The 134,789-nt window shown below is 52.5% G+C and overlaps 9 protein-coding genes and 1 non-coding gene across 19 annotated transcripts in view; 7 read left to right on the plus strand and 3 right to left on the minus strand.

Annotated features, from left to right (window-relative positions):
- The first annotated feature begins 4,851 nt into the window (after positions 1–4,851).
- On the plus strand, positions 4,852–42,177 carry SAMD4B (sterile alpha motif domain containing 4B). 3 transcript variants are annotated; one of them, XM_029243280.1, is made up of 14 exons: positions 4,852–4,946; positions 16,746–16,802; positions 18,055–18,457; positions 27,663–28,133; positions 32,670–32,909; positions 33,484–33,593; positions 33,743–33,829; positions 34,563–34,905; positions 36,007–36,092; positions 36,593–36,711; positions 37,294–37,492; positions 37,682–37,805; positions 39,596–39,679; positions 39,890–42,176. In XM_029243280.1, exons 3-14 carry the CDS (start codon positions 18,262–18,264, stop codon positions 39,916–39,918), a joined length of 2,088 nt encoding a protein of 695 aa, XP_029099113.1. In that variant the 5' UTR covers positions 4,852–4,946; positions 16,746–16,802; positions 18,055–18,261; the 3' UTR covers positions 39,919–42,176. The 3 variants fall into 3 exon arrangements, with proteins under 3 accessions (XP_029099113.1, XP_029099125.1, XP_029099118.1); XM_029243285.1 differs by lacking the exon at positions 4,852–4,946 and adding an exon at positions 12,516–12,546; XM_029243292.1 differs by lacking the exon at positions 16,746–16,802 and having other exon boundaries at positions 4,867–4,946; positions 39,890–42,177.
- Positions 42,067–47,250, minus strand: PAF1 (PAF1 homolog, Paf1/RNA polymerase II complex component). 2 transcript variants are annotated; one of them, XM_029243305.1, is made up of 14 exons: positions 46,974–47,250; positions 46,394–46,423; positions 46,203–46,295; positions 45,769–45,890; positions 45,609–45,675; positions 45,420–45,521; positions 45,232–45,337; positions 45,068–45,136; positions 44,880–44,983; positions 44,673–44,789; positions 44,447–44,575; positions 43,096–43,201; positions 42,893–42,983; positions 42,067–42,814 (listed from the first exon to the last, which is right to left on the minus strand). In XM_029243305.1, the coding sequence occupies exons 1-14, from the start codon at positions 47,018–47,020 to the stop codon at positions 42,417–42,419; spliced, it is 1,581 nt and encodes a 526-aa protein (XP_029099138.1). In that variant the 5' UTR covers positions 47,021–47,250; the 3' UTR covers positions 42,067–42,416. The 2 variants fall into 2 exon arrangements, with proteins under 2 accessions (XP_029099138.1, XP_029099130.1); XM_029243297.1 differs by having other exon boundaries at positions 46,394–46,444.
- A 281-nt stretch (positions 47,251–47,531) lies between these two features.
- On the plus strand, positions 47,532–50,868 carry MED29 (mediator complex subunit 29). The gene is made up of 4 exons (XM_029243314.1): positions 47,532–47,787; positions 48,342–48,400; positions 48,677–48,761; positions 50,566–50,868. The coding sequence occupies exons 1-4, from the start codon at positions 47,572–47,574 to the stop codon at positions 50,806–50,808; spliced, it is 603 nt and encodes a 200-aa protein (XP_029099147.1). The 5' UTR covers positions 47,532–47,571; the 3' UTR covers positions 50,809–50,868.
- Positions 50,869–57,528: 6,660 nt separating this feature from the next.
- Positions 57,529–60,057, plus strand: ZFP36 (ZFP36 ring finger protein). The gene is made up of 2 exons (XM_029213461.1): positions 57,529–57,616; positions 58,429–60,057. Exons 1-2 carry the CDS (start codon positions 57,593–57,595, stop codon positions 59,380–59,382), a joined length of 978 nt encoding a protein of 325 aa, XP_029069294.1. The 5' UTR covers positions 57,529–57,592; the 3' UTR covers positions 59,383–60,057.
- A 2,952-nt stretch (positions 60,058–63,009) lies between these two features.
- On the minus strand, positions 63,010–63,102 carry TRNAI-UAU. Its single transcript is given in 2 exon segments — positions 63,010–63,045; positions 63,065–63,102. It is a non-coding gene; the product is annotated as a tRNA-Ile (tRNA).
- Positions 63,103–63,475: 373 nt separating this feature from the next.
- PLEKHG2 (pleckstrin homology and RhoGEF domain containing G2) lies at positions 63,476–76,726 on the plus strand. 5 transcript variants are annotated; one of them, XM_029202042.1, is made up of 18 exons: positions 63,476–64,290; positions 64,955–65,078; positions 65,880–66,151; positions 66,230–66,330; positions 67,256–67,322; positions 67,442–67,488; positions 67,734–68,343; positions 68,537–68,737; positions 69,181–69,273; positions 69,363–69,449; positions 70,041–70,074; positions 70,166–70,267; positions 70,366–70,413; positions 70,491–70,529; positions 70,700–70,716; positions 70,902–71,078; positions 71,188–72,112; positions 72,195–76,726. In XM_029202042.1, the coding sequence occupies exons 2-18, from the start codon at positions 64,976–64,978 to the stop codon at positions 73,763–73,765; spliced, it is 4,494 nt and encodes a 1,497-aa protein (XP_029057875.1). In that variant the 5' UTR covers positions 63,476–64,290; positions 64,955–64,975; the 3' UTR covers positions 73,766–76,726. The 5 variants fall into 5 exon arrangements, with proteins under 5 accessions (XP_029057875.1, XP_029057893.1, XP_029057901.1 ...); XM_029202060.1 differs by lacking the exon at positions 63,476–64,290 and having other exon boundaries at positions 64,455–65,078; positions 67,734–67,884; positions 68,206–68,343; XM_029202068.1 differs by lacking the exon at positions 63,476–64,290 and having other exon boundaries at positions 64,455–65,078; positions 65,883–66,151; positions 67,734–67,884; positions 68,206–68,343.
- A 1,136-nt stretch (positions 76,727–77,862) lies between these two features.
- RPS16 (ribosomal protein S16) lies at positions 77,863–80,504 on the minus strand. Its single transcript, XM_029202081.1, has 5 exons — positions 80,338–80,504; positions 80,099–80,200; positions 78,367–78,463; positions 78,218–78,265; positions 77,863–78,076 (listed from the first exon to the last, which is right to left on the minus strand). Exons 1-5 carry the CDS (start codon positions 80,383–80,385, stop codon positions 77,931–77,933), a joined length of 441 nt encoding a protein of 146 aa, XP_029057914.1. The 5' UTR covers positions 80,386–80,504; the 3' UTR covers positions 77,863–77,930.
- Positions 80,505–87,342: 6,838 nt separating this feature from the next.
- SUPT5H (SPT5 homolog, DSIF elongation factor subunit) lies at positions 87,343–114,221 on the plus strand. Of its 2 annotated transcripts, none has more exons than XM_029204050.1 (30): positions 87,343–87,408; positions 87,680–87,757; positions 92,676–92,841; positions 96,497–96,562; positions 97,109–97,120; positions 97,647–97,716; positions 97,813–97,881; positions 97,991–98,056; positions 98,346–98,376; positions 99,132–99,200; positions 102,620–102,871; positions 104,068–104,157; positions 104,266–104,336; positions 105,912–106,017; positions 106,249–106,342; positions 106,431–106,567; positions 107,000–107,155; positions 107,255–107,401; positions 108,267–108,413; positions 108,500–108,625; positions 109,510–109,594; positions 109,919–110,038; positions 110,123–110,225; positions 110,309–110,436; positions 110,528–110,633; positions 111,089–111,247; positions 111,369–111,537; positions 111,653–111,856; positions 113,630–113,725; positions 113,817–114,221. In XM_029204050.1, exons 2-30 carry the CDS (start codon positions 87,683–87,685, stop codon positions 113,958–113,960), a joined length of 3,264 nt encoding a protein of 1,087 aa, XP_029059883.1. In that variant the 5' UTR covers positions 87,343–87,408; positions 87,680–87,682; the 3' UTR covers positions 113,961–114,221. The 2 variants fall into 2 exon arrangements, with proteins under 2 accessions (XP_029059883.1, XP_029059889.1); XM_029204056.1 differs by having other exon boundaries at positions 87,383–87,497.
- Positions 114,222–115,501: 1,280 nt separating this feature from the next.
- Positions 115,502–122,542, plus strand: TIMM50 (translocase of inner mitochondrial membrane 50). Of its 2 annotated transcripts, none has more exons than XM_029213532.1 (11): positions 115,502–115,640; positions 116,568–116,730; positions 117,260–117,291; positions 117,507–117,528; positions 118,996–119,054; positions 119,147–119,266; positions 119,670–119,774; positions 119,884–119,982; positions 120,944–121,100; positions 121,439–121,545; positions 122,333–122,542. In XM_029213532.1, the coding sequence occupies exons 1-11, from the start codon at positions 115,533–115,535 to the stop codon at positions 122,432–122,434; spliced, it is 1,074 nt and encodes a 357-aa protein (XP_029069365.1). In that variant the 5' UTR covers positions 115,502–115,532; the 3' UTR covers positions 122,435–122,542. The 2 variants fall into 2 exon arrangements, with proteins under 2 accessions (XP_029069365.1, XP_029069366.1); XM_029213533.1 differs by having other exon boundaries at positions 115,518–115,640; positions 116,574–116,730.
- Positions 122,543–127,351: 4,809 nt separating this feature from the next.
- The window catches only part of DLL3 (delta like canonical Notch ligand 3), an 8,750-nt gene continuing 1,312 nt past the window's right edge, over positions 127,352–134,789 (plus strand). The window contains exons 1-8 of the mRNA XM_029207925.1: positions 127,352–127,473; positions 127,601–127,882; positions 128,738–128,795; positions 129,726–129,968; positions 130,897–131,114; positions 132,188–132,410; positions 133,707–134,286; positions 134,537–134,621. Of these exons, the coding sequence (XP_029063758.1) occupies positions 127,405–127,473; positions 127,601–127,882; positions 128,738–128,795; positions 129,726–129,968; positions 130,897–131,114; positions 132,188–132,410; positions 133,707–134,286; positions 134,537–134,621 (1,758 nt within the window). The 5' untranslated portion in view covers positions 127,352–127,404. The remainder of the gene's footprint in view (positions 127,474–127,600; positions 127,883–128,737; positions 128,796–129,725; positions 129,969–130,896; positions 131,115–132,187; positions 132,411–133,706; positions 134,287–134,536; positions 134,622–134,789) is intronic.

A 134,789-nucleotide genomic window follows, 5' to 3' on the forward strand; every position in this document is an offset into this window, starting at 1 on the left:
TCAGAAACCTGTGCATTTCCATGAGAAAATATAAGCAAACAATAGAGAATTGTTAAAGGATCCAGCCCCACGATGTCTGGCCCACTGTACTGACTTCCCTCCATAGCAGTGGGCAGATCCCACCCTCTCTCACCTCCTCAAGGGCATTGCTGCAGCTGCTCTCCTCCCTGCATCATCAATGTCTTCACCTCTACTGGATCTTTCCCTCAGCGTACACGCCGTGTTATGTCTTCCATCTTAAAAACTAAAAACCCTGTCTCCCGTCAAGCCACTGCCCATTCATTTCCTTCCCTTTTCAGCAAGACTTCTTGAAAGAACTGTCTACACTCACTGCCTCCAATTTCTCTTCCCAATTCACTCTTCAACTCTCTCCCAGCAGACTCACTCCTGTCTCTCTCCAATGACATACACTTGTCGGGGCCACCAAGGACATCTGTGGTGCTGGACCTAATGGTCAATTCTCAGTCTTCATCTGCTGTGCCCTGTCAGCCACATCTGACACCATCCATCACTCCCCATGCCCAAAACACTTTCTTCACTTGGCTTCCAGGACACCACCCTGGTCTGGTTTTTCTCTGGCTCTTCTGGCTGTGCCTGCTCAGACCTTCTTTTTTTTTTTTTTTTTTGCGGTACGCGGGCCTCTCACTGCTGTGACCTCTCCCGCTGCGGAGCACAGGCTCCGGACGCGCAGGCTCAGTGGCCATGGCTCACGGGTCCAGCCGCTCCGCAGCATGTGGGATCTTCCCGGACTGGAGCACGAACCCGTGTCCCCTGCATTGGCAGGCGGACTCTCAACCACTGCGCCACCAGGGAAGCCCCAGACCTTCTTTTTTTTTTTTAATTTTATTGAAGTATAGTTGATTTACAATGTTGTGTTAATTTCTGCTGTACAGCAAAGTGATTCCGTTATACACGTACATAATTTTTTTACATATTCTTTTCCATTTTGGTTTATCACAGGATATTGAATATAGTTCCCTGTGCTATACAGTAGGAACTTGTTGTTTATCCATTCTATGTATAATAGTTTGCATCTGCTACCCCCAAACTCCCAATCCATCCCTCTCCCACACCCTCCAACCACAAGTCTGTTCTCTATGTCTGCGAGTCTGTTTCTGCTTCGTAGATAAGTTCATTTGTGTCACATTTTAGATTCCTCATATAAGTGATAACATATGATATTTGTCTTACTCTTTCTGACTTAGTATGATAATCTCTAGGTCCATCCATTCGTCGATGGACATTTAGGTTGTTTCCATGTCTTGGCTATTGTAAACAGTGCTGCAAGGAACATCGCAGTGCATGTATCTTCTCGAATTATAGTTTTCTCTAGATATGTGCTTAGAAGTGTGATTGCAGGATCATATGTCAGCCTCCTTTTAACAGTCAGGTGTCCCAGGGGTCAGTCCTTGGTCCCCTTCTCTTTTCCATCCATCTTCCTGTCTTCCTGATAGCAACAGCTTCTTGGTTTTCAAAGGGGATACCTTAATTATTTCTCCAGCTGGGCCTCCCCCTGAACTCTAGGCTCTTATATCCAAATGCCAGTGTGATATATCCATCTGCATGTCTTAAGAGTCATCCTTGACCCGTCTGTTTCCTCTGACAACATACCTCAGAAATTGTCAGCTCTGAACTTCAAAATATAACCAGAACTGGTCCACTGCTCCCCTCCACAGCCCATATTCTTCTGCCTGAAATCTCACAGCATCCTCCTCACTGTTTCTCTGCTCCTGCCCCCCTCTCAACACTCTGTTCTTCATAGGACCGTCAGAGACATCCTAAAACAACCCAAGCCAGGAATTCCCTGGCTGTCCAGTGGTTAGGACTCTGTGCTTCCACTGCGGGGTCACAGGTTCGATCCCTGGTCAGGGGAACTAAGATCCCGCATGCTGCATGGCGTGGCCAAAAAAAAAAAAGAAAACCAAGCCAGATGACATGCCTGCCCTCTCAAAAACCCTCTCATGGCTCCACTATTATTTGGGTGAAAGCAAAAGTCCTTATAGTGGCCTTAAAAACTCTAAATCACCTGCCATGACCCCTCCTCCATTACTTCTTGGACCTTGTCTTTCAATACTCTCCTCTTTGCTCACTCCTCTCCACCCACACTAGCCCCTTTTTGGTCCTGTGAATGATCCTGTCACCGGGCTTTTGCACTTGCTGGCTCCTCTTTCTGGAACCCTCCTTCCTTCATGGTTCACCCCTTCACTCCTTCAGATTTCTGTTCAAATGTCACCTGATCAAAGGTGCTTTTCCCCATCTAAAACAGTGCCAGCACCATCTCTCAATCCCCTTATAAGTTTTCTCCATAGAACTTATTACCAAGTTACATTGTATTTATTTGTTTCTGTCCCCCCCAACTAGAAGGTAAGCCTCATGAAGAGAGGGATTTTTGCCTGCCTCGTTCATTGCTGAATTTTTAGCACTTCGGGTAGTGCCTGGCACATTTTAGGTACTCAAGAAGTCTTATTGAATGAATAAATGAACCAGCATCCTTAGAGCACAACCATTCTATATGGTGTGAAAGTTGTTGCTTAAATGGAGGGGGTAATGCTTAGGGTTTGTGATATCCCCCCCCCCCCACTCTGTTTTAAAGTGGCCTTTCCAGGCTTCCCTGGTGGCGCCGTGGTTAAGAATCCACCTGCCAACGCAGGGGACACGGGTTCGAACCCTGGTCCGGGAAGATTCCCACATGCTGCGGAGCAACTAAGCCCATGTGCCACAACTACTGAGCCTGCGCTCTACAGCCCGCAAGCCACAACTACTGAGCCCTTGTGCCACAACTACTGAAGCCTGCGAACCTAGAGCCCGTGCTCCACAAGAGAAGCCACTGCAATGAGAAGTCCGCACCCTGCAACGAAGAGTAGCCCGCGCTCGCCACAACTAGAGAAAGCCCGCTAGCAGAAACAAAGACCCAACGCAGCCAAAAATAAATAAATAAAATTTTTTTAATTAAAAAAATTTTTTAATAAAATGGCCTTTCCTCACAGCGTCTGAGATGCCATGTTTTCCTGGTTTTCTTCCTCCTCTCTCTCTCTGGCTGTTCCTTCTCAATCTTTGTTGAGAGTGTCAATTCCTTTGCTCAAACCTTATACGTCTCCTCTTCTCAAGGTTCTGTCCAGTCCTTGTCTCCATTCATCCTTCATACCCACCGCACACTAGGTCACTAACTCCCACAGCTTCAATTACCATCTTTGATCACCCTCAGATCTTGGTTTCCAGCCCCAATTTTTCTCTTAAGCCCCAGCCCCAGGGGTGTGGAGCCGCCTAAATCCTCATGCTGGGTGGCACACACTGGGCTCAGCATCTTCCTAACCTGCTTCTCCTCTGGGTCTCCTTCTCAGGGAAGCCCCCAATCCCCCCAACCTTCTAGCCAGAGGGCCTCATCTTGAACTTCTCCCTCCCTACCCCTCTGCGGCCACCCAGTCCCAGAGCAGGTTCCCCGGGCCTCCTGGGCATCCAGCCCTGCCACCCACTCCTCCTCCACTCCCCACAGTCCCACCCTGGTGCAAACGCCCCTCTCCTACCCCAGCTGCCTCCCTGGACTCTCAGCTCCAGTTCTATTTCCTCCAATCCATCTTCCATATAAAAGCCAGAGACGTCTTTGCAAACCCCCAATGACTCTCCTTGGCTTGAAGCCCTTCCATGGCTCCTCAGCGTCCTCGGGACAAAACCAAACTCTCTCAAGTGGCCAAACTCCGCGGTGAACTCTATGTTCCACTCCGACTGCCTTTCTTTGGTTTCCTCTAATAACCACGCCTCTGTCACCTGACAGCCTTCTGAGTGAGCGCCCTGCTCTGTTTAGTTCACACTGATCCAGGACAGTGTGCGGAATGAATAGGTTACAACAGTCAGAGCAACAACTCCCACTTAGTGAAGGCTTTGCACCCACCGCTTTATCAACAATTTTTTTTAATTTAATTATTTATTTTTGCCTGCATTGGGTCTTCCGTTGCAGGGCGCGGGCTTCTCACTGCGGTGGCTTCTCTTGTTGTGCAGCACAGGTTCTAGGCGTGGTGGCTTCAGTAGTTGTAGCACGCTGGCTCAGTAGTTGTGGCACGTGGACTCTAGAACGCAGGCTCAGTAGTTGTGGCACACGGGCTTAGCTGCTCCCGGACCAGGGCTCGAACCATTGCCCCCCTGCATTGGCAGGCGGATTCTTAACCACTGCGCCACCAGGGAAGCCCTGCCCGGCACTTTTAAATGCTTCCTCTCTTTCAATTCCTATCTGAGAGAAGAAGCAACAGGCTCACAGACGGTTGCGGTGGGAAAGCTGAGACTCCAGCAGCCGGAGCGGTTACTCGCAACCTAGACAGTCAGGTGGTGGCAGGGCCCAGGCCTAGAGCGGAGCGTGCAGGCGGGGCGCACAGCCGGGCCTTGAACGCCAGAATCAGGAATTGTGACTTAGCTCGAGGCCGCTGAGGTAGACACGCGCGAGACTGTCCCCTGCAGGCCGGGAGGCCCAATCCCAGGCTCCGCCAGGCTCCGCCGGGCTCCGCAGGGCCCGTTGCCCGTGGCAACGCCGCGCGCGCCCCGCCCCTTCCCCGCCCGCCGGGCTGACTGCCCGTCAGCCGCGCAGCAGGCCAATCCCACTGAGCGGGGGGCGGGCCTCGTGGGCCTAGTTCAACCCCCGCGGCCCCCTTCTCCGCTGGGACCCCGCCTTTCTCCGCGCACACCTCCCGCCCTTCGGACTGCCCTCGCAGCCCGTTGGCGGGCGTACCGTTCCTCTCCGCGGCGTCAGCTAATGCCGGCGCGCGGCAGTCCCGTCGGGGCGGGGCCAGGGGCGGTGACGCACGGCGCGGTGACGCAGCGCGACGGCGGCGGTGGCGGCGGCGGTGGTCGGTGAGGGAGGAGGGAGGGGAGCTCGCGGGCCGGAGAGGGGGCGACGGCAGTGGCGGAGGCCTGAGGAGGCCCGGGCGGCGGCGGCGGCGGCGGCGGAGGCCGAGGCGGTGAGTGGTGGGCAGGGTCGGGCGGACGCGGGGCGGCGGCGGGTCGGAGCGCGCGGGGCTCACCTCAGGGCGCCCCAGGCCGCGGGCGGCCCCGCCCCCTCAGGGACCCCGGGAGGCGGCGGGCGCGGAGCGCGGGCCTCCGGGGTCCCGACCCTCGAGAGAATCTCCCACACCCATCCCCCGAGTCGCCCTCACAGGCCGCTTCTCGAGCTTCTCTCCGAAATTCTCGCCCCTCGGGGTGGCCGGGGGGCCCGGCAGCAGCCTATCTCGTGACCCCCCCCAGGTGTACCTCGGACACCTCCCTGGAGGGCACGCCCACAGACCCCCCGAATCCGCCCGAAGCTCTCTGTACCTTTCCGCGGTGCGAAAGGCTTCCCGAGAGGCCACCCCTGATATTTACACGTCTGCTCCAGACCCCGTCCTACGCCTCAAATATCTTCCTCAGAGAACCCCCGTCTGGGCCCAGATCCCCGAATCTCCTCCTCCGTCCAGAAATATTTCCCCGGGGCCACTCCTCATATTCCAACGATATGTGTCAGATATCTTCTCCAGGAACCTCCCTCGTAAGCCCTAAAAATCTCCTTCAGATCAGAGATTCCCCGAAATCCTCTCCAGACCCTGTACATTCCAGAAATCTCCCCCAGCGACCTGCTTCGCACATCCCAACAGTCTCCCCCAGACTTCCTTCTCACACATCCCAAGAATTTTCCCTCCCACCTACCCCCATACCAGAAATCGCCTTGGAGATTTTCCACTCATAGCCCCCAAATCTCAGAGCCCCTCCCCTTGGAATCCTCCAGAATGCCCCTGATGTCCCTTGAAAATCTTCCTCAGAGACTCTCTGAAATGGCCTCGGATCCTCAAAACTCACTTGGAGCGCCACCCCGCCCCGCCGCCACCAATCCATCTCCCATATACACTCCCCCTTGACATATCCCAAAAGTCATCCCTTTGGCCTCTCCCACAGGTCCCAAAAATCTCTCTCAGAGACCTCCTCATGCTTCTCAAATCTCACCACCCTGAAATGCCCTAGAGATCACCCTCAGATACCCCAGAAATCTTCCCCTGAGACCCTCCTCACTTATCCCAAAAATCTCCTCCAGAGATTCCCTGAAATCTCTGGAGAACTCTTCTTCCACATTCCACAAGTCTCTTCCAAAACCCTCTTTATGTATCACAAATCTCCTAGTAACCCACACAAAATGTTCCAGAAATTGCTTCCTCAGGATTCCAAAACGTTTCCTCATAGTTTCTCTCTGATATTTTCTAGAATCGCTCTTCGAATCCCCCTTTCAAAATCTCTCCTTCTAGACCTATTCTGATGAACTTTCCTCCTCACAAGCCCTGTAAACCCTAATACCCTCTCTTCACGACCCCTCTGAGATGCAGCTTTTCAAGACCTCCTCCTGTCTTCACAGAGACCCCAGCCACCTCCTTGAGCCCTCTGAGATACGCCCTTGAAATCCCTCCCAGAGACCCTTCCAGCACAGAGACCCTTGAATCAGCACTTAGAGACCTCCTGCCTTACTAAGAGACTTTTCCTAGATAGTTCCCTCCCTGAACTCACCCTCACAGCTTCCCTCAAATCCTCTAGAACCACCTGTAGAAGACCCCCAGCACCAACCGGCTCCTTTTCTTAGAAAGTCCCAGAATTTTTTTTTGAAAAACCCTCTACTCTGATGTTCCCATATTCCCCCACCCCAAGACCCACCTTCCCCATATATCCTATTGAGACCTTTACTCAGAGTTTCTCATCTGAGCTCTTTGAGAGCTGTTCCTAAAAAGGCCTCTGTCATCCTGCTCCAGTAAATCTAAGATCTCTCACAGAAGACCACACCTCCACAGACTCCCTTTAGAGAATTTTCTCCAAAATTGCTGTGCATCAGCAACTCCAGCACTTTGTAAGACTTCCTCAGAACACTCTCTCTCAGGCTCTCCCTCCGACATCCCCAAGAAGCCTTATTCAGGGCCCTATCAGATATACCCCTTTTAGAACCCCCATTTACACCCTCTCATCTCCATTCTCCTTCCTCTGCAATCAACTTAGAGATCCTTCTCAGATCTGAGCCTCCTTCCCCCATTATCCCACCATAGGCCCCCAGCATCCTGCAGACTCCCCCTCTCAAGAGTCTCTATGTCCCCTTTTATTAAACAGATCCTCAAGAGATACCCTCACCTCTTGAAATCCCAACTCTCAGAGATCTTTCTCTCAGACCATTTTTCTTAGGTTCTATCTTCATAGACCCCTCCTCCCTTTAGATCTTCCCTTCAGAGAGATGGAGAGACCCTTAACACCTTCCTTAGACTCTTTTTTTTTTTTTTTTAAGGTTTTTATTTTTTTGGCTGCGCTGCAAGGCTTGTGGGATTTTAGCTCCCTGACCAGGGATTGAACCCAGGCCCTCGGCATTGAGAGCATGGAGTTCTAACCACTGAACCGCCAGGGAATTCCCACCCTCCTTAGACTCTCCTTGAAGACTCCCCTGATTTTCCTCTCTGAAGCCTTCTCCTTCCTTTTTCCACTTTGAGGGCCTCCTCACAAAAGAATCCCTCCCCCTATAGTAGTGGTTCTCGGAGTGTTGTCCCTGGACCAGCAACATCAGCATCACCTGAGAACTTGTTAGAAATGCAAATTCTTAGGTCCCAACCCAGACCTGCTGAATCAGAAAACCTAGGAGTAGGGCCCAGCTGTTCTTAGGAACCTTCCTGGTGATTCTGATGCATGCTCAAGTTTGAGAACCACTGCCCTCTAAGAGGATTTCCCTTTCCCCACAGAAAGCCCCCCTGAAAGATATCTCAGCATATGCCTCTGTGCCCTACTGCCCACCCCCATTTTCCTGGGAGTCCCCTTTGTGAAGTACCTACCCTCCAGAAGATTCCTTACCCTCTTTGAAAGGTTTCTGGTTTCTCCACAAGGTTACCCCACCCTCTGAACAATTACTTCATATTCCGTCTTTGAATGGTTCCCTTTCAGATCTTCCTCAGCATTTTCTCCTTCTGGCTTCCCCTCCACCCCTCCATACCATCCCCTTTCTGTGCTTCTGCTTCAAGTTGCTCCCTTCTTGAACACACATGTCCATCTCTTCTCCTTATCTATTCCTCATCTGTTCTCCACATAGGCACCCTTGCCTTAAGGCACCTTCCAGTCTTTTCATTCTCTGTGTCTTACTGCCCAGAGCCTTCCATTGTACTTCTTAGAGCACCGCTCATCTTCTTCCTTGTAGTTTTTCAGGTACTTGTCCACTCATCCTCACTGGCCTGAGAGTTTGGAAAGTACCAGGATGTAACTTGTTCTTTTCTGAATCCCACAAGCTGGGATCCTTCCCTCTGTAAGTTATTAGGAATCATTGGCTCATGGGCAGCTCTTCCTGCATTTGGTCAGAAATCTCTGAGTTCCTTACTCTCACTCCCCATTCAGGTTCAACACATCTTATCCACCCCCCTCCTCTCCTCTCCCCTCTTTTATTCTCTCTACCCAGCTCCTTTTGCCACTCCTCCTAGGAGAGGCTGCCTTCCCCACCCTCTCTCATCTGGAACTTTTCTTTGTGCTGTTTCCTAATTCTTAGCTACCCCACGTCCTATTCCTGGGGATCTGCCTCACCCCATCCTAGTTGGCTTCTCAGCCCTCCTCAGCCTTTGTAGGTTTGGGGCCTCCACAGGGCTCTCAACTTTCTCCAAGGGTTTTTGTTTCTCTCTAAGTTTGAGAAGAATAAACAGATCACGAGGTAAATACTGGGGCTGGCCTTCAGGGAGCTCACAGTACAGTAGATAGGTTGGGCAGGTACACGGGACAGAACGTGAGGTACAAATTATATACTGTGGAAATTTGGCAGTGAGAGAAGGCACCCTCTATCTGGAGAGACTTCATAGAAGAGGTGGTATTTGTTCTGGGTGCTGTTCCACAAGAGTTGGGACAAGGATGAGTGGTCTTCCAGGCAGAGGATGCAGCTTATGCAGTGGGTGAAAGACAAGAAAGACTCTTCATCTCTAACCCATGGCATCTCTTCTCTTCACCTAAAGGACAGAGGTGAAAGAAAACAGATCTCTTCCATCTGCATTGTATTTGCCAGTTGCACTTTAGTGACCCACAGAGTAATAATGTTAATGACCACTGTTTATTGAGTAATTATTATCTGCCAGTCACTGTTTAAGTGCTTCACATGTATTGTCTCATCTCATATTCACAGGAACTCTATGAGGTAGGTAAACTGTGATTATCCTCATTTTACAAAGGATGAAATTGAGGACAGGTGGCACAAATAGAAGGTCTCTGGGCTCTGTCCGTCCCGGGATGATAGTGTCTGGGGTCAGAGAGTTGGATTTTCTGTTCAGATAGGGTTGGGTGCAATGGGGCATTGTAGTGTAGTGATCAAGTATGCAGACTCTGGGGCCAGACAGGATTTGCATCCCACATCATTGCTTACCCCCTGTTTTGTGACCTAGGACAAGTTATTGAACTTCTCTGGTCCTTAGTTTCCAGAGTTGAAAAATGAAGGTAATAATATCTTACTTCATAGAACTATTATAAGGATTAAATAAGTTAATATGTATAAAGTATTTAGAACAATGCCTTGTATATAAGTGCTCAGTTTTAGCAAAAAAAAAAAGTTCATATCAACCAAGACTCTAAGATATAGGTGACAGTACGTTAGCTCAAACTGGTTTAATAAAAATAAAGAGAATTAATTGGCTCATGTTACTGAAAAGTCCAGAACTAGGATGGCTCTAGACCTACCTGCATCCAGGAGTTCAATATTCCTAGTAATCTCTCCCCATTTCTCCACTGACTTAGCTTCATCCTCAACTGGTTTCTGCTTTGTGACGGCAAAGATGACCCTCAGCAACTGTAGGCTTAAACCCTACCTTCTTAGCAGTCTCACTGGAAAGAGAACTCTTTCCTGAGAGCCCCAGTTTGAAAACAGTTTCCTCTCTGAATAAGTGTGAAATGGTGACAGAAGATCCTTTGAGACATGTTTAGGTGAGCGGCAGTCTTAGAGACTCTCTTGCTTGCTAAACCAGACAGGACTGTGATTCCATCCCATGACCTTTCTGAGGGTTGATGGTAGTCCCCCTCTTCACTGTTCCCCAGCCCCAATCATTCTCTTCTCTATGGTCGTTTGGATCCAGAGAGTTTATGGCTAGTCTCACCCCACCAGACTTGCCTTTGGGATCTCACTGGGAGAAACAGGAATGAGATGACTGGCCTGGTTTGGTTATAGCCTTGGGGTAGTGGAATCCAGGAGTACTCATGTTCAGTTCCTTACCTCAGCTTTGGGTTTCTAGGGCTCAGAACTTTAGAAGAAGGTTAAGTAGATTACTGTGAGTAGAGTTTTGTTTTGTTTGTTTTAGGGTAAATTTGTTGAATAGAGTCTGGTCGAGGGCAAGTAACAGAACAGCAGTGTAGAGTGTGCACATCTCAGACGTCTCCAGCAATTAAACAATTTATGAAAGCACTTTTCTAGGTACTGGAGATACACCAGTGAGTGAAACAGTCAAGGTCTTAGCGCTCTTGTGTCTTATAATCTGATGGAGGGAAGATATATAAACAAAAGAAATCAGGTAGTGATATGTGCTATGAAGGAATTAAAACAGTGTGAAGGGGGTGGGAGGTTGGCCACTGTACACAGGATGGTCAGAATTGGCCTCTTTGAGGAGGTGACAGTTGAGCCTGATAACCTGAAAGATGAGAAGGCACCAGTTGTGGGAAGATCTAAGAGCTGGGCATTCTAATCTAAGCATAGTTACATGTGGAGAAAGGACTGCTGCAAGGTGGGGAAATTTTTCACAGATGCTTACTGAGGGTCTGTTATGTGCGAGGTACTATTCTAGGAATTGAAAATGTAGCCGTGAATAATACAGCCACAGTCTTCCTTTCCCTCGTGGATCTTACAGTCTAGGTGTTTCCGGAAGAGCTGCAGCCTTTGAAGAAACACTTTTTGACGACGATATCAGACCAAAGACTCCTTCCTACTGGGGAGATGAGGAAGATTGGGGCACACATGAACCCAGATCTGATTGATGAGAAGGAACCAGCCATGTGATGATCTGGGGAAGAACATTTCGGGTAGAGGGGTCAGCCAGTGCAAAACCCCTCAGATGTGTTCAAGGAACATCAAGGAGCTCGTTGTGGCTGAAGCATAAGTGAAGCAGAAGGGGCAAGGGCTTGGAGTGGTTGACAGAGGCCAGATCATGTGGGGCCTTGTGGGCTATGGTAAGGAGTTTACATTTTCACATAAGAGCATTGCGAAGCTATTAGAGGATTTTTTTTTTTTTTTTTTTTTTGGCTGTGTTGGGTCTGTTGCTGCGCGCGGGCTTTCTCTAGTTGCGGCGAGTGGAGGCTACTCTTCGTTGCGGTGCGCGGGCTTCTCATTGCAGTGGCTTCTCTTGTTGAGGAGCACAGGCTCTAGGCTCACAGGCTTCAGTAGTTGTGGCATGTGGGCTCAGTAGTTGTGGCTCGCGGGCTCCAGAGTGCAGGCTCAGTAGTTGTGACACACGGGCTTAGTTGCTCTGCGGCATGTGGGATCTTCCCGGACTAGGGATCGAACCCGTGTCCGCTGCATTGGCAGGCAGATTCTTAACCACTGTGCCACCAGGGAAGTCCCTATTAGAGGATTTTTAAAGCAAGACAGTGACATGATTTGTTTGCTTGTTTGGTTGTTTGTAAAGAAAATTCACTGGTTTCTGCAAGGAAAACAGGGGCAAGAATGGAAGCAGGAGGCAATACATTTGTCCAGATGAGAAAGGATGATGACTTGAATATGGTGGTGGTAGTAAAAATGGAGGGATACAGATATACATGTTCCATGTTGAGAAAACAGGAGTTAATGATGGGATTAGAGAAAGAGGAATCCAGGATGATGATACTAGGTAACAAGTCTGTGAGGGTATTTATGCCTCACAACACTATGAGAGTAGGTACTAGTATTAAACCCATTTTACAGATGAAAAAACAGACACTGCAAGGTAAGAGCATTTGCCCCAAATTATGCAGGTTTCCCAGAGCTCCCCAGGCTCTGTTATCTTCCAGGAGGCCCTGCCTGGCTTCTCCCCTCCTCTCCTTCCCTTCTCCAGGACCATTCATACAAGAGCCTCATTCTTGGCTGAGGCAGTAATATACATATTTTGTATACATATTTCACGAGTTTCTGAAAATAATGGTTGGTTTTCATAAGAGAGAAGTTGGGGTCCCTTGGCTTCTGACATTCTCCTGTTCTTCTCAAGTTGGGATAGTGAGTTAACCTTAGGTAACTAGCCTATTACTTTACTCATGAAATGAACAAGCTCCTCCAAGGCCTATGTGGATGCTGTAGAAAGGCTAGGGATAGGTGGGAAGGCTAATAGGACCCTCCCGTTATTTGTCCAGAGATGTTGGCGTTAAAGGGTGTATGCTTTGGTCCAGCTTGGTCCAGCTTTCTAGGCAGTGGAAGGGAACTTATAAATATATAATATATAAACATATATATATATATGTATAAACTTATAAATATATATATATTTATAAGTTTATATAATTAAATATAAATAAATACACTGTAGCATTATTTGCAGGAAGAAGCAGACTGCTTGGCCTTAAAAATCTCAGCTTAGCTGTGTGCAGTCTTGGGTAAGTGACTTGACCTTCTCTGTGTCTCAGTGTCTTCATCTGTAAAATGAGAATACTATTATATACATATATATAGTTATAGTTTTTGAGATCAGATGAGCTCATCCATGGAAAGCTATTAGCATAAGGCCTGGCACGTGATACAATAATATATGATGTGAAGACATTTGAAGCATCATGCTAGGTGTTTTTATATATATTCTTTCATCTCATTCTTACAACAAGCTTCACTGAGGAAGAAACTGAGTTACTTGCCAAAGGTCAGCACAGCAAGTTGGTATCAGTAGGAGAGCGCTGGTTCAGCCAGGTCTCACTCCACAGTGCTGCTTGTGGATGAGGAGAGCTGACCTCCAGAGGCGCCTCCTGTATGTGGGCTGCTTTTCACTGGGGCCAAAGAAAAAGTCCAGTGGACAGTTTTTCCTGGAACCTCTTAGCCAACTTTTGACTCCATTTCCCACCCTCCAGGGTTAGAAGATGCTTCTGAAGAAGGTTACTTGGTCTCTTAGAGACCAAGTATGGCAGCCATATTGCTGGACTATTTGAAAGACTTTACCATAGGGGTTCCCCTCTAGTGTCTTTTCTCAAAGGCAGGGAGTCATTTTTGGTCACATAAGGATGGAGACTAGAGCAGTGGTGAATTCTCTTGTATGGGAGCAGTCAAGGCTTAAAGTTGAAACTTTAAGTGGTAGAAACCCAGCTCAAACTGACCTCAACACAAAAGAAATTTATTGGACCATGTAACTGAAAAGTCTGGGATGGGGAGGTGGGATGGGGGGCTTCAGGCTAACTGGAGACAGGTCTTCAAATGATGTGAACAGGTCTCTCTTTTTCTCCCCTCTTTTGACTCTGCTTTCATCTGTATTGGCTTCATTCTGAGGAAGGCCCTCACTGTGAGGTAGCAGAAGTGGCAACCAGGACTATCAGAAGATGTTGTATAATCTGAGCAACCCTAACCAAGAACTTATTTTCCCCAATATTTCCAGCAAAAGTCCAGGGAGGCCTTTCCTTGGCCAGGCTTTACTCCATGTATGCTCCTAGATCCAAGAAAGACAGTTAATTCTCTAAAGGGAATTTAGGGGCCTGGTACCAGAAGATGGGCATGGATGTTTGGCAGACAAATCCACCAGAATGTATCATAGTAATTTGCTACCACAGTAAGATGTCTTCAAATAGTCAGGGCTGATGCCTCTTCCCTGGCCAGTCTCACCAAGCCAGGTCTTCCTTTCTCATTGTTGCCAAGCACGCAGGAGAGGAGGTAGCTGGGGGCCTCTGGCTTTTTGATGGAGGAAAGCCATCCAGTTCTCCTCTCCAGTCACCATCCAGACCAAACACCCAGCATTCTCCTGTCCAAAACATAGGAACACTTCCTTTAGGGATGATTTTTATTGAAGTATAGTTGATTTACAATGTTGTGTTAATTTCTGGTGTACAGCAAAGTGAATCAGCTAAGTGTGTGTGTGTGTGTATTCTTTTTCATATTCTTTTCCATTAGGGTTTATTACAAGATAATATAGTTCCCTGTGCTATACTGTAGGACCTTGTTGTTTTATCTGTTTTGTATATAGTAGTTCGTATCTGCTACTCCCAAACTCCTAATTTGTCCCTCCCCTAATAGTATATTCTTAAACATGACTGTTTGTTACCTAAAGCCCCAGTGTTTCCTGAGGACTGTCCAAGCCATACTTGGGCACTAGATCCTCTCTGCCAATCATGTTTCCTGAGCAGTGGGGTGGCTTAAACGTGTAGGACCTTCTCTAGGCCCTCGAGAGGGATAGTTATCGGACTTTTGGTCTTATCACAGTTTGTGTCTATCTGGTCTAAGGACTGCAGGCCCCAGGCTTTGTTTGTTCTGTATAGTGGTTCATTGTTGCTCTTTTAATATGAATTATTTTCCAACACTTAAAAATGGGATTTTATTTAAAAATCCAGATTTCTGGCTCCTCTTTAAAACAAGTATATAATAATCTAAGATCTAACAATACTGGACCCAAATCCCTACGTGGCAGCAGCTGGTTCGAGCTAAATAGTAACTTCTCCCTTCAGACAGGGCGTGTGCTTTCCAGCTCACCGTAGTCCTCACCAGCCTGCTCCATTCAAAACCTGGCCTTGTAAGCATCATGTTTGAGATCCTGCTGTGTCCCAAGGCTTTGCTTCTAGCATTTGGCTCAGGGGAAGAAACTAGATTAATGTTCAGTCAGCAGTTTATTTGGGGGGCACGGTGCTGTTGGGGGGCACAGTGCTGTTGCTTGGGAAAAGTAACAACCCAGTAAAAGTGTTTATAGGGAAGAGTGTGCACAACTTTGGTCTGTTTGTGGATTTGGTCATCTTTTTGCCGTAAACGCTGTTGGCATAGCAAACCTCCCATCACAGTTGTTCCCTCTGAAATAGTAACATGTCCTTCTATCTTATGAGTTGCCACCCAGTGAAGGAATCCCTCCCACTCCCAAGGGATATTCATCCAGCCTCTGCTTGACCACTTCCAGCAGCCAGGGAGCTTATTACCTCCTCATATGGCAGCCAGTTCCATTCTTGGACAGATACATTATTTTAAAATTCTTCCTTATGCTGAGGCAGCTGCTGTCTCCTTGGGACTGAAAGCCACAAAATGCTGGAGCTGGGAAGGGAAACTGATTTTTTTCAGGCACATGAGCTACCACTCATCCATCCCGTATCCAGGGCAAACATTGATAATCAATCACATTACTCTTTCTCACTGAACCAGAAAGTAAAATGCAGCCTTAATTTTTTTTAATTAAATTTATCTTTAAAAATTACAAAAGTAATATACATTTGCAACTAGTGAAATAGTACAAAGTTATATAAAGAGAGTGTTAATAATTCCCCCTTCTCTCCAAGGTAACCAATATGAACAGCATACACATTTTTCTACATACATACATAGACATTGACATATGAGATATATAAGGGCTTTTGTATATGGCTCTTTTTTTTTTCATTTTACAAAAATGGCATGATTGTACATATTACTATGTACTTATGGACATCCCTCCATCTTGGTAGTTAAAGATCAAACACTACTTAGATCTAAATATATTGTTTGTATGCTGCTATCAAGATCAAGCATATTTTTAATTACTACCTAACATCCCCTTATATGAGGTGTGCTCCAATTTATTAGTCATTCTCCAGTGATGGATATTGCCATTGCTTCATTTCTTCAGGACCCTTCTCACTGCAGTGTTCCGGGCAGCCACTACCAATCGATTGGAGTTAGCCTGTGAGGTAAAACACATTTGTCATGTCTGATCCAGTCTCGCTCCTTATCTCACACATTCTAGAGAAGGGAAGCAGACTAGCTCAAAGATTAAAGTGACAGAGTGGCTGGGGCAAGACTAGAACTGAATTTTCTTGACTTTCAACATTTCCCATATCTCATGTTGCCTCTCACTTAGAGCCATCTACCCTTTTTCTCCTCTGGAGTAAATAAACAAATCTAATTCTTCTTCTGTGTGCTATCCCTTCAGGTATTTGAAGTCAGTTATGCCATTCTTCCTGAGTCTTCTCTTCCCCAGGGGAAATTTCCCCAGTGCCTTCAAATTGTTCTCTTAGGGCAAGGTTTCCAAATCCCTTTACCATCCTTTGGGCCATTCCTTCTATCACCTTCTCCCCAGGGGCTGTAGAAGTCCCAAGTGTGGCTTCCATGCTCACTTTCATTTATTCATTCAATAAATATATATTGAGCACCTTCTAAGTCCTAGTCACTGTCCTGGGCACTGCGCAACTATATAGCTTGCATTTGTTGGGAAGAGAGAAACAACAAACAAAAATATGATATCTAAGGGTGCCAAATTATATAGAGTAAATGAAATAGCATTAATAGAGTGACAGAGAGAAACTCCTTAGATTGGATGGTCAGGGAAGATCTCTCCGAGGAAATGACATTGAGCTGAGACCTGAGTGACAAGTAGAAGCCAGCCATGCATAGGTCTGGGGGAAGCCATGGATAGGTCCAAGTGAACAAGAGCTTGGTACACAGGGAGGGTGGAGGGGCCACCAGAGTCTTGCAGGGAGCCCTGTAGGCATTTTATTTAAATATAGTAGGAAGTCATTGGAGGATTTTAAGCCAGGGAGGCAACATTTGATTTGTCTTTTGAAAAGATTTCTGGGAGGCTTGTTTAGCTGGGAGCAAGGTTTCATTCCCCCACACACACACTTTCTCTTGTTTCTTATATCCAAAGGGATTGACAGCCAGACCAGTTTGCTCTGTTCAACTGTCCCACTGAGGATCTATTGAGGTGAGTCACAGCCATTGTCAGTTGTACCTCACAGCCCTCCTCAGCAGGAGCATAGACATTCAGGGAGATGGCAATAGCTCCCTAAAACCTAGCCCAGCAGGTTCAATGGGTCTTTGTATGGAGTTCTCAGTCCTCTTGGCAGCCAGAGGGAGATGGAGCCAAATGGTTTGGGGATGGAGCCAAGAGCACTGGTTGCAAGAGAGGCAGAGGGGAAATGTGAGTGGAGACCTGGAGCAGGAGACACTTAGAAAAAGCCTTAAGAGTAGTGTCCAGAAACCAGTCAACTGAAGAATAGGCCTGTTGTCTGCCCAGTTGACACAGCTCCTGTGTAGTTCCTGCCTGCAAAAGGAATTTGGACACTTTCTTGCTTGGGAGTTTTTAACATCTGATGTGTCGCCTTCTCAGGTTGGTATCCTCTTGGCTCTTAGGAGTCTGAGTGACAAGCTGCCATGTCTGGGAGCCAAGGGGACATCCCAACCCAGAGGACCTGGGTCAGGAGTAACCTTCAAGGGAATGAAGAAGAAGGGAGAGATTCACTTCAGAACAGGGATAGGTGGGATCTTAGAGATCAGAGTGGGAGCGCTGGGTTGGAACAGATGAGATCCCCCCAGCATGTTGGAGATCTTTGAAAAGGACCTCTGCCCCTACCCTTAGGCACCCAGTTACTGATCAGTTAGCTATCCACATACCTGAGATCTCCACCAGGGTCACCACCCACCTATATCCTAGCCTTGTGGGTCTTAGCTTGAAACAATACAAAGAGTCCATAGGGTCCTTTCAGCAGGCGAGCAGTCACTCTGCCCAGCCTCCTGAAGGAGGTGACCAGAGACCAGCAAGGAAAGGGCATGTGCTTAGCATCACATGTCTGCTTAGTCATGTCACCTGGGGCCAGGTCTCCATTAATTCAGATATTTTGCCACAGTGTGCATTGTCTCCTATTTCCCATCTAGAATATCTTGCCAACTTACTCTCTGCTTTAAATCCACTTCCTTTGGCCCTGTGACAGCCAGACCTGAGGGGCAGCATCTTCTTTGTCTGGGTCTCTGAGTCCCAATCAAGCCTTTTCTCTGGATCTGGAGATTGGAGGGAGAGTTGGTTTAGTATCTGGTTAGCTTCATCTTTCTCCCAGGAGCTCAGCAGGGTAGGTACCTTGAAAGAGGAAGGCATGAGGCCTCCTTACCCCTTCAGCCCACACTCACCAGGCCAGTTCCAGCCCCTTCATTCTCTCTGACGACCTTGCTTCCTTTTCCAGGAGCCTGGAGAGGAGTGGCTAGACCAAGACCTCCCCCGATGTGAGCAGGTGTCCTCCTCCCTGCACCACCCATTGCCACCACGCCAGGGAACATCCTCAAGCCCTGGCCCTCAGGGGAGAGGTAACAGGAGCCCGCAGCCGAGACCATGTGACGGCGCTGGCCCTTGCCACCGCCGTCCCCCCCACCCTGGCCCCAGGCCTGGCACCATGATGTTCCGAGACCAGGTGGGCATCCTCGCTGGCTGGTTCAAGGGCTGGAATGAGTGTGAACAGACAGTGGCCCTGCTGTCACTTCTGAAGCGGGTCACCCGCACCCAGGCCCGCTTCCTACAGCTCTGCCTGGAGCACTCACTGGCGGACTGCAATGACATTCACCTGCTGGAGTCGGAAGCCAACAGTGCTGGTGAGTCTCCAGCGATGGGCGCACAGCAGGAGGGAGACCTGGAACGGGAACAGATATCAGGTGTCTGAGGAGGCCTACCCAGCAATGGCACTAAGAAATGTGGGTTCTAGGCTTGTTGGTAGGTGAGAAGTCCCTGACCTCCCAGGTCATCATCATGGCTCTTCTGGGGCTTAGTTGCCAGAAATCCTCAGACATGGAATGGGGGACTCCTGGGGGAGTGCAGTGCAAACTAGAAACTACCCGTAACAGAGGAAGGATCATGTAGAGTGGCTGGTCTGGGCAGCTAAAAGGAACAGACTAAAGTCATTACCTATGAAAGGGGGACGGAAGGTGAGCATTAGTTCATTTCTCAAGCTACGGGACGTCAGAGCTAGGAGGAAATTTTAGAACTCTTCCAAAATTCACATGTCATCTTATACTATCCTTTACCCCCTCAAAGGTAGGTTGCACCTAAGGCATAAACAGCTTCAAGAGAGTTTTGAATTTAGATATAGTCCGTATCAGTTTCCTGAACACTCAGTAGAGAAGTGCTCTTTGTCCCACGAAGTTGACATTAGGATGGGTGAGCTAGGCTTTGCTAGAACCTCTCCCTCAGGCCCCAGGTCTAGCGAGGAGTCAGTCCAGAGAACCATCTCAAGGGGCACTGCTGAAGCCATTCTGGCCTTCTGGGCCTCCACAAGGCTGGATGGAGAGGTGTTGACCTAGGTGACGGGTGGGAGTGATGGAGGCCAAAGAAGAGGGGGAGTATGTGCACCTGAAAGCTAGCTGGGGAGGGGACCCCAGGACCCCATGTAGCACGTGTCCAAACTTTTCCCATGTTCTTCCTCAGGATAACGGTTCATATTGAGTCCCTACAACAAGCTAAGTACTGGTTTTACTTGTATAGTAACTTTGAAAACAGTGTTCTTTGGTGGCTCTAGAGTCAGACTGTCGAGGTTTAAATCCCAGTTGTGTCACTTGCTGTATAATCAAGTAACTTCACCTTTCTGAGCCTTGGTTTCCTCTTCTGTAAAATCAAGATGATAACTGTGCTTCTAGGTTAGTTACGACCCCTCTGAGAACAGTGCCTGGCATGTACTAAACACTCAATAAATGTTAACTGTTATCTTTATTGTCAGTAACTCATTTAGTCCACGCAACAACCTCATGAGATAGGTAATGTTGTTGTCTCCATTTTATAGGTGAGGAAATCAGCATGGGCTGCTAGGATTGGGATTTGGGGACCCCCAGAGCTGCTTCCTTCCTCTTCTCAGGCCTACCCGTCTTAGCAGCAGTCACCTTCATTTTTCTGAGTTTTTATGTACAATTCACAGAAGCACCATGGCTGTAGGGGAAGACAGTTCCTCAGGCCAGGAATCATCAGCTTAAGTCCCTGTCTCGCAGACAGTGGGCAGCAGGAACCCAGCTTGGCTCCAGCAAGCCCAGACCTCAGCTATTTCACAGCCCTCCCATCCTCCCCACCAGGGAGGGTTCCCCTCTGCTCTAGCACCAGGGCGAGCATTCTGGGGTTGTGGTATGGCTCTGCCCCTAGAGTGGGGGCTCCTTTGGGGCAGGCCAGTGTCTTAAGAAGCTTGGTCACACATCCCCACCACCCCATCCTGAGCAGGGAGTTGGGTGAGCACTGGGTGCCAATCCTGGCTATATATCAGAATCACACCCGTGCTTACTGCTATTTATTTATTAGAGCATTTTTAGTTTTTGCTTTTGTTTTCAAAATTTGTGGTAAAATCAAACCATATGAAAGGTAAAAAGTGAGGTCCCCTTCCAGACTTCCACGTTCCCAATTTGTGTATGTTTTATGAGATATTCTGTGCATGTATGAGCACATACAAGTTCTCCCTTCAGCTTTTTCATTGTTTTGATTGTTTTAGCACAAAGAACATTGCACATATTAACCAATTTGCTTTTTTCACTTAACAGTATTGAAGATCATTCCATATTCAGCACATACGTGTACACCTCATTGTTGTTAATGGCTGCTTGATTGTAAGAATAGTAAGGTAACAGAGCCTGACCTGTGTATCAAGCAGTGCTTTACTACCTTTATTACTCGTAACCCTCACAACAGCTCTGTAAGGAAGGCCTTTTAACTCCCCCATTTACAAACAAGACTGAGGTCTGCAGAGATTAGTGGCTTGCCCTGGGTTGTACAACTGGTCAGAGGTGGAGCTGGAATTTGACTTTAAATTTCTTCCTCTTGATCAGTAGGCTCTACTGCATGGTATGTTTGGTCTTACTCTTATAAGCAGTGCTGTAATGAGTACCCTTTAAGCATCTCTAGGATAAATTTCTAGAATTCTGTGGGACTGCTAGTTTCAAGTTATGTATGTTTAAAATATTTGTTGTTACCACATTGCCCTTGAAAGACATGCTACACTTTATACCATGGTATACTTTATGCCTGAGACCCATCTCAGACGGTTTACATTAAGATATTGTGGTTAATGCCTGTCCTTGAGAACTGCTGTGGAATGAGTTGACTAGTGAATGAATATATGAATCAAGGTCTTTAGCCATAGCCCCATGTCAGGTGGTGAGAGGAAAACAAGTTGGTACTTAGGTGGATGGAGAGTTAGGGAAAACTTAAAATGAGGGAAGAGAGGGAGGGCCATGGTGTGTTCCAGAGTCAGCAGGAAGCCTGCCAGGATTAGAGCAGAGCATGACTGGAGAGAGAAGTGATCACAGAGGTAAATCCTGTGGGGCCTTGAAGGCCTCTTCCTAATAGACATTGGGGCTCCAAGACTGTCTCCTGTCTCCCTCCCAACCTCAGGTAGAGCAGCTGCCCTGCCTTATTTGTGAAGGAAGGAGCTGCTTCCTGGGCTTGGAGGCCTGCATCCTTTTGGAGGGCTTGGAGGAGCTCTGTATCCTCTGTTCATTACGGCTTTCCCATCCCACTGTGTTTCCCAAATTTGCATCATCAGAATCACCTGATGGGGGAGAATGTGACCTAAAATCCAGATTTCTGGGCCCCCAACCCAGACCCACTCAATCAGAGTCCTGAGAGGATAGGCCTGGTAGTGGGTACCCAAGTTCTCTTGCTGACCAGGCAGTTTGAGAGATGATGCTCTACTGATGATTCATTTGTCATGGGACATGAGAATAGGAATCAGGACACCCAGGAGTTCTAGATCAAGCTCTGCCACTAACACCTTTTGTGACGTGGGCCAGCCCCATCCCTCTTGGGCCTGAGGATTCACTAGACAGTACGGGGATTGTTCTAGATACTCTCCAAGTACATCAGTAGCCCTTAGTATTTTATGGGGTGGGCCCCTCAGTGAACCTGTCCCTCCTTCCCACCAAGATGCACACTTACCCCACAAACCAAATCTTCAGTTCATTTGGTCTACCAATTCTGGATAAGGGTTGCCTATAACAGGGTCTGAAGCTCTTCTTCAGCTTTTCAGATCCCATCAGGCCAGGAGGGCCGAACAGTGAGGCAGATCCTCTGCCTTTTTCTGGGTTTATACTCCATGTCCCACCCATCCAACCCTGCTACTTCCTTCAGTTCTCCCAGGGAGACCCTGGGTTCAGGTTTGGGTCAGAGCTGCCTACCCACCCATCTCCTTCTCAGAAAGGGCCAGGGAATGCAGAGAGCTCAATCTCGGTGAGTGGGTTCCAATGCTGGCTTCATGTCAGAGTCACTTTATAAAAAGAACCCGAGGCCTCGGTCCTATCTCCAGAGATTTTGGTGTTTTTTAAGCTCCCTACTTGGCCCTTGTGTGCATCTAGTGGAGAACTACTAGTTTTGATGCTGACACTTGATTCTGGGTGGGCCCAGGAAGGTGGTGAAGGTACTGTCACATGACCTACTGGGAGTGGAGAGAAGAGGGGCATGGAAGAGGCTCTGGTCTGGGCTGTGTCCCTTCCTCTCAAGCAGCTAGGAGGGTGTAGGGAAGTCCCCCAGCCCGGGCAGCCAGCATTGGTTTCATGGAAGCAGAGTCTGAGATAAAACCTGGGAACAGAAAAGCAACACCCAAGGGTCTCTGGAACAGGGAAGGAGAAGCCCCAGGTTTCCCCTTGTCATTATCCCTGTTCCTTCTCTCAGTGCTGTCTTCCCTGCCTACTTGGAGCTATTAGAGTAATCCTACAACCCACCCCACTTCCCATGCTGACTTGGACCAGAAGGGTGGGGCCGGGGAAGCTGAAATCTCCTTCCCTCCCTGGTCCTATAGCTTCCTGGGCCACATTTCCTGCATTTCTTCCCTCCGCCTGTCCTCTGAGTCAGAGTCCCCCTATCCAGCAGGTTTAAGCCCTGCCCTCTCTGGCTCATCGAATCTGGGTGGGGAAACCGAGGTCAAGAAGGGGCTGTGGGTGAGTGAGTCACCCAAGCTCAACTCTAATGCCTCCACCCTCCCCTTTCAAGCTCTACTAACACAGTTCATCAAACAAAAATGTGAACCCCCTTGCCCTCCCCTATGTTTGTGTGAGATGGGATGAAGCATAGAGGGGCATGTTTGGAGCCAAAACGCATCCCCTCTGGCTGGTGCCTCAGGCTGCCACGATTGTTACAACAGCCCAGCATGTAAAAATGGATTTGCTCTTACGGCAGTCTCCAAGATATATTTGGCGCCTGTGATTTGCCAGCAACCAGGGTCATGACCTACTTAGCTCTGGTCACCTGGCCAAGGAGAGCACTCATATGCAGTCTCCCTCATCCTCTCTGGAGTCCAGGTTTGCAGCTTGGTGAGCAGCAGTCATTGACATCACAGCATTCCCCAGTCCCCTCCCCCATCCACCCACCTCCAGAATTTCATCATCGCTTGTTGTGCCTCTAGCTCAGAGGAACCAGAGACGTGTCTGTTTTTGGTAAATAACTGCATGAAATTCCCCACCCCTGTGGGGAATCTGAAGGGGGAGACCAGATGTGCCCTCCTGTGTGAATTGCTCCCTCCAGCCCCGAAATAGCGTAGGCTTTAGATCTTCAACCATCAGCAATGACAATAATAGTTGAAATGCATGGAGCACTTAACACAGATCAGGTGCTTTGCCCGACTGTCTCATTGAATCTTTACAATAACCCTGTGATGTAGGGGCTTTTAACTACCCCCATTGTACAGAAGAGGAAACCAAGGCTCAGAGAGGTTTAAAGGACTGGCCCACAGTTACGTTGACCTACGTCTTAGAGGCAGAGCTAGATTTCGAATCCAGGCAAGTTTGCCAGTTGAACTTGTACTCTTTACTCAGTATACTCTTCTAGGTCATGAGACAGAGAGACCTGAGGTCAAGGGATCCTAGACAGGGCACATTATACACACAAAGACGCCACTACCTTCCAGGGGACCACCAGGGTTCAGCTGTGCAGGTATTCATTGGGCCTCTGCTGTGCCTCAACTCTGGGCCAGACTTTTCTGCCCTGGGCGGGAAACTAGAAGTTCCAGCCCTCCCCATCATCTGCAGCCCCTGCTGGGCTCACCCCAAGGGGCCTGAGGCTGTGCAGATTCCTTGGGCCAGTTCCAGTTCTCTCTGATGCTTTCCAGTCATGGGAGGCCCACCCTTCCCAGTTCACCGCTGTACAGACACATGAACACACATTTCCCTAGGGTCAGCCTCCATTCTTCCAAAACCGCTCTCCCCTTTCACTGCAGTAGAACAAGGTCCTTCATTGAGCCCAACCCTTGGGGCTCTTCTGTCATGTCCCCTGGCAGTACCAGAGGAGAAGCTGTGTCCCTTAGCCCTGGCAGTACTCTGGGGTGGGGGAGGGACTAGACAAGGCTTCTCTCTGTCCCAGATGCCTCTGCCTACCCTGCAAGGCCTGAACAACAGCGATTGAGAGCATCAGGGTAGGGCTAAAGGGGTAGGCCAACTCCGCTGGAGGAGAAGGGAGAAAAACACCAATCATTGAGTCACATACTGAGTGCTTACTATGGGCAGACTCTGTCAGGTGCTTTATATTCATTGTCTCCCTAAATCCTCTCAGCAGCCCTGTAATCCCTCTTTTACAGAGGAGGAGGCATATTGCCCAGGCAACTATACCACACCTGGGACGCAAGTCCTTAACTTTCTGTCCCTAATCTTCAGTCACTATATTTCTTCTTCCTTCTCATCAAAAACTAAAAACTCAGGGACTAAGTCAGGAAAATGGAGTACCAGGGAGGTCCTTCCCATGTGATCCAGTGCCAGATGGAGGTGGGAGAACTCAAAAGGTGAAGACTCCCTAAAGTCAGGAAGGCTTATCCCACCTTGGAAAGATCTTTAGATATGGAGCTGACCTAAGAGATAGCTTCATGGTCATGGGGAGCTAGTTCAGGAGAAGATGGATGGAGGGGATGAGGTTTCCTAGCCTTGTGTGGCAGGTCCTGAAAGGGATCTTGAAAGCCAGGGACAGGGGGAAGAAGAAGATAGGCGGCATTGGAGAGATAGTAGAGGGTTGTGGGTAAAAGTTCCTCTCAGTTTTCGAGGCAGAGGGACCTGGGTTCAGATCTTGGCTCTGTCACCTTGGACATCACCTTCCCAAATGTATTTTCTCATCTACAAGATGGGCGTGCTAAAACAAGAGTTGAGGTGAGGATGAAAGACGGTCATGTTCTTAGCATGTGTCTGGCTCAGAGTAAATGGTCAGTAAATATCCATTATTACTATTATTGTGTAGTATTACTCTTCGTTCTGTTTTGGCCAGTACTGTGGGCATAACATGGCTCTGAATAAATGGATGAACCCTTGAACACTTTAACAGGGGTTCTCTAGGAAGCTTGGGTCAGAGAGGCCCAGGCAAGAAAATGTGCACTTACATGGCCAGGAGTTGAGAGGTGTATGTGTTTCATTTTCTTAGAGCTACAGATGTAAGAATTAGTTATGTGAATTCCCAAGCCATAAATTTCCAGACAGGTCATTAAGGGAAAGAAATGCGTGAAAAAGGTATTTCTCAGGTTTTAATGCAAGGCTTCCAGTGGCCAGGTGTCTGGTCAGTAGTGTGGCCAAAGGAGACCAGAGGTCCTTGGAATATTAAGCCTTAAGGAAATTGGGTTGAGACACCATCAGAGACAGAGGGATCCAGATCAGGGCTCACTTGAAATCCAGATGGCTAGAATTCTGAGGCCCTCCTTCTATACATGCCCATTCCCAGCCTCTCTGTTTCCTTGTCCGGGAGTTGGCTTATGCCTTGAGAATCTCTATGGGTATTCAAAAGGAAGGAGCCCCTGTAAGATATAATAACCATGGTGTTAGAAATGACAGCTGATGTTTACTGAGGACGTACTTTGTGCCTTCCTTTGTGCTTTGGCCTCAATTCATAGCAACCATGCCAGGTAGGAATGATTGTGAGCCCCACTTTACGGATAGAGAAAGTAGAGCTCAGTGAAGTGATCACATTTACATCAGTAAGTAGGAGAGGAGGGACATAAGCCACATCACTGCCTGTTCTTTTTCATCACCCACCCCTCTGGGGTCCTAGCTCTGTTCGGTTAGAACCAGCTCCTTTGTCCCTTTCCAAGACCTCACCAATATCCCAGTAACTCAACTCTCAGAACTTCCTTGTTAGGTGTTTGAAAATCATTACGGTGGCTATAGATATGAGCTCATTTGCCCAAGAGTGAGGGCAGAGTTGGTCCCAGTCTTTGATCATTGTTTCTTTTCTCAAGTATTGGTATACTTTGTCCCTTTCCCTTGCCCCATCAGCATTACCTGCCATCCTCCACTCCATTGAGCTAGTCATGGAAGTGGTAACAAGGTTTTCAAGGAGGACAGTCAGTCCTGTAACAGTTCCTTCCTGAGACCTCCTTTTTTTTTTAATATTTATTTATTTATTCATTCATTCATTCATGCTGTGTCGGGTCTTAGTTGCGGCATGAGGAACCTTTAGTTGCAGCATCCAGGCCCTTAGTTGCGGCATGCATGTGGGATCTAGTTCCCTGACCAGGGATCGAACCCAGGCCCCCTGCATTGGGAGCGTGGAGTTTTACCCACTGGACCACCAGGGAGTACCGAGGCCTCCTTTATGTGGCTAGCTTGGGGCCTTATTCTTGGGGAGCTCACTTCTGGGTAGAGAGAGGAAGCCTCACTCATCTTCACAGGACAGACAGGCCCTCAGACGATGGGATGGGAAGGAGACATCACCAGATCACCAGGGCGTGGAGTAGCCACAGAAGGCTTCCTGGAGAAGGGCAGGTGTAGGCAATCCCTAAAAGAAGTAGAATTTGGATAGGAGGAAGGAGACTGTTGCAGACTAAAGCGTTGAATCTCAGCCTGAGTATGGAAGCTTGGATGAATATGGCATGGAGAGAGCCCCAGGGAGGATGGGGATATCCTAAACCAAGTTTTTATCTGGAGGAATAGGAGGTGGGGGAGTGCCCTGGAAATGAAGGTGATGTTGGGCTAGGAGCTCTTGAACTTGAGTCCATTGGTGCTGGTTGCCATCATAAGCTCCTGGTCAGGAACATGATATCCTGGTGTGCTTTAGGAAGATCACTCCATCTGGGTGTATGGGATGAATTGGAAGGGGAGAATCTAGAGGCTGAGTCCAGTTTAAAAAGCAACAATAAGCATTTATTAACTATGTTCTGTATGCCAGGCCACTTCCCATTCTTTCTTAGCTTCTTGAATCTCAGAGCGACACTGTGAATTGGGTACTGTAATTATCTTCAGAATTTTTCAGGTGAGGAAATCAGTGCTCTGTGAGGTTCAAGCGACAGAGGTCCAGCTAGTGAGTTGGGGAGTCCAGACCATCTGATTGCAGGTTTTTTTGTTTTGTTTGGCCGAGCCATATGGCATGTGGGATCTTAGTTTCCAGACCAGGGATTGAACCTGTGCCCCCTGCAGTGGAAGTGCGGAGTCCTAACCACTGGACTGCCAGGGAATTCCTGAGCGCAAGCTTTTAACCACTGTATTCCATTGTCCTCCAAGTCAGGAAAGAGGGTGTTTTGATAGTCAGGGGAAAGCAGGTACAGGCCATGAAGATAAAGAGTGGGGATACAGCAAGAAGAGCAGGCCTGGGGGCAGCAGGAGGGGCTCAGATTCCAGAGTAGCAAGTTTGGCTTATTAGGAGTCATAGCAGGTTTCTGAGAGTGGGAGTGATGGAACCAGAAAAAAAATTACTCTGGAAGCAGGCTGAGTGTGTTAGATATCACCTGTATGAGGGACAAGGTCGGAGTCATGAAAGGAGAAGGGAAATGAGATTGGAGCTGAGGGAGCAGGCTATAGGCACCTCTCCTGGTTTTATGGGAGTCCCCCACCCTGGCTCCCCTGACATTCCCTCTTGTCCCCTCTGCAGCCATCGTCAGCCAGTGGCAGCAGGAGTCCAAAGAGAAGGTGGTGTCCCTCCTGCTGTCCCACCTACCCCTGCTTCAGCCAGGCAACACAGAGGCCAAGTCGGAGTACATGAGGCTGCTGCAGAAAGTGCTGGCCTACTCGATTGAGAGCAATGCCTTCATCGAGGAGAGCCGCCAGCTGCTCTCCTATGCCCTCATCCACCCGGCCACCACTCTGGAGGACCGCAATGCGCTGGCCCTCTGGCTGAGTCACTTGGAAGAGCGGCTAGCTAGCGGCTTCCGCACCCGGCCTGAGCCCACCTACCACTCACGCCAGGGCTCGGATGAGTGGGGTGGCCCTGCAGAGCTGGGCCCTGGGGAGGCAGGACCAGGCTGGCAGGACAAGCCACCCCGGGAAAATGGACACGTGCCCTTCCACCCACCCAGCTCAGTGCCGCCAGCCATCAACAGTATTGGGAGCAACGCAAACGCAGGTGAGGAGGTGGGAGTCCGGGAGGCCATGCCTACTTGAAAAGGGTCGGACCGGGCTCTCTCTTCACTCGCTCTGTGTCCCTGGGCAAGTCACATAACCTCTCTGGGCCTCAGCTTTATGAGACAGTGCAGAGGTTGTGAACTGGCATTCCCAGAGCCATTTCTGACCTGCAGACATGTTTTATTGAGCTCAAACTCAACAAAACTTTGGTTTTTGTTTTGTTATGTTTTTAAATAAATTTGGTGTTGTAAGGAATTGGGAATTTTCTCCTAAAAATCTGGATTTTCAGCTTCTCTTGAAAAGTCAAAAGATCTGGCAACTCAAGGCCTGTATTCCTGGTGGCAACCGTAAGATGGAGTTGAATATTGGTCACCGCCTTCTGACCCTGCACATGTGTCCCAGTCGGCCTCTGCCCCTACCATCCCACTTTGGGCATGTGTGATAACTGCCTGACTTCAGTTATAGACCATCATAATTTGAGGTCCCTTCCAGCCCAGACATTCTGGATTTTTGTATCTGGCTGCAGCCTACAGACTCATTTCTGAGAAATGTATGTTTGTAAGCCTGTTCATATTAGGTGTAACTCATGCTGCAAGGCATTAGTAATAGTAGGTAACATTGTTGAGCATTGACTGTGCTAGGTACTCTTTTATAGGCACTTTTCAGGCATGATCTCGTTTAATCCTCATCACAACAATATTATTAGCCCCATTCTGCAGATGAAGGCACTGAGACTCAAAGAGCCGAAGTCTTGTATTCAAGGTCACAGAACAAGTGGTGGAACTGGCCAGGGTTTAGACCCAGGCAATCTGATACCAGAGCTTGCATCTGACCACTGTGCCATCCTTCAACTAAGTGGCCTCTTAGCAGGCACCCGCAGAGGCTGGGGTCAGCGGGAGGAGCTGGTATTCCAGTGAGTTTTTGAAATATTAGTTGAACAGTATAAGGGAGAATGGCGTTTCCAAGGATTGATGAGGTGACAGGACCTGACTTAAAGCAAGAAGTTTCCAAATTTAACCTCAAGGTGGCCGGCCCCTTTTTGCAGGCACTGGTTAAAGCAGGCCAGGAGTGGGTGGCAGTGAAATGTTACCTGTGCCAGTGGGTGGGGTGAACCCTGGGTCTTCATTGCCCAGCTGTGTGGCACCTGTTACATATCAGTTACCCCTGAGCCTCTTTCTTCCCCAGCTGAATATGGATATCCTGGTCACCTGCCTCCTTCCAAGATGCTGGCAAGAATCAGGGAAGATAGAGGGGTAGAAGGGTACTTCTGGGAACTCTAGCAACCCAAGGTGTCTTGGACCTTGTTTTCTAGTCTCAGAGCATGACAGTTTCTGGGTCCATGTTGGGAGGGTATATTAATAATCATAATTCTAGCTAAAATATATTCAGCGTTTAGTCTTTGCCAAGAGCTGTTCTGAGAAGTTTATACTTATAAATTCATTGGCTGAGGCACAGAGGAGTCACTCGCCCAAGGTGGTGTAGCCAGAATTTCAATCGAGGCAGTCTGGCTCCTCAGCTTATATTCTTTGTTACTGTGCTACACTGCCCCCACCTAAAAGTGACCCTCCCGAAGATGCTTATCAAGGGGAGGGGTCACCCATGCAGGGTGCCCATACAGTCCTTCCTCCCCACGATGGGGACAGCAGCTTTAGAGGACCAAGCTGGAACAATGTTAAATAGGGGATTTGAACCAGAAGAGGAAATGGGCATTCCAGTTACAGGGCACAGCATGAATTGAAGGTATAGGGGTGTCAGATTGGAGGGGACAGTATGCAGACATGTCTGGCTAGGATGGAGAAGTGCGAGGATTTAAATGAGTAATAGCAGTAGCAAATATTCATGTTTACCCTGTGCCAGAGACTTCACATGGAAGTGGAGACAGAGGGGGAAGATGAAGTGACTTGCTCAGGATCATGAAGTTAATAGATGGCAGAGCCAGAATTTGTACACAGGTCTGTCTTGACTCTCAGATCTCAGTATGTTAGGGCCACATTCAGAGGGGGACTTGAAGGCTAGGATGAAGCTTTTCAATTTCAATTTCAAGCAGTTGCAGGAAACAGGAAGCCATTAAACTATTTTTGAGTGGGGAGCAAGGATTGGCCTGTAAGGGCAGGCAGGGTGGGTTTGGGGTGCTGCCAAGGACAGGCCAGGGCTTCTTGGAGAGTGTGAGGCCCTGGATGTCTGGCCGGCATTCCTGTTTTTATGGTTCTCATGCTGTGGCCAGCCTCCACCCCAGTGTGGGTCCAGAAAGGGCTCCTCAGGAACTGCACAATCGTTCCAATCAGGATAATTTCCAGCCCTCTCAGCCTCGCCTTCCCGCTTCTTGGTTGAGAAGGGAGGAAGGAGGAAGCCAGGAACACCAAGACAGGCAAAAAAAAAAGGCCTGTGTTAAAGGTTACCCAGCCCCTCCCAGGGCCCAGAGGGTGACATCTTCTAGGAGTCCAGAGGCTTGGAGGAGCCCCTTGCAGAGAACCCCAGAAGTCACAGATAGGGGGAGGAGGCTAGCCTTAGTGGGTGGGATCAATGCACTGCCCTCTCCCTCAGGTGACTTCCTGGCTAGGATCATAGATAACTGTCACAGATGAGGGAAGGTGCTTTGGGGACCTGTACCAGGCTGGTTGTCCTTCTGAGGCTGGGTGTCAGTGTAGCACTGGCAGGAATCCCAGCCTTTCCATCAGAAACAAGGCTGGGGTTCTTCTGTCTCTGCCTCCCAACTCTTTGTGGGAACTGGGACAAAGGACTTCAGTTCCCCAGGCCTTGATGTTCTCACCTACCCAGGGTGAGGCTTTTTGGCTTTGTTTCCTTTTCTTTTTTTGACTTGAGATACTTCTAGATTTCCTGTGTCAAGCTCAGAGGCCCCCTTAGCACCCTTAGGATGGTGGGTGCCCTCCTTTTGGACTTAGTGAAACTTTGAAAGTTCCTGTGTATCTTGCCCTGACCTGGAGGTACAGAAATGATTGAGCAGGCTTGCAGCCATCCTACAGAAGCCCAGAGTCCAGTGTGAGGCAGGCTAGTGAAGGGGGCAGTAAGTGCTGGACTTGAGGTAGCACAGGGGCCCAGGGAACGCAGAGGAAGGAGTCACAGAAGAGGGAACGCTTGAGCCAGGAGTGAAGGCTGAAGTGGCTGGCAGATAAGGGTGGACGAGCGGTGAGCTAGGGGGAGGGAATAGCACTTGTAAAGGTCTGGAAGCTCATGGGAACCTGCCCTGTCCTTAGAATGGTTAAAAATCAAGTTGGATCCTTTTTCTTACCTCAGGAATGGGATGGATGGAGGATGTGAAACATCCTGTGGATGAGGGCCTGGATTCACCCTGATTTGGGCTCAGTATAGGAAAAATCTTTGGGAGGTGGTGAAGCCCAATAACAGAGATGTTGAGGAAGCAGTTTATGTACTTCATTCACTTACTTTGCAAGTAGTTGTGAAGAACCTCCTCTAGTCGAGGCCTCATTGTAATTACTGAGGATACAATGATGTTTAAGACAGGACAGGGCCCTGCTGTCACAGGTCTTGTAGGAGGGGCGTACAGTTAATAAGCAAGTGAACAAATAACTAGATAAGGTCATTTCAAGCTGTGATACGTGCTGTAAGAAAGATAAGGCAGCGGGGCTTCCCTGGTGGCGCAGTGGTTGAGAGTCCGCCTGCCGATGCAGGGGACACAGGCTCGTGCCCCGGTCCGGGAGGATCCCACATGCCGCGGAGCCTGCGCGTCTGGAGCTTGTGCTCCACAACGGGAGAGGCCACAACAGTGAGAGGCCCGAGTACCGCAAAAAAAAAAAAAGATAAGGCAGAGTGATATGATAGGGGGTTGGTGGGGGACAGCTACTGCTGACTGAGGGTTCAGGGAATGCCTCAGAAGAGGTGATTGTTTGAGATGAGACCTGGGGGAGCCAACTGCTAAGATCAGGAGAACAAGAAGAGCGAGCAAGCACAGAAGTCCTGAGGCTGGAACAAGCCTGAGTGTTCCAGGAACAGATTGGGGCGGGTGTGCGGCAAAGGCTAGAAGGGCTTGAACCAAAGGGGTGAGTCATGAGAGATGAGAAGTCAGAGGTGAGCAGGGCCCAGATCCTGCAGGGCCTTGTAGGTGTCGGGGGAAGAGTTTGAATTTTATTCTCAGTGCGAAGGGAAGCTACAGGTAAGATTTAATCGGGGACTGACTGGGTCAGATTTGCATTTTTAAGAAGGATCAGTGTGGCTGTTGTGAGTTGATTAGACTGTAGGGGGCAAGGATGAAGGCAAGAAACCGGTGAGGAGGTTGTGACAGTAATTCCAGCTAGGGACGCCAGTGACTTGGCCCAGGGTGCTAGCAGAGGAAGTGGAGCGGTTCAGAGAAGTGGCTGAGAGCTTGCTGATGGATTGGGGGGTGGAGGAGTGAGGGAACCAGCAGTACCTGGTAGGTGGTTCCCCTCAGACCCCAGAGTCCCTTCCTCTTGTTGAATTCCAGGGCTGAGCTGCCGTCCATGGCACTGACCAGGGGGACACGGTCTCCTGTGGTCAGATCCCCAAGCCTGACCTCTTGCCTCTCTCCCCCTCCGGCCAGGTCTCCCCTGCCAAATCCACCCCAGCCCGCTGAAGCGCTCCATGTCGCTCATCCCCACGAGCCCCCAGGCCCCTGGTGAGTGGCCGAGTCCAGAGGAGCTTGGGGCCCGGGCTGCTTTCACCACGCCCGACCACGCACCCCTCTCGCCCCAGAGCAGCGTGGCCTCCTCTGGCAGCGAGCAGACGGAGGAGCAGGGCTCCAGCCGGAACACTTTTCAGGAGGACGGCAGTGGCATGAAAGGTACAATGTGGGAGAGTAACACTAGGACCCTCCTCAAGAGGCTTCCGCAGAACTTACAAGGACAGAAGAGAGCTTGTAGCTGCCACCCCACCTGTCCTGTCCCTCCCCACCCAATTCTTCCTCTCCCCCCCCTCCATCCCCGAGAAGGGGACAGGTCTGAGGAGAGTGGACAGGCCCTGCCCTTAGGGCTTAAGACTGGGCAGAGGGACCCCCACAGGTCCCAGTCTGATGAGGGAAAAGCCCCTGCCCTCAGGCACACCAGTCTGACAAGAAAGCCAGGACACAGAGGTAACTGATGGAATAGAGGTTCCAGGAATACTTTTAAAGACATCAGAGGTCATCCTAGTACACATCCAAACCAGCAACTCAGGAGGATCGGGTGTTCTGACCAGGGAAGGCCACCTGGAAGGGTCTGGCTGGACAGAAGAAGGTAGCTTATGGACCCTTGGCTCCTCCCTACCTCCTTCCAATTTTCTACAGCCTTTAAGGCTGCCTATGATTCATGCCTGGTCCTTCCCCACATCTGTCACCAGGGCCAGATTCCTGATCTCAGGCCCTCCCTTCTTTTCCACAGATGTGCCCTCGTGGCTTAAGAGCCTCCGCTTGCACAAGTACGCGGCCCTCTTCTCACAGATGAGCTATGAGGAGATGATGACACTGACTGAGCAGCACTTGGAGTCTCAGGTAAAGCTGAGGGGACCATCAGGGCGGGGTTGGGGGCAGTACCATTTTGACATTACCCTTGCAGCCCAAGCCTCCTCTGTCTCTTTGGGCCTTGTTGGGTACCTCAGCCTCCCATTTCCAGCTTCCTCTCCCCTTCTGTCCTACCGCAGAATGTCACCAAAGGTGCCCGCCACAAGATAGCCCTGAGCATCCAGAAGCTGCGCGAGAGGCAGAGTGTCCTCAAATCCCTGGAGAAGGTGAGGACCTGCTATCCCCATCCAAGGCCAACTGGCTACCCAGTGGTGCTAGTGGCTGAAGTCTCTGGGTCAGCCTTGTTGCCCATGTGGCCCCCACCTCGGAACCTCCGCAACCCTAGGGAACCAGGGTCCAAGGACCAAGTGCAGGTCGGCTCACAGGGTTCACTTGCTGTGGCTAAGCTAAGAGGCTCTCCTCCCCGTCTGTCCTGGCCTGTGTCTCCAGAATCTTGTTTGTTGACTCAGCCCCTCTCTTCCATTTCACTTTTCCATTTCTAACAGCTCTTTCTGATAGAGCAGAGTGTCTCCCCTGTGTGCATGATCTCTCTTTCCAGTTGGTTGTTTCTTATCCGCTCACTCTCCTTACACATCTGCCTTGATTTGCATCCCTTTTTCCCTTTCCCTGCCACTTACCTTCTGGTTTTTGCCCCCTTCAGTGTCTTAGTCCAGATCTCTGGGTCTGAATCTGGTTCCATCCTCGGTGGGACCCTGAGGCCCCACTTTCTAAACTCCGTGGGACTCTACCTTGAGGGGGGAACAGGGACTGTGTATGTACAAATGTGTGTGTGCATGTGTGTGTGTGTATGCTCTGGCAGTGCCCTTACCTGCCTTCTCTGTGTGCTGGAACCCAGGGTCCCACCAGCTCTCTGCAAGGACTGTTTGACCCCACATGTATAGTCATTCTACGTAGCTCTGGGGGTTGGCATGTGACCCAGGCTGTGTCTTCCCCACTCAGGATGTGCTGGAAGGCGGGAATCTGCGAAACGCTCTGCAGGAGCTGCAGCAGATCATCATCACCCCCATCAAGGCCTACAGTGTCCTTCAGGCCACTGTGGCTGCCGCCACCGCCACCACCTCTACTGCCAAGGACGGGGGCCGGGGGGAGCCGCCGCTGCCAGGTGCGGAGCCTCCCCTGGCTCACCCTGGCACAGACAAGGGCAGTGAGGCCAAGGACCCTCCAGCTGCAGAGGGCTACCCCCCTCCACCAGCTCCAGCTCCCACTGATGGCAGTGAGCCAGCCCCGGCTCCCGTCGCTGATGGAGACATCCCCAGTCAGTTTACACGGGTGATGGGCAAAGGTGAGACCACCCAGGGCCCAGCAGGAAATTCTGGGGCAGGGTGCCAAGTGAACCCAGGCATCAAAGGTCAAATCCAGTTTAAATGATGGAAGCAAAACTCTTCAAAGCACTCTGGGGATTAGAGCACTACAGAGAGTGGCTAAGACTGAGATGACAGGGCCCCTGCCCTCGGGTGCATCCAGGCTGATGGTGGGAGACAGTCCTTACCCTCAAAGGGTCTCCAGCCTGAGCAGAAGATGGGACGTTGTGTCAGTGGAAACTGCATACAGTAAGGAGTGAAGAGATAAGGCGAATCCGTCGGCTCTTTCAGAGGGGACTGAAGTCCACGGGATGGGTGTGGTGAAGCTCTTAATGGTGAAGCCTTTTCCTAAGGCAGCACAGTGTAGGCAACTTTACACTTGGGGTTAAGTTGTTTCTTTTTTTTTAATTTTGTTTTTTTTATATATAAATTTATTATTTATTTACTTTTGGCTGCATTGGGTCTTCATTGCTGTGCATGGGCTTTCTCTAGTTGTGGCGAGCGGCAGCTACTCTTCCATTTCAGTGCGCGGGCTTCTCGTTACAGTGGCTTCTCTTGTTGCAGAGCACGGGCTCTAGGTGCGCGGGCTCCAGTAGTTGTGGCGCGTGGGCTCTAGAGCGCAGGCTCGGTAGTTGTGGCTCACGGGCTTAGTTGCTCCGCGGCCTGTGGGATTTTCCCGGACCAGGGCTCGAACCCGTGTCCCCTGCATTGGCAGGCGGGTTCTTAACTACTGCACCACCAGGGAAGTCCCAGGTCTAAGTTCTTTTAGCTGAGTGGCCTGGGACAAGTGACTCAACCTCTCTGAGCCTCAGGCTAAAGTTGCCTACATTGATGAGACTGTTGCAAGGCTTAAAAAGGAGAAAAGGTATCATTTACTTCACATCTGCTTTATGCCAGGCACTATGCTGGGCACTTTATATATCCTCGTGATAAGCCAGGTACAGTGCTTGGCACATAGCTAGTACTCATCCAGCACGAGTTTCCTGACCCACCTTCTGTGCCACCCAGCTGGGCCAGGGAAGCTGGAACATGGCAGAGGACATGCTGGTAACTAACCTCCTGCCCTCTCCCATGTCCCCAAGTGTGCACCCAGCTGCTGGTGTCCCGACCAGACGAGGAGAACATCACCAGTTACCTCCAGCTCATCGAAAAGTGCCTGACTCATGAGGTGAGGCCTTCTCTAGGGGTCCCAAGAAGGGAAAGGCTGCCCCATCACTCTCAGGACCAACATTCCTTATATAACCAATAGGGCCCTGCCTGACTGGCACGTGCCCACCTCTCCAGCCCTCATCCTTCCCAGTGTTGGGTTCAGTGGATGCCCCTGAGCGCTCATTCTTAGAGCCTTAGTACATAATCCTCTGGGGAGTAAGTCCCCCTCCCGTCTGCTGGCCCCTCAGATCTCAGTTGATACGTCTGTATCTCAGGGATGCCTTGACCAGCCCCTCATAACATCAGGTTTCTTGTGCCTCCTGTGCTTCTCCCTCACAGCATTTATCACTTATGAATGCGTGTGTATCTTCTCCCCAACTAAACTGTAAGCTCCGTGAGCACAGGTCACCTCTGTGTCCCAGCTTTGACCAGCACAGGCAGTTGATAAATATCTAAGCAAATGGATGGAAGGCAAATGTGAAAGAAGCACACACACCCCTTTCACCCCCCTAATTCTAGGCTTTCACGGAAACGCAGAAGAAACGGCTGCTGTCCTGGAAACAGCAAGTGCTGAAGCTCCTCCGGACCTTCCCGCGCAAAGCCGCACTAGAGATGCAGAACTACCGGCAGCAGAAAGGGTAGGCCGGCAGCCAGGGCACAGGGACTTCCCTCCCTAGGCCCTCATTGGTTGACAGATAGTGCCTAGAGGGGTGATTGCATTCTGGGCTGGGAATCCTGTTATACTCATTCAGTAACTGGGTGTCTTTATACAAGTCACCCAGTGAGGACTTTGCCATAAGAAAATCAGGTGGTCCCTGATTTTCCATTAGAATAGAGTGCTGCGCTGGCAAAACCAGCACATGTCCCCATAGCTGGCCCCTTGCCTGTCCCTTGTTCTCCTCACCTGTGTGCAGAGAACTCTGAAGTCCCTTCTCACTCCAAACAAACAGCAGAAATACTGTGCTTGAGAATTGAAGTTAGGAGAACTACTTTGAGTGGACTTGAGGAAACCTTCGTACACTCCCCGTCTCCATCCTGGGATTACCCTTGGGGCAGGAGGAGACGATGTACAGAGCAGGGCCTTGCACAGGGAATCCCTGCTCAGAGCAGATCTGTGTTCTGTCTATCCATGGGGGCTGCCGGGGGCGGGGGGCGGTGAGGAAGAGGTGAACAGATGGGCCCCATCCACCTAAACTGACACCCTGCCTTCTCTCTCACAGCTGGGCATTCGGCTCCAACTCACTCCCCATAGCTGGCTCTGTGGGGATGGGGGTGGCCCGGCGGACCCAGCGGCAGTTCCCAATGCCTCCCCGGGCCCTTCCGCCTGGCAGAATGGGCCTTCTGAGCCCCTCGGGCATTGGGGGCATCTCCCCTCGACATGCCCTCACCAGCCCCAGCCTTGGGGGCCAGGGCCGACAGGTGAGCCAGCTGGAAGCAAAGGACCTGGCACTTCTGGGGTTGGGGTGGTGGTGCCTGAGATATGTGTCCATATCTCTGTGTCTGGGCCCAGCGTAGAGGGGAGGGGACGACTCTGCCAGCTCCACCACTTCTGGGTCTGGGCCTCTTCCCCACTCACCCACTGCTTTCTCTCTCCCATGCCACATGCAGAACCTGTGGTTCGCCAACCCTGGAGGCAGCAACAGCATGCCCAGCCAGAGCCGCAGCTCTGTGCAGCGGACCCACTCGCTCCCGGTCCACTCGTCCCCCCAGGCCATTCTCATGTTCCCTCCAGGTATAGTGCCCACCCTTACGACTCAGCCTCAACAGCACCCTTAGCTGGCCTTTCTTTTCTCTTCTGGGTCTTGTACACACTATCCCTTGCATGTGTTCTGTCCCTCTGTCTTTCTGTCTTTCTCCCCCTCCCTGTCATCTTCTCTCACTCCTCATTCCCACCCACCCCCCATCTCTATCTCTCTCCCTCCCTGTGTCATAATCTTAGTGTTCATACTGGTCTCTGTCCCCGTCTTCTTCTAGAATCATTAAGTACTCAGTTTGGAAGGGTGGAGGGGATGAGACAGTCCCAGCAGCCAGGTGTCTATAGAAGGGAGTCCTGCCTATCAGTCCACTGGCATTCTTTCAGGAGCCAGGTGACCAAGCAGGAACCAGTAGACTTCAGCTCTTGGAATGGGTTCTACACTAAAGGGTGGAAGGTCTGTCTTCCCCTCTGCTCACAGATCAGCCTAGAGATGGGAGATTAGAATGAGGGCAAAGTGGGCAAAAGGGAGGTTAGAGAAGCGCTAGCCCTGCCTTGCTCAGTAAGTCAGGGGTGACTCCCTATGCCAGGCCTGCTGCTGGGCACTGAGGCTGCAGAAGCAGATAAGGCTGGTTTGGAAAGGGCTGCCTCTAGAGAGAGCTTAGATTTGCCTGTGACCCTAAACTCATGTCACAAATAGCCAAATCAACAGGGATTCTTTATGAGATTATGCGAACTGCCATCTGTGGGAGGCAGGAGACCCCATTTGTCCCATTCATCCTAGCACAGGGCTTGGCACATGGTAGGCATCTGTAAATGATATTAAATGACTGGGTGGATGAATTACAGGAGTAAAAAATGAGAACAGTTCTTTTCACCAGTATGCCGTGTGCTAGACTGTGTGTCAGACAGCTTTTCTGCACTGTTGAATGAAATCCTCCCAACTGCACATGTGAAGGCACTGATATTATTTTCATCTTATTAGTCATGAATCTGAGTCTCAGAGAGGTGATTTGCCCAAGGTCAAAAATTTTTTTTATTAAGGAGAGACAGTTAGATGGTCTGACATGGCTCATGGGTTCAGAAGGGAGGTCGTGAGAGGTGAGGCTGGAGCACGAAAGAGCAGGGTCTTCTAAACCTAGGTAGAAAGCTTAGAGTTCCTCTGGAAGCAGTGAGGAGCCCAGGAAGGGTTTTAAGCAGTGGGTGGTGTCAGGTCTGCCCAGGGACCTGGTGGGCTCTTGCCCAGGTTCCAGAACAGGAGGCCCTTTGAGAGACTGTATGAAGACCAGCCCCCATGGCTGCTGTCCAGATTTGCCGTGCCTGCTAGGCCTTCCCCAACAGCATCCTGACAGAGGAGCAAGTCCAAGTGGGAGGGAACGGCTCTAATTAAGCTTCCACACCAAGTACAGAGCAAGTCATCAGTCAGGGAGCACGGGGCTGCCCAGTGCTCAGGGCAGATGCCCTCACTGTGCCCAAGGGAACGTGTAGTGTGTCCAAAATAGTCGTGGCCTCCAAGCAGCTCCCCCAGCTTTACATTACTTCCTGTCGGCCTTTCTCTGTGTTGCCAAGCCTCTGCCCTTGCCATCATCACCTCTGCCTGCTTAGTGGCACTCCCAGGCCTGTCCTTCAACTCCGCCCGGTCATACCTTCCATCCAAGTGTGTGCGTGTCTTACATTCTCTGTGTCTCTGTCTCTTGCCTTTACTTTCCCTTCCTCCCTTTCCCTCTCGTCCCCCTCAGCCTCTGCCTCATGCCAGCCTTTGTCTTCATGACTCTACCTTTCACCCCAGTCCAGTTCTTACTGCTTCCATTCTCCTGTCTCCCACCCAGACTGCCCGGTCCCTGGGCCTGACCTGGAGATCAATCCCACTCTGGAGTCTCTGTGTCTGAGCATGACAGAACACGCCTTGGGTGGTGAGCATTTCCTCTTTCCCTGACCCAGCTCCCACCTACCCACCAGCGTCTCCACCTCTGAACTGAGCAACTCAGAGTCATCCTGAGGGGTCCCCAGGGGAGGCCGGACTCCAGGGAGGGCCCGACTGGGATGACAGGCTACCTGAGCACCTTTTCTTGGGCCTCCCGCCAGCTCCTGACCTTCCTCCCTTCCTCCCTTTCTTACCACAGATGGGACAGACAAAACCTCCACCATCTGACGGGACCCACAGCCCAGCGCACCCATAGGCTCCCCGGGCGGCGGGCGGGGGCCAACCCCCAACGGGCTTCTCCGCGACAGCGAGAGGGTGGGCTGGCTCAGCTATACATTCTAATATTTTTCTACTCTCTCACCCTTTTAACTTTTGTTTAACATTGGCACACGCCTTGCTCACTCCCAGGCCCGTCGAGGGATCTCTGCTGAGGCCCAGGGAGGTAGGGGGCAGCCAGGATAAAGGGGGCAGGGACTAGCCAGCCTGCCTGCCCCCTCCTTCCCTCCTTCATCCCCCACCTGGCCCCGTCCCACCCCTGCCTCCTCCAGACTGCCGGCCACCTGCCCCTCCCAAGGAAACAGTCTCCCCCAGAGACTCACTGACCCACTATATTGTGGGGCCTGCTCAGAGCCATCTGACATTTGGGGAGAGATGAGTGAGGTAGATAATCTGTTCTCCTGAATGTTATTTGAGAGGAGCTGAGAAGATAAAGGCGGGTGAGGAGCGTGTCTGTCTTGGCGCGCGCTCTCTCTCTCTCTCTGTCTCTCTCTCCCTCCCCCCCCCCCCCCCGCCCCCCTCACCTCCTTGCCGCCTTCTTCCCCATTCCCATCATTCCCCAAGGACAGGAGCCACTCTCCTCTCACTCACCTCCTTTTGCCCTGTTTATCAGAGGTTCTCTGCAATTAATTTCTTAGGCCTATTTAAGATACATATTTATATAGTTCTTAACAGTTTTTCTCTCTGATCATTCCCTCTCATTTTTAGAATCCCCAGGCCTCTCTCTGAGCCAAGAAAGTGGCAGGGGGAGCCTGAATTTTACGAGGGGAGAGGGCAGAGCCCTCTCCTCCAGACCCCTCTAGCCCTTCCCCACTTGCCCCCAGCCCTGGCTCCCCAGATGCAGAGGTTGAAGGCTGGGAGCCAGGGCAGCCATTGAGGTCAGGAAGTCTGTTGCCTTAACGTCTCCTTCCCCCACCGAAACAAACCCTTCTCCACTCCCAGGTCTGGTTGCTGAAAGACTTGGGGGTAAGGAATAAGGGAAAGGGGATGGTTTTTGGTTTCTTTCCCCACCCCCATCCCCTTTTCTTTCACCCTTATCCCACCCCCCATTCTGTCATGACCTCACTTAAGTGGAACACTATATCATAAGCCAGAGATTCGTCCCAGTCCCAGAGTCATACAGACCCTCTGATCCCTGTTCCTCCTGAGGGGTTGTGCTGGGGCCCAGGTGGAGGGAGGGGATTTGGGGGTTCAGGCTGTAGGGAAGCCAGGGTCCTCTATTCCAACCCCTTATCCCCCTCAACCGGCCCCCCCCATTGGGACATTCTCAAGCTTTTCACACCGAAAAGGAAAAAATGTTATTTTTAGATACATTTTATGAATAACTTTTGTTATGAATATGGCTGGTAACCATTGTGTATGTTATTAAAGATACAAAATGTTGGGAAAAAAAAAAACCAAAAAAAAAAAAATTTTAAAACCACCACCCTCCCTGCACTCACCCATTCCCCAGACCTTCTTGCCTCTGCTCTCCTGGTCTGGACCTCCCTCAACTCTGAGCCCAGGGAGAGGGAGGAAGCCAGGGGGTGGGGTGGCCCTGGGGACCTGCTCTAGGTCCCCACCTCCTCTCCCAGTGCCGGGCTGGGTAGGGTGTCAGGTTTATTTATGTACCTCTTGCACACTCATCAACCTATGCAAGTCCCCCACCCCGGCCCCTCCATGTTTCTGTGCCTTTGCTCATTCCCCTCCAACTCCCAGGGCTTCTCCAATCCTCTCCGAGCCCGGGGAAGTGGGATGGACAGGGGCCACCTCGTTTTGGAATCAGCAGGGTGTTCCTCTTAGAGACCCTCACCTTTTCCCAGCCAGTCCTGTCTTGTTCACTACCCATCAGGGTGAGCTGGGTCTTCCTGGCCCTGGGAGGCGGTGAGGGACACCCCCATACACCGTGGGAGGCAAGAGTTGCCCCCCTCCCCCCACCTGTCAGCAGAGTGTGCAGGACGCAGGCGGCCCCACTCTGATGGGCAGGACCCTGATCCACTCCCGACCCTCCCCGGCCCCTGCCCCTCCACCATGATTTCACTCTCCCTTCTATTCCCAGCCCCACCGGCAGAATCAGCTTTGAGTAACTGTACAGTTTTTCTCGCTGTTGGAGAAGACTTATTTGTTGGAGTTTCACTTGTTTAATGGTCTGGGCTTATTTTGGAAAAAAAAACAAACAAACAAACAAAAAGGATTCTGACCTTTGTTATGCTACATTTCATGAAAAACCTAGTGGCCCTGCCTTTGTGGCCTTTGCTTCTGTGCCTTAAGCACCAGGGGTGCGGGGGTGGGGGTGGGGGGCAGGAGAATGAGACCATGGTGCCTGGAGGGTAAGTAAAGAGAAGCTGGCTTTATTAACAACAGAGGTTTGGAGGAGAGGGAAACAAAGCAAAAGGCTCACAAAGAGACCATCTGAAAAGTGCCTTCCTGCACGGAATAACCATCTGCACCGGCCCTGAAGGCCCTGGGACTCAGTCACTGTCACTTTCAGCTTCACTGGAATCGGAAGCTGCGGCTTCACTGCCATCCTCCTGAGCAGAGTGCTCGCTGCCACTGGGGAAGGGGCTGGCGCTCCGGCTCCGCTGGCCACCCCCATCGCTGCCACTGTCTGAATCATTGTCACTGCCGTGGGCCCGTCCTCTGTCCTCATCGTCAGAGTCAGCATCGTCCTCCGAATCAGCATCACTGCCGAAGATCTCCTCTTTGTCCCTGGCAGCCCGGGCCTCATCCTCACTGCTTTCATCCTCACCGCTGCCACTCTTGTCACTCGCCTCGTCCCTGTCACCCTCCTCCCGTTCACTCTCACTGCCTGAGCGCTCATCCTCGCTGCCTTCCTTCTCACTGCTGCTGCCCTTCTCTCGTTCCTCATCTGTGAAGGAACAAGAAGCAGTAAGACCCAGTTCCCCACCCTCCCAGGGCTCCCAGAGTTTGGCCCGTCCAGCTTTACCTGAGCCCCCAGCTTCTTTCTCTTCCGTCTCCATTTCCTCCTCTTCCTCCTCCTCGGGTTCGTGGTTCTCCAGCTGGGCCTTCCGTGCCTCCTGGAAGCAGCAGGGTTGAGGGGAAGGGGAGGGTGTTCTATCTGGTTCCTGCCCCACTCCTCAAGAACCACCACCCTCCCCATGGGTGCCCTGGGTCAGTGGTGCTTGTTACCTGGGCTTCTAGTTCCTTCTCATTCATGTCCCGGTGTTTGACCACAAGCAGGGCATTGGTACCCGACTGAACCCCAGCCTTGGCTCGGCGCTTACTCAGGCGGACCCTGCGGTGGTGGAGTTGGGGGAGGGGTGTGTGATTCAGTTAAGGACCCCCGTGGGGAATCTGGTCTAATATGGTTCTTATCCATCCTTACTCATCTATGCTTAGCCTAGAGCAGACCAGAATAAATACAGACTGAATAAAGGAGACTAAACTTGGGTGTAAGGGACGGGCGGCATGACAGCCATCAGGATAGCAGTTTGGTTGCCCTACACTTTATATGTGTGTATATGTATGCCCTGTACACATACACATAAACGTATAAAGAACGAGACTTTAATGTGAACTAGATACCAACACTTTAAAAGAACATAATCTGGATTTCTGGCTTTTGGAAAATAAGATTCTGTGACCCCCCCCCCCCCCCCCCGCCGGGCCTTTGTTGCCTCGCCGCCACCCCCCACCCCCACCCCAAGCATAGCGGCAAATGGGTTGCTGTGCTGGGTCACAGTGCCCCTTGGAGGTTGCCAAGAGCTCCAGGTCACCCAGCCCCCAGCAGCCCACTGTGCCTTTTAGATTTTGTGTGTGTGTGTGTGTGTGTGTGTGTGTGTGTGTGTGCGCGGTATGCGGGTCTCTCACTGTTGGGGCCTCTCCCATTGCAGAGCACGGGCTCCGGATGCGCAGGCTCAGCGGCCGTGGCTCACGGGCCCAGCCGCTCCGCAGCATGTGGGATCTTCCCGGACTGGGGCACGAACCCATGTCCCCTGCATCGGCAGGCGTACTCTCAACCACTGTGCCACCAGGGAAGCCCCCTTTTAGATTTTTTTGCCTTAATGGGATCAGAATTTGGATCTCTCCTTTAAATAGAAACTCCAGGTCACACTTTCCCAACCTTACACCAAGGGTCCCAACACAGCAGTAAACTTTTAACCATCAGGGAAGTCTGGGGGGTCATGTTTTTTGAACTTGGGTATCTAGCGCTTCATTTAAAACATTCATGCTAATTTTATGTATTACTCCATACTTTAGCTATGTTTACTCTTACACGAAGCCTCTTAGTAGTATCGGTAAACTTGGTAGTCCTACTCTACGTAAAAGCTCTAAAAATCTCCAGTGTTAAGTAAAGATTTTTTCTGGGTTCTTGTGTTAGAACCAGGTCCAGCCCACATGCATGAACAGGCTTCTGCTCTTACAAATGCACATGGCAAATCTTTAGGTATAAATGACCTCCAAGGTGGCTCTTGCATACCCCAGGGTACTGAAGTACAAGCCCAGGCTAATCTGAGTGAGGTAGGACTGTGCTGAGTACCTGGTCTCCAACTCATTGTAGTAAACCCCATCACCCTCTCGGAAGATGAAGAAGTAGTTCTCCTCGTAGCCCTTGCTAGCCTTGTTCTTCACATTCCAGTTGTACTCCCGAGCAATCTTGTAGTCGTACCTGAGGATAAAGGGGATAGGGTCAGCCCCATTTCTTCCCTGTGAGGGAGAAAAGGAGACACTTCTCAATACCCAAAACCTAACCCCAACCCACGCACACGTCATCTGGTGCATAATCCATCTCCTCTTCCTGGTCCCGTTTTCGTTTCTTCAGTGTTTCTTCCACAGGCAGGAAGTAAGCCACAAATTGGTTCCCTTCCTCATCCATCATGCCCCTGGTTGGGGGAAGAGGAGGAGCAGTTAAGAGTGAGTGAGGAGAAAGAGACAATGAGAAGCAGGCCGAGGCGGACAGCAGGGCCACTTACCTGATCATGGCCTGAGACATCATCTCCAATGCAGCTGCACCACTTGTGTCCTTGGGGGCGGGGTCTGAATCAAAGATGACCTGAGCGCAAGGGTTGATCCACATCTGGGAGATGGAGCGCACTGGAGTTAGACTGGGACAGGCAGAGATGGCAGACTATCCCTCTCTGCCCCCTGCCCTGGATCTGACCTTAAAATCTGGAAAGACAGGCATGACCTCCACTGGTGTCACTCGGGGCTTGCTGTAATGCTGAGAGATCTGGCAGAGGCAAAAACAGGGTGAGAAGGAGTACAAAGTGCTCTGGAACCACACCTTTGTCTGCCTCCCCCCCTCCATCCCAGTGCCTCAATTACGGATTTCTGGGCATCCTCAAAAGTCTTCTCAATAGCTGTGATCTGGCTATCCCTGTCTTTGTATATTTCTTCCTCAGTGAACTGCTGCTTCACAGAAACCCCAATCCTAGGGAGGAAGAAAAAGGCCTTTAGAGGCCACTGGATATACCTGAATGCTCCACCTTCCCTCCCTACCCACCACAACTTACTTAACCTCAGGCTTCTCATTGGAAATGCCGTAACGATTGAACTCGGTGGAGATGTACTCTGTCTTCCGCATCCATGGCACCACCTTTGCATGCTGCTGGGATCTGGGGCGGGAGAATCGGGCACCTCAGGACCCCACTACCTTCCTCCCATCAGAGCCAGTCCTGAGTCCCCACTCAGCACCCCCTCACCTCTTGGAGCTGGTAGGGGCCTGAATCTCCTCTTCCAAAAGCTTCTCATCAGCTGGATCTAGGAGTACTAGAAGAGAGCAAGGTGAGAGAAGGACTATGACGGAGGACCACAGCCAGCCCTCGCTAGCCTAGGGCAGGCCCTCCCTGTCTCCCAACATACCATTGGGGTCGATGCGGTAGGTATCAGGGTTGATGAGGTCAATGGTAACTCCCAGGTCTGGCTCAGTCAGGAGATCATGTTTGTGCTGTTTCTCCAAGGAAGTCGCTTTGTACTGGACAAACCTGGGTGGGGAAACATGCCCATTATGGTTGCCTAATTCCAGGCTTATCCCTCACATCCCTGCTTCCCAGAGGCTAAGCTCCTCCAGGGAGGAACTCGGAACGAAATGTCCCCCATGTTGGAGTCAGCAGGCGAGCAGCTCTCGAAGAGACTTGGACGCTGCTTGCTTCTTTACTTAAATATTTACGGGGCACCAACTATTATGTGCTAGCTACTGTTGTATGCGTGAACAGTCAACAAGAGAAGCAGTCCTTGCCCTCAAGGAACTCATATTCTAAGTGAGGCGTTTCCCTAACCCCCATGCGCAGTCTCACCTGTTCTGGTCGAAGGGATAGGTGATGAACTTGGGGTCGAAGGGGATGTCAGGGAGGCTATTGCAGTACTTGACTCGGCAGACCACTCCAGACCTGGGAACACAGTAACTCAAAACCCAGCCCCTGATGCCCCACCTCTGTTCGCAACCCCCACTGGCCCACCCGTCCTAAGAAAACACAGTGGAGCTCACCTCTCAGGCAGAGTCCGGTGAGAATTGGGCCTGGTGGGTAAAAGAGAGACACTGACAAAAGATGGAAAGAAAGGGATTGACAGGCGAGCAAAGGGGGTTTTTCCAAGCTTTTAAAAGGGAAGGAGAGAGTGACAAACGCTAATTCCTCTTGAAAGGGGTGTCCCAAGTGCTCTGAGAGTGTCACGTATTCCTTTCAGTGTCCCTAAAGGCTTTAATGAATGAAGCCAAGTGCTCAATCCCTTTTGAAGGAGATGTGTTCAAGTACTTTAATAAAAGTCACATGCTCAATTGTTTTTGGGAAAAGGGGTCTCCAAACGTTTGACTGGAAGAATAAAAACTCAATCCCTTCTGGGTAAAGTCCCCAAGAGCTTAATTCCAGAACTCCACGGCAGGGAAAGAGGGGGGCAACACGCCTTCTGAGACCCGCCCCCGTGAGCCGGTGAGCGCTCCGTGACGTCACGGGCTGACATGGGGGGGGCTGGTAAGGTTGTAGACTGACAACTGGGCTCGACCCTCCCACCTCGCCGATGCCTACCCAAACGTAAAGAAAAACAGTACAGTCAGGCGCCGTATTGCCTACCTGTGGCCATCCTCGCGCTGGGCCTGGGTCTGGATAGTGGGCGCCATGGCGACGACGCGAGATAAGTCCTGACAAGAGCCTCAAAAAGCCACGGTAAAAAGCGTGCCGACTTCGGCGCACGCCCAGTCCGAGGCAGGGCTCGGGTGGACACCGCTCTCCTCAGGGATAGGGTCGGAGTGAGGTGGGCTGGTGAGAAGAGTTCCAGCAACACTGGAGTACTACGTAGTACTCAGGTAAACCCGCAAACAACGCCAGGGACTGACTCACAGCTCCAGAACACCAACTGCCGCCAGTGCTCTGAGGACCGCAGGTCGCCTCAGGCGGCGACGCCTTCTGGGAAATAGAGTCTGATTGGAACCACACCCGGATTGGCGAGCGTCTGGGCAAAGGGCGGAGCGAGGCAATGTGATTGGTGAATCGGTATCTCAGTCTAGACATCGGATTTGAGAATCGAGTTGGAGGGTGGGTTCTTTCCCCCCATTGGTTAAGTTCTCTGGGAGGCGGAGCTAACCAGCAAACGGGGCCTAGAGACCAAGACGCTAAAAAGAAACCGGGAAGACGCGCTTCTGACGCACTTCCCGCCCGCGAAGGGAGAAAGATGGCTGCATCCCAGCAGCAGGCTTCTGCGGCTTCCTCTGCCGCTAGTGTGTCAGGTCCGGGTTCGGCCGGTGGCTCGGGTCCCCAGCAGCAGCCACAACCACCAACACAGCTTGTGGGACCTGCCCAGAGCGGGCTTTTGCAGCAACAGCAACAGGACTTCGATCCTGTGCAGCGCTATAAGATGCTCATCCCGCAGCTGAAGGAAAGTCTGCAGGTAATTGGTCGGGAGATTTGGCTCTCTGACACCACGGGGGCGGGCGGAGGGACTGTTTAGTCAGGGAGAGAGCAAAAGGAGCGTTAGGCAGGGGAGAGGAATGAGACTTGATCTTCTTCGTGAGGCCAAAGCGAAGCTCTGTGGATTGACAGTGTGAGGTGGGATCAGGGCGAATCTTGAGCTTGAGACTGACTGGAATTCGAGGGGGAGGGAATTTAAAGGAGAAACTTAGCTCTGGTCGTTAAAGCCTGAGGAAAGGACTGGCCTGTACAGAGACTGACCGTGACTGGTGGGTGAGGGAGGACTCTGAGGTATGTCCGGGAGGGTATTGGCGAGAACCCCAGGTGAGAGCGGGCCTCTGGGAAAAGACAGGTGGTTATTGCTATAGAGGAATGGAAGCTGGGGTTACTCTGGAGTGACAGGAGGGTAAGTGCCAAGTGAAGAGGAGGCCTGAGATTGGGTGTATCTTAAGGAAGAGTGTAGATCTACCAAAAGTGTCACCTCTTCTCTTTCTCCATCTGCTGCACCTCTTTTTTATTTTTTCTTTAAACTAGACCTTGATGAAGGTTGCAGCCCAGAACTTGATTCAGAACACTAACATTGACAATGGACAGTGAGTACTCCTCCTTCTCCAGGCTGTCCTAACTCCATCCTAGTCTTAGAAACTCATCCCCCTTGCACCACACCCACCCCACTTTTCTCTTATTTTCAAGCCTGGCTCCCTAGCGCCTGACCTTGCCCTTTTGCCCCTTCTTCTATTAACTGTCCCCTAGGCCCTGCCTCGGGTCTCCTAGGCCTATACCTGGTTTTCTGATGGATACTTGGTTGGGTAGTCACTTAGTCCCAGAGATTGGAAATACATTCCGCACCTTCTTCTCCCGGACTGTAGGAAGAGCAGCGATGGACCCATTCAGCGCTTTGACAAGTGTCTGGAGGAGTTCTACGCACTCTGTGACCAGCTAGAGCTCTGCCTGGTAAGGGGTCTCCTAGCCACCGGGTGACCACAACCCTGCCTCAGTTCCTGGTGCTTCAGGAACCTTCATTCAGTCAATCGACACACGCTCACTGAGCACCTCCTGCGGCCCAGACCTGTGCTGATGCTGCAACTGATGCTGGGGGCACAATATTGCCCAATCCTTGCCCTCACAGAGCTTCCAGTTCAGTGGGGTGACAAATATATCCTCAAACACTGACAGCTCAGAGTAGTCAGGGCTCTGATGGGAAAAGCTCAGGCCATGGAGGGCTCTGAAGGGGGAAGCATAGACAGAAGGCTCAGGGCTGGAGTCGTGGAGGCACAGGCAGAGGGGGCAGGATTAAAATGAGGGAAGCTCAGGGGGCTGTGGAAGTCCAGAGAAGGCACCTGACCCTGCCTAGGGCAGGTTTAGGGAGGAAGTGGCTCAGGGTAGACTACTGGTGGAAAGCATATCTGAGCGGAGGCTGGAACAAAAATGGAAGAAGGGCAGGAGTTGAGAGGAGGGCAAGTGTCTCAGAGCACAGCCTTTGGAGTCAGACGGACCATCAATCTCTACCTCTGAGCCTTGGGTTTCTCCTTTGGAAAATGGATTTTTGGGAAGGACTCAGCAAGATCTTGCATATAAAGCACTTAACCTGGTACTGGACACATGGCAAACGTTTCCTGTAGTATCCTCATTGTCATCATTATTTTGAACTGGACTTTGAAGGAAAAGTCAGTCTGAGGAGCCTCGTAGTGGCAGAAAGGTATTCCAGCCAGATGGAACAGCTTCTGCTTTAAGTTCCCTTTAGGAACATCATGAAATTCAGTCTGGCTGAGGTGTGGTAGGCGTTGGTGCTTGTTGCATTTTGAATATAGCCTGGAGGGTGCTGGGGAGCCACGGAGGGTTTCAAGCAGGGAAGGACATGGACCCATCTGCTTTTTTAGGAATATGCCTCTCTGGCTGCCACATGAGGGATGGGTGCAAGGGGCTGAGAATGGAGGCTGGGAGCCCATGGCAGGATCCAGGAGGGCCAGGTTCCACCAGAGCAGGGTCCTGAGGAAGTGGGAAAGGGCAGGTGGGAGAGATACTCAGAAGGCTTTGTGCACAGGGCCATGGGACTGACGGGCTGGGGGAGGAGCCTCCAAGATGAGGCCCGGGGCTCTAGTTGGAATGGTAGGGCCGTCCCTGAGACAGGGACCCAGGAAGGAGAATGGTTTGGGGGGCAGAGTATGGGAACTCTGGAATTTTAGGGGAGGCTGGGTGCACAGAAGTGGTGTCGTCAGTACAGGGTCGGAACAGTAGTGTGTGTGAGTGAGACAACCCCTAGAGGGCATGAGAATGAGAGGAGGAGAAGGGATACGGGAATTACCACACTTAAGGCTTAGATAGATTAAAAAGCATCTAGAAGGACCAGCCAGAGAAGTAGGAGGAAAACCAGGAGGAGCAGGTGCCGCCAGAGAAGCTAGTGCCAATGCCAAGCCTAGGGTCAGGACAGTCACAATAGTAGTTGACATTCATCAACTAGCACTTAAGTTAACTTGCCAGGACCTGTGCTTCTGTCTCTTGCACGCTGCTCTCACCATTCTCACCTTATTAGATAGTAGAAGTAATTATTAAACCCATTTTCCAAAGGAGGAAACAGACGCAGAGAGGAGCAGCCGCATGCCTGAGGTCACCCAGCGAGTGGCAGGGCCAGGCTCTGACCCCAAGACCCCAGGATTCCAGAGGCTAAAAAGGCTACCCCAGGCTGGCCCTTGGGGTGGGGTTGGCAGTACCCGGAGTGAAGGCTGATGCCACACCTTGCTTGCCTGCCTGCCCACAGCGCCTGGCCCATGAGTGCCTGTCACAGAGTTGCGACAGTGCCAAGCACTCGCCGACACTGGTGCCCACAGCCACCAAGCCCGACGCCGTCCAGCCTGACAGCCTGCCCTATCCGCAATACCTGGCGGTCATCAAAGCCCAGATTGCCTGTGCCAAGGACATTCACACTGCCCTGCTGGACTGCGCCAACAAGGTCACAGGCAAGACGCCTGCACCGCCTACGGGCCCGGGGGGCGCTCTGTGAGCTGGCAGGGCTGGGAGCGGGGCTGGCAGTGGTGGAGGGAATGAAGAGTGGCCCAAAGCAGCTGTGTCTCTGACTTTTCTTCCTGCCTGCGCACTGCGGCTGGCGCCAGCAGGGGGCAGCAGAGGCCAGCAGGGAGCACCCAGGGCGGGGCCTGGCCTCTGCGGGCTGCCTTCTCTCTTCCCTGGCTGAGGGTGGACTTTGGATTGTGCCTGTTGGTGACCTCTTCCAGGGGCTCTCCCCCAACCTGGCCTGGCTCTGGAACCCTGACTGGGTCCCTCTCCCTCAGTCCTTCCTTGATTCTGTCCCAGTTTGGGGGTGGTCTCTGTGCCTGCTCCTTTTTCTAGCTGTTCCTCTGAGCGTCTTGTGTCATTCGATCTCTTTGTCCCCATCTCCCTGTCTCTGACCATCTCTCTCCCAGTGCCCCTTTGCTGTCTTCTGCCCCCAGCTCCTAACTGGGACTCTGTGCAGGGGGCCAGAATGGAAGCCAGAACCCCTGGCTTACCTGGGGCTAGAAGGAGCTTCATTTCCAGGGACTACAGTCACATCCAGGGATCCCCAGCACCTCCCATGTCAGCTCAACCCCCAGTCTGTTTGACCCAGGAAAGAGGAAGTGGAGGGGTCTAGGCCCTGACCTCAGCACGCCCGATCGGGGAGCAACCCAGCCCACCACCCCCCGTACCCGGGGTCTGCGTCAGCAGCACTCAAACGAGGGGCGTTGTGCAATCTGCGGTGAAGCCTGGCCCAGTTGGATGCCTGGGTCCCTGTATTTTTAGCCCCAAAGGAGAAGTGAAAAGGCCCCAGCAGGGGTGAATCATCAGTCCTGGGGAAGAAGACAGGCGCCTGGGCCCCAGCTCCGGGAAGCAGACCTTGGGGAGGGGGCTTCAGGGAGGGAGTGCCCCACCAGGCTTCCCCATGGCTTTCAGGCCTGGGCAAGTACAGGGCGGAGCTACCAGCCCAGGCCCAGCTGGTGGGTGTGAAAGGCTCAAGTGACTCAGCCTGGTTGGGGGACTGACCCACCCAAAACCTTCTGTACCCTGGTTCCCATGGCACCGCCCAGAGGCCTCCTGTCCTGGACTCCACATCTGTGAGGAAAACTCTGGACCATGGAGACCTGCGATTCACCCAGAGCCTGCAACTGTGTGTGTGTGTGTGTGTGTGTGTGTGTGTGTGTGTGTACACACATCCCAGAAGTTCCTTCCCTTTCTCCCTGACCTTCCTTGAAGTGCCAGGCACATAGAGGCAAGCTCCAGGCAGGGCAGCAGAACTCTTGGACACTAGCTGAAGCTGCGGCCCATAGGTAGAATTTCTTCTGAAAGGAAGCCACAGCTCTGCCCATTTATCTGACTGAATCAGCCCCCACCCCCCCATGTGACTCCCCAGATCTTCTAGGATAACCTACTTAAAGTCAACTGATTATAGACTTTAATCACATCTAAAAAATACGTCCACTGCATCATCTAGACTAGTTTGATTAAATAACTGGGGACTGTAGCCTAGCCAAGTTGACACATAAAACTGACCATCATAACCTTGTCCTTGTCAATATGGCACCCATACACATCTCCTTAACCATACGTAAGGTCCAAATAAATACAAAAACAAAGTTATATTTCCACCTAACATGATGCAATTATCTGAGTACAGCACGCTTTCCCCAGAAGAGCCCAGTGCCTTCCAGCCTGTGGGCACACACCACATACTGGTAGAGATGTGTCAGTGCACAGGCCCACACACTCAGAATGAAGTACAGCTGGCCCTGTGAGGCAGCATCAACACAACATCACACACAGATGGGGGCATGACATCCCAGCAGCCCTGACGTGGGGCCCAGCAGTGCTTAAAACCATACCCAGGGAGACTGCAGAGACACCTGGTGGGCAGTGAGATGATGGATGCACAGTTCACACAGCCACACTGTGGAAATTGTGCACCCGGAAGTGGAGTTCATTCAACACACATTTGCCGAGCATCTATTTGGGGCCAAGCCCTATACAGTGTGAACCAAAGATCCCTGCCTTGCTGGAGCTGACATTCTAGTGACAGCTAAGTGTGATAAAGTAAAACACAGTATGTCAGGTAATGAGAAATTCGAAGAAGGAAAATAAAGCAGAGAAGTGAGATCAGAAGTGGAGAGAGATAATAGGAGGAAAAGAAAAGTATTTGGGAATAAGTAACACAAGATTTGCATATGGGGGCTTCCCTGGTGGCGCAGTGGTTGAGAGTCCGCCTGCCGATGCAGGGGACACAGGTTCGTGCCCCGGTCCGGGAAGATCCTACATGCCACGGAGCGGCTGGGCCTGTGAGCCATGGCCACTGGGCCTGCGCGTCCGGAGCCTGTGCTCCGCGACGGGAGAGGCCACAACAGTGAGAGGCCCATGTACTGCAAAAAAAAAAAAAAAAAAAGATTTGCATATGGAGAATTATGTTACTTTATTGGAAAACATGAGAGTTTAGGTTGGGTAGTGGTTCACATGTATTAATGTGATCTGTAAATAGATGTTACATGTATTTATTATTTGTTAAATAGATGACAAGGTTATTTTTAAACCTGTTAAAGTCTTTGACCCAGGTCATGAAGGCCTCACTGAGAAGGTAGTACCGGAGTGAACTTGAAGGAAAGGGAGTAAGTTGTGGACATTCCAGGGAGAGGAAACAGTAAGTGCAGAGGCCCTGCCTGAGGCAGAAATGTGATGGTGTGTTGGTGGAATAATGTGGAAGCCGGGGCCACGGTGAAGAGGCAGAGATAGGAGAGGACCTTAGTGAAGGTTCTTAGTGGATTATTAAACCCAGAGGGAGACTGTACAGCCTCGTGCACAACCACCCACTCCAGGGAAGCATGCATATGAGATGCACAGCCACACAGGGCAAAACAGACCATGGCTAAACACAGGTGCACATGACACCCCTCTTCCCTAGCAGAGAATGGCATAACCCACCATCCTACAATCATGGTGTCCCTGGCGTCTCCATCCTGGGGGCAGTCCCACAAACAGACTCAAGGAACAATCCAACTATGTGAATATACAAACAACCCTCTAACCACCCCTTAACCCGCTATCTCCTACCCCATCTCAGACTTTGCCCATCACAGGCTGACTCAGCCCTGCCCTCAGCTCAACACTATCAAAAGCAGCGGAGGCTGGATTTAGATAATGCTTCTCAGGTTCGAGTGTGCATGCATGTTTTCCTCTGCTCTGCCCACGGAGGCCTGTGTGAACCGCAGGAGTGGGCCAGCTGCCCTCCCCATCATGTGCGCTTGTAGACGTCAGGAACCAAAGTTCAGTTTCACTGCCCTGTGACTGAGCCACAGAGGAACTGCTTCCAGACACTGGCCTCCTGGTGCTTTCAGCTACACCCCAAGGACACAGACACAGGAACACTATTCACACACCTGATGATCACACACACAGTCAGCTGCAGGCGCCCTGCACACAGCCACAGCTGCCTACAGCCACGCACATGCTCCCACACACCCTCAGCTCCCAAGCTGTGTGCTCACAGAGCCTCATCACACCTGAGGACACAGACAGTGACTCTCGCCAGCCTCCCTCAAAGAGTTACAATCACTCAGTCACTACAGATCCCAAGGTGTTTCAGAGCTACACACAGATGTGCAGGGAGGTATGTAAGTCACACGTTCTCACGGATGCCACCTCAAAGACAGTTACAGCTGAGTACACACTCCCTCCCCCATAGATGGTGAGAGTAAATACAGTCTGGTCAGAAACACGCAGGCATAGGCAGTTTCCCGCATTTATTCTCACAGCCATTCGTTCCAGGTGGGTTGTAAGGACACAGCGTTGACACAGGAAAGTGGGCGCACTTGTGTCCCACACCTAATTGCCCAATTGCACATCCAGGCGCGCCAGGGCAGCCCCACCTCGCACCTACAGCTTACACGCGGTCCACACGCCGCAGGGCCCGCGCAGCCAAGCACACTGCCAGCCCGCGTCGGCCGCACCCACTCCCGCCCAGTCAATCACGCCTGGGGCGCGCAAGGCACACGTGCCGGCGCGTACACTGTCCCCAGCTCGCCCGCGCACTCTGGCCGGCTCTCACACCCCCGCGTTTCCCGTCCCCGCTTGTTTTTCTGGAAACTGCTCAACGTTCCCCTCCCCCTAGGCCGGAAGCGCTCGCCGTATTTTTAGCCTCTCTGGTTTCCGCCCCTTTCCCCCTCGGTCTGCCCGCCCAGGACCTGCCCCCTTGCGCCCCACGGGGGACCCCGGCCGTCCCCTTCCCCACCGTCATTCCTGAGGGGATTCCCGGCCTTAGCTGGTGCCACGGATTTTCCCGCCGGCTACGTGGGGAGCGGGGCGGAGCCCTGCTCTGAACTTCCTCCTGGGCTGGGACGCCTGAGGCCTGGACGGGAGGGGGGGGTGAGGGGGGGGGGGGGGGATGGGAGCCAGACTCCTAAACCGTTGGGAGAGGGGCCTCGGGGCTCGGACTCCTGTGTTTGAGCTCGAGGGTAGCTGGGGGCCTGGACTCCTGGGTCTGGTGAAGGAAGGGGCTGGGGGCCGGGTCTCCTGGGTCTGAGCAAGGAGGTGGCTTGGAAACCCGGACTCCTGGATCTGAGCAAGGAGGGGCGGAGGCCCGGGCTCTTAGGACCCCCGCCCCCGTCAGTGTTTCCAGGGGTAGTCTGTTCTTCATCGCGCAAAGCCCCCTCTAGCCTCTTCGAGAGTCGCCCAGTCCGAAGCGTCCTGGCTCTCGGGCCGATGACTCAGCAGTTGGGAGAGGGGAGGGGGTCAGCTTGACTCAGGGATGGGAAATGCTCCCTGTCTCCAGGGAATCGAAACTGGTATCCCTCTTCCAGGATCGCGGCCAGAGCCGAGCCGGACACCGGGGACCCCAGGGTGCCTCCCACCTCTCGTTTTACCGCCGCCTTAGTCCCACTAGCCGCACAGGGATTTGGAGCCCAACCGGGTGGCGGGTGCCAGGCACCTCCCCTTTCCCCCTTTTCCCGTAGCCCTCGAGCGTCTGTTTACAGGCGACAGAAGCCCTGGTTACAGAGAGGAACCCTGGCATCCAGGCCTAGCCTCCTCGTCACGGCTTCCAGGAAGCCCCCCTCCCTCGCCCCGTGCGAGTGAGTCACAGGCTAGAGGGAGGCTGCAACCGTGCCAGAGCCGCCCGCAGCCGCCCAGCTCACGAGACCGGCCGGGAAGGCCCCTCGGCCCCAGAAAGCGCCGCTCCAGGGATTCCCCCGTGCTCTGTCGGACGAGCAAGTCGGCGTGTCTAGCAGAATCTCCCCACCTCAATACAAGCCCGCAGCCTGCAGTCGCAACCTGCAAGAATGAACTTTCCACCATTATAACTGCACTCCGTGTCAACGGTTTATTTCTACCCCCGTGTTTTCACTCAGGGCAGCCAGCTAGCTCATCGAGACCTAGTTTAAAAATTAGTTTCTTCTCCATATCTTAAGAGAGCGTCACTCAGTGCAACCCCTTGACAATAAAAGACTTGCCAATAAGGGGAGTGATTTCTGCACATTTAGAGTTTTCTCAAGGTACATCCCTTTATTAGAGACCCATCCGACCATCAGTTGGGGATGACCCATTTCTGCCATTCGAGACAGCTTTCCATCAAGGAAACCCTCCACCATAATAAAAGATCTCCCCCTTTCCAATCTTGAGTTTTCTCTGAGCACAAACTCTTAACATAATTTAAGGCCCTGGTATTAGGCTGCTGCCATTTACTAAAGGAGGATAACTTGGCCTCTCTCTGCCAGGGTTTCCTGGTGTGTAAAATAGGCATAACAATACCTCTTTGAGTTAATGTGTGTAAATAAAGCACTTTCATGCAACAGTGCCTAGCCCAGAGGAAGCGATCAGAAGTGCCATTATCTGCGTGAGGGTGAGAAGACACAGAGGAATTGGGAAATTGGGAAAGGAGGCCCCTTTCCAGCCTCACCAGGTGTCCAGAACCACACCCACCCCCAACCCCCGTGAGTGGGGGCGGGGAGGGCGGTCCAGGTCTCCGGATCTGGGCTGTTTGAGAGCGAGACCGTGCCAGGCCGGCAGGTCTCAGAAGAGAATTCTCCACCAGGCCCGTGGGTCTCCTCTCTCCGTTTTGCTCCTGCGGATTTCTGTCTGTGGATGCTTGTTTCTCCCAGTTTTCTCCCTTTTTCTCTGTTTCTTTATGTGACTCTCCCTCCCTCCCGCTTCCTGCTCTGAATTTGTCTCTCTGGGACTGTCTATATCTTGTCTTTTCAATCTGTGCCTCCCCACCTCGCCTCCTCTCCTTACCCTGTCTCTCTCTGTGCACGTCTCCCTGTGTGCGCAACTCCCTCCCTCTGTGTGTGTGTCCCTGTGTTTTTCTCTTTGGTCTCTCCATTTCTGTCTCTTGCTCTCCGTGCGTCTCTCCCCGCCCCTGTCGGTCAGTCTCTCGATCGCACGCCCTCTCAGCCTCTGCCCTTGTCAATTCCCCCAGGAGCCCTGCCCCCACCTCAGTGTCAGTTCCCTTCTCCGCGCCTCAGTCTCCAGCCTTTGAAGACTGGGCCGACACCCCCCACCCCACGCACTCCCCGCGGTGTTGCGACCGCCCGCAGGCCCCCCTCAGGCGAGTCCCGGCCGGGAGCCGGGCGGATGGGGTCCGGTCCAGGGCTGGGCGGGCTGCGCCGGGGGCGCGCGTCCGGGAAGCGCCCCTCCTGGCCCCGCCCGCCCGGGCCAACTCCTCAAGGCCCCGCCCCCGTCTGGCTGGATAAAAGCGGCGGCTCTTCCACCGCACCGCAGCTTGATTTCAGCGCTCCCACTTTCGGCCTGTACCTCAGCCTTCGGCCATCTGCGCCGCCATGGATCTCACCGCCATCTACGAGGTGAGCCCCCGCTGATCGGCACCCCGAGGTCCGCAATGCCTGACTCCCTTCTCAAACCAGGGCTCTCTAGCGCCACAAACTCCCGCCCGGGACCCCTGGCTCCTTTCTCAAACTGGAATTCCTTAGTGCTTCACACTTCGGCCCGGGGTCCCTGCCTCCCGTCTCAGACCAGTGTGATGCTCTGGAGGTGAAAATGGAGCCCGTGACTTTCTGGTCTCGGTCCAAACACGGGTGGGGTGGCCCTCGGAGATGGAAAGCTGGAGAACTTTTCTCAGACGGGGGCTGTCTGCAGGCGGAAATGACCCCACACCTGGCTTACCCCTGGTAGTTGCTGAGGGTGCGGTTTTGCGCGGAGGCGTTTCTTGGGCTGGAGTCTCAGGGTGAGGGGGAGCCGACTTCTGTCTCTTCACTCCCTGACCCAGAAGACTCTGGCAACTCTAAAACTGAAGAGATCCGGACTCCTGGGTTAACTTTGCCCGCTCCTCCACTTGTGAAACTGGAGAACCTCAGACCCCTAGAGGCCCAGAGGCTGAAAATTGGAGGACAGCGGTGTGTCCTGACTTTAGAGCCCCTCTGATCCAGCCGGGGGAGCCGGGATTCCTGGGTCCCTCGGGATAAGTTTCAATCGCGAATAAACTCAGAACCTCCAAATCGGGATCCTTGAGATCCGGAACCCATGTTTGTTTTCTGCGGACGGGTGGGGCTCAGTCTGGGAGCCCACAAACCGGACTGGCAAGCTCTTAGGTGCCCTGCAGCTGGGGCGGGGCGTCACCCTGCATTTTCGGTGTCTTGACCGATCCCTGTTCCCACAGACCCTCCAGTTGCTGAGCCCTGACCTGCCTTCCGACCACGGAGAGACTGAGTCCAGCTCGGCCTGGGCCTCCTCGGGACTCTGGAGCCTCGGCTCACCCGACTCCAGCTCGTCTGGGGTGGCTGCCCGCCTGCCTGGCCGCTCCACCAGCCTGGTGGAGGGTCGCAGCTGCGGCTGGGTGCCCCCACCCCCAGGCTTCGCGCCCCTGGCTCCCCGTCCAGGCCCTGAACTGTCGCCCTCACCCACCTCGCCTACTGCGACCCCCACCACCTCCTCCCGCTACAAGACCGAGCTATGTCGGACCTTCTCAGAAAGCGGGCGCTGCCGCTATGGGGCCAAGTGCCAGTTTGCCCACGGCCTGGGTGAGCTGCGCCAGGCCAGTCGCCACCCCAAGTACAAGACGGAACTGTGCCACAAGTTCTACCTCCAGGGCCGCTGCCCCTACGGCTCACGCTGCCACTTCATCCACAACCCCAGCGAGGACCTGGGTGCCTCCGGCCACCCCCACGTGCTGCGCCAGAGCATCAGCTTCTCAGGCCTGCCCTCAGGCCGCCGAACCTCGCCACCGCCAGCAGGCCTAGCAGGCCTTTCCCTGTCCTCGTGTTCCTTCTCACCCTCCAGCTCCCCACCACCACCACCTGGGGACCTTCCACTTTCACCCTCTGCCTTCTCTGCTGCCCCAGGGACCCCGGTGGCCCGAAGGGAACCCACCCCAGCCTGTTGTCCTTCCTGCCGAAGGGCCACCCCCAGCAGCGTCTGGGGGCCCTTGGGTGGCTTGGCTCGGAGCCCCTCTGCGCATTCCCTGGGATCTGATCCTGACGAATATGCCAGCAGCGGCAGCAGCCTGGGGGGATCTGACTCGCCTGTCTTTGAGGCCGGGGTTTTTGGGCCACCCCAACCATCTGCAGCCCCCAGGAGACTCCCCATCTTCAATCGTATCTCCGTTTCGGAGTGACAAGTGACTGCCTAGTGCAGATTAGCTGGATCTTAAGGGGGGCCAGTTCTCTTATGCTGTGGGTTCCACAAGGGGTCCCAAGGCTGCGGGGGAACTGAGGGACTCTTAATCAAGTAGCTCCACCCCACCTTCCAAAGTGCATTAACTCACTCCCCTGACCCTACGCTGGGGCAGGTTCTCGGTGTGCAAGCTGTTCATGCTGTTGGGGGAAGGAGTGTTTTCTGGGGTCTTAAAAAAATGTAGCAAATTGGAGGCAGTGAGGCCTCTTTCACCTCTCCCCCGCCCAATGCTGTGAATAATAAGCCCCCGCTGACCCCTTCCAATTTTTTCTAGATCCTGAGGTTCCGGTGTCTGATGGTGACTGGATCCTCCCCTGAAGGGGAATCCTGGTGCTCAAATTTCCCTCCAAAAACAAGCAGCCAAAGCCGTTGCCAACCCCCTGCTCTCCCACCCACCCACGCCTTTGGGCCTTTTATTTATGACGACTTTATTTATTCTAATAGATTTTATAGTATTTATATATATTGGGTCGTCTGCTTCCCTTGTATTTTTCTTCCTCTTTTTTGTAATATTGGAAACGATGGACTAATTATTGTTATAAGTATACTATATGAAGTAATATATATTGTTAAAATTTTATTTTTTTTGGAATTTTTAAATAAATCTGTGTGTAAACTGGAATCCTGGCTCTTCTGCGGTCTAGAGGTAGTGAGATGGGAGGGGAGGACGGTGTGGCCTTTTTTAGAAGCGGGATGGAATCAGCCGATAGCTCCTCCAAACCTCCCCGGAGCCGAGCCGCCAGCGGCGCTTACCTGGCAGGAAGTGACGTCACCTGGCCCGGCCATTCACCTGAGAGGGCGGGGCCAGGTGAGATCACCGGGTAGGAACCAGGAGAGCCAGTTCCCGGGGCGTGGGAGGCGCTCCCGTCCCGCCGGGATCCTTGACCCAGCTCTCGGCCGGGCGCGGGCGGGGACGGGATGTTTCCGTCCCCATGGGGCCGAGGGAGGAGGGCGGGGCGGAGTGGGGAGGACGGAATGTGCCGGGGCACGAGCCCAGGGCAAGCGAAGGAGGCCGGCGCGGCGGGTGGGGGAGGGGTCGTCCCGGAAGCCGGGGCGTCCTGGGGTCCCACCGCCCGGCCTTCCAGGATCGGAGAGTGTGGGGGACTCAGGCTTTCGGCATCTCGGCGGAGGCAGCTTGAAAGCCTTCAGGATTCTAGAATGTCAACACTGTGGAATCTCAGACTTGGTCTCTCGGCGACTTCTAGGCCCTGGGTGTCCCAGAACGTTTAGGAATCGCAGAACTGTAGCCTCTGGCTTTCCGGGCTCCTAGACCTTCGGAATTCCAGAATCTTGGCCTGTCGGGATTCGAGAAGTTCGGGATTGCGAGATCTCGACATTTCTGAGCCTTGGAAACTCGTGGTCTCGCGCCCCAGGCGGGGTAGGGGTCGCGGCCGCGCCGGGACGGGGCGGGGCCCCCGGGAGAGCAGCGTCCTCGGACCATACAAGGCAAGAGGCGGCGAGAACCACACTGGGGCGGAGGAGCCCAGCGCCAGGAAGCCGCCTCGCGTCAGTGCCTGCGCTCCGCCCCCTTCCGTCGCGGCCTCCTACCCCTCTTACCCCCGCCCCTCACTTCCCTCTCCTCTCCCTACCTCACCCCTTCTCCCTCTCAGTTCCTCCTGCCCAGACCCTCCTGCGCCGACCTTCCCCTCCCCTTCTTCCCCCACCCTCCCCAGCTCTTCCCCTCCCCCACCACTCCTCTCCCCTTCCCCTTTTTAATATCTTTACCTTCCAGCCGCCCATTCTCCGTCCTCTATCCCCTCCTCTCTTTCCTTCCAATTCCCCTCCTCCTCCCCCTTCTGGCCTCCTTTCCTTCTCTCTCCACCCATTCCTTCCCTGCCCACACTCTTCATCCCCTCTGTTCCACCTCCCTCCTCACCCCATTTCTCTTCACCCCATTCCCTCCTGCGAGTGTTCTCTTCCCCTCCCCTCCTCATGCCTCCTTGACTTCTCAGCCCTCCTTGGCCCTCTCCCCTCGCCCACTGGCAGGCCCTGACCTTTGATCTCCTCTTCCACGAAGCACCCTCGCCCCCGCGCCCCGTTTTGGGAAAGGGCTCAGGTCCCCATACTTGGAGAGGAGGTTTGGGAAAGAGAGAGAGAGAAACCCAGAAACCCAAAGACGTTGGAGAGGAAGAGCAAGCCACGCAGACATTCACAGGCACTGAAAAAACAAGAAGTAACACATCTCTGGTCCTTCCCTTTGCGAAAAACAGATTCTCTGCCCCTTGAAAACAAACGAACTAACAAACCCTCACTTGCAAAAATGGCACCTAACACCAGCTACCAGTGCCAAACACCTGAGAGTCATTCCTCTTGACTCTTTCCTCAACCCCACACCCCAATTCAATGTCAGTCCTGTCTGATTCACCTTCTAAAGAGAGATTACAATCCACCCTCCTGCCTCCTCCTCTGGCCCCCACCCTGGTTCTATCGGGCATCATCTCCCACCTGAACCATCATAGCAGCCCCTTCCTGGTCTCCTGGCCCAGGACCCTACCCTCAGTCTCTTCCCCACTCCCCCACTGGGCAACCAGAGGGAAGCTGTCATGACACCTGAGTCAGATCACATAAAAGCCAAAGTCTTAAGTCCTCACCAGCCTACACAGCCTGGCTCTCATCTTTGATCACTCTTGCTCTAGTCACTCTGGCTTCCAAGGGTGCATTTGCCATACTTCAGCCACAGGGCCTTTGCACTTCCTGTTCCCTCTGCCTGGAATACTCCCCCAGGTATCCCAACAGCTTACTCCCCTTCTTCAGGTCTCTGCTCAGATGTTTCCTCAGTGAGATGGTCCCTGACTACTATTATTGCAACCCCCATCCTCCCTACCTTGCTGTATTTTTTCCAAGATGTTTACCACCACCTAACACATCAAATGTACTTAGATCTTATGTTTATAGCAATTTTCCTCCCCTGCTAGAATGTCAGATCCTCAGGGGCAGGGACTTTGTCTTGTTCACTGCTGTATCACTCACACCTAAACCCTAAACAGGAACCAGTCACATAGTGGTCACAAGCTTCAGAATTTGTTGAAAAAAATAAATCGATTCAGAAATGGGGAGAGAAAGAGAGAAAACTCCAAGACACACACACACACACAAAATAGTAACTGTGTGAAGTGATGATGTTAATTAAACATTGTGGTAATTATTTCACAATTTATACGTATCTAAAATTATTTTGTACACCTTGGACTAATACAGTGTTATACGGCGATTACATTTCAATAAAACTGGGGGGCGGTGGGGGGGCGGGAATCCAAGACAAAAAGATGGAGAAGGAGACAGTATCACATAGGCAGTTTGCTGAGGACCCACAGCCTGACACATCTCCTACTGATTTGCAGACTCAAATTCCCAGGCATCTAAGAGGCAATACCACCCTCTGGTGACCAAGAGGAAAACGGCATCTCCCCACAACAGAAAACACTCCCTAACAGATCGTCACCAGAGTCCCAGGATTCCTCCCAGCTTAAAAATTCAGGAGACCGAAACGTTTATTCTTTTAAGTGATGTAGATGTTCGGGTTCATTAATAAGATGCATAAATTGACAAAAACCGGTAAGACTAAAAGTGCTCCAGGTGAGGATCGAACTCACAACCTCGGCATCGCTCCGCTCGCACTGTTGTATAAGTACCGCGCGCTAACCGATTGCGCCACTGGAGCTCCGGCCGCACCCTTGCGTCGCGGGGTCTTGCAGTCATTCCTGGCCACGTGACCTTGTTGGATTGCTCCGCCTCGTCTTCGCATATACAAATAGGAATCTTTGGATTGGCCAATAGAAGAAAGTGCGTTACCAGTTCCGGATTCTCACGCCTGGAAGGCTCTTGCTGTAAAAGGGAAAAGTCCGCGAGGCTTTTGGAATGTGGGGGTGTAGCCTACCTGGGACTCGCCTTCTCATGAATATTCAGAAACCAGAGAGGAGGGGTCTTAACCCTTTGTTGGCTGGCCGGCCGGAAGGCGGCCCCTCCCCCCTGCGGGCGGGAACAGGATATGAGCCCGGGCGGCTGGGGGGAGGGGAAGCCCCAGGCGACCGCCCCCCGCCCCGCTGCTGGGACCGGGCTCTCCAGCCACAAATGTATGTGGCGCCGCCGACGCCAGAGTCGGCGCCACCCATCCCGGAGCCTGAGGGGTCCACAGTCGCAGACTCCAGCCTCCCGAAACTGCACCGCGTCCTGAGGGACCCCGAAGCCCAGGCCCCAGCGTCCAGGCTAGAGGACCCCAGATATCCAGGTGCCCAGCGCCCCCTCCTGGAGGAGCTAGGAGTCCGGGACATCAGCGCTGCGCGACCCTGGAGGCCGAGCTTCCTGCACCCGGTTTCCAAGAATTTAGGATCCCAGACCGGAGATTCCCTCCAGAGTTTCCCAGAAAGCTGAGCCCAGGACTCCCGGGGTTTGAGGAACTTGGGATACGGACTCCTAGCGCCCCATCCAGCCCGTTTGGGGTTGAAGCGCCAACTACTTCAAGAGGACCCTGGAATTTGGGGCTCCCTGCGCTCCCTCCTGGAGTTGGTTTAATCCCTGCTCTTAGAGTTAGGGGAACTCAGGAATCCGGCCCCCCACCCCACGGCCCCATCTAGAAGACTCAAGAATTTGGGTTCCCAGCACCCCCATCTGAGACTCAAGAGTCGACGCCCCCAGCATCTTCCATTTAGAGGACCAAAGAAATTTGGACCACTGCACCCCATCCTCCGAGAGACCCCGGATTCTGGTTCACGGATCCTGAGAGCCCGAAGTTCAAGCCCCTGACTTGCAGAGAGACTCAGGAGTCCCGGCTCTGCGCCTCCCCGGGGACCGTGCTAGGGTCGAATAGGAACTGGGCTGCCTCGGTTCGGGGCTGGAGACTCCCCGGGAGGTGAGGGGGGAGGCGAGGGGCCCCGACGGGTTGGGGGAGGGGGCGGCGCCGCTGCCGCTGAACAATGAGGGGGCGTGCCGGCGGGGGGCGAGCGGAGGAGCTGGCGGGAGTTGGGGGCTAGAGGGGTGTGGGGAGGCGCTGCAGGGGAGCTGCGGCGGTGGGAACAGTGAGCGGATCACGGAGGGACTGGCTGGAGGGGGTCGAGAACTCTGGGCCAGCGCCCCAACTCGCAGCCCTCCGCGGGGGAGGGAGCCGTCTGCAGGACCCTGGCATCCGGTCCCCCAGCCTCCTCCGCCCTCCCCTGGGACCCCGCGGCCTCCCGCCCACGGCTTTTTCCCAGCCCTGCCCCTCGCCCTCGGCTCCAGCCGGAGCCCAAACGTTCCCAGGATCCCTGAGCCTCCGGCCCCAGACACAGCAGACTCACAGCTTGGACGACTCTTTCGCTCGCTTTACTCTTTTGTCTCACCCTTTCCATCTTTTTCTCGGTGTTCTCTCTCCTTGCTCCCCTCTTTCTATCACTTTGCCTCTGTCTCCCCCAGTAGTTACTCCCAGGGCCCCTCCCAGGATTTAGACCACACTGTTCATTCTCAGCCCCCAGCCTCTGAGCGTGGGGGGCAGGGAGGCCTATGGGGTCCTGATATCCAGGAAGGGGGTCTTTCTGCAGAAGCCGCTGAGCCACTCAGCCATGCCCGAAGGAGCCCGTGGACTGGGCCTGTCCAAACCCAGCCCTAGCCTCGGCCGCAGAGGTGAAGTGTGTGACTGTGCGGCTGTGTGTGAGACTCGGACAGGTGAGCCTGAGGGAGGGGTGGAGCCTGCTGGGCATTCATTCTTTCATGAAAGACACTGCAACGCTCTGGGGCTGACCCAGTGCTGGCAACACAGGCTGACCAAGACAGCCCCAGCCCTGCATGCACAGAGCTCCAGGTCTGGTCCGGGAGATGGACCCATCCCCATACCATGATAGTCCAGAGGGGAAGCCCAGCATAGAGTGGTCAGGGCTGGGATGAGGAAAGCCCCGGGGACTGTGGGAACTTAATCTGGGAGGTCCAGGGAGGCTTCCTGGAGGAGGGGACATCTAAACTGAGAATTGAAAGATGAGGAGGAATGAGTTGAGGGAGGCAAGGAAGAGTGTTCTGCACAGAGGGAACAGTATGTGCCGGGGGCACAGAGGTGAGAAGAGGCTGCTTATTTGAGTAACTGAAAGAAGCTGAGTGTGACTGGAGTCCAGAGGGTAAGAAGTGGTGTGTCGGGAAGAGAGCAGACTGGAAAGGTCTCTAATGGCCACCTTGCACAGGCCCCTGTGGATCTGAGGAATCTGGACTTTACCCTGAGGGCAGGAATGGGGTTATACTCATGGGAGTGACAGAGTCAGGCCAATTAATAAAGTTCTCCCAGGATGACACATGGAGGTGGATTTAAGGAATGGAGACCAGCAGTCCAGAGAGGACCCTGATGGGAGAGGACAGGGCACAGTGAGGGGAGCAGGGAGCCCATGGGAGAGCTGTTGAGCAGGGGTGGGTGAGCATGGGGTAGCTAAGCGCACTTACTCAGTTGGGGAGACCCCCTGATCGCCTCTTCCACACCCCCAGCAGCCCCTGCAACCCCCGCCATGGCCTCCCCCCGAGGTTCTGGGAGCTCCACATCCCTGAGCACAGTGGGCTCGGAGGGGGACCCAGCTCCGGGGCCCACCCCAGCCTGCTTGGCCTCCAGGCCAGAGCCCCTTCCGGGGCCCCCCATCCGCCTGCATCTGTCGCCCGTGGGGACCCCAGCTTCGGCGAAACCCTCGAGGCTGGAGCGTGTGGCCCGTGAGATCGTGGAGACGGAGCGGGCCTATGTCCGGGACCTCCGCAGCATCGTGGAGGTGAGGCGGGTAGGCACCCAAGTGCAGTGGGGACCCAGGCCAGCCCCTCCACCCCTGTAACCCCAGTCATTCCCACAGGACTACTTGGGCCCTCTGCTGGATGGCGGGGTCCTGGGGCTGAGCGCGGAGCAGGTGGGCACGCTGTTTGCCAACATTGAGGACATCTACGAGTTCAGCAGGTCAGGGACGGGTGGGATGGGCAGCAGCGCTGGCTCGGGGGTTCGGGGAGGCAGGCTGTGTTCTAACCCCAACCTTGGCACCCCACAGTGCCCTGTCCAGTCTGGAGCATGGGGCGTCATGACATTGGGCAGGGGTCATGATGGGGAGTGAGGATCCAGAGTGGTGGAGGAGTGAGGTGGATGGGAGCCTGAGGGCCCAGATGTCCAAATATCGGGATGGGTCCAGGCAGCGAGATGGGGCTATCGCTATGTCAGGTCTGGGATCGTGATGAATCCAAGGCTTGTGTGGGGCCTGAGGGTCATGACAGTGTGAGCATTTGTATGACCAGCTCATCCTGGGAAACCCCTCAGTCCCAGACAAACCAGAATGGTTGGCCACTCAGTCCAAGGAGCATGACACCGAGTGTCTTGATGATACCTAATTACACTTATTATTATTATTATTATTATTATTTTTTGGCCACACTGCTTGGCTTGTGGGATCTTAGTTCCCCAACCAGGGATTGAACCCGGACCCGGCAGCGAAAGCGCGGAGTCCTAACCACTGGACCACCAGGGAATTCCCTAATTACACTTAAAAGTTACTGCAGGAGGTTTGTGAGTCACGACAAGGTCTCGGGGTCACAGTGGGATCTTAAGATCATCACAGCTCTGAGCGTCCTGACACCCCTCTCCCTGGGTTGTGCCATGAGACGCCCCAGGCTCATGCCAGCTGTGACAAGATCTCAGGCTGAGGAATGTAATGGTAACCAAGGACAAAGTCTGAGCAGGTTGCAGTCCCCCATGTCACGATCAGAGGACCCTTCGTATGGACGTGACATCCCCTGAGGGATCCTGGCAGCCACCAAGGCCCCAGTCTCCTGGAGTCCTCCCATGGGGGGCTGGGGGGCAGGGCACCCCCTCACCCTTCCTCTCCCCTCCACAGCGAGCTCCTGGAGGACCTGGAGGGCAGCAGCAGTGCCGGGGGCATCGCCGAGTGCTTCGTGCAGAGGGTGAGGCGAGGGCCTGGGCTGGGGCCTGGGTAAGGGGGGAGCAGGCCTGGGCTAGGTGTTGTGGGGGGGTCATGGGGAGTCGGGAACTGAGGTCTCCCTGACTCCCTTGCTGTCCACAGAGCGAGGATTTTGACATCTACACGTTGTACTGCATGAACTACCCGAGGTGAGGGCCAAGGAGCCCCTGCGGGGCCCCAGGCTGTGCCCACGAGCTGATGTGCCAGCCAAGCTCCCTCCACCCGGACCCATCCAGCTCCAAGCCCTGCCATACCGTGACAGCGCCCACCCTCTCCCTAACCCACCCCGACCCTGGTGGGCCCCTGAGAGTTCCAAAACCCTGGCCACTCCCTGACCCCTCCCAGCCTTGCCCACTGTAGCTGCAAGTCTCCCTGACCTGTGCTGTGCCCCCAGCTCCCTGGCCCTGCTCCGGGAGCTGTCAGTGTCTCCGCCGGCAGCCCTGTGGCTGCAGGAGCGCCAGGCCCAGCTCCACCACTCACTGCCCCTGCAGAGCTTCCTGCTGAAGCCTGTCCAGCGCATCCTCAAGTACCATCTGCTGCTGCAGGTCAGCTGTGGCCCCGGGGGGCTGCTTGGGGAGGGGCAAGGTCCTGTCCATTGGCCACCCGGTGGAACATCTGGAGAGTGGACGCTGGACGAGTTGAGCAAGGCCTGGGGAGGCATCCCGTCCCTAGAACCTGGGCCGGTGCCTGGGGCAGGGTCTTGCTGGCAGTGGGGGCTGGCGCCAGCTGATTTCACTTCGTGTCTTTGCCTGTTTGTCTCTCTCCGTCTCTGCCCCTGCCTTTATTTCTCCCTCTCTCTTATCCTTGTCATTCTTTCTTCCTCTGTTTCTCTTCCACTCCCGGGGTGCCTGGTGGCTGCCCTCCAGGAGCTAGGCAAGCACTGGGTGGAGGGCCCAGACGCCGGGGGCCGCGAGTTGGTGGAGGAGGCTATCGTGTCCATGACAGCGGTCGCCTGGTACATCAATGACATGAAACGCAAGCAGGAGCACGCTGCGCGCCTCCAGGTGACCCCTGGGAGAGGGCTGGGACCGGCGGCATGGGGGGCAGTGGGCCTGAGGGCCTTTGCGGGGGTTCGGTCCGTGCGTTGGAGGGCGGGCTGGGACAGCGCAGTCTGGTTGCTAACCCCCCTGTGTTGGTATGCGTGCACCGCCCACCGGTGTGTTCCTGTGCCCGCTGCACCTGGCGTGGTCCCGGCAGGAGGTGCAGCGGCGGCTGGGTGGCTGGACCGGTCCGGAGCTCAGTGCTTTTGGCGAGCTGGTGCTGGAGGGCGCATTCCGAGGTGGTGGAGGGGGCGGCCCCCGACTTCGAGGGGGTGAACGGCTGCTCTTTCTGTTCTCACGGATGCTGCTCGTGGCCAAGCGCCGGGGACCAGAATACACATACAAGGGCCACATCTTTGTGAGTTCAGGGATGGGGCAGGGCCAGAATGTTACCTGCCAGGTATGTTCTATACACACATACCTGTAGACCTAAAGGCTGGGGGCAGGATCCGCAAGGAGGGACAACCCAGCTTAAAAGGGCCATGTTTTCTTGAGTCCGAGGAGGGGGGGCAGGGTTTAATAAGGAGGGGTGAGGCCAGTGGGATGCACGGGTGGTGCGGGCCTGGAGGGGGAGGACCTGGATTTGCCCACCAGACAAGCATCTTCATGGGCACGCACGTCTTCTTGATCCAGATGAGGCGGGGAGGGCTGGTGAGGGATAGCTGAGCCCAGCCTGGTGGGGAGGGTCGACAGGGGGAAAGGGGACATCTTTCTAGGGGGTAGGGACCCAGATACACACGAGGGGCACATGGATGAGTCTGAGGCCTCTGAACTTGCCTCCCCTCTCTGCCCCTCATCCAGTGTTGCAACCTGAGTGTGACTGAGAGCCCTCGAGACCCTCTAGGGTTCAAGGTGTCTGATCTGACCATTCCCAAGCACAGACACCTGCTCCAGGTGAGCAGAGGGTGGGGCTGGGCGGGCAGGGATCCCCCAGTCCCTAGACCTCACCCCTGGCTCCCCATTCCACCCCATCCCGCCCCCAGGCCAAGAACCAAGAAGAGAAGAGGCTGTGGATTCACTGTCTCCAGCGCCTCTTCTTTGAGAATCACCCCGCCTCCATCCCTGCCAAGGTACAGTTCCTGCCACTGCGGGGGGTCCTCAGGGTGCTGGAGACTCCCCTCCCCCAGTAACACCGAAAAACCCTGACTGCAGGGGGTGCCGTCTTAGAACATGGTAGTTAAATTGCAGTGTTGCGTTGCCTGAGTTTCAATCCCAGCTCCATCACATCCCTGCTTTGTGACTTTAGGCAAGTAATTTAACCTCTCTGGCTTCAGTTTCCTCACCTGGAGGAATGATAGCATCAACCTCATAGGTTTGCGGTGAGGATTAGTCATTATCAGTCATGTAAGGCGCCTGACATGTAGCAGCACCCTTTTTTTTTTTTTTTTTTTTGCGGTACGCGGGCCTCTCACTGTTGTGGCCTCTCCTGTTGCGGAGCACAGGCTCCGGACGCGCAGGCTCAGCGGCCATGGCTCACGGGCCCAGCCGTTCCGCGGCATGTGGGACCTTCCCGCACCAGGGCACGAACCCGTGTCCCCTGCATCGGCAGGCGGACTCTCAACCACTGCGCCACCAGGGAAGCCCAGCAGCACCCTTTAATAGGACCATGACTGGGGTGCTCAGGGACCAGCCCCCTCATCCCTCATCCTTGTCTCTTTCAGGCAAAACAAGTTCTCCTTGAAAACAGCCTGCACTGTGAGTTGGGGCCCTGTGTTGGGAGGTTGTGGCAGTAGAGGAATCACTTCTAAGAAAAAGTAAAGTGTTAGCCCCAAATCTCTCCCTGCAGGTGCTCCTAAAAGTAAGTCTATCCCAGAGCCCCTGACACCTCCACTTGGGTCTCCCCGACCTCGAGATGCTAGAAGTTTCACCCCTGGACGAAGGAACACAGGTAAAAGAGATGGAACCCTGAGTTCCCCCTCCCTCCACTCCTCCCCCAGAAGCCTGGAGCTGGGCTCCTAACAAGGTTCTGATCCGCCTCTCCCATAGCTCCATCTCCAGGACCCGCCACTACCCGCCGTGGCCGCAGACAGTCTGGTGAGTACCCTTCACCTAAAAGTGAACTAGGCATCAGGTGGGACCTGGCCCCTGACATCACTGTGTCCTCCCTCCAGAGCCCCTGAAGGACCCTTACGTCATGTTTCCACAGAACGGTGAGGGACCGACCACCCACCCCGGCCTGCTCCATCCCTGTCTGTCTGTCTGTTCCTGGGGATGCCCAGAGTTCGTGAGGGAGGGGTCATAGGGGCAGCTCATCAATGACAAGGAATAACACTTGTTCTTACATCTCACTCTTTTCTCTTTCTCATCTCTTCATCTCCAGCTAAGCCTAGACTCAAGGTGAGAAACATCCTGGGACAGGGTTTGTTTTGGGTCCGGGACTCCTGGGTCTGAGGGAGGAGGGAGCTTGGGTTCCAAAGTGCTGGGTCTGAAGAAGAAGGGGGCTGGGGACTGGATTCCCCTGTCTCAGGGAGGAGGGGGATGGGGCCCTGGACTCCTGCCCTCCTTCCTTTCCTTCCTCACAGCACACTGGCAGTGAGGGGGAGCTCTACCCACCCTTAGAGCCTCTGCCACCAGTTCCAGCTTCTGAACCCCCTGAGGACCTGGAGGACACTGGGCCCCCCACGCTGGACCCCTCTGGGACCTCAATCACTGAAGAAATCCTGGAGCTGCTGAACCAAAGAGGCCTCCGGGATCCAGGGGTGAGCCGGGCATCCCCTCACGGTGTCCTTGGGGCTCTGGGCCTGGGCAGGCACAGCCTGAGGGTCAGGGGGGGCCAACCCACCCTGATACCTTTGGCTTCTTCCTCAGTGCCCACTACAGCCACCCCCCCATGACATTCCCAAGTTCCCGGGAGATTCCCAGGTGCCAGGCGACAGTGACACCCTCGCATTCCAAGCCCTGCCCAGCCGGGACTCTTCAGAAGAGGAGGAGGAAGAAGAGCTGGATATGGATGAACGGGGCCCTTCCCCACTCCACGTCCTAGAGGGACTCGAAAGTTCCAGTGCGGCTGAAATTCCTGACATTCCCAGCCTTTCCAAAAGTCCTGATGTACCCAACCTCCCTGAAATTCCCAGCCTTTCTGAAATTCCCCAAATGCCCCGCCTTCCCAGTCTCTCTGACATTTCCAGTGTTTTTGAAATGCCCTGCCTTCCAGCCATACCTAGTGTCCCCAACATTCCTAGTCTCTCCAACGCTCCCACCCTCCCCTGTGACTCCTGGCTCCAGGGACCTCTGCAGGAGCCGGATGAGGCTCTAGCCACCAGGAGAGAGCTCTTCCCTGGAAGCAGTTCTGGAAAACTGGGAGAGCCCTCCTCAGAAAGCAGGGCAGGCCAAGAGGAGGGTGAAGGAGTATCATACCCAGCTTTCCAGCCCCGGGATGTCACCCAAGGTCAGGAATTCCCAGATGAGCTGGAGTTCCGCCCTTGCTCAGAAATCCGGAGCGCCTGGCGGGCACTGGAGCAGGGGCAGCCGGCCCGGCCAGGTTTCCCAGAGCCGCTGCTGATCCTGGAGGATTCAGATCTAAGTGGAGGCAGCGGAAGCGGGAAGGCAGGAGCCCCAACTTCGGAGAGGTCAGCGTCCCGAGTGCGAGAGTTGGCCCGGCTTTACAGCGAGCGGATCCAGCAGATGCAGCGGGCTGAGACCCGGGCATCAGCCAACGCCCCCCGCCGCCGGCCACGGGCTCTGGCCCAGCCGCAGCTGTTGCCCTGCCTGCCCCGTGAGCAGGCTGAGCCAGGTGAGGTCCAGGTATGTGGTTGGCAGACGCAGCCCATGTGGGGGCATCCGTCCTAACTCTATCCACCTTGCTTTGCATACAGGGCCCCTGCCTGCCTTTGGACATGTGCTCGTATGTGAGCTGGCCTTCCCGCTGACCTGTGCCCAGGAATCTGTCCCCCTAAGCCCTGCTGCCCAGGTTCAAGCTGCCACAGCTGTGACTAAGCAGCGAGGCTGCCTGGACGGCCAGGGTCTAAATGTTTCAAGTTTGCCTGAGCAACACCATCTGGGCATCCAGGTTCCAGCTGCCACCCCTCTGCCTGAGCAAGGAGGCCTCTGGAATATCCGGATTCCAGCCACCACACCTTTGCCCAAGCAGGAAGGTCCCCCCAATGGCCAGATGCCAGCTATTACAACTTTGCCGGATCAAGAAGGCCACCCGGAAATCCAAGTTCCAGCTGCCGCTCCTTTGCCCGAGCATAGAGGCCACGTGGATATACCGGTTCCATGTACCACCTCTTTTCCTGAGCAAGGATGCCACGTGGACATCCAAGTTCCAATCACCCCAGCTTTGCCTAAGCGGGGAAGTTGCTCTGATGTCATGGCTTTAGCCGCCACTCCTACGCCCAAGCGAGAAGGCCACCTGGACAGCCAGAGCTCAACCAACACCCCGTTAACTAAGCAAGGAGATTCTAGGGCTGTTCAGTCCCCAGCCACTGCCTGTGGCCAAGCCGTCGATCCTTTGCTTATACACAGAAGCAGCCTAGACCCTCAGATCCCAGCTGACACCCCACTGCCCTTGCAACACGACCTCCCCGACATTCAGGTTCCGGGTACCTCACCTTTGCCTGCACATGGAGGCCACCTAGACCATCAGACCCCAGCCAACACTCTGCCGTCCTTGCCCCAGGACCTCCCACACTTTCAGGTTCCAGCTGCCACACCTTTCCCGCAGCCACAAGGCCTCACGGACACCCAGGTCCAAGCCCTCCCACCTTTGCCCCAGCAGGGAGGCCTCCTGGACATCCAGGGTCCAGCTGCTGCGCCTCTGCTTGAGGAGCAAAGCCTCACAGACCTCCAGGTTCAGAAACTGACACCTTTGTTGGAGCAGAAGAGCCTCACCAACGACCATGTTCCAGCTGCCCCACCTTTGCCTGAGCAAGGGGGCCCTCGGGACATTCAGGGCCTGTTACCCACCCGAGTCCAGACCACGGTGGTTTTGTCTAAACAAGGAGGCCACGCGGTCTCTCACGTTGCCAGGTCAGAGTCTTCAGACTTGAGCCCACCCCACAGTCCCCCACTCGCAACCCGGCAGCTCCTGGGCTCCAACGCAGCTGCCCTGTCAAGATACCTGGCAGCCTCATACATCAGCCAGAGCCTGGCGCGGCGGCAAGGGCCTGGAGGAGAGGCTCCCCCAGCCTCCCGGGGCCCTTGGTCCTCCTCCGCCCCCACGTCACGGGCACCTTCACCGCCACCCCAGCCTCAACCCCCAGCGCCCCCAGCCAGGAGGCTCAGCTATGCCACCACGGTCAACATCCATGTCGGGGGTGGCGGGCGGCTACAGCCAGCCAAGGCCCAGGTCAGGTTGAACCACCCTGCTCTCTTGGCAACCCCCCAGGAATCAGTGGGCCTTCGCAGAGCCCAGGGGGCTCCCGACGCCCCTTTCCACATGTGAGCCAGGATGTCGCACTTGAAAAGCAGAGACTTCAGCCAGATGCCACCGACCCTCAGAATTCACCCGGAAGTCCAGACGCTGAACACAGGTCTAAAAATTGCCACAGCTTTCCAACACCTGGAGTCTTTGGCAAATGGGCCTTATTACTTAACCTGGATTAACCCAACAGGGATGGGGAAGGGGATGTCATTAATATTTTGTTAATATTATGAAATTATGTATCTTTCCCCATTCTGGGGGCCGTGGGGGATGACAGAAGACGACAATGAATGGGAAGGTCTGATACAGCACAAATCGGTCGTTCTGAAAATTTGGGGAATCTCAAACTCCTTTGAGAATTACTGAAGACTGGACCCATTACAGTTTGGTGTGTGATTTTAGAGGGTTTATGAACTGCTTGATGCCTATCCAGGAAGGCCAAGTTAAGAAGCTTTCTCCCAAGCAGATCCCTCAAAATTCATTCCCTTAGCAGTTTAACCAGTTGATGTGTCCCACCATCATCTATTCCTCTCATCTACTTAGCCAATTCTATCCACCCAGCTATCTCTCCGTCATCTCCCTCTGTCCATCCGTCTTCCAATCCATCATCCCACCCATGTCTTGCTTTATTCAACTTTCTCTACCCTATTCATCCATCATCCTACCCCACCCCCCATCTAGCACCCGTTCCTCCGTCAATCCACTCATCTATTATCCCACCTGTCCATCTTCTCCAACCAACTCTCTCCATTCATCCATTTGTCCCTCCATATTCCCATCTATGTCCATTCATTCATACATCTCATCACTCAACCATCTCCTAATCCATCGAGCCAACCGTCCATTTAACCATCTCTACCACCATCCATCCAACCATTTTAATCTCTTTGCATCCATTCCTCCTTAATTGGATTCCTCTGGGTCTTGGTACTACAAAATTTCGGTAATGCCAAAATGGATCAGGTTTGGGGTTCTGGCGGAAGTGTCCCACATCTGCCTTATTTCTCTTGGCAACCACTCTCCACCCTCCTAAGTATTCCAGTTCTTGTACCCACCCATCAAGTTCTTCTATCAGATCCCTTTACTCCCTCTCTCTAGCTGGGGACCTCTACAGTGCCTCAATATGCCCCCACACCCCGAAGTAATTCAGGTCGTAGGAACAAAGGCTTTTATATTGAGATCGTTCTGTCCTCCTCCCAGCAGTGGCGTGCCCAGGGAGCAGCACAATTTAAGCAGTTTCTTTGGGCATATTAGCTGCTTTTATCGAACACTTAACCTCTTGTGCTTTAGTCTTCCCTGGAATTCTCCGAGACACCGCAGCATCGTGGCTGAGTTGAAGTCCCAGCTTTTCTAGTACTTGGTGTGTTAACTTCCCTCCGAGCCTCGGTTTCCTCAGTATCTGCCTCACAGGATCGTCGGAACGTTTCAGTGAGCGGATCCTTACTTCCCACATGTATTTAAGCCTGACTCACTGAGGCAGTGTTCAAATCAGATGCCCCAGGATCTAGTCCCAACCCGTGGAATGAGAACCTCCAAGGCAGGAGCCTAAGAGTCTGGTTTTAACAATCAATTAACGGCAACAACAAAAACTGCTGTTCTTGAGTACTAACTGCATACCACAGGCATTAGTCACTTTATTTGAACTCGTTCGCTTTGAGTCCTCACAACATCCCTAAAAGGCAAGTGAGGACGATTTTTACCCCCCACTTTAGAGATGAGGAAACTGAGGCACAGAGAGGATAAGGGACTTGCCCAAACAAGTGGGAAGGAGCAGAGCTGGGACTCATCCACACTGCCAAGCGCATTGGCACTTTTACTTGAGTGTGTCAGGTGCTGTTCTTGTCACTGGGGGCACAACAGGGAATAATAATTCCTTGCCCACAAGGGGCTTGCAGCCTGGTGCTCCAAAGGCCCTAGGTAATTGGTCATTAGCTGGGTAAACTGAGTAAGTCCTGGCTCAGTAAGCGTTAGCTGCTGGCTTCTATTCAGTTATTGAGTGGTTACCATGCCATACACCAGGGCCTAGGCTGAGTCGGCTTCTTGGCCTGGACCTGCTCCGCTGCAGCCTCCCGACAAAGGTCAGGACTAAGGCTGGCCCTCCCCTCTTCCGCCCCCGGCTGCACATTCCCAGCTGAAAGAAAGTCCCCAGCCTGGCCTGGGCTCCCAGCGGTGCCGGAATTCCTGGTATTTGAGGAGGCAGCAGGGAGGAAGGAGGCCATCTACTCCAAGGCTTGGAGTGAGGAAGGAGAGGCAAGCCCCCTCAGCCACTCCAGATGCGTCCCAGCTGTGCCTCTGGGAGGGGGCTAAGAGTCTCAGTAAGGGGGTCTCTGGACCCCGTGCGAAAACCCTGGGCACTAGGCCTGCCTCGGGCCCTCCTACTCCCTGCCCCTGAATTCCATTCCTCCTGCCTGCCCGACTCCTACCTCTGCTTCATAACCCCAGCTCCAACGCCTCCTCAGGAATACCTTTCTTGCTGGTCTACTACAGCCTGCCTTTTGTAAACTGTCTTTAGAGCTGCAATTAAGACAGGCTTGAAAAGGGAAAGGGCAGCTGTCCACTGCCTTCTTTGGGACACTGCTGCCCTCCTTGGGATGTTTAGGTTAATGCCAGCCAAACCCAGTTAACCCGAGTTAACTCCAGCTCCAGTGCAAAACTTGGTGAGGTAGTTATTTAGCCACTAGGCTTTCTCACCAGCTAACACGAAGACACCTGCCTGTCACCAACCTCACAGGGATGTTGTAAACACTTAGCCTGGCAACCAGATGGAGCTCAATCAACCCCACTCTCCATCTGTAAGAAGCACTTTGTTTTCTCTGTACACCAGTGCTGTCCCACAGAATTTTCCTGTGACAATGTTCTCATCAGGGCAGCCCAGCTTGGCGGCCACATGTGGCTATGGTTTTGGTAGGGCAGACATACAAAAAGGGCAACTAGTCAGGAAATCCCAAGGTCCTTCTTTTATAAAGAAAATTTGTGAAACTCTCCTTGATTAAGTGTGTAATGATGTTCTTGCCAGTACTCAGCAGGGGGAGTAGTGAGGAAGCCCACTTGGGGGCAGATCGCTTAAGTATCCAGGTTGGCTGCAAAGGCTGGTATGGAAGCACAGATGCCCTTCCCACCCCAATGATGTTCACTAGCTTCCTTTAAAAATGGGGAAAAACTGAAGGCAACTTAATTCACAAACAGTACTTCCCAATACATATACCAGGGCCATCCCACAGAACTTTCTTCCATGATGGAAATGCTCTATCATCTCTGCAGCCCAGTGGTAGCAACTGAGAGCCCACCTAAGTCAGCTATTATCATCCCACGGCAGACACAATAGATGAACAAGTCCTCAGACCTATATGTTCCCAGGCCCATAAGGACAGTCACCACACTGAGCATAACTGGGACCTGCTTTAAGGAGGCCATGGGGGTGTGGCAGACTTTCTCAGGAGTTATTGTTGACATCCTGAAGGATGTGGCCAATCAGGGGGGAATCATGCACCCATCCACAATGGGGTGGTTACAGCTCCCTGCCCCAATCTCAATCCTATCTACACTAGGCACTTCCTTGGCATCAAGGAAAATTCCTTTCCCAACACAGGCATGGATGGCTGTTAGTTGCTGACTTAAAGACTCCATCCAGGCAGTTTCTCCTCACTTTGTAGTAAAGATTATTGATCTTACACATTTCCCCTGCTCTTCTCTGACATGTCATTAAAACAACAGCAAAGAGACTTCCCTTGTGGTGCAGTGGCTAACACTCCACATTCCCAATGCAACGGGCCTGGGTTTGACCCCTGGTCAGGGAACTAGATCCCCCATGCCACAACTAAGACCCGGCACAGCCACATAAATAAATAAATATTTAAAAATAAAACAACAGCAAAAAGATTGGGGGGAAAAAAAACTCACAAGGATACCCCACACAACCAATGACCTAGAACCACACCCACCTCCGCTGTGCCAACACATTGGACTCTACTGGAGGTGCACAGAAACTGAGACCAGGTCTGCTCCCACCAGCCTCTCCAACCCAACCCATCTCCTACCAGAGTGGTAGCCTCTAGAAAGTCTTCTGGGGCATCTCCTGTATTCCTTTTAGACAAAGACCACCACAGAAGACCACAGCATAATCCTTGAAACCTTAAATCCCATAACATTTTTATTATAAAGGTGAACCCTGATCTTTACGACAGGCTTATCGGTAGGATTTCTGGTAGCGAGCACGGGCACCAGGACCTCCAAACTTTTTGGATTCGCAGCGACGGGGATCAGCTACCAGCAGGGTCCGGTCATACTGGATGAGGATGTCTTTGATCTCCTTCTTGGAAGCCTCATCCACGTCTGGGGATTAAAGTAGGGGTGAAGATTTAGATACGCCAGGAAGTGTCCTCCTGCTCTTTGTGACTAAATGCAAGAGTGCCAGAGCTAGACCTTAACCTGCGCCCCCCCACCACCTGATGGGAAGGACCCACCCTCACTCACATTTCTGGTAATAGGCCACCAAGGCTTTGGAGATGGACTGGCGGATTGCTATGAGAAAGAAACACACACACAAAAAAGGTACATCAACTTTAGGAACACCCAAGGGTAGGACCCACCTTCCACCCATGTGCCCAGTTCCTGGGACTCACCATAAATCTGAGCTACATGACCGCCACCCTTCACTCGGACACGGATGTCAACACCAGCAAATCGCTCCTTGCCCAGAAGCAGAACAGGTTCCAGTAGCTAGAGCAACAGGAAGCATGACAGGATTTTAGATCACAACCTGGGCAGCCAAGCCACCTCACTGAACATTCCTCCACAACTCTCTCCAAGTAGCTCCGGCCACCACTGGCCTCAAAGTATTAGTGGAAGAGGGTTGGGCTGTTACTCAAGGCACTCTGCACAGCCAGCAGAGCAGGGGTTTCCAAGACAGAAGAGATCGCTGAGGGCAACCTGAAACTTGAGGTGGGCTCCCTCCTGTGTTTCCCTCTGGACATCAGATTACCCATCTTTAAGACTGATTCTTAGAATGCTGGCACTTTAGCCCAACACTAAGGAACACCTCTGCAGCCACCAAGGCTGCCCCAAACAGTGAAAAGCCACTCCTGAGCTACGTCACGTGCTTTCCCCACCTGAGCTCTGTGCCCTCCCTTTGAGCCTCACAGATTTCCAGAAAAATTACAACTATGCTATAACCCTACTTTGTTTTACCTACTTCAGGCCTCAGCTCACAAGTCTCCCCCAACCCTGCTCTGACGCTTCCACCCAGGTTTGAGCCAGAAACCTTCTCTGGGCTCCTGTACGCCAGCTTTGACTACTTTGGAGCAGTGTCTGGTATTGGGGTCCAATGTGTCTCCCCCACTGGATTGGGAGCTCTGTGACGGCAGGCCCTGAAGCCATCAGGGTCACTGATTTGTCTCCAGCTCTCAACACAGGCTGCACACACAAAGCCTTCGAGTAAACTGACAGTAAGAATAAGCCACAATACTCAATTATCTGCTATACAAAGGAATCTCCGACACCACCTTATTAAGTTTTAACTAACCTGCAACGGAGATGTTATTCTTCACCTTTAAAAGCAATAGACTTAACAAATGCATTCTCACACACACCAACCACCTTACAAGGAAAATCCAATTTACCCTCACAACAGCCCTCCAAGGTAGGAATTATTCCTATTTTACAGAAAAGGTAAGTTACTGCCTCAAATCACTCAGCTAGAAACGGCAGAAATCAAACTCGGATCTCTTTCCATTCTGAGCCAAAGAAACTGAGACCTTCCAATAAAACTTTATTCAGGAAAAAAAAAAAAAGAAACTGAGGCTCAGACAGGGAGAGGAGGAACTCCTTTCACAGCCAAGCAGAACAAACTCAAATTCTTATAATGCTTATTAAGTATGTACAATATTCAAATCCTACTCTAATCACAATGTTTCGAAGAACAAAACATTGATTCCTGTTGTCGGAGAGTGTATACTACCCTAAAAGTCAAAACATTAAGAAATAAACAACCTTATGTCCGCCATTAACTTATTGCAAGAAATCAGACCACATAAACTTGGGTAATCCCCATGCCATCCGGTCCCCAAAACTGAGTGAGCTTCCAAATAACCCAGTTAAGCACCTGCTTAACCTTCAACCTCCACGTTTTCACTCTCAATTCAAGCTTTTGTAACATCGCCTGAACCCCCAACACCCGACTCCATTCATCGACAAATACCCCATTTTTCTGTCCTCTACTCAGCTTCTAAACGTCCCATTATTGACACCAGACCCTTCAGCTTCCAAGATCGACGAACTCCAGGAACCCACTTACTCCAACATCTCCATCTCCAGAACCCTCCACTCAACCCAAACAACCATCCTTAATTCCGGTACCTTGTACTGCAGCGTGCGAGGTTCGATCATCTCCAGGGGTCGCCCGTTCACCTTGATGAGGCCGTTACCTCGTTTGCAGTGCGCCACGGCCGTGGCCGTCTTCTGCGGAAAGCGAAGGGAAAACAACGGAGCCACGTGAGCTCCGGGCCCCGGCTCCCAAGTCGACCCCAGACCCCTGCCCACAAGCCTCTCCCTGACCCAGGCCTCCCCTCGCCCCTACCATCGGGAGCCCGGCTTACCTTGCGTCCGAAGACCTGCACCGATTGCAGAGGGCCCTTAGCCGGCATGGCTGCGAGCGTTCACAGGAACTCCTCACCGTGCGGCGCCGCAACTGGAAAAGGAAAAAGCGGGCCCAACCTGGCTGCTTTTCAGGGTCTGCGCAGGCGCGTTGTGCTCACCTTCGCGACAGGAGGGAGCTTTACGGCTAGTGGGCGGGGCTTTGGATTGGCGGCGGGAAGGTGGGTCCAGAGAGCGGAGGGGGCGGGCCCCGGGAGCGGAAGGGGCGGGGCTTGAAGGGTGTCGGGGGCTGACAGAGAAGGGTGCGGACAAGACGAAATTCACATCCTTGGTCTTCCTTGATCACCGCCAGTTCTCATTTGCATTTAGGCTCTTTAATAACCTCCCTCCGCTCCCATACGCAACCGATTATCGCCCTTTTCGAAGGAGGTTTGTGTTACTGCTTCATCGTCGGCAATCTTCTTCCCCTCTAGAGTTCCCTTCTGAGAAACCTGGCAGGATTCAGACTCCCCCTACGTCCTAGAACCCACCTCCTTAGAGAGTCCCCCCAGAATCCTTTTCCTCTTAGAGGCTCCTACCCCAGAGTCTGACTTTCACCAGAACTTCCTTTCTTTTAGAGTCTCCTCCTGCCAGAATTTTTCTCTAAGTGGTCTTCTCCCAAAACCCCCTCCTCAGAATCCTCACACTAGACTCTTTCTTTCCCTGAATCTCCCTCCACTCAGGGCCCTTTCCCCCCGCCATAATTCTCCCCAGAATCTTTCTCTCCTCAGACCCACGAGCCCTAGAATCCCCCTTCTTCAGAAGCTCCTCCCCCAATCCGCTTTTCCTGCAACTGTCCCCCTAGAACCCGTTTTCACAAAATCATCACTTTCAGAGCCCCCTCCCTCAAAATCTACCTTTCCCAAGAATTTGTTTTCCTTCAGAGCCTCCTCTCCCCAGCAATTGTCTCCCCTGAAATTTGCCTCCCCACTAGAATCCCCCACTCCTTGGAGACCCTCCAAAATTCTACTCTTCAGAGTCTCTATCTGAGAACCCTCTTTCTCCGGACCCCCCCAAATCACCCTCCTCTCTAGCCCCCTCCCACACAGAATTCTCTATCCCAGGGGTCCCCAACCCTCAGGATCTAACGCCGGGTGATCTGAGGTGGAGCTGATGTAATAATAATAGAAATAAAGTGCACAATAAATGTAATGCACTTGAATCATCCCGAAACCATCCTCACCCCCACCCCCGGTCCTTGGAAAAATTGTCTTCCACGAAAACGGTCCCTGGTGCCAAAAAGGTTGGGGACCACTGCTCTATCCCCAGTCCCCCCAGCCCATCTGAGGAACCTCAGGATTGGGTAGCTCCCTGGCCCCCCACCACTCAGGATGCTCCCTTCCTAGCCCAGAGCTCCCTCTCAGGGCTGCAGGGAGCCCACCGTTGTCTCAGTTTCTCTGGCAGCACTGGGTCTGGAGTCCAAAGTGCAAAAGGGTGTGGTGGCTTACCTGTTCCTGGAGGGTCCAAGACAGGGTGGAGATTGGTGGGCAGGTCAGGGGCCGGAGGGAGGATCCTGCAGCTCAGAATCCAGCTCCTAAAGGGTGAGAGAGGGAGAGGAGCCAGGCCCCGGGGAGAGAGGAAGGGAAGACCCAGTGGCTGACTTGGAGGGACCCACGGACAGATACACAGCACAAGAGAGAGACAGGCACACATGGAGGAGAAGGCAAAGATGGGACCAACAGAGGAGAGGAAAAAGAAGAGAGACACCAGGTCAGTCAAAGATAGAGCCAGGAAACACAAGTGACAGAGATCCAGAGGCAGAGAGGCCAACCCTCAGAGAAAGAAGACCGGCAGGTACAGGCAGGCACGAAGATTCCAAGACACTTTCAACAGAAATAGAAGTAGAAAGCAGAGCAGAGACTTCCAAATATGCACCTGCAGATACAGATAAAGCCTAACCCTGGTGTTTTCCAGTGAGAAGACAGGCCACAGAATGCACATGCTTTCACACACTCTGTACTGCCTTATGGGCCTGTTTGGGGGGCAGGGGAAGCTTCCAAACTCTCCAGTCTCTCCACGGTGATCCTCGTAGCCTTGCTCAGTCTGGTATCTTGGGTGGGGGGAAAGAAGCAGGTCTGGGAGTCCCCTGACCTAGGTCCTCCCTACTCTAGGGTCACCATCTCCTCCAACTTCTTGGAGTACATTTCCTGGGTATCTGTGGATTGAGTAAAGCTGGAAGGGAGGGAAAGGGGGCAATTCCCCTCACCTATTCCAGTTTTCCAACTTGCTCCCACTCTCTGTACCTCTTGTTTCCAGGACCCCAGGCCGGAACCAGAGAAAGTCTGGGGGTGGGCAGGGTGCCCATGTGGCCTCTCTGGACCATCCTCCTACTGGTGCTGCCCTTGGGAGGCCTAGGACCACCCTTCTGCCCAAGGGAGACTTTCTGCTTCCTCATTGCCATCATGAAGTTGCTGGTGAGGAGGGAGGGAAGAGCCAGCAGACAGGGGCAGGCTAGTTAGGGAGTGGGTGGGGGGCATGTTTGAGGAAAGGCCAGTCTCTCCCTTCCACCAAAATCTGATTTTACTCCCTACCTCGCCATTGTAGGGAAGCAAAAATGATGGCACTCTTTACACCGCAGATGATCTTTTGGTGGGTATCTCATTAGCTCCTTACTGAAGTTGGAAGTTTAGGGAGAACCCACTAGGCTCAGAACATGCACATGTTAAGGCCAGGAGACAGGCATGCTGGTATTCTGGCTGTCCAGCTCCTGACTCACCCCAGCCTTGACAAATATATATGGCCTGCATTGTGTCTTCATTGCTGCACGCAGGCTTTCTCTAGTTGCAGGGAGCTGGGGCTACTCTTCGTTGCGGAGCGCGGGCTTCTCATTGCGGTGGCTTCTCTTGATGCAGAGCACGGGCTCTAGGCCTGTAGGCTTTAGTGGCTGTGGCACTTGGGCTCAGTAGTTGTGGCGCATGGGCTTAGTTGCTCCATGGCATGTGGGATCTTCCCGGACCAGGGCTCAAACCCGTGTCCCCTTCATTGGCAGGCGGATTCTTAACCACTGCGCCACCAGGGACATCCAACAAATATATTTGATTCACTGCTGTCTCCAACACCTACTACAGTGACTGGCACATAATCACAACAAAGGATGATGGTGATGGTTACAGCTATTCTTATATAGTGCTTACCCTGTGCCAGGTACTCGTCAGTATATTAGCTTAATTACTCTTCACACTGACCCTATGAGGTAAACAAGGCCATCATGTATGGATGTGAAGGTGTACACTGCACAAGAATCCCACATCTACAAGGACAGTATTCTCATCCTGGATATATTTGTCAATTTCCAGCAGACGGCAGTAAAGTATCTTGTTCTAACAAAATCAGCACTTAGAAGTACTTTAAGGAAGGAGTGTCTTTTTCTAACTTACACAGGTGCACTTCCAGTGAAGGCAGCAGGTAGGGATTATTCAGAGCTCCACTTTACAGATGAGGAAACTGAGGCTCAGAGAAGTGAAGGGGCTTGTCCCAGGCCACAGGTCAGAAATTGTGGGGGTGAGGACTTGGGATCAGCCCTTGCCCAGAGACACCAGATCATTCTGTCCCCACAGGTGTGTCCTGCTGAGGCTCTAGGATGCTTCTGGCTGGAGCTGTCTGTGATTGGGTTTGAGGAGGGCCCATCCATGGAGACTGCTGTGTTCCGGCTACAGTGCCTATTGCATGCCCTCGGGTCCTGGCTGTGGGTGACTGGCTGGGGCCCTTGTCCACCCTGTGGAGGACACCCTCAGAGACCTGTCCATCTTTTTCTGGCCAAACTCTTGGAGTTATTACAGGGGGCTTGTGCTCAGCATCTGCCCTCAGCACAAACCTGGGAGGATACAGACTCCCTGGTACTCCCGGAGAGGCTGCGTGGAGAGAGGGAGAGGAGATTTGGTCTTCAGCCCCAGTTCCAAAACCCCAAGCCTTCTCCTTCTAGGCCAGAGGACCTCACCTGGAGCCCCAGAAGCCAGGGGAAGAGGAGAGAAGGTAAAAAATAAGGTGAGATCTGAAGCCTGAAGTCTCTGACCTACTGGGGCAGAGGGTTGGATAAATTGCCCACACCTGTCCCAGTTGCTCTCCCTCTCTTTCAGATACTCCCTCCTCTCTCCTTTTCCAGGAAGGGACTGAGAATTGCACACCTGTCCTCCAAACTCATCCCCATCCCTTGAGGACAGGAAGAGTCTTGTGGCTCACATTTCTGGCTGCAAATAGTCACCACCTGGAAAACTTTTAAGTGATGCTGATGGCCAGGTCCCAGCCCAGAGAATTTGACAATTGGTCTCTGGTGAATATTGAACATCTATATATGTATTTTTTGAATTTTTGAATTTTTTTATACAGCAGGTTCTTATTAGTTATCTATTTTATACATATTAGTGTATATATGTCAATCCCAATATCCCAGTTCATCCCACCGCCCCCACCACCCCCTGCTGCTTTCCCCCCTTGGTGTCCATACGTTTGTTCTCTACATCTGTGTCTCTAGAATTTCTGCCCTGCAAACCGGTTCATCTGTACCATTTTTCTAGGTTCCACATATATGCGTTAATATACGATATTTGCTGAACATCTATATTTTTAAAATCAACTTTATTGAGACATAATTTACATACATTTTAAAAAATATAAATTTATTTATTCATTTATTTAGTTTTGGCTGCGTTGGGTCTTTGTTGCTGCGCGCGGGCTTTCTCTAGTTGCGGTGAGTGGGGCGGGGGGGCTACTCTTCATTGAGGTGAGCAGGCTTCTCATTGCGGTGGCTTCTCTTGTTGCCAAGCACGGGCTCTAGGCATGCAGGCTTCGGTAGTTGTGGCACGCCAGCTCAGTAGTTGTGGCTCGCGGGCTCTAGAGTGCAGGCTCAGTAGTTGTGGTGCATGGGCTTAGTTGCTCCGCGGCATGTGGAATCTGCCCGGACCAGGGCTTAAACCCGTGTCGCCTGCATTGGCAGGTGGATTTTTTTTTTTTTTTTTTTTTTCGGTACTCGGGCCTCTCACTGTTGTGGCCTCTCTTGTTGCGGAGCATAGGCTCCAGATGCACAGGCTCAGCGGCCATGGCTCATGGGCCTAGCCGCTCCGCAGCATGCGGGATCTTCCCGGACCGGGGCACGAACCCGCGTCCCCTGCATTGGCAGGCGGACTCTCAACCACTGTGCCACAAGGGAAGCCCGGCAGGTGGATTCTTTTTTTTTTTTTTTTTTTTTTTTTTTTGCGGTACGCGGGCCTCTCACTGTTGTGGCCTCTCGCGTTGCGGAGCACAGGCTCCGGACGCCCAGGCTCAGCGGCCATGGCTCACGGGCCCAGCCGCTCCGCGGCATGTGGGATCTTCCCAGACCGGGTCACGAACCCGTATCCCCTGCATCGGCAGGCGGATTCTCAACCACTGCGCCACCAGGGAGGCCCTGGCAGGTGGATTCTTAACCACTGTGCCACCAGGGAAGCCCCTACATACATTTTAAGTGTACATTTCAATGAGTTCTGACGAATGGATATATACCACCACATTTCCATCACCCCAAAGCATTCCTTTATGCCTCTTCCCAATCAGTCTCCATCTCTAGTCCTAGACATCCACTAACCTGCTTTCTTTTTGTATAGATTAGTTTCGCCTGCTCTAGAATTTCATATGAATGGAATAATACTGTACATATCCTAGTGTCTGGCTTCTTTCACTCAGCTAATGTTTTTCAGATTCATTCATATGTGTATCAATAGCTTGTTATTATTCCATTGCATGTATGTACTGCAACTTGTTTATCCATTTTCCTCATGATGGACATTGGGTTGTTTCCAGTTTGGGGCTATTATACATCTCTCTCTCTTATCTTCTCAACTATTCTGATGTGCTGCCAGGTTGAGAGTTGAGAACCACTGATACACCAAAGAAGAGCTTTCCACAGGGAGAAAATGACAGTTCCTGCTCCTTCCTGGAGTAAATGTCTTCCTGCAGAAGTGTCAATAGGCATTTTTAAGTGGACTCCTATTTTAAAGAACTGCTGTTTAAAGGAACCAAGCTTATAGAAGGGGAAACTTTTTTTTTTTTTTTTGGCCTCACCCTGTGGCATGTGGGATCTTAGTTCCCCAACCAAGGATGGAACCCACGCCCCCTGCAGAGTCTTAACCATTGGAAGGCCAGGGAATTCCCGGGAAAACATTTCTATTTTGTGTGCAGCCCCTCCCCAATCTGTCTTGGGTTCATTCTGGGGTTGGAGGGGAGACTGTATACTTATGCAGAGATGCACCTGTGATGTATACTCACTCCATGGACTACACGTCTTATGAACCTGCTGCCAGTCCAACAGCAACTCATTCCCTTTTAACTAACTAGATGTATATTAAATTTCTGTAAATTGAATCCGGATGTCTCAATGCTTATGTGGGAAATTTTAGCAATGTGTTCTAAAAGCTTCGATTATATTTTCCTCCATCAGGTTAATTTTTCATATCTCTACCTCATCATACTTGGTTGTCTTTGCCATCTCTCTGACAAATAATTACTACTATGTAAATTCACATTTCAGTCAATTTAGGGAGATTGCTAAGGAAAACAAGGGCTTTGGGGTTACCTAACTTGGGGAGGAGTCTTAGGTCTGCCACTTTGCAGTTACATAGTTTATTTTTGAGCTTCGGTTACCTTGTCTGCAAAGTAGGGGTATCTACCTCCTAGGAATGTTTCAGAGGCTGTGAGATAAAGTCTGACTTATTTGCAAATTTGTTATTATTTGCTAATCTCTTGCTTCCTCACGGCTTGGCACACCACGTTAGTGATCTGGACTAAATTCAAGCAAGCACTTACTTCTGGCTAGAAAAGGCCGATCCCAGGGTGTTATAACACTACGATTTGACCATCCCAAGATGTCAGCTCCAAGCTCTACTTTAAGACAACTCTGCCACTCTCAAGATGGCGTCCTGGAAGTGCGTCACCGGGGATGAACCCCAGAAATCTCGCGTTAGGCGGGGCCAAGTGGTAGGTTCTCGCGAGAGGCACGTCAGTCTCAGCAAGGCGTCGTGTGAACGGCAGCTGGTGCCGAAGGCGGAGGTGGCACCTGAACGGTGAGCGGTTGGGTTGGAGGCCGTGGTAGCAGGCCCGGGAGTCGCCGGGGGCCAAGGAGGTGTAGAGACCGGATTAGGGGACTCCGGAGGTATAGCGGATGGCGTGTGTCGGGGGGTGGTCCCATTTCGGGATCACGGTTGCGGGAACGAGGCTGCCGGAAGTGCGCTGAGGGGTTTTTCTTCTCCCCGGGAACCCGAGGGGAGACTGAGGCTCGGGGTGGGGCTCGGAACTGGGGGAAGCGCTGAGGCCGCCGTCTTTTCCTGCGAGCAGAAGATGTCGGACAGCGAAGACAGCAACTTCTCCGAGGAGGAGGACAGCGAGCGCAGCAGTGACGGCGAGGAGGCCGAGGTCTGTGGCTGGGACGCTGGGGGAGGCATTGCGCCTGGGGACAGGACCAGGGCAGAACGGCCCATGTGGGAGCTTAGCGGGGATCAGAAGGAGCTCTGGCCTCTGGGAGCTTCCAGGTTGTCGGGAGAGATAGGGAAGTAGGCAAGCCCAAGTCAAGCAGAGGCTCAGGTGCTGGAGACCCGGGATGTTCCAGGTCCAGTGAGATAACAAGTGATGTGTTTGAAGGACTTGGCATATAGTAAGAACTCACTATTAGTTTTTATATTTAGGTGTGTTCAGTCATTCCAGAAATATACTTCTAGTGTCTACTACATGCTAGACGCACTTCTTTACCCTTGGGCTACGCCAGTAAACAAAACTGATTTTTAGAATCTTTCTTTGCTCTGGTGAAGGTAAACAAACATAACTGAGAAGTAAATCATTTAGTTAGCTAGAAGGCACTCTGGAGAAAAGTAGAGTTGAGAAGGAATAGGGAGTGCTGGTTGCACTTTGAGTAGGGTGATCATGGTGAGTCTGGGAGGGTGACATTTGGAAAAAGATTTGTGAGGTGAGTGAGTAAGTCATGTCATGTGGAAGAAGGGTGTTCCAGTAATGGGGAACTGCAAGTGCAAAGTTGGGAGCATGTCTGTGGTGTTCAGAAAGTGACAGGAAGTTCAGTTTGGCTGGATCAGAGTGAGTGCAACATAGAAGTAACAGGAGCCAGATCTTGTCGAATCTTAAAGGCTGTGGTGAGGAATTTGTCCTTAACTGAGTGAGATGAAGCCATGAGAAGGTTTTGAGCAAAGGAAGCATGTGATCTAATATTTTGAAAGGATTACTTTAGCTTCAACCCAAAGGGGTCTGTTGAATGTCACTGTTTTAGGAACCAAATAAACATTTCCTGGGACATAGCTGATTTCAGATATTATTTTATTAGCTATTAGCCTGTTTTATTTATTTCTCATTTACTCGTTTGTTGAACAGGTAAATGTTTGAGCATCTATTGCTATGCTCCAGACACTTCCTAGGCGTTGGAGAGAGTGGAGCAAGGCAAATTTCTGCCTTCACAGAGTTTACACTTAGTAGGCAACAATTACAGACAAACAGAGATGGCAGTATGATTATAGAAACGTTAACTTATTGCTTAAGTTAGTTGCCAACACTTGTAGAAATTTCATGTAAAAATCAAGCTCTCTTGCTTTTCTGGGACAATGGGAAGAGCCAGCAATCTGAGTGACACCCACAGCAGCACTTTTCTCAAGAAGTGGCACCCCTTCTTTAAAGTTAGGAATTTTCTCCTGTTCCCGGGATATATTAATTGCCATTTGTCATCATGCAGATTTAAGAAAAGGAAAGATTTCATAAACCTGTGTTCTGGAAAACATCAGGTAGGTGAAGAGTGCCATAGGTTTCCCTTGAGCTGCCCTACTTATTTACGTTTCCTGTTTGCCCTCTGCAGGCGTTTGATTGTCAATCTTTGTTGTGTCCTTTGGGGAGTCCTCAGCTTGCCATGGTGGGAATGGGACAAGAGGGAAGATGACACGAAGGGCCTTTACTTGAAGCTGTCTCACTGAGTCCTTGGTCTCTGACTCACGGCTTCAAGACACTTTGCTTGTGGTTAAAGCCTGATGGTAATGAGACCCTCATGAGCTCTCTGTCTTGAGGTGGAGGTAGTTTTATAAGCAGATGGTTACTCCAGGGGGTGCTGAGGACGGACTGTGTAAGAGCACGTTCAAGCCCTGAGGTAACATAGAGATAGTAGTGAGAGCTATCTCCTCAGAGGATGCGGAGCCAGGTTTGGACAGAAGACTGCTGGGACTGAGCCAGGGGGATGATGACAAGGTTCCTAGAAGTCAGGCTGTGGTCCTCTTGTAGTGTGAATTGTTAAAGTAAGGGACATTGTGGGCTAGTTAGGATTCTGTATTAAGCAAATAGAATTGACCCTTGAACACGACAGATTTGAACTGCTTGGGTCCACTTATATGTGGATTTTTGTTCAATAGTAAATTGTACTGCATGATCCAAGATTGGTTGAATCCTGAGATGCAGAACCGTGGATACGGAGGAACCTTGTATTCGGAGGGCTGGCCATAAGTTATGTGTGGATTTTTGACTACACAGAGGGTTGAAGCCCTTGACCTCCATGTTATTCAAGGGTCAGCCTTATTTTTTTAAAGTCATTTTCTGTTCCCAGCCCCAGGCTGGGTGGTGTGTTAGGGACCCAGCAATGTCTGAACTAGCATGGGCCTTTCACTTAAGGAGCTAGCTCTCGGTGGTCAGGGCTGTGATGGAGGAAGCCCAGAGAGTTGTGAGCCCAGAGAATGTGCCTGACTTTCCCTGGTGGGGAGAGGGCAGGCATCACTTCCTGGGCATCACTTCCTGGAAGAGAGGGTATTTTTTTTTGTGTGGATAATTTTATTCTTTTATTAATCTTTGATATATATATGTATTTATTATTAAAATTCAAAGTTGCTATATGGAGAAATAGCTTTGTACCAATACTGTCTTTGTATGTGTTTATCAATAATGTATGAGATTGCCTCCTATGCTCCTTTTCCTTTATTCTCTTGCAGGCAGTAGATGTAGTTATCAGTTGTTTTTAAAATTTCTAGGCAGCCAAAGGACTAACTAGTATCACTTAAATAAAGAAGGCAAATTGTCCCAAAGTAGGAACAATTTACCTTCATTATGGAACATAAAGTCCTCATATGAAGGGGGAAGAATTTCATAGCTAAAAGCTTTCAACTACAGAAGATTTATGAGTAACTATGTATGTTGTTTCAAAGTGGACTCTCTATAATTAATGTCTAGGGGTTATCTTTGGTATACAATGGATTTTGATTTTTTAAATATCATTAGATAATATACAAAAGAATATATTTAATTGTATGTAAGTTATGAGAAATAATAAAAAGGAGAGGGTATTTTGATTGAAGTATGAACAAGAGGCAGAAGAGAAAGGCTTTTTATGCTGAGGACCGGCATGGATGATGGACAGTGCTATGCTGCAAGTGGTTCATTGTGGCTCAAACCTAGCATTTAGGAGGGGGAGCCCAGCGAGGCGGGATGAGAGGGAGAGGCAGAGGGCACAGTGTGCACTCCCAGGCCAGGCTGCTAGGGAGCTGGTTCTTTACCTGAGGGCAGTGGGGAGCCGTGGCTGTGTTTTAAGCAGGGCACCAAATGATCAGATTCATGTTTTTTTGTTTTGGTTTGGTTTGGTTTGTTTTTGTTGTTTGGCCGCATGGTGCGGCGTGTGGGATCTTAGTTCCCTGACCAGGGATTGGACCCGTTCCCCCTGCAGAAGTGTGGAGTCTTAACCACTGGACCGCCAAGGAAGTCCCCCAGATTCGTGTTTTAGGTCATAGTTTCCCAAGACTGTAGGATGTTTTCCAGGTGGGGAGTAATGAGAAGTGCTTTTAGGTGGAATAAGAATAAGACCTGAAGCCACATTGACTCATTTATTTTCTTTTTAGTTGCACACGCTGTCTTTTAATTGGGTCATGGAGAAAGTTTCACTTTAGTGCTACTGTGTCTTGAACACCTTTCTGAAATTTGCTAGTCTCTGTGTTTGGCGGGGAGAACAGGCCTTAGACTTAGCCTGCAGCAGGCAACAATATGTTGGGACTTAGTAACATTGTTTTGCTTTTATCTTTATGGTTACTTTCTGTTTATAACTAGCTAACCTTTAAAGAGTTTTAACTTCTGAAACATTTCAAAACAAAAAAGTTTGCCTCAGAAGTAAAAATTTTGGTGAATTTAAAGAAAATATTAGATAAATGGGTTGTACCGATGTGGACATGGCAAAAAGTCATGAAGTTAATGAGGGAAAGGTTGAAATTTGGGGAACACTGTTTTGTGTGGGTCATTGCCTTTTGTGGTTTGTATGAAAAAGAGGGATTGGAGGCCAAGAGACAAGAAAGGAAGCTGGGGCAAGGATTCAGATTTAGAGGGCAATGTTCTAGCCTAGGCTAGGGGCTGTGCAGATGGGGAAGAAGGGACGGATTGAAGAGATGAGGCTCAAAAAGCAGAAAGGTCAGGAATTTGGTGCCTGATGGGAGCTAGAGGAGGCAAGCACAGGTCTAGGGGAAGACACAGAGGCCAGCTTGGGGTGTGGTGGTTGTGAAGGGCTCAGAGGACATCTGAGGAAGGTATCCAGGAGGCTGCTGGCACAGGAGGGTCTCTAGTTCTGGGAAAAAGTAGGGGACTGGAGACCGATGGGATGTCATCTACAGAGACAGTAAGTGAGATCGTGGAAGGTAAAATGGCCAGGAAGAGAGTGCATGGAGGGAGAAGGAAAGTGGGCCCTTGGTTGAACCCTGGTGATTGAAGCCAATATTTGAGAGGTGAGCACAGTAAAGGGAGCCTGCAGAGGAGCAGGTGGAGAGGTTGGAGAAAAGCCAGGAGAGCGCGATGTGGCAGACACCAAGGGAAGAGTGTTTCCCTGCATAGAGAGTGGTCGGTGGTGTGAGAGATCTTATAGGTAAGGACCAAAGAATGTCCATAGAATAGCTGTGAGAGGCGGTCAGTGGCCTTGGCAGCAGTGTGGACTGGAAACAGATGTGAGAGTCGTCACAGAGATGTCCACCACAGCCAAGGGAGTGGATGAGATGGCCCAGGGGAGTTGTAGCATGGAGAGAGACAAGAGCCAAGGACCAAACCTAATGGAGTGATAACATTTAAAGGCTCGGTGGAGGCTAGCAAGGAGATCTAGTTTGGGGGGGGGGTCAGCTCCCAGATATTGGTTGGGTGGATGGCGGTGCTGTCACTGAGATAGGATGGCTACCAGGGAGGCCTGGCCGGGGTGGAAGGACATGTATGCAGAGCAGAGGGGGCTGTGATCGTCCAGGCAGAGCTGAGGTCAGATTTAGGGGTGGAGAGCATGGTGTCTGGATTTGGGGGTTTCAGTACACTGGTGCCCCAACCCTACCTGACCCTGCAGGTAGAGGAGGAGCGGCGGAGTGCAGCAGGTAGTGAGAAGGAGGAAGAGCCTGAGGAAGAAGAGGAGGAGGAAGAGGAGGAGGAATATGATGAGGAAGAGGAGGAGGAAGATGATGACCGGCCCCCCAAGAAACCCCGCCATGGCGGCTTCATTCTGGATGAGGCTGGTATGTGACAGGGCTGGCGAGTGCTGAGCAGAGGCTGGACTTCCACCTTCAGTTCTATTTCTCCAATGTACTTTTTAAACATTTTCTTTTGGTAAATGTCAAACACACAATCGTAGGGTAGTTTACGGAGCCCCCATCTGCCATCACGTAGCATCAGTAGTGAACAGCTCAGTGCTGCACCTGTTTTGCTTATTCCTGCTCACTCCCACCCACCACTGGATGATGTTGAAGCCAATCCCAAATACACAATTTAACCCCAAAATATTTCATATGTATTCCTATAAGATAGATCCTTTTAAAACCCAGTTACAATGCCATTATCCTCCTTTAAAAAACTACTAATCGTGAAAAGCTCAGATGACCTAGAAGTAGGCAGCTGGACAGGGTAGTGGAGGCTGACAGATGCAGGTCCCTTCTGGCCTCGCTCTGCTCTTTTCTCCACGTGGCCCTGGGCAAGTTGCTGCCTGTCTGTCTGAGCCTCTTTTCCCCCTTGTACAGGGGGACAGGCAGTTCTGCCGACTTCAGCAGGGATGTTTTGGGGATTTGGGGGACTATGCATGTAAAGCACATCAAGCTGATGGCAGCCCAAAGTATAATGCCCAGCCTGCAGTAGGCCCTCAGAAAACAGGGTTATTATTTATGTTACATAGACCCACAATGTCTCTGCTGTTCTGTAACTGCTTTTCTGTTCAATGCTTGTGGAGGTAGGTATAACATAGATAGTTGAGGTTAAATGAGTTAATTCTCGGAAGGAAAGTTTTCTGAACATTTGGCAAGTACTTTGTAAATTTTAGCTGCTCTCGTCGTCATCATCATCACTGTTGAAATATCTGTTTTTTTCCAGTGGCTGCACATTGTTCCATTCTGTGATGTGCTTTATTGAACCAGTCTCTTGTGGGACGTTGATGTTGTTTGTAGTTTTCAGTAGTATAAGCAGCACTGCCTTGAGCATCTTCATATAACACTTAGACTCACATATGCAAGTTATTACCTAGATCAGGCATTCTTAATCTTTTTTGTACCGTGACCCCTTTTGGAGTCTGGTGAAACCTATGGAAGTGTGATTCCCTGACCCTTCTCAGAATCATGTTCTGAAATGCATTTAAAAAAATACACAGGATTCCAAAGAAAACAATTATATTGAAATACAGTATCTAAATAATAAGAGAACATTGTGATGTATGTGCTTCTTTTTTAGCACATTGAAATAACAAGATTTAGTGGAGGATCTGTTAAGAATCTAATTTTGAAGTAACACTGATTGTAATATTTTGAGATATTTATAGCGGTACTGTGCTATGAAAATATCAGATTTCATGGCTAACACTACTGTGGTTTGTTGCCATTTCGCATAGTTGACGTTGACTAAATTTTGTTGACATAATTGTTGTTGACTAAATTTTGTTGACATAATTGATGTTGACTAAATTTCACTTAGAGATCAGTGAAAATGAAGATGTAGTTTTTTCATCTAACAAACACAGACGTGGCAGATTTTTTACATGGTAAATCCCTATAAGTCAAATTGCTGGACAAATGGGATGCATATTTTTTTTTTTTTTGCGGTACGCGGGCCTCTCACTGTTGTGGCCTCTCCTGTTGTGGAGCACAGGCTCCGGACGCGCAGGCTCAGCGGCCATGGCTCACGGGCACAACCGCTCCGCGGCATGTGGGATCTCCTGGACCGGGGCACGAACCCGTGTCCCATGCATTGGCAGGCGGACTCTCAACCACTGCGCCACCAGGGAAGCCCGATGCATATGTTTTTAAAGCTTTTTCTTTGGCCAATTATCAGCTCCTGAAAATGTCGCTACTTGATACTCCCACCATCCATACATGAGAATGCTTGTTTCCCACACGCAGGTAAAGAGGAGCGACTTGAAACACCACCCTTCATTTTCTTGGGACCTTCTTACCTGAGAGGAAGCCAGGGAACAGAGGGGCAGGAGATGCTCTAGGTGTTCCTCGTTCTCAGAGAGCTTCGGCCCTTTTCTGAAAGGCTGAGAGGGAGGGAGTCCTTGCTTGGAGAGAAAGTCTTAGACAGCAGATGGGCTCAGATCAAGAGAACGGATAACATGCCATGTGACAAAGATGTGGGCCACTAGGGACACCTGCTTGGTGGTGGTGGGAGTGACATTCAGCACTGCCTGTGGCGGTGCCCATTAACATCTACCACATCAGGACCCTAGATCCAGCAATTCCCTTTTAGGAGATCACCCCACAGGTACATAAGGATACAAGAACAAAGACACTTGCTGTGATCCTGTTTGCAGTTGCAAATGTTTGGTGACCTAAATGTCCATCGATGATAAGGGCCTGGTATAATGAACTATAGGACAGATAATGAGGCGTGTGCTGCTATGGAAGAACTCCAAGCTACTAGTATTGCTTTAAAAAAGAGGGTGGGACAGAACAGTGTGTTAAAAAGTTGTGTGGAAGGGGACTTCCTTGGTGGCACAGTGGTTAAGAATCCGCCTGCCAATGCAGGGGACACGGGTTTGAGCCCCGGTCCGGGAAGATCCCACATGCCGTGGAGCAACTAAGCCCATGTGCCACAACTACTGAGCCTGCGCTCTAGAGCCCGCGAGCCACAACTACTGAGCCCGCGTGCCACAACTCCTGAAGCCTGCGTGCCTAGAGCCCGTGCTCTGCAACAAGAGAAGCCACTGCAGTAAGAAGCACGCGACCACAATGAAGAGTAGCCCCCGCTCACCACAGCTAGAGAAAGGCCGCGTGCAGCAACAAAGACCCAATGCAGCTATAAATAAATAAGTTTATAGGAAAAGAAATTGTGTGAAGGGAAAATAGTGGTGGGGGATTTATATGCGTTTCTTATATAAGGTCAGATTACCTCTAGAGTAGAAGCTGGTCACACAGTTGCATCTGAGAAAGGGGACTGACGGGTTAGAAATTGGAGGGAGACTCACTGTACACTTACATCCTCTGTACACTTTGGATTTTTTCGTTGTGTGTTGTTTCAGTTTTTAGTGTAATATTCAATACATACAAGAGTATATGTTATGTAGTGGAGAGGTTAAGTGCATGGACCCTGGAGCCAGACTGCCTCTCAGGTATCAGCTGAGAGTCTTTAGGCAAGTTAGGTGACCTCTCTGGGTCTCAGAGCCCTTACTGTAAAATTAGAACAATGGTGGTACCTCCCTTAGGGTTGCCAGGATGATTCAATGAGGAATTTGGGAAGTACTCAGAGGAGGGCAGGGCACACAGTATGCTCTCAATAAGGGTTGGCTGTTACAAATGTAAGCGAATAATAATAAAACCAACAAACCACAAACCCTATCTTTAAATAAACAAACAAATAAAAAAAACTATATACCAATTTTCCCTTCCCTTGATAGTTGGGAGGGAACTTTTCTGCTTGCTTATTTTTATCTTATTTTTAAAATGGATCTGTGGGTGGTAGGGGGAGGGATGACTTCTAGAGTCAGGTGGATCTGCACATTAGACCTGACCCTGCTGCTTGAGGCAGTTCTGAGGCTTTGGGTGAGAGCCTCACCTTTCCGAGCCTCAGTGTGCTGACCTGTGAGGTGGGGATTTGTAGTGCCTGTTGCCCAGAGGAGATGTTTCCTGGGAGCTGTTGTCATGAGGTCATCTTTTCCCTGGATGCCCCCCTGATCACCTGGCGTTCCCGTTCCAGATGTGGACGATGAGTATGAGGATGAGGACCAGTGGGAGGATGGAGCAGAGGACATCCTGGAGAAAGGTGTGTGTGGGCCCCACCTCTGGGAGACCACTGGGGGTGTGGCCGAGAGGGCCTTGAGAGCCCACCCCCACCCCCATGCCCAGAGCCACCCCAACCCACACCCTCCTCACCTTGCTTCTTTCTGTCGTTGCCAGAGAGGCCAGCTCCGCACCCTTTTCCTTTTAGGCCCATGAGTTGGGGGGATGGGGGCTGTGGGGAGAGGACTCTGGGCTCCTAGGGCCCCAGTGAATCCCTTCTGGGGGCTGTGGGGGTGGGACAGGCTCTATCCCAAGATACCCCCCACTTCCTGGGCCAGTGCCACCCCTTCCCTGTTATTTTCCGTTCTGTGCGCCTCATACATTTCGGCTTCTCCCCCCACCACCTGGTGCCTGGCCTTTACTTTTGATTTTCAACCTTCTTGTGTCCCTCCCTTCCCCTTCCCCCAACCCATTGGTTGATTTCGCTGCTATAATTTGGCTCATACTTTGTCTGCCCTCGCCCACCACCACCACCACCACCACCACCACCACCACCACCACCACCACCACCTCCTCTTCCTCCAAGTAGAAGAGATTGAAGGTAAGAACCTGAAAAGTGTGCTTCCCCGACCCTCCTCCCATATCCTGACATCTCCTCCTTCCTGCCTGTGGCACCCTCCCTCACCCCTGACCCCTCCCCGGCCCCGGGGGCTCTGACTCACGTAGGGTCCAGAGGCAGGGGGTCTGGGGCCAGGTCTCTAGCAGTTGTTGGCCTGGGAAAGCGTGTATGTGTTTATGTGTGCGTGTATGTGTGAGTGTGAGCATTGCCGGTAGCAGGGTGAAGGGGTTGGGGGGCTGGGACGGAGTTCAGGATGTGCTTAGGCAGTGGCAATGAGATGGGGAACAGCTGGATGTCCCCAACTGCTGGGCCCCATCCCCAAGGAGGACACTGAGAAGCAGGATGCTGAGTAGGCCAGAATAGGAAGATGAGGGTTAGGGGTTTCCTCAGTGAGGCATCTGCCGCCCCAGGACCCACCTCTGACCCCCTTAACCCCCACCGCTTTCTCCAGGCCCCTGCTTGCTCTTCATCTCCCCTTACTCACCCCATCTGCCCATTTTTTTTGCAGCCTCCAATATCGACAATGTTGTCTTGGATGAAGACCGTTCCGGGGCTCGCCGCCTACAAAACCTCTGGAGGTAAGCAGTGAGGGGAAAGGGAGGTTTGGGGGCAGGTCAGCCCACCCTCCTCTCCTCAACCTTCAATTCTTGTTTACTTTCCCCCTCACACCCCAGGGACCAGCGAGAAGAAGAACTGGGCGAGTATTACATGAAGAAATACGCAAAGTCATCTGTGGGAGAGACGTAAGGGTGTGGGCTGGGCTGATGGGAGGCTGGGAGCAGGTGGTTCCTTTCCGAGAAGGGTCAGGGGTCTGACAGACCCCTTCCTTCCTGACGGCCCTTCTCTCTCCAGGGTGTATGGAGGATCCGATGAGCTCTCGGATGACATCACCCAGCAGCAGCTGCTCCCGGGAGTCAAGTAAGGGGGTGGGACAGGAGGGCCGAGGTGGGAATTTTTACTGGGGTGATGTGCCCACACGGCTCACTCCCCGAAATAAATCAGGTCACAGTGTCACACAGACAGAGTGGTGGATGGTGGGAAAAGAGGGAAAGGGCAGATTGGCACTGTTCTCCTCTCTGCTTATGGATGGAAGGATGGAGAAGGGAGAGGGTGTGGAGGGAGAGGAAGAAGGATGGGTGTGGTGATTTGTATGTTTCATGATGAGGAGACAGTTTCACTAAAAGGCTTCCTTTTCCTCTCCTGTCAGGGATCCCAATCTGTGGACTGTCAAATGTAAGGTATGTGCTCTGGCCTCATGGCTTGGGGGAGGCAGGGGAAAGGGAGAGGCGGCCTCGTTGGGGGGAACTCTCCTTCTGTCTTTCCGGGGTCTCCTTGATCTGTCACTCTCTTCCTTCTGTCTGCCTCTACATCGTCTCTCTCCCCCCACCCTCCTCCTCCCCTCCCCTCTCCCTCCCTCACTCAGTGTCTCCTCCCTGTTTTTCTTGCTGTCCATTACTCTTGCTCTGTAATCTCTCCATCTCTCTTGCTCCTCCCTCTCTCCTACTTTATCTTTTTTTTGGCCTTTATCTTTTTTTTGGCCACGCCACGTGGCTTGCAGGATCTTAGTTCCTCAACCAGGGATTGAACCCAGGCCCCTGGCAGTGAGAGTGCCAAGTCCAACCACTGGACCGCCAGGGAATTCCCACTGTCTTACTTTATCTTTTTTGCTTGATGATTCTTTCTTTCTTTTTTTCATTGAGGTATAATTGGCTTACAACATTATGTAAATTTCAGGTGCACAACATAGTGATTCACAGTATTTTAAAGCTACTCCATTTATAGTTATTAGAAAATACTGGCTATGTCCCCTGTGTTGTACGATATGTCCTTAAAGCTTTATTTTATTTTATACATAGTAGTTTGTACCTCTTAATCCCCTACCCTTATCTTGCCCTCCCCTGACTCTGTCTTTCTTGCTGCTGTCTCCTGCCCCCTTTTCTATGTCCTGTTCTCCATCTTGTCATTTCTCTTGAGTCTGCCTTTCTTCTTCCAGATTGGGGAGGAACGGGCCACAGCCATTTCCTTGATGCGCAAGTTCATTGCCTACCAGTTCACAGACACGGTAAGTCGGGTAGGCAAGCAGCTTGTGGATGAGAGACAGGTAAAGCCCAGAGTGAGGGACAGTACAAGTTCAGGGGTACCAGATACCCCTTGTGCTGAGCAGCACTGCCTGGTAGGTGAGCTGCTTCAGCTAGAAAATGACCATTTTCTGGATCAAAGTGTTCTTCATGCCTTACAGAGGTACTGTCTTCATTCTCTCTGCATTTCTGGCAGGATTCTCCAGCCTCTGCACCCCTCTGGAAGTCAGCCATCTAGCTCCCTGAGCCTTTTCTGCCTGAGAATGAGTTCTGCCTGTTCACCAACCCTGGTGGGCAGCTGTCACCCTCTTACTGTTTGGTTGCGAGTCCCACCATAGGGCAGTGTGGCTAAGTGCATCACAGAACAGGCCTTTGGGGAGGAGAATTCCTTCCTTCTCTCTTTCACTCAGTTATCAAAATCCACTGAGCCCCTCCTCTGGGCTGGTCCCAGCATTGGGAGATGCTGAGGATACAGCCGTGACCATGCCAGAGCTGGTCCCTGCCCCTTAAGGGCTCATTCACACACAACACACAAAACATGAAGTAATGCCGGCTGCGTGCAAGGCAGCAGATGCCGCATTAAGGGCACAGATTTTTCTTTAGACTCCTTGGTTTTGAATCCTGCCCCTGCTGCTTCCTCACTGTGTGACCTCTATCAAGCCGCTTCCCTTCGTTGTGCCCCTTGCTTGCCCCTCAGCATCGTTAGGATTAAGTATATTTGAATATGTCCAATCCTTAGCCGGGACTTGTTCTGCAGCTTGTGTTCAGTAAATGTAATTGTTATCATAGGCGTAATTGTTAGTTTTGGAACCAGGACGTGCTGGTTGGTAACTTTCTCACTGAATATGATTTGTGTTAGGCTGAGTGCATAGCTTTTACCTGCCAAAACAGTGGGTGTGTGTCAGTGGGACCAAGTGGACAGTTGCAGGATTTGCAAATCATGATGTTGAATGTGCTCAAACTTCTACCCTATGCCCTGGGCAAGATTCTAGTGACCCCATTTGAGATGGGACTGAAGTGGTACATGTATATCATGAAAGCCAAAATCTCTCCATACGCAAGTCCCATTTTTCAGAAGTAATTACTGTTGGTTTGTGTGTCTTTCCAGACTGTCTTCTCTGCATATTGAAAAATAGGTATTTAAAAAAAAATGGTATTATATACGTATCATTCTGCAGAGAGCCTTTTGTCAATACCATAGTCATCTTTCCATGACAGTAAACATAAGGTGGTTTCCATTTTTCACTATCACAGTGAATATGGAAACAAACTAGGTGCTTTTTAAAAAATTGAAATATAATTCACGTACTGTATGAAAACATGTTGCTGGATTTGGTCTTCTATTTCATTACAGATTTTTGCATCTATGTTTATAAGGGATGTTGGTCTGTAGTTTTCTTAGGATGTCTTTGTCTGGTTTTGGTATCAGGGTAATAATGGATTCATAGGATTAATTGGGAATGTTCCCCCCTCTTCTAGTTTTTGGAAGAATTTGTGAAGGAGTGGTATTAATTTTTTAGATGTTTGGTAGATTTCACCAGTGAAGCCATCTAATCCTGGGCTTTGGGTGTGTGTGTGTGTCTGTGAGTGTGTGTGTGTGTTTGTATGTTTTTTGCTTATTAATTCAATATTTTTACCTCTTATAGGTCTATTCACATTTTCTATTTCTTTTTGAGTCAGTTGTAGTAATTTATGTCTTTCTACAAAACATTCATTTCCTTTAGGTTATCTAATTTATTGTCATGCAGTTATTCATAGTATGCCTTAAAATTCTGTAAGTTTGGTTGGTAGTAATGTCCTTTCTTTCATTCCTGATTTTGGTAATTTGAGTTTTTTCTTTTTTTTCTTGGTCAGTCTGGCTAAAGGTTTGTCAAATTTGTTGATCTTTTCAAAGAACCAACTTTTGGTTTTGATGGTCTTCTCTATTGTTTTTCTAACCTCTATTTTACTTATTTCCACTCTGATCTTTATTATTTCTTCCTTCTGCTTGCTTTGGGATTAATTTCCTCTTTCTCTTCTAGTTTCTTAAGGTGGAAGGTTAGGTTATTGATTTGAAAAAAAATTTGTTTTAAATTGGTGTTTACAGCTGTAAATTTACCTCTAAGCACGGCTTTCTCTGCATCCCATAAATTTAGTATGTTGTGTTTTTGTTTTCATCATCTCAGAATATTTTAAAATTTCCCTTACGATTTCTTCTTTGACCCACTGGTTACTTAGAAGTGTGTTCCGCATATTTGTGAACCTTGTAAATTTCCTTTGATTTCTGAATTCATTCTGTGTGGTTGAAGAATATATTATACTTGATATGATTTCAATCCTTTTACATTTGAGACTTGTGTTGTGGCCTAACATATGGTTTATCCTGGAGAGTGTTCAGTGTGCCCCTGAGAATTCCACTGCTGTTTGACAGACTGTTCTAGCTGTAGATGTCTGTTAGGTCTTGTTGGTTTGTAGAGTTGCTCAAGTGTTCTGTTTTCTTGTTGATGTTCTGTCTAATTGTTCTACCCATTGTCGAAGGTGGGGTATTGTAGTCGCCAGTTATTATTGGTGAATTACCAATTTCTCTCTTCATTACTGTTGGTTTTTGCTTCCTATATTTTGAGGCTCTGTTGTTAGGTTCATATACATTTATAATTCTTATATCTTCTTCATGGATTGAACTTTTTATCATTATTAAATGTCCTCTGTCTCTGGTAACAATTTTTGTCTTTAAGTCTGTGCTGCTGTTAGTATAGTCACTCCAGCTCTCTTTGGTTCTAGTTGCTTTTTCCACAGAACATATGTTGGATATCTTTCTGTGTCACTACATATAGATCCATCTCATTGTTTTTTTAAGTACTACGTTGTATTTCATGGTACAGGCAGACCTCGGAGATGCTGGTTCCAGACCCTCACAATAAAGTGAATATCATAGTAAAGCAAGTCACATGAATTTTTTTGTTCCCCACTGCATGCAACAGTTATGTTTACACTATACTGTATTCTATTAAGTGTGTCATAGCATTATGTCTAAAAAAACCAGTGTACATACCTTAACTAAAAAGTAATTGCTGTTGGGAAAATGGCACCGATAGACTTGCTCCCTGCAGGGCTGTCACAAACCTTCAGTTGTAAAAAACACAATAGCTACAAAGTGCTATAAAGCCAAAGAGCAGTAAAACGAGTTATGTCTGTATGGTTATTCCATAACTTAACAAGTCCCTCTTTGGGGGCATTTAAAAATTTCCAGTTTTGTTTGTTTTCTATGCTAAATGGCTCTGCAGTGAATGTCCCTGTGTGGGGGTCATTGCACAAACATGTTTCTGTGGGATAAATTCCTAGAAGAGAGACTGCTGAGGTGGCGGTCATTACTGGTACCAGCAGTCGTGTCTCACTGTCTCTTTTCACTGGCTCGGCCCTCCAGCCCCTGCAGATTAAGTCGGTAGTGGCACCAGAGCATGTGAAGGGCTACATCTACGTGGAGGCCTACAAGCAGACCCATGTGAAGCAGGCCATCGAGGGCGTGGGCAACCTGCGGCTTGGCTACTGGAACCAGCAGATGGTGCCCATCAAGGAGATGACAGATGTGCTCAAAGTGGTGAAGGAGGTGGCCAACCTGAAACCAAAATCCTGGGTCCGCCTCAAGCGGGGCATCTATAAGGACGACATTGCTCAGGTGTCTGGGGCTGGGCTGGGCTGGGGTGGCCGAGGAGGCCAGGGCTCTCTGTTCTGTCCTCCCCTCCTTTCTCTTTGTCCTTTCCAGCCCCCTGACTAGTGCAGAGAGCAGAACCCCACACGGATCAGGTGAAGCAGAGTCTGGACTTTGTTGTGAGCACACAGGAAACGGATGACCATCTTCTGTGCATGTTCTATGCGTGTTGAGTAAAGATCTGAAGGTGGTGAGGGAGTGAGCCACGCGGAGTTCTCGGGGAAGGGGTGTGGCAGAAGGCAGCCCATGAGCTAGGACCGTCACTGGCCGAAGCAGAGTGAATGAGGGTGAGAGTGGCAGGAGATGAGTTCAGGAAGGCAACGGGGGCCTGTGACTCATCCTAGAGCTTTGGCTTTTACTGGAGTCAGATGGGAGGGTTCTAAGGGATACAGTGTGGCTTGGATTTTGATAGGATTACGCTGCTGACTGCATTGGGACTAGACCACTGGTTCTCAAGCAGGGGTACCCCCAGGGGACCTTGCACAATGAATGGAGACATTTCTGGTTGTTTCACCTGGGGAGGGAGTTGAGTCTGATATCTAGGGGCTAGAAGCCAGGGGTGCTGCTAACATCCGTCAAGGCGCAGGACGGCCGCCACAACAAAGGCTTACCCAGATGAGAAACCCTGCAATAGACTGGATGGGCCACGGGAGCAGGGAGACCAGTGAGGAGACTGCTGCCACAGCCTAGGTGGCAGGTGATGGTAGGACAGGACTGAGGCTGCAGTAGTAGAGGAGAGGGGAGAGGTCAGAATTTTTGAAGGCAGAGCTGACTGGTTTGCTACCAGGTTGGATATGGGTATAAGAGAAAAAAAGGAGTGAAGAATGCCTCCCACGTTGTGTGCCTGAGAAGAAGGAAGGATGGAGAGGGACAAGATGGGGAGAGGAGTGGGTTTGGGGCAATCAGGAGGTTAGTTGCAGTTATGCTGGGTGTGCGGGACCTTCTAGACATCCAGGTGGAGATGTCAAGATGGCAGTGGATACTCAGTTTCAGAATGGAGGGAAGACAGGCTAGAGAGTGAATTTGGGGGACTTGTCAGCAGTTTCATTTCTTCCCCATCACCCTCTGTCCCTTGCCCTTCCTGGCATCTCCTTTCCCTTTCTGTGTCCGGGGTCAGGAGGGGAGGGCTGGGCCCCTGCTGACCACCTGTCTGGCCTTCTCAGGTGGATTACGTGGAGCCCAGCCAAAACACCATCTCCCTAAAGATGATCCCGCGCATCGACTACGACCGCATCAAGGCCCGAATGAGCTTGGTATCGTGGGGATGTGCTGCCAGTGGGGAGAGGGGGTGCTTGATACCCCTGCTGGTGGCCAAGCCCTCGTCCCTCACCCTTCCTACTCATGCCCCTTTTCCTACACAGAAAGACTGGTTTGCCAAAAGGAAGAAGTTTAAGCGGCCTCCACAGAGGCTATTTGATGCAGAAAAGATCAGGTGAGTGTCCTTGGGCTGGGCCAGGCCGGGTGCCCAGAGGTGTGGTGTAGGATATGCCTTTGCAGGTTCCCCCGCAGGGTTGGGCTCCCGGAGCCATCTGTAGTTTGTGAGTGGTTAGCTTGGCAGTAGAGCCTTAGCCATGTTATTTAACATCCTTGTGCCTTGGTTTCCTCTGCTGGAAAGATTATAATAGTAACCCCCACTTCCTAGGATTGTATTGAGGCTCAAATGATTTAATATGTGTGTGTACCCAGAACAACACTTGACACCTAGTAAGTGTGATTAATGGTATCACATATTGAAATGAGATTTATCAACACATCAGGCTTTATAAAGTCTCTTACCCTCATTTCCTGATGCCTGGACACCTCAGTTGTGGGTACAGAGCCCCTTCCACTCAGGGTGTCTCCCTCCCCCTCCCCGCTGGATAGAGCATTGGAGCAGCCCAGGGTTTCCAGTGTTCCAGGGCTGCTGGGGGCTCCAGCGGGAGGGCAGGAGAGGAGGAGTTGGAGAAACAAGAGCCAGTGACACTTTTCCTCTGGTCCTGTTCTGGAAACACATGATGAGCAGCCAGTTTTTCATTCTGTTAAAGGCTGGACTGTAGAATGAGCCTTTTGATTTGCCAGCCTGGGCTAATGCCTCCAGGCCAGGCCAGATTAATACTTCACATGCCTGAATTGGACTCATTTACACCAGTGGTCTCCACCCGTCTGGACATCCCCCGCTGAGCACAAATTAGAGTGACCCTTCCCTGCCCCCCGGTAGCCGGTCTGACGCAGTGCCCAGACATGCGCAGCTGAGCAGTCTTGCCTCTTGCCAAGTGTAGCATGTGAATGAGAAGATGATTGAGCATTCGGCAGGAGGAGCTCAGCCTGCTCCCCAGCGCTCCGTTTTTGAGAGCGGGGCAGGCTTTCCCTCCCCACTCTAGAAGCATGGGCAGGAACTAAGTTCCCCCTGTCCCACATGCAGGGCCATTAGAGTTAAGCACAGGCTTGGGAGTCCCGCCCCCCTGCATTTGAATCTTGACTCTCAGACTCAAGGGCTCGGCGTGTTGGCCATGTGGTGTGCCCTCCCTGAGCCTCGTTCTCTCATTTCCCTGGAAACTAGGCTCATATTACTGATGTCATGGGCTTTGGGGAGGAGTCGGTGAGGTCATATGTGTCTGTGAGTGCTAACTGTTAGCAGTGTCTGATACTTTGTCTAGCTAGTACTCACCGAGTGCCTGCTGTGTGCCAGGCCCTGTTATAGGGGAAATAGTGAATAAAAGATGCTAAGTCCTCCCCTTCTGGAGCTGCCATTCTAGTTAGGAAGATGGGTCAAACTTGCTGTAGTGGAAAATAAAGCAGGGACGGGGGGCAGCAGGGTGCAAGAAGGTGGGTGCTGTGCGTCCTTCCGTTGAGGCGGGGCCTTTGGGCTTTGTGAGAGGTCACCCTCGCCAAGGGGTGTGTGTTTTGGGAGGGGATGGCTCAGGCATCCTGTGTCCTTTTCCCCCTTTGCCAGCAGAGGAGACTGAGGTACAGCAAGATTCTCCTCTTAACCTCCACTTCCAATGTTCTCTCCCCCACAAACTCCCAGGTCCCTGGGGGGTGATGTTGCCTCTGATGGTGACTTCCTCATCTTCGAGGGGAACCGTTACAGCCGGAAGGGCTTTCTGTTCAAGAGCTTTGCCATGTCTGCTGTGGTGAGGGTCCCAGAGGGGCTCGTGCTAATGGCGGTGGGAAGCGGGGAGGCCAAGCTTTCTCCCTCCTGCAGTCCAGGCCCCAGAGCAGTGGGTTATCTGGGCTTGTCTTGGATCCTCAAGTTAGGAGCATCCCCAGGGGATTAATCTCACCATCTCTCCAGTCCGCTCAGCTGGGCTGTGACGCTGACTTTCATCCACTTCCTTCTCTTCCTCTTGTCTCTTGGGGCTCAGATCACGGAGGGTGTGAAGCCCACACTCTCTGAGCTGGAGAAATTTGAGGACCAGCCAGAGGGCATCGACCTCGAGGTGGTGACTGAAAGCACAGGTATTTGGTCCTGGTCAGTAACCCAGGCCAAGGAGGGGGCGGCCCATGGTGAGCAGCCCTCAAGTTAGCCCTGTGCCTCCCCCCACAGGGAAGGAGCGGGAACACAACTTCCAACCTGGGGACAATGTGGAGGTGTGTGAGGGTGAGCTCATCAACCTGCAGGGCAAGATCCTCAGCGTGGATGGCAACAAGATCACCATAATGCCCAAGCACGAGGACCTCAAGGTGGGTACCATGCTGCCCGTATGTACGTGGTGGGTTGAGGGCATGACGAAACCATGGAGTAATCTTGAGGTCACTGGTTTTAGTTTGCTTAGGGGTGGTTGTGTCTGAGGCTTGTCTAGGCCCAGCATGGTGTGTCTGGGGTGAGGCTGTCTCCAGGTGGGTCTGAGGAGGTGTCTAGTCTGGTGTCATATGTCTTGGGGACAGGCTGTCTCTGTGCAGGGTAAAGGGTTGTCCAGGCTGATGTCCTGAGTCTCCGGGGCAGGCTGAGGTTGGTCCAGGTGGCCTGGGGTAGCCTGTGGTTGGGGGTGTGAGCCTGGAGTGGGTTTTGGCCAGGGTCTTTCTGAGACTACGAGTGGAATCTGAAGATGGGGAGACAGATGGGTTGTGGTGACTTCCCCTGACTTGCTTGTTGTCCTCACACCCGATCCCTAGGACATGCTGGAGTTCCCGGCCCAGGAACTTCGGAAGTACTTCAAGATGGGGGACCACGTGAAGGTGATTGCCGGCCGGTTCGAGGGCGACACAGGCCTCATTGTGCGGGTGGAGGAGAACTTCGTCATCCTCTTCTCTGACCTCACCATGCACGAGGTAGCTAGTGGAGGGCTGGGAGTGGGGTGAATGTGCCAGGAGGAGACCGAGGCCGATGAGCCACGTGGACCCTGCTTCACCCTTTCCCGTCTCCCACAGCTGAAGGTGCTCCCCCGGGACCTGCAGCTCTGTTCGGAGACGGCATCAGGTGTGGATGTCGGGGGCCAGCATGAATGGGGGGAGCTGGTGCAGCTGGACCCCCAGACCGTGGGTGTCATCGTGCGACTGGAGCGGGAGACCTTCCAGGTGTGTGTGCTGCACGCAGAGGCAGGCTTACTCTAGGGGCTTCCTCTCCCTCCAGCTCCTCATCCTGGGAGGTGGCCGCGCATGGTGGCTAAGATCCCAGACTGCTCAGGGTTGCAGACCTGGCTCTGTCACCCATGGCCAGCTGTGTGATATCAGGCAAGTGCGTGTCATTTACCCTCTCTGTGCCTCAGTATCACACCCTGTAAAAAGAAGATAGCAGCAGCATATACTTCATTAGTTGTGACTGAATCCGTGACATCAGATACGTACCCAGGCATTCGGTGCTTTCTCAAGGGCTGGGTGCTGCTGGTGCCTTCCTCCCCTTCACCGTGCATGTGGGAGCCACAGAGCGTAAATGCTTAGGACCCTGGGCTCTGGATTCACATCTCAGCTCTGTTGCTCTCTGCTGTATGACCCTGGGCTAGTAACTTGCCCTCTCTGGGCCTGAGATTTCCCCTCTATAAAATGGGAATTGTGACAGCATCCATCTCAGAGGGAAATTTTGAGGCCTCAGTGAAATCTTGTGTGAAGGATTTAGCATGGGTCTGGCACAGAGTGATGGGTAGACATTAGCTATTATGTTAACATCTATTCCTCTGCTCATCTCTCAGGTCCCTGATGCTCAGTTGGAATGGAGGCTCCTCCCAGAGGGTGTTTTGGAATATGACTGGGGACATTTTCGGTTGACCCAGTGCCTGGGGGGTGGTTCCCTGACATTACCTGCCCCAGAGTCAGGGAGTCTAGACGTCCTGCAGAGCTTGGGACAGTCTCCTACAGGAATAATCATCCCACTGTAGGGAAGCCCTGCTCCACATCACCCCTTTCTACTCTCATCCCCTCAGTATCCCCTCCCCTCTCTCCGTAGGTGCTGAACATGTATGGGAAGGTGGTGACTGTCAGGCACCAGGCTGTGACCCGGAAGAAGGACAACCGCTTTGCCGTGGCCCTGGACTCAGAACAGAACAACATCCATGTGAAAGACATTGTCAAGGTCATTGATGGCCCCCACTCAGTGAGTATAAGCTCCTGCCCATCTGTCACATCTGAAAGAGTTGGGGTGGGGCATGGCCACGAGAGTGACTGTCCTTCCCCATCCAGGGCCGGGAGGGCGAGATTCGCCATCTCTTCCGCAGCTTCGCCTTCCTGCATTGCAAGAAACTGGTAGAGAACGGGGGCATGTTTGTCTGCAAGACCCGCCATCTGGTGCTGGCAGGGGGCTCGAAGGTGAGACAGGCATGGTGGCACCCTGTCTGTTGACCACCTGACTCGGCTCTCTGACCTACCCTGGCCCCAGGAGTGACAAGAATGGGCTTGTGGAGGATTAGGAGGGCAAGTGTCAGTGTCAGGTCCTTGGCAAAGTATGGAAAAAAAGGGTTATTGGGATACTGAGCTATTTACCAAATAATTTGTTCATTCAGTTTTATTGTGCACCTGTTAGGTGCTTGACACTGGGGGTACGGCAGTGAACAAGACAGAAAAATCTCTGCCTTTCTAGTGCTGCTGCTCTGGAGATGAACAGATAAATAAATACATGCATAATACAACTGGGGCTGATGGCAAGCACTATGAAGAAAAATAAAACGGGATAAGGAGACAGAGAATGATGGGCGCTGCTGCAGGTGGCATTTGAGCAGAGACCTGAAGGAAGGGTCAGAGAGCCACCTGAATGTCTCAGGGGAAAGCAGAGTTCCTGAGGTGGAATTTGTAGGGAAGTTGCACAGAACCAGGTATCAGAAAGGAAATCAAACCTGGGATCTGGGGAGCTGGGACCAGGAGATGGTTTTCTCAGGCCCTGCAGGTGGAATGCTGAATTCCCATGGCTTGCAGTTTCTGTGTCACTGGGGGTTTAAATTCCTGACTACCACATTTTAGTCTCACTCCTTGCCCAAGAGAGGCCTGGGCCTCTTGATTGACAGGCCCACAATGGCATAGGGGTGACTGTTTTCCCAAAGGGAAATTGAGGCATTGTGACCAGAAGGAGGGAGGCATGGCTGCTGGGCAGGTTCAATTAGGAACTGTTCCCAAATGGCAGCAGGCAGTGTGGTGTGGGGGCTGGGAGCCTGTCATCCAGGCCCTGCCTTCCTGTTCACTTCTTGCCCTTTCCCCAGCCGCGAGATGTGACCAACTTCACAGTAGGTGGCTTTGCCCCTATGAGCCCCCGGATCAGCAGCCCCATGCACCCCAGTGCTGGAGGTGAGGGGAATTTGGGGTGGGGATATGTCTGGGGGGTGGAAGAGAGAGGCTGTTCAGCCCACACTCACTGAGTGTCTGCTCTGGGCTGGCCCGACCATGATGGGGGCTCACAGCCCAGGGGAGACCCGACCCCTACCACAGTGCAGCCCAGGGTGGCTAGGGCTGTGATGGGAAAGCCCAGGGCTCTGGTGGTGGGCCCCCAGAGGAGCCTCCTAACCCAAGGGTGGAGGGAGTCAGGTGAAGAGGGGGCTGGAGGGTACCCTGACTGTGGGCACAGCACATGAGAGGATGGCCCCAGGGACTGGTGACAGTCTTCTTCCCCAGGTCAGCGTGGTGGCTTTGGCAGCCCGGGTGGCGGCAGTGGCGGCATGAGCAGGGGCCGGGGGCGGAGAGACAACGAGCTTATTGGCCAGACTGTGCGCATCTCCCAGGGGCCTTACAAAGGTGACCTGCAAGACTGTGTGGAGGCCTGGGGAGGGGCACGGTGAAGGAGAGCCCACCCAGCCTGACCTCCTGCCTCCCCACCAGGCTACATTGGCGTGGTAAAAGATGCCACGGAGTCCACAGCCCGCGTGGAGCTGCACTCCACCTGCCAGACCATCTCAGTGGACCGTCAGCGCCTCACCACGGTGTACGGGCCAGGTCAGGGCTGGGAGGGAGGTTGTTGGGTGGTGCAAGGGCCCTACTCACCCCACTTGTTCTCTGTGTCTACAGGGGCTCACGGCGCCCGGGCGGCATGACCTCGACCTATGGGCGGACACCCATGTATGGCTCCCAGACGCCCATGTACGGCTCTGGCTCCCGCACACCCATGTACGGCTCTCAGACGCCTCTCCAGGATGGTGAGCACTCCCACGGGACGGGGATGAGGGGCAATGTGGGGGGATCTGGAGCCAGGACAGAACTGATGGACACACATCTCTCCCATTCCAGGTAGTCGCACCCCGCATTATGGCTCTCAGACGCCCCTGCATGATGGCAGCCGCACTCCTGCCCAGAGTGGGGCCTGGGACCCCAACAATCCTAACACACCGTCACGGTGAGGGCCAGGAGCTTGGGGGCTGGGGCAGGGCTTCCTGAGCCACTGGGTGTGTGTGCCCATGTGCGTGAATGGTTCTGCTGTGTTTCTGTGTGATGGACGGGTCTGTGTGGTCCACCCTGTGTTCTCTGCTCTCGGCCCCAGGCTGGTTATGTGAAGGGGTAGGCAAGGCTGGGGCTGGGGGCAAAGTAATCTCTCCAGCTCCCATCGTAGTAGCATGCTGTGGTCAAGACCTGGGCTTGGAGACAAATTGTGTGATCTTGGTCATGTGACTTTGGGCAACCTCATCTCTATTTCCCAAGTCTCCTCACCTGTGAAATGGAGGCCTCTGGATGGGGTTGTTTGTGAGGATGAAGTTGCCTTGGTTTTGCCTGGTGTTCAGCGCTGTTCTGGAAGCATTTGCTATATCATTGCGATCACCACAGTCATTCTCAACAGACGTCTCTCCCCAACAGGGCTGAGGAAGAATATGAGTACGCGTTCGATGACGAGCCTACACCATCCCCACAGGCCTATGGGGGCACCCCCAATCCCCAAACACCTGGCTACCCAGACCCCTCGTCCCCGCAGGTCAACCCACAATACAACCCGCAGACGCCAGGGACGCCAGCCATGTGAGTCCACTGGGACTAGGCCTTATCACCCGCTGTCCAAACCCTCCCCACTGCCACCACCTCCTTCTCTCCCCTTCTAATGCCCCCAGCTAATGCCCCACACCTCTCCTTATCTCTGCAGGTACAACACAGACCAGTTCTCCCCCTATGCAGCCCCCTCCCCGCAAGGCTCCTACCAGCCCAGCCCCAGCCCCCAGAGCTACCACCAGGTGGCGCCAAGCCCAGCAGGCTACCAGAACACCCACTCCCCAGCCAGCTACCACCCCACCCCCTCGCCCATGGCCTATCAGGTACTGCTCACTTGGCATGCCCTTGAGGGTGGTGGGCTAGGATGGACCTTGGGCCTATAGGGACAACCAGGCCAAATAACCTGTTCCCAATGACCCCATCCCTTTTTCCCTACAGGCCAGCCCCAGCCCAAGCCCTGTTGGCTATAGTCCGATGACACCTGGAGCTCCCTCCCCTGGTGGCTACAACCCACACACACCGGGCTCAGGCATTGAGCAGAACTCCAGCGACTGGGTGACCACGGACATCCAGGTGAAGGTGCGGGACACCTACCTGGATACACAAGTGGTGGGGCAGACAGGCGTCATCCGCAGTGTCACGGTAAGCGCCCAGGCTGGTGGGTGGGCGGGCATCCTTTCCTTTGGGGTCCCCAGTCTCTCTGGTTACTGTTTTCTGTTTTCTTTTTAACTGTCTATCCCCATTTTCCAGTACTCATTTATAGCTGGAAAAATAGATGTGGAAAGGTTTGGCATGTAAGCTCTACAGGCCAGGGACTTCTACCTTTTGTGCTCATGGCTGGGCCCCCAACGGCCTGGGACAGTGACTGGCACCCAGGAGTGTGGTTACTTTTTGACATACTCTTCTAAGATCAGTTCAGTAACGTGGACTAAGTGCTCCTCTGTGCCAGGCTTCGGCTTAGCGCCAGGCACCCACGCCCCCCGGGCGTTCCCAGCTCCAGCTTTGCTGGCCTCTCTCCATTCTTCTCAGTCACTGAATTCTCTGCAGCCTCAGGGCCTTTGCTTATTACTTTCCTCTGTCTAGAACTCTCTTCCTGCCATTCTTTGTCTAGTTAACTCCTACTCATCCTTCAAGAAAGCACTTGGGCTGTCTCAGATCTGTCTCTTATGGGTCCATGTAATTCTTTTTCATGTTATCTACCTGTTTAAAAGCTTAAAGTTTACCCTGGTGTGGTTCTTTGATTACCAAGCCTATATTTTCTTCCCAAGTAGCCCCAGTTCCTAGATGAGGGACTGACACCTTGTTGGCCCCTCAGTAAATATTAATTGAATTAATTAAACACCAGAGAAGAAGACAGCTCCAGGCCCTACCCTCACAGATTTCACATTCCAGTGGGGGAGACAGACACGTCTCCAGACAGTGACAGCCCAAGTGGCCAGAGCTGGGATATAGGAAGCCCAGAGGGCAAGGGGAGCTATGTGAACCCAGGGAGGCACCTTATCCAACTTTGGAAGGGATCAGGGATGGCTTCCGGGAGAAGGTGACATCTGCGCTGAGACCTGAAGAATGAACAGGAGTAAGCCGAGAGAAATGGCTGGGGGAGGGGTTGAGTGTGTTCTAGATAGAGTGCACGTGCAAAGGCCTGGAGGTGAGGGAAAGCCTGGCACATTTGGGGGGTTGAAGTCTCTTCATTGTGGCTGGAACTAAAGATTCAAGGGGGAAGGTGAGTGATGAGGCCAGAGGAGTGGCTGGAGCTGGTCACATGCCAGCCTGGGGAACTTGGATTGTGTCCTGAGGGCACTGGTAGGTGGTGGAGGAATCTAAGCAGGGGAGTGGTGGGATCAGATCCGTGGTTTGGAATCAATTCACTATGTTGCTCTGTCATAGTTGGATCAGGGGCTGGGAGCCCAGAGGGAGGTCAGGCTGTACTATAGGGCTGTGGGGAGGAGAGGAAAGAGGGAGGTGGGAGAGACCCCTCAGGAGGCTGAATGGACAGGCCTCAGAGCTGGAGGTTGTTGGTGAAGTTGCTGACTAAGACGAGGTCTAGAGCTCTGGCTGGTGCCGGGGACCATGAGGCCATCCTTGAGACGGAGACCCGGGATGAGAAGCGAGTGTGGGGAAGAAACTGAGGCCAGTTTGGGACACGATGAGTCAAGAGCCTGAGAAACAGTCTCCCTTTTGGCCTAAGTTAGCTTCATGCTGGAGCTTCCCTTGCTGATCTTATCACCCTGCCCCCATACACCACAGACCCCAGGCCTTGGAACCAGGCCCAGCCTTCACCTTTCCTGCCCCTGTGTCACTTTGGGAAAGTGACTTCTTAGAATAAGCCCTGATCCTATGTCCCTTGAGAGGGGGGGGCGGTATCAGTCCTGTGTTGGGAGCAGGCCAGGCTGACCAGGCTGTCCCCACCCCCAGGGGGGCATGTGCTCCGTATACCTGAAGGACAGCGAGAAGGTTGTCAGCATCTCCAGTGAGCACCTGGAGCCCATCACCCCGACCAAGAACAACAAGGTAAGGGAGGACAAAGGGATGTGGGGGCATTGGGCTGCTGCCAAGGACCGTGACCCCATGTGTCGTGTCGTCCCCGCCCCCCCCCCCCCAGGTGAAGGTGATCCTGGGTGAGGATCGGGAAGCCACAGGTGTCCTGCTGAGCATTGATGGCGAGGATGGCATAGTCCGCATGGACCTTGATGAACAGCTCAAGATCCTCAACCTCCGCTTCCTGGGGAAGCTCCTGGAGGCCTGAGGCAGGCAGGGTGGACTTTGGCAGATGAATCTGGTAGATGGAGAGTGTCCCTCTTTCCTTTCCTGGCCCTTGGCTCTGACACAGGATCTGGGCCCTGGAGCAGGGCTAGCCGGGTTGATCAGGATTTCTTTTATTTTCCTTTCTGGGTTCCTGTCTCCCTCCCTGATATTCATGGGAATCAGAGTAGAGTCGACAGGGACAGTCCCCACCTTCCCCAGCTTTCTTTTGTGTTACGGTCTTTCAATAAAAAGCTGTTTGGTCAAAAGTCGTGTGTGTGTGTGTGTGTGTGTGTGTGTGTGTGTGTGTTCTGGTTTGTAAGTGGGGTCATTTGCAGACCCCACTTACTTCCACGCTGTGTGGTCTTAGGCAAATAACAGTCCTACAAAAGCCTGTTTCCCCATCTAGAAAATGATACTCCCTACCCCAGAGGGCTGTTGAATGTTTAAGACATTGGAAAGAGATTATTAGAACAGAGCCTGCCATGTGATTGACAAAGTTACATCTTACTCATGCTCGAGTCAAGTGAAAATCAGTGAGTGTCCCTCAGGAAGCCTAAATTGCTCCTTTGGCGCAGGTTACAGCATTTGATAGTTTTTTCTCTTGAGCCCACACAGCAGTGACACCAGAACTGCTGTAGCTTGTGTAAGGGCGTGGGGATGGGGAGCAGTGTGGAGAGTGGGCTTAGTACTTGAGCTTCCTTCACTTTCCTCATTTGATATTCACATGTGTCTTTACAAATGTAATATAAACTGTATTATGAAATAGTTCAGATGTTTAAAAAGGTATGTCAGGAGCACCCATGTCCCCACCACCCAGCATAGGAACCATATGTGTACCGGATAGTAAGGACCCACTCGAGCAGCACACCCAGTCCATCCCCCTCCAGAGGTAACCGCACCCTGAATCCTGTCTTTTCCTGACTTTGTACATTTACTACATTAGTAAATGTCCCTAAATGTTGTGTGGTGATTTACATGTTTTTAAAGTTTACATAAACAGTATCAGACTTGTTTTCCTCTCAAAATAATTTGAGGAAGATTCATCGTGGTTCCTGTAGCTTCTAATTCATGGATTTCCTCTTAATACCCCGAGTCCGCCAGATACGGGCAGCTGTTCTTTTGGCTGAACCTCCATGAAACTGGCTGGTTTTCCAGACCCATTTTAAGAAGCTCACGGGAGGAGGGGCAAGAAAGGGTTTGGAGAATGGGAAGGAAGACGGATGAGGCCTCTGGGCTGCACGTGAGTAAGAAGGTGTGTGAAGGTGGCTTTCAGGTTTTAGGACAAATCACGCAGCCACAGGTTCCCTCCGTTAGGGCTTCCGCTTCACCTCGGAGCAATGGGTGTCCGGCGCCGACCTGGGGCGTGGGCGGTGGAACGCAGTCCGGCGCGAGGGGGGCGTGGTGTCGTCTGTCTTCCAGTCCTAGTTGGAGTGCCCGCGGCAGTGCGGCCGCAGCCCTTTGTCTCTCTCGGGCTCCCGTCCACCCGCCCCTCTCCTGCACCACCCATTGGCCGCGGCCCCGGCCCGGGGCGGGGAGAGAGTGAGGGGGCGGGGTAGCGTGGCGTCAGCGCAAGATGGCGGCCTCAGCGGGGCCGTTCCTGCGGTTGCGGAGCGGGCTCCGGCAAGGCGCGCGGGGGCTGTGCGCGAGGCTCGCGACGCCGCCCCCTCGGGCCCCGGACCAGGTGAGCGGGGTGGGGGTGGGGGTGGGGGTGACCTCCGGGTGCTGGGGCTCCTTCCTGGAGTTCCAGGCGGACCGCCGCCGCCCGGAGGTTCTGGGACGCAGCACCTCAGGGTGCTGAATGAACACCGCCAGCATTTTGGGTCTCTTCCCCGCTTCCCGGGGTAGGCAGCGCTTGCGTCCCGGGCTAGATGCTTGGGGGCTCAAGTGCGTCCTCTGGACCCCACTTCCTCGACCGCACGTGGGCGCCGGGGAAGGGGGAGTCATCTGTTCCCCCATCTCAGTGACTGTTCAGGTAATACTTGAAGGGGAGGATCCGGGGACGCTGGAGTCGCAGCCTGGCCTTGCGGGTATTTCCCTCGCGGTGGTGGTGGTGGTGAGATAGATGTTCGGGCTTCTGATTTGACCTGCCTCCATCTTGACACAGACCCAGTCATTCTGACCTCCGGGTCCATTACTTCCGTGCCCTAAGCCCCAGCAAGCGATTGCCCCTCCGGCCCCCCTCCCATTCTCTCCCCCTCCATACCCCGCTACTGTGAGCCCCAGGCGTCCGGAGGACTTAACTCTCCGTCCTATCCCCTTGAGTGTCCTTCATTGTCTTGCTCCAGGAATCCCAGTGTTCAGCTAGGCTCCCTCATCTTATCTCCCTGCCCAGCTTTTTCCGGCTCCAGGCCCTCCAATCTTTTGCTTTTGGGATCCCGGGCACCAGAGCTTGTCAACTCTTGAACCCCTGGGATCCTGGCGCCAGACAGTTTAGTTCTTGACCCTTCTGAGAGACCCAGTCTCCTGCCTGCCCCTTCAGGCACACAACACCTGGAGGCCATGTGGGTGGTTGCTTCCTGGCTCCCAACCTCGATTCTTCTCAGACCAGGGTGCCCAAACCACCCTGACCTTCTTTCTCTCCTCTCTTGGCCAACCTGCCCTCTTTCAGTTGCAGGCTACAGAGATTGGGAGCCGAGCAGGCACTAAGGCCCAGACCCAGGGGACACAGCAGCAGAGGAACTCGGAGGGTCCCAGCTATGTCAAAAAAGTCGCACTCTGGCTTGCTGGGCTGCTCGGTGCTGGTGGGACCGTGAGCGTCATCTATATTTTTGGTGAGGAACATATCCTTGCCCACCAGTTTTGTTCTGTTGGCCCCCTATTCTGCTTGGGAACTTCCCCCTCTTTCCCCTAAGGGCTTCACCCGTCTTCATTCCCTGGCTCCTCCCTCAATAGGGCAGCCAACTAGAATTTGGAAATGAGGGAAGTCTCCCTACTGCCTCTCTACTCAACGTTGTACTCTTTCTAGTTGGTTCCTGCACTAAGCTATGGGGAGTCAATTGGAAGAGAAGGAAGGATAGGCTGGGCCCACCCCCCTAAGCTACCTCTTCCCTCAGCACCCAAAACTCCAACCTTCCCCCTAGTCCCTTCATTCCTCAGAGACCCAGGAGACTCTGCCCCAGCCCTTGTTGTCTCAGAGGCCCAGGTGTCCTGGCTACCAGCCCCCTCCTCTCTCTCAGGAGGCCATGATGCTCTAGCCCGCTTCCCTCAGACCCAGGAGGCTAGGCCCCCTGCCCTTTTCCTTCCGTAAAACCCAGGAGACTGGATCCTCAGTCCTCTCATTCACCACTGTCTGCCTTACAGGAAACAACTCTGTGGATGAAAATGGTGCCAAGGTGAGCTGGAGAGAGACCTAGAGCCTTACCGGGGGTCCCATCCTGTGGGTCTCCTCCCATTTGGCCTGTTCAGGCTCATTTCTGATCTGGGGTGAACCTCTCCCTCCCAGGGACCTTTGCCTACTCTTCCCAGGGCCCTGGAGATTCCTTTTCTGGGTGTGATGGGGTTCTGCCTCTGCCATCCCAAACCCTCCATTTTTCTCTCTACCTCCCAGATTCCCGATGAATTCGACAACGGTGAGTAAACAAGCACAGATTCTGGGGTCCCCTGACCCTCTCTACTGTGCCCTCCCCATTTGGTGCTTCCCCACCCCTCCATTGGGAGGTAGGGGAGTCAGCAGCTGGATGGCTTGGGGGGAGGGGCATACAAAACTCCAGTCCCCTTCCCTGGCCCCTCAGCCCAAGAGCAGATGGTCAGGGACAGATAGATGGGGGAGGGGAATCCTAGGTGGGTGGGAGTGCTTGGGGAGAACTGGGCTTTCTATCGCCAGACACATGACTTCCTGTGCCTTAGATCTGAGCATCTGCAGCCCCTCACCCCCTTCTTTATGACAGCTTCTTTTTTTCCCACCAGGTCCCTACCCCATCCAACTCCTCATTTCCGAAACAATGCCTCCTTCCTTCCTCCCCCTTATGATTAACCAGCTCTTAGGGAGCTTCTGACAAGTTGGATAGTAGAGAGTAGTTGTTAATTCTATCACACCTGGTCCCTCCCAAGAGAAATATAAAATTGGTAGGTCCAGAAAGCCACTTGTGGTAGGGATGTTTGCAAACTGGCATGTTAGTACATTGATTGTTTTAAACTAGGCAGGTAGGTAAGTATGCTGTTTTAACTGGGCAGATGTAGAATCATACTGGTTTAAACAAGGCAGTATACTGATTTAAGTTGGGCAGGTAAACTTGTAGTTTTAAAGTGTGTGTGTTTATTAGCTTAAGTGGTGTTTCGATATTTTGGTTTCAAAAAGGCAGGCCCACAGACAGTTTAACTGCACTAAAAATATTGTATTGAAGAAGGTAGTTATGTAAGATTTCTGTTTTAAACTGGATTTGGTGTATTCATTTATCCAAGATTTGTCAACCTCAGCCAATCTGATACTATAGATCATATAATTCTTTGTTATAGGGGAGTGTCCTATGCATTGTAGGATGTTTAGCAGCATCCTGGGCCTCTATCCACTAGATGCCAGTACTGTGACGGTCAAAAATGTCTCCAGACATCGCAGAATTTTCTGGGAAGCGAGGAACAAAACTGCTTCTAGTTGAGAACCACTAGTTTAAAGTGTACAGACGTGTGTATGTTTATCGTGGCTTAACTAGATTTCACATACTTGATTAAAGTGGGCACATCTGGAAACCTAGAGGTTCAAAATGGACTAAATATACTGGCATAATGTCAGCAGATTTATTTATATGTATGTGGGATTTAAGTGGGCAGATGTATAAGCATTCTGTTTTATACCTGGGGTGGTGTGTGGATATAAGTATTCAGATTAAAACTTGACAGGTGAATAAAAACGTTTGTTCCTACCTGGCAGTTAGATATGTCATTGCTTTTTATCTTATCACTACTTGGAAGTGAGCTGTTTCAAACCAGGTGGGTATGTAGACCTGTTTGTATCTGGTAGATAAATAAATCCCTGGTTTGTCCAGGAGGTTGAGCAGTGGCTTATCTTGGAATCCCTTTGTGCCCTGGTGTTCTCCTAGATCCAGTTCTGGTACAGCAGTTGCGCCGGACATACAAATATTTCAAAGATTATAGACAGGTGAGCAGGAGCCCTGGGCCCAGTCCCTATCCCTTCACCCCCAGCCTCCTGCCTCCTTGTCTGAGTGCCCCCATTACATCTCTCTTTCACAGATGATCATCGAGCCCACCAGCCCCTGCCTTCTCCCAGACCCTCTGCGGGAGCCGTACTACCAACCACCATACACACTGGTCTTGGAGCTCACTGGCGTCCTCTTGCACCCTGAGTGGTCGGTGTGTCCTGGGGAAGGCAGCGGGTTAGGGACACCAGATAGGGCTGGGTGGCCGGCTTGTGATGATGTGGTTAAGAGCATAGACTCTGGAGGCCCCATTTCCACTCTGTGATCCAGGGGAAGAGGTATCACCCCTCATTGCCTTGCTTCCCTCAACGGTGCTACTCCGCAGCCCGGAGGTGGTTGTAAGTGTGCCTTGGCACACAGTAAGTGCCATAGGGGAGTCGCATCCTCCAGACTCCTAGACCCTCAGTCACAGCCATGTACTCCTGAACCTGTCCAAGAGCCACAGAGATGGAGAGAGCATTCTGGTTCCGGGAATCCCCCGAGACTGGGTCTTTGTCCTCTTGGGGCTACAGGGACCTCCGGGTCTCAGTGTTTCACTGTTCTCACTGCCTTTCCAGCTGGCCACTGGCTGGAGGTTTAAGAAGCGTCCAGGCATCGAGACCTTATTCCAACAGCTCGCCCCTTTGTATGAAATCGTCATCTTTACATCAGAGACTGGCATGGTGAGGCCCCCGGGGCAGGGGCGGGATGGTCGATGTGGCAGGAGGTGAGGGAGAGCTGCAGGGCCAAGGCTCAGCCTGACCTTGTTCTCCCCCCAACCCCACCCCCCAGACTGCCTTTCCACTCATCGACAGCGTGGACCCCCACGGCTTCATCTCCTACCGCCTGTTCCGGGACGCCACGAGATACATGGATGGGCACCACGTTAAGGTGCCATGTGGGGGCCATGGTGGGGCTCTGGGATTTGGGGGAGGGCTGGCACTTCCCAAAGGAAAGAGGACCTAGCTCTGACCCCAGCCTCAACCTGTTTCTGGTTGAGAAGCAACCGGCTGCTTCTGGTTCTGCCCCAGGTCTGATTCTGGTAGGACACTAGCCTGCCGCCAGCCTGGGCTGGGCCTCTACGCCCTTTTCTCTGTCCCAGAATCTGGGAGTGGGAGCAGGGGAAAATGGGGTCTCTCCAGAGAAAACAGTTGGGAGTACGGGGTAGGGACATGACATTTGGAAGTGGATTTTTGTCCCTGTATCTGGAGCTGAGTGTCTCTGGGACTATGTAATTATAATAGTTTAAATGAGACTGTGTTGGAATTTGACTTGGGGTCTGTTGCTGTGACCAGTGATATATCCAGGGGTCCAGGAGTCTGGGGGGCTGTGAATGGGCCTCTTTGTGGGTCTTTGTCCAGGTATCCATGGGTCTTGGTGTCTGTTGGTGGGTCTGGGGGTCTGTGTAGTTTTTCAAGGTTCAGAAGGACATGGGCTGTGATTGAGGGTCTTGAAGGGTCTGTCTGGGTACCTGTCTTTGTGTGACTCCCTGTGTGTTGCTGTGGATCAGTCAGCACCTCTATCTGTGAGAAGTTTACAAACGTGCAGCTTGTCACAATCACCTGGGGCAGTGGTGAAATATACAAGTGCCCACCTCCCTCCCCAGGGAACCTCCAAATCAGCCTGCCTGAGCACCAGGCCCTGGGTCTAGGAATCTGTGTGACTAGCTCCTCTGCTCCCTGCTAGGTTTGATGTCTTCATCCCAGCCTGGTCTTCGGGAGGCCGTGTCGTGATGATCCCAGTGTGTGATACCAAGTGCATGTGTAGTCTGTCCACCTTTCTCTCCCTCTGTGGGTTCCTGGTGGGAAGGGAAGGAGCACGGGCCTTGACCTGACCTGTCACCCACTTCCAGGACATTTCGTGTCTGAATCGGGACCCAGCCCGAGTAGTAGTCGTGGACTGCAAGAAGGAAGCCTTCCGCCTACAGCCTTACAACGGTGTCGCCCTGCGGCCCTGGAATGGCAACTCCGATGACCGGGTCTTATTGGACCTATCTGCCTTCCTGAAGAGTGAGGCTGACCCCTGACCTCCTGGCCTCTGACCCTGGAGCCCTTGACATTCAAGAGGAATGATAAGATGCTTGATTCTGGCTTGTTTTTTATATGAAACCAGGGACTTGCGATGCGGGAGATCCATGAGCATCTTGCAGTTTTTAGAAGCTTCTTAGAATGTTTGGGATGCTTCTCTGGAATGTTTAGGGGATGCCTGGGAATATTCAGGGGAATCTCTTTTAGAATGCTGAGAAATGTTCCATGTAGCTCTGACCCCACCCCGGTCTGACCTTTACCCTTGCGGGCCCTGCCTCCCTCTGACCGTCAGCTGGCTGACCCCCACCTGCTATCCACAGCCATTGCTCTGAATGGTGTGGAGGATGTCCGAACTGTGCTGGAGCACTACGCCCTGGAGGAAGACCCACTGGAGGCTTTCAAGCAGCGGCAAAGCCGGCTGGAGCAGGTGAGTCCTCAGCTTCCCAGCGTGGGTGGGGGGTGTCACCGTCAGTTCCCCAGGCTCTTGAAGGCGGGGCCCTGGAGCAGCTTGTCTCCACTCCCGCTGTGTGACCTTGAGCAACTGTCTTCTCTTTCACACCACCCGTCCCAGGGGGCCTTTAATGAGGGGCGAATTGATTCTGCAGCCTGCGCTGAGCACAGGAGGCAGGAAACGCCAAGCACTTGAGATAGGTCCAGAGGCCTTGATGGTCTGGGGGTCCTGGTATTTTGTGGGGTGGGGGTTTGGATCAGGTCTGGGAAGAGGGATCCTTGGACACTTGGCCCAAGGGTTTGGGCAAGGAGTTCTGATGACCTGTGATCCTCTAATTTGTAAGTGGGGATAAGAATATGAATTGAGTCTGAGAAAGAGATTCCGAGGAGTCTAGGCTGAGGTTGATCGAGTTTGGGGTTGTGTTCCTGGCTAGAGCTCCTGAGTACCCAAAGGAGGAATCCCTGGAGATTTGGGCCTGGGGTCCCTCAGCATCCAGACAGGGGTCTTAGGGCTCAAGACTGGGCACTGGGGGCTTGGGGAGTAACATGTTGTAGTCCAGTGTAGGGCCTGGGTTAGGTTCCCAGGGTTCAGGGGACAGGCCCCCTGGGATTTGAGTCTGGGCTTCTGTGGCTCAAAGCTGGCTTTTGCCAGTGTCTGAAGTGGGTCCTTAGGTTCTGGGTGCATCCTGTGTCTGGGCTGGGCAAAGGTTTAAGGAAGGTGGCCCCTGGGCTAACTCTCCCACTCTGTCTGCCCTCAACTCCAGGAGGAGCAGCAGCGCCTGGCTGAGCTCTCCAAATCCAGCAAGCAGAACCTCTTCTTTGGCTCCCTTACCAGCCGCTTGTGGCCTCGCTCCAAACAGCCCTGACCTCTGGGCCTCCTCAAACTCAGTGCCTGGGTTCTGGGCCCCAGGCCCAGTGCTCCCAGACCACGGCTTGGCCAACCACATGTCCAATAAAGTTCATCCCAGACGCCACACTGCTGTGTCCGGAGAGTCTCCAGATGGGGGCATCAGGGTGCAGTGTGGGACTCTTCGGGGGGTCGTCCCACAGTGGCTGATCAGCTGCCAAGCAGCAAGGGCACTCTGGTGGGTGATGGTTGGTTTTTAACTCTGGCCTGGGAATCCGAAAACCTGTGTAGGGCCCTGCCCTGGCCGTGTCTTCCCATGTGCCACGTGGTCTGTGAAAGTGCATCTCCCTCTTTGGCCCCAGATTCCCTATGGAAAAGAGAGGACGGCACTGTGGGTTGAAATACAGGTAGCTGCCAGGCTGCTGTGTAAATGTGTGAAGTGTGGGCGCATGGGGCTTCGGTGGACCAGAGGCTGCCCTGCCCCATCTCACGAGGGCAGCTGCTGCTCAGCTCTGCCAGCCATGGCCCTGTGGGAAGGTGGGCCTAGAGTTGCTTGATCTGCTTTTTCAGTAGAAGCCAGGAAAGGGGTGGTTATATTAAATCTCCCAGTTTAAAAATGTTGGCTCCTAACTAAAACAGACTGTAGCAGCACTCTGCATTGGAGTTTTCCGCGATGTGTACCCTGTGTCGTGTATCTCCACTGTCCGGTAGAGCAGCCAGTGGCCTCATGGGGCCATTGAGTACTTGAGATGTGGCAAGGGTAACTGAGGGATGAGATTTTTAATTTTGTTTCATTTTAATTAAATAGCCACGTGTGACTACTGGCTCCTGCAATGGACAGCGCATTTGGGTATTATTTAAGAGTGTTGAGTTCCAGACTGGTTTTTATTGGCCGTGCAGCAGCGCAGCATATGGGATCTTAGTTCCCTGACCAGGGATCAAAGCCTGCTGCAGTGGAAACGCGGAGTCTTAACCACTGGACCGCCAGAGAAGTCCCTCCAGACTTTTATAAACCCAAATCCAAGTTCGGATCCAAGCTCTATGCCACGTCCTGACTTGTGTGATCACAAGCAAATGAGCAAGTTACTTCCCCTCTCGGTGCCTCAGTTTCCACGTCTGTGAAATAATAGTACCTACCTTATAGGCTAGGCTTGAAGGCTGAGTGAGGTCCCCCCGGTAGGCACTCAGATGGTAGCTGTATGCACCTTGGGAGCACCTTTCTGCCTGCCTTTCCTCATCTTTAAAATGGGGGCGATGATAATACCCATTGTAATAGAGTGGCTGCGAGGAGTAAATGGGACAGCTCATGCTCAGGCTGCATGTATATTCAGTGGGGCTTATTGTTACCAGGCCATGTTGGTTCTTCCCAGACTGAAATATCCTGTACCATTTTGGCAGTCGCCTACCCCCTGGCTGTCTCAGCCTCTCCTGCTCTAGCCAGCATTTAGTGCTTGTACCAGTTAGATACTTTTAAAAACCCTTCCCTGGTATTTGTGAAAAGAATTAAAATGTATTTGAAACTGTGTGGGCCAGATTGAACTTGAACTCTAGATTTTTAAGCAAGGCTCACAGATGTCTACAAATAAGTAACATTTGCAGCCCTCCACCCCCACCCTGAGGTGTACCATTTGTAATCCAGGAGAGAGTTTCCTCGATATCCTCAGGATTCCCTAGCTTGAGAGCATCTGCAGGATTGAGGGAGGGCCTGTGTTTCCTTTGCAGGTGGCTTTGAGTGTTGGAAACTCCTAACTGAAAGCAAGGTATTTGGGGAACATGATCCTGGGGAGAGAGTTTGTGGACGGAGGGAGCCACTGCAAGTGAGTGCTCGCCGACCACCGGGGGTGACCCATGGGACCTTCTGAGAAGCTTTTGAAATGTGGCTCAGATCTGTCCATCCACGGGGCATGAAAGGAGGAAGTACGCTTGTCCATTGGCCCGTGGCCCTGGGGGTTAAGGTTAGCACTCTGGGTGGCACATGCTTCAGTGTCCAGTGGGTTCCTCCAAGGCCTCTCCCCGACATTATGCTGGTTCAGGGATGGTGCTGTCTGTCAGGTCACACCTGCTTAAAGCTGGATGGGAGGAGAAGGTTTGACTTGTGCCAGGTGGCCTCTGAGACGCTGCTTACGTGACATGGCGTAGGATGTTTATATCAAATGCTCGGTGCTAGGGCTGCATTAGGGCGTCATCAGTGGGCAGGATTGGGCCAGTGTTGAGGCATATCCCAGCAGGGGCTGAATTCCCAGGTTGCACGCCACTTGCAAGCCCTGTGACCCTGGGCAAGGTCTCAAGCATCTCAGTTTACTCATTCATAAGAGGTTAATAATAGTACCTCTCATTTGCTTACTCAACAAATATTTCCTAAGTACTGACTGCCAGGCCTCATTTTAGGCACAGGGGTGTACTGGTGAACAAACTAGAGAAAAAGCTCTAGAAAAAAAGGAGCTGATGTTCTCATGGAGGAGACAAAGTGGTCAGATATTTCTTGGGGTAAAATAAATGCATACAGGAAAGCATGGTAAGGAGATAGAGTGGTTTGGGAACAGGAGTGCTGTTTTAGATTGAATGGGACAGTCAGAGAAGGCCTCTTGGGAGGGTGTATTTGAGCAGAGACCAGAATGAAATGAGACAAACCATGGGGATATCTGGGTGTGCCGGGCATGGTCACCCCAGGGCCTTTGCACTTTCTATGCCCTCTGCCAGGAATGTTTTTTCCCCCAGGATCCATATAGCTCACTCCCTCCCCTCCTTCAGGTCTTTGCAGATGTCACCTCAGCATAGCCTTCTGTGGGCTCTAAGGTGGGCACATAAGGAAAAGTCCTAGATAGCCAAAAAGATGCTTGGAAATCCCTTAAAGTACACATACAGACTTGAGAGAATTCACATGAAACACTATCATGCCTGGCAGAAACCCTCAATAAAGGCTGGCTATTTTTACAATCTTTAAAAATTTTGAGATATCTCAGACGTGGAAACTGTTACCTCCCCAGTTATTATCCACGGCAGGAATTTGCCTTCTCCCACAGCTTCTAATAACTGTCCAGATCTCATTTGAATAGTTCCTATAATGGGAGGCTCACTCCTTTACCTACCCCAGTACAGGCCCTAATTTGCCTCCCATTAACTGGGGTCCACAAGGTCTGGCTCTGTGCTTTGGGGCCACAGAACCTGTTTGAGTAGGGGGATGTGGAGGGAGGGCCTTAAATGTCAACCTTAGAATTTCAGAAGCTGGGAGGCACTGGGGAGCCATGGAAGAGTCTATGTAGGAGAGGGACATGGTCAGATTTGTGCTTAGAAAGACCTCATAGGCCAGAGTGGTTGGAGTTGGGATAGAGGAGTCCCCAGGGGCTGTGGGAACTCAGAAGAGGTGCCTGACCCCCTTGGGGGGTGTTAGGGAAGGCCTCCTATAGGAGGTGAAGTCTGGTAACATTTTAAAAAGAAGGAAGTGGAAAGAATGTATCAAGTAGAAGAAAAACCTGTGCAAAGGAACCTGGGATGTTCTGCACAATTGACCATGGCCCTCCCCTGTTCAAAACCCTTCCATGACTCCCGTCCTCAGGATTATGAGAAAACTGTTTAGATTGAGTTCTTTCATTCATTAAAAATGAGCACTTACTGTATGCCTGGCTCTACTGGGCTGTGCTTTATTGAGCACCTTCTCCAAAAGAAAAATATGTACGTATATAATTGAACCTGTATTTCCCCCTATAATTATTAGCTTCTAAGTGTTAAATTTTTTTCTTCTGGAAAAAAAAAAGTTTACTCCATCTAAAGGGCTTTGCTCAGCACCTGGCAGAGTAAATGATTAGGACCGGAGGGCTGGAACATCTGCTCTAACTGGCTTTCCTTGCGGTGGTCCTGGAATACTAAGGAGCTTCTGGAGGGCGCCGGGTGCCCCCCCTGCCCCCCATTCATCCTGGAGTGAGGGAGTGGGCCCCTGATCTGTGAGGACCGAATTTCCTGCCCATTTGCTGCTCACACCTTCCGGAGGCCAAACGGGCAGCCCAGCTGCGGCCCAAGGGGGGAGGGGCGCGGCCGCCCAGCAGATGGCAGCATTTACATACAGCTGGGAGCCCCCTCTGAGGCGGGGGCTCCTCGCCCTAGCGTCTGGTGCATCCGTGATGCGGGTTTGGGGAGGGTGGCTTTGTTTTGGGGAGGGGAAACACTCGAGCATGCACGCGTGCACACACACACACACACAGACACACACGGGTCCACAAAGAACACTGGATCTTCATCGTATCCACACAGGGCTACACTCATGGACCTCCCACACCCAGCCTCCTTCACACACAAACCCTCAGCCATTCACAACCTTGCACAGACCTTACCACACACACAAACACACACAGCCACCTAGAGGCACCTGCACAGACCACAAAGTCACAGGTTCCTATGACTACACACAGTGGTGCAGGAGCTAACACATTTTTGTACACCTGAACAGAGAAGCATCTACACAGCCACAGAATCTCAAAAGTCACACAACCATGAAATCATGTACATCTCCATTCTCCCATGCAGGTGTGTGTACGCGTGTATACACACACAGACACACACACACAGAATCTTAGAATTATTTACAACCTCACAAAGAGGCTTAACAATATACAATTTCAAGCACATGTGGAGCCACACAATCTGACCTAGACACACAATCACAGTCATGTACACCCTCCAGTAGCTCTGGCTCACACACCACACACAGAGTTTTAAAATCATATCCAACCTCACACACAAGCTTAACCCCCCCCACCCCACCCTATCCTCAGCCACACAAATCGTACCCACAACCGCATATAAGATGTACACTCACTGCATTGCCTGTGGCCACGGCACAGTCTCACGGCTGCTCCAGCACGCTCTCCTTCCCCTGCGACCTCCTCCCCTAGGGTCCCCTGCAGCCGGCGGCTGCCCGAAGGGGCGGAGCTGTCCTCTCAGATATAAGGCTCCGGAGCCAGCAGCTGCAGCTCCCAAGACCTCCGGAAGGCCATGGTCTCCCCGCAGATGCCCCAGCTCCTCTCCCCGACGGTGATCCTGGTGCTCTTTTTCCTTCCCCAGGTCGGAGCCCGAGTGGAAAGGGTGGATGGGAGGGTGTGCGACCCGGGGGTCTTGGGGAGGGGGCGCGGGGCGGATGAGACGTCTGGGTCCCCGCAGTCCCCTCACCCTGTACCCCTTTCCGCCCCAGACACGGCCGGCCGGCGTCTTCGAGCTGCAGATCCACTCTTTCGGGCCGGGACCAGGCCCGGGCGCCCCGCGGTCCCCCTGCAAGGCCGGGGACACCTGCCGCCTTTTCTTCAGGGTCTGCCTGAAGCCAGGGATCTCCGAGGAGGCCGCCGAGTCTCCGTGCACCCTGGGCGCGGCGCTGAGCGCGCGCGGACCGGTCTACACTGCGCAGCCCGGAGCGCCAGCGCCTGACTTGCCGCTGCCAGACGGCCTCATGCGCGTGCCCTTCCGGGACGCCTGGCCGGTGAGACCCAGCCCCGGGGCACGCTCGTGCTGGGGGCCTTACCCAAACCTCGACTGCCATCTGCCCTCCAACTTCCAAGACCCTGCCCCCTGGGGACCCCAAATTCCCGGTAACTCCATCATCTGGAATCTCACATTCTCAGACCCATAAACCCTACCCATAAACCCAAATTTTCTGATTCCGAATTTCCCTCTAGGGAATCCCAGATCACAGCCTTGCGTGCCTGGAACCCTGAATTCCCAGAACCCCAAACTCACCTTCTAGAAATCCTCAATTCACAGGACCCTACCCCTGTTCCTTGGGGATCCTTAAACACTGGTATCCTCATCTTTGTCCCCAAATTTCCTTGCACCTAGGGAGACTTTCACACTCTGTCTTGGGGACCCCCAATATCCTCTCACCTTATCTCTTCTCAGACCTTCCAGTTGGGGCCTGTATCCAGGACTTTTTCACCTCCAAAATCCTACTTCCCATCCCACAACCCCAAAAGCATAAAGGTGAACAGAATTGTTTTTGAATTCTAGATGCTTATGCTTTTGGGCAAGTGACTTTCCCTTTTCCAGCCTCAGTATCCTCATCTGTAAAATGGGATCATCATGGTACATTACAGTGGTCCCTTTTGAGAGATTCAACCAGGTATCTTGAGTATAGTGCTTACCACATAGTAAGTGCTCAATAAAGAAAGCCAAAACAGTCATTCCTTGCCTGGGCCAGCCTCTGGGAGTTGTCCCTTGCCTGTCTGGTCCCTGGAATGGTCATCACTCTTTACCTCTTAAAATCTGGGCTTCATTGAGTATCTACCTGCCCTGACCACTGTCTTCATTTTTCGCTCTCCACCTTCCTCCACCCGACCAGGGCACCTTCTCTCTCATCATTGAAACCTGGAGAGAGGAGTTAGGAGAACAGATTGGAGGTGAGTATCTTCAATTCTGGGACTTCAGTGTAGAGTGTGGGAGATCCAGGGAGTTGGGGCCCGATGTGAGGTCCAGGAGGGTGACATGGGGCTGTCTGTAGGGTGGGGCATTCATGGGATTGCTGGACCCATGATGTCATCACAGCTCCCGGAGTGTGGTGCTGGGTGTTGACAGCCCCAGGGCTCTTGGCATGTCGACACAGAAATGTCCTGATACCAGGCAAAGCGGGGTGGGGGCAGGGAGAGGCGGGAAGAAGCTCTCTTACTCTCTTGGAGTCGAAGCAGCAGCGTTTCACAGTCCTGCTCTGTCACCATCTGATTTTGAGAACCCAGGGTACAATATGAGTTACTTTCTGGTTCTTGTAGGCAAAGCTTTGTCACCTTGTCCATACAGAGGGCCTCAGGACCCCTTTGGGATGTTGCAGTTTCACCAGAGAGGTTTCAGGGAGGGATATGGGATGATCTTAACCTTAATTCGAGGGGGACTTTGATGCTATATAAGGCCCAGAGGGGGGGGTTCTGTCACCATTTTGATATAGGAAAATCCTGAGGCACAATTTGGGGGTGTTTTTGACCTCACTTCAAAGACCTGTCATTGCCCCTTGGCCATATTAGGGATATCATATGTCCCAGGGTGTTAGGGGTCTCATAGCTACTTTAATATACAAAGATTCTGGGGCAAAATATAGGGGCACTTCGGCTTCTCTGGGAGAACTGTTATCATCATGATGGTCACAGGGTTCGCGTCATCGAAGATCCCAGGGCGCATTAGGGGAGTTTGCAGCCTTGCTAAGTAACTGCCACTCTCAGGACTCAAAAGGGGTGTTTTGGCTTCTTAAGATGGGAAGGGAGAGTGCGAGCCTGCGCGCTCCGTCTCCATCCCGAGACCGAGGCGGGCCGCAGCCTAGCACATCTCCCTTCTCACCTCAGGGCCCGCTTGGAGCCTGCTGGCGCGCGTGGCGGGCCGGCGTCGCCTGGCGGCCGGGGGCCCGTGGGCCCGGGACGTGCAGCGCGCAGGCGCCTGGGAGCTGCGCTTCTCCTACCGCGCGCGCTGCGAGCCGCCGGCCGTTGGGGCCGCGTGCGCGCGCCTCTGCCGCTCGCGCGGCGCCCCCTCGCGGTGTGGCCCGGAACTGCGCCCCTGCCCGCAGATTGAGGACAAATGCGAGGCACCGCGTGAGTCCTGCGTTCAACCCCACCTCATCCCGTCACGGCCCCTCCGGCTCCTTTCACAACCTAGTTACCCTCTTCAGGGAACTGAGGACCCGAGAACCCCTCGCCAGCTTCACTCATGGTCTTCAGCCTGTTCCCATGATCCAGCTACCACTTTCTGGGAAGCTAAGGACCCTAGACTTCTCTCCAGCCCTGCCTGGGCACTCCAGCCCCCTTCTCTCTTCCCAGCACACTTGTCTCCCCAAATAAGAACCGCACACCCATTTCCCATCCTTGTACCCCCCAGTTCCTCCCCTAATCCATACTCACACCCCTTTCCAGATGCTCGGACCCCAAAGCTCTTCTAATTCTGGGGCCCTCCCTACCCCCACTCAGGAGGTTTGGAAGCTCCTCCCATCCCCCCCAGGGGTTCCACCATCCTCCCTCCCTGTGATTACACTCTAGACCCCACTGCGTTCTAAAGCTTGGGATCCCCCAACCCACCCTAGATATCCCAATGTCTGAGCCCCACTGAAGCCCCTAGGACCCCCAGGCTTATCCAGATCCTCCCAGACCTCCCCTAATCCAAGGCCCTCCCATTTCCCCTGAAAGGCCAAGGGTCCCTCCTCAATCCTCTTCCTTCATTCTCCTCTCTCCAAGCTCAGACCTGGGAACCCCCACTCCATTCTCTTTCCAAGAGCACAGACTCTGGAACTCATTGGTCTGGGTTCAGATCCTAGCTGTGCCACTTCCTAGCTGGGTAAATCACCCTGCCTCTCAGGGCCTCAGTTTCCCTGTCTGTAAACTGGGAGTCACAATACCATCTAGCCCATTGGGTTGACAGTCACAAAGATGAAACAAGTGATGCACGGAAAGTGCTCAGAAATTTCTCTGATTTCCTATCCTCCCTTCATCAATATTCCTCTTCCCTCTGCCTCTCCTTCCCCCATAGCAGCATGTCGAGCAGGCTGCAGCCCAGAGCACGGCTTCTGTGAGCAGCCCGATGAATGTCGATGCCTGGAGGGCTGGACTGGGCCCCTCTGCACAATCCCTGTCTCCACCAGCAGCTGCCTCAGCCCCAGGGGCCCATCCTCTGCTACCACTGGATGCCTCGTACCCGGGCCTGGGCCCTGTGACGGGAATCCGTGTGCCAACGGAGGCAGCTGTAGTGTCAGTATCACACACACCCCCACCCCCCGATCCTAGGTAATACTTTTCCCAGGGAGTCCCCTGTCTGGGGCTCCATGAGACAACAGCCTTGGGGGGGGGGCGGCTGGGACAGCTATCAGGGAGGGCTTCCTGGAGGTGTCCAGCCTGCATCTGGGGCCTTGAAGTAGGATGACATGTTGGGGAGAGCAGCCCCAGTGGGTGGGACCTAAAGGTGTAGATGTGGGAATGATGAGGGGTCCTATCGGGCCACAAACTGCCCCGCCTATGGAGTAGAGAACAAGTCAGAGCTCAAGGTAGGGGTGGTGGGGCCGAGTGGGTTGAGGATTAGGGAAGGGCGGGCATCAGAGAAGGCTTCTGAAGATGGACCCGGGCTGGGGCTTCTGAAGTAAGCCCCATTTGGCAGACAGGAGGCGACTGGAGAAGCTAGACCGGACGAGTGGCCTGGGGGAAAAGAAGGTGTGGTGGTGGGAGTGAGCCTGGGATGAAGCAGAGCCTGGTGTGGACCACCTGGACACTGCCACCACGGGACAGTGAGAAACGCTCAGCGTTCAAATTAGGGGGAGGGCCTGAGAAGGGGAGATCCAGGGAAGGCTCCATGGAGGAGGTGGGCTTAGAGCTAAGACCTGGAATTAGGCCTGGGCCATGAGGACAGCATCGGGGAGGGCAAACAGGGCAGGCAGCATTTGGCAGCAAAGGTGTAGAGGTGGGAACGGGATCTCTCCGGGCCTCCAGAGCCTCCCCTCTGTGGGGTTGGATGTGCAGACCCAGAAATGTGGAACAGAGAGTTTGTCTCGGCCTCAGGGACTTCCTCGGTGAGGCCTCTACACCCTAGGAGGTGGGACTAGACCAGGAGCAGCCCCCCAGTGGTCAAGACTGAGGAAGGGGGGACTTCCCTGGCGGTCCAGTGGTTAAGACTCCGTGCTTTCACCGCAGGAGGCATGGGTTCAATCTCTGGTCAGGGAACTAAGATCCCTCATGCCGCACCGAGCGGCCAAAAAAAAAAAAAAAAAGGCTAAGGAGAGGGATGGGATTTCTAAGGAGATGCTGACCAAAGTCCTCTTGCCTGTGCCCAGGAGACCCCGGGGTCCTTCGAATGCACCTGTCCCCGTGGGTTCTACGGGTTGCGGTGTGAGGTGAGCGGGGTGACATGTGCGGATGGACCTTGCTTCAACGGCGGTTTGTGTGTGGGAGGTGCGGACCCCAACTCTGCCTACATCTGCCGTTGCCCGCCCGGTTTCCAAGGCTCCAATTGTGAGAAGAGGGTAGACCGGTGCAGCCTGCAGCCATGCCGGAATGGTGAGGTGGGGAGCACAGAGCGGTGAGGGTGGGGAGTGGGGGTCCCTGCATGGTCAGTGGGCAAGAGCAGGGCTTGGCTCACACAGTCCCGGGTGGGGATCCTGACTTTGCCTCCTCTCGGTCTGCAGCTGGGCTCCCCTCTGCCCAGCCTCAGTTTGTTCTTCTGTAAAATGGGCGAGGTGACATTCCTATCTCATAACTATTTGTTGAGCATCTACTGTGTGCCAGGCCCTGTTCCGGGGATACAGTAGGGAATGAGATGAAAATCCCCACCCTCACAGAGGTGATGGAGCAGAGAGACAATAAAGTAGATCAATGAGTAAATATAGGAGGTTTTGTGGTGATAAAAACTAAGAAGAGGGAATCCCCTGGTGGTTAGGACTCTGTGGTTCCACTGCAGGGGGCATGGGTTCAATCCCTGGTCGGGGAGCTAAGATCCCAAAAGCCGTGAGGTGCCGCCAAAAATAAAACAAACAAAAAAAGAAAAAAAAGCCAGAAGGGGGATGAGAAGTAGTGTGTATGGGGTGGCAGGTTGACATTTTAGCTAGAGTGGGTAAGGAAGACCATGCTGCAGGTAGGGAGGCAGCCGTGTGGGGATCTGAGGGAAGAGTATGTTCCAGGCAGAGGGATGAACAAGTGCAAAGACCCTGAGGTAGGAATATGCCTGGTGTGTTCAGCATCGCAGGGAAGCCAGTGTGGTTGGAGCAGAGGGAGTGAGGGTAGGCTGGTGAGAGATGAGGTCAGGGAGGTGACTGGGACAGATCCTGTAGGGCTTCATGGGTTATGGGGAGGATTCTGGTGTTACCCTGAGATGGAGCCAGAGGAGGGTTGGGATGGAGGAAGAATCGGATGGCTTTCTGGAGGAGGGGACACCTGAGCACAGACCTGGAGGATGAGCTCGAGAAGAGAACAGGTGAAAAGAATGAGAGAAAAGGAGGAAGGGAAAAGGGAGAAGAAGGCATGGGCAAAGGCCAGATGGTTCAAACCCGTCGTTCCAGAACTGTTGAAACTATTTCAGTACGGTTAAAGCCGAGAGAAAAAGAGAAAGAGACCCAGAGAATCAAAGAGGTATGAGGCCGAGTTAATCCAAGACTTCACCAGGGGGAAAAGAGGCGGGTCGGTTTTACAGGCAAACTCCCAGAGGCTGGCCCTAGAGTTAGACGGTAGAGGGGCGCCCAGAGAAAAAATGAGGGCGGGGATCACCGAGCTGAGAAGAAATCGCGGGCGGGCTTCGAGCGGCGGGCCTGGGGGACTCCCCTCAATCGGGCCGCGCCCCTGACGCCCTCTTCCCCACAGGCGGGCTCTGCCTGGATCTGGGCCACGCCCTGCGCTGCCGCTGCCGCGCGGGCTTCGCGGGGCCGCGCTGCGAACACGACCTGGATGACTGCGCCAGCCGCGCCTGCGCCAACGGCGGCACCTGCCTGGAGGGCGGCGGCGCGCGCCGCTGCTCCTGCGCGCTGGGCTTCGGCGGCCGCGACTGCCGCGAGCGCGCCGACCCGTGCGCCGCGCGCCCCTGCGCCCACGGCGGGCGCTGCTACGCGCATTTCTCCGGTCTCGTCTGCGCCTGCGCGTCCGGCTATATGGGCGCGCGGTGCGAGTTCCCGGTTCACCCCGACGGCGCAGGCGCGTTGCCCGTGGCCCCGCCGGGTCTGAGGCCGGGGGACCCGGAGCGTTTCCTTTTGCCACCGGCTTTGGGACTGCTGGTGGCCGCGGGCTTGGCCGGCTCTGCGCTCTTGCTGGTCCACGTGCGACGCCGTGGCCCTGGCCGGGATACTGGGTCTCGCTTGCTGGCGGGGACACCGGAGCCATCGGTCCACGCGCTCCCTGATGCACTCAACAACATGAGGACAAGGGAAGGTGCCGGGGATGGCCCGAGGTGAGGCGCTTGGCCGCAGACGTAAGCCTTGTCCCTCTCGGCTTCTTGCATCAATCTCCGTAGTGCAATTGGCCTGATTCCTTGATGGGCCTTCCTTGATTGGTCCCTTTCTCTTATCCCAGCTCCAACCTTTTTCTGGTTGGGTCGTTTCACAATTCCTCTGGTTGGCTTTGGGTTCCCTTCCTTGGTGGGTGGGAAAACAAGATATGAGAATTTAAAGTGTCTGGATCTTACTCTTTTCCTCCCGCAGCCCGTCCTCAGATTGGAATCGCCCTGAAGATGGAGACGCTCGTTCGGTTTACGTCATATCTGCTCCTTGTATCTATGCTCGGGAGGTAGTTACCCACCTTTCCCCACCCTGCACACGTTGGGCATGCTGGGCAGAGGCAGCTCCTGCTTTTCCTGTAGCTCTCCTTTATCTGTAAAATGAAGAGGGTAGTGTCTCTGGAAGATCCTCTGCCCATTTTTCAGTTTTGACTTAATTTAGTTCTATCTTGCATGCC

This window comes from Monodon monoceros, unplaced genomic scaffold (assembly GCF_005190385.1).
Source record: "Monodon monoceros isolate NGI ecotype Baffin Bay Population unplaced genomic scaffold, NGI_Narwhal_1 Super_Scaffold_10, whole genome shotgun sequence".
NCBI classification, from domain to species: Eukaryota; Metazoa; Chordata; class Mammalia; order Artiodactyla; family Monodontidae; genus Monodon; species Monodon monoceros.

What these genes read in the sequence shown, in the direction of transcription:
- SAMD4B (XM_029243280.1), top strand. Translation starts at nt 18,262, where the DNA reads ATGATGTTCCGAGACCAGGTGGGCATCCTCGCTGGCTGGTTCAAGGGC. An exon ending in TGGGAGCAACGCAAACGCAG is followed by an intron (nt 28,134 to 32,669) that starts GTGAGGAGGTGG and finishes CCCTCCGGCCAG; the next exon opens with GTCTCCCCTGCCAAATCCAC. An exon ending in TACACGGGTGATGGGCAAAG is followed by an intron (nt 34,906 to 36,006) that starts GTGAGACCACCC and finishes CATGTCCCCAAG; the next exon opens with TGTGCACCCAGCTGCTGGTG.
- ZFP36 (XM_029213461.1), top strand. Translation starts at nt 57,593, where the DNA reads ATGGATCTCACCGCCATCTACGAG. An exon ending in ATCTCACCGCCATCTACGAG is followed by an intron (nt 57,617 to 58,428) that starts GTGAGCCCCCGC and finishes CTGTTCCCACAG; the next exon opens with ACCCTCCAGTTGCTGAGCCC.
- SUPT5H (XM_029204050.1), top strand. Translation starts at nt 87,683, where the DNA reads ATGTCGGACAGCGAAGACAGCAACTTCTCCGAGGAGGAGGACAGCGAG. An exon ending in TTTGATGCAGAAAAGATCAG is followed by an intron (nt 104,337 to 105,911) that starts GTGAGTGTCCTT and finishes ACAAACTCCCAG; the next exon opens with GTCCCTGGGGGGTGATGTTG. An exon ending in AATCCTAACACACCGTCACG is followed by an intron (nt 110,634 to 111,088) that starts GTGAGGGCCAGG and finishes TCTCCCCAACAG; the next exon opens with GGCTGAGGAAGAATATGAGT.
- MED29 (XM_029243314.1), top strand. Translation starts at nt 47,572, where the DNA reads ATGGCTGCATCCCAGCAGCAGGCTTCTGCGGCTTCCTCTGCCGCTAGT. An exon ending in AGCTGAAGGAAAGTCTGCAG is followed by an intron (nt 47,788 to 48,341) that starts GTAATTGGTCGG and finishes TCTTTAAACTAG; the next exon opens with ACCTTGATGAAGGTTGCAGC. An exon ending in ACTAACATTGACAATGGACA is followed by an intron (nt 48,401 to 48,676) that starts GTGAGTACTCCT and finishes CCCGGACTGTAG; the next exon opens with GAAGAGCAGCGATGGACCCA.
- PLEKHG2 (XM_029202042.1), top strand. Translation starts at nt 64,976, where the DNA reads ATGCCCGAAGGAGCCCGTGGACTGGGCCTGTCCAAACCCAGCCCTAGC. An exon ending in TACTGCATGAACTACCCGAG is followed by an intron (nt 67,489 to 67,733) that starts GTGAGGGCCAAG and finishes CTGTGCCCCCAG; the next exon opens with CTCCCTGGCCCTGCTCCGGG. An exon ending in CATACAAGGGCCACATCTTT is followed by an intron (nt 68,738 to 69,180) that starts GTGAGTTCAGGG and finishes CCCCTCATCCAG; the next exon opens with TGTTGCAACCTGAGTGTGAC.
- RPS16 (XM_029202081.1), bottom strand. Translation starts at nt 80,385, where the DNA reads ATGCCGGCTAAGGGCCCTCTGCAATCGGTGCAGGTCTTCGGACGCAAG. An exon ending in CTCGCACGCTGCAGTACAAG is followed by an intron (nt 78,464 to 80,098) that starts GTACCGGAATTA and finishes CTGTTGCTCTAG; the next exon opens with CTACTGGAACCTGTTCTGCT. An exon ending in GGTGGCCTATTACCAGAAAT is followed by an intron (nt 78,077 to 78,217) that starts GTGAGTGAGGGT and finishes TTTAATCCCCAG; the next exon opens with ACGTGGATGAGGCTTCCAAG.
- TIMM50 (XM_029213532.1), top strand. Translation starts at nt 115,533, where the DNA reads ATGGCGGCCTCAGCGGGGCCGTTCCTGCGGTTGCGGAGCGGGCTCCGG. An exon ending in TGGATGAAAATGGTGCCAAG is followed by an intron (nt 117,292 to 117,506) that starts GTGAGCTGGAGA and finishes TCTACCTCCCAG; the next exon opens with ATTCCCGATGAATTCGACAA. An exon ending in TTACATCAGAGACTGGCATG is followed by an intron (nt 119,775 to 119,883) that starts GTGAGGCCCCCG and finishes CCCACCCCCCAG; the next exon opens with ACTGCCTTTCCACTCATCGA.
- PAF1 (XM_029243297.1), bottom strand. Translation starts at nt 47,020, where the DNA reads ATGGCGCCCACTATCCAGACCCAGGCCCAGCGCGAGGATGGCCACAG. An exon ending in CTACCGCATCGACCCCAATG is followed by an intron (nt 45,676 to 45,768) that starts GTATGTTGGGAG and finishes GCTCTCTTCTAG; the next exon opens with TACTCCTAGATCCAGCTGAT. An exon ending in TTGAGGATGCCCAGAAATCC is followed by an intron (nt 45,137 to 45,231) that starts GTAATTGAGGCA and finishes TGCCTCTGCCAG; the next exon opens with ATCTCTCAGCATTACAGCAA.